General features: G+C 47.2%; 3 protein-coding genes, 3 long non-coding RNA genes and 4 pseudogenes across 13 annotated transcripts; 7 read left to right on the top strand and 3 right to left on the bottom strand.

Annotated features, from left to right (window-relative positions):
* The first annotated feature begins 5877 nt into the window (after positions 1-5877).
* On the top strand, positions 5878-9438 carry LOC147343382 (uncharacterized). Its single transcript, XR_015156064.1, has 3 exons — positions 5878-6081; positions 6876-6952; positions 9268-9438. It is a non-coding gene; the product is annotated as an uncharacterized LOC147343382 (long non-coding RNA).
* Positions 9439-19168: 9730 nt separating this feature from the next.
* On the top strand, positions 19169-20533 carry LOC147343381 (uncharacterized). The gene is made up of 2 exons (XR_015156063.1): positions 19169-19689; positions 20303-20533. It is a non-coding gene; the product is annotated as an uncharacterized LOC147343381 (long non-coding RNA).
* Positions 20534-23940: 3407 nt separating this feature from the next.
* On the bottom strand, positions 23941-45097 carry LOC147343380 (uncharacterized). Its single transcript, XR_015156065.1, has 2 exons — positions 44840-45097; positions 23941-23993 (listed from the first exon to the last, which is right to left on the bottom strand). It is a non-coding gene; the product is annotated as an uncharacterized LOC147343380 (long non-coding RNA).
* A 111-nt stretch (positions 45098-45208) lies between these two features.
* On the top strand, positions 45209-78098 carry LOC147343379 (liprin-alpha-1 pseudogene; annotated as a pseudogene). Of its 5 annotated transcripts, XR_015156058.1 has the most exons (5): positions 45219-45522; positions 60605-60859; positions 63048-63133; positions 69990-70203; positions 72804-74350. The product of XR_015156058.1 is annotated as a liprin-alpha-1 pseudogene, transcript variant X1 (transcript). The 5 variants fall into 5 exon arrangements; XR_015156059.1 differs by lacking the exons at positions 60605-60859; positions 63048-63133; positions 69990-70203; positions 72804-74350 and adding exons at positions 74803-75025; positions 76881-78098 and having other exon boundaries at positions 45261-45522; XR_015156061.1 differs by lacking the exons at positions 69990-70203; positions 72804-74350 and having other exon boundaries at positions 45267-45430; positions 63048-63515.
* Positions 78099-88744: 10646 nt separating this feature from the next.
* LOC147343378 (olfactory receptor 4P4-like) lies at positions 88745-91739 on the top strand (annotated as a pseudogene). Its single transcript, XR_015156057.1, has one exon. The product of XR_015156057.1 is annotated as an olfactory receptor 4P4-like (transcript).
* Positions 91740-101752: 10013 nt separating this feature from the next.
* On the top strand, positions 101753-101871 carry LOC147343377 (5S ribosomal RNA; annotated as a pseudogene).
* Positions 101872-105405: 3534 nt separating this feature from the next.
* On the top strand, positions 105406-106272 carry LOC147343376 (uncharacterized). The gene has a single exon (XM_086379849.1). It carries the CDS (start codon positions 105448-105450, stop codon positions 106147-106149), a length of 702 nt encoding a protein of 233 aa, XP_086235975.1. The 5' UTR covers positions 105406-105447; the 3' UTR covers positions 106150-106272.
* A 2179-nt stretch (positions 106273-108451) lies between these two features.
* LOC147343375 (liprin-alpha-1-like) lies at positions 108452-112606 on the bottom strand (the record flags this gene model as incomplete). The annotated part of the gene is made up of 3 exons (XM_086379850.1): positions 108452-110073; positions 111382-111554; positions 112386-112606. Coding segments are annotated over 3 exons (450 nt in total), but the record flags the coding sequence as incomplete, so codon positions are not given.
* A 6681-nt stretch (positions 112607-119287) lies between these two features.
* On the bottom strand, positions 119288-136755 carry LOC147343373 (liprin-alpha-1-like). Its single transcript, XM_086379658.1, has 10 exons — positions 136639-136755; positions 134719-134883; positions 133357-133473; positions 133078-133299; positions 129636-129767; positions 125755-125834; positions 122870-123177; positions 120758-120939; positions 120139-120362; positions 119288-119543 (listed from the first exon to the last, which is right to left on the bottom strand). The coding sequence occupies exons 1-10, from the start codon at positions 136753-136755 to the stop codon at positions 119288-119290; spliced, it is 1803 nt and encodes a 600-aa protein (XP_086235784.1).
* LOC147343374 (uncharacterized) lies at positions 127636-129848 on the top strand (annotated as a pseudogene). Its single transcript, XR_015155953.1, has 2 exons — positions 127636-127705; positions 128624-129848. The product of XR_015155953.1 is annotated as an uncharacterized LOC147343374 (transcript).
* Positions 136756-142944: the final 6189 nt, after the last annotated feature.

Raw genomic sequence — 142944 nt, 5'->3', positions numbered from 1 at the left:
CCTATTAATCAATATAGTTTTATAAGTCACAGACACAGCAATCAGAGAAGAAAACGAGAAAGAACGCATATTGGAAAAGAAGAAGTCCATCTCTCATTGATTGCAGATGACCTGTTTCTATTCATAGAAGACCCTATAGATAGAACCAGAAAATTACTAGAGCTAATCAATGAATTTAGTAAAGCCCAGGATACAAAATTAATACACAGAAATCCTTTGCAGACTTACAGCACAACAAGAAAAATCAGAAAGAGAAACTAAGAAAAAAGTGCCATTCCCCACTGCAACAAGAAGAACAGCATAGCTAGGAACGCTGCTGCTGCTGAGTCACGTCAGTCACGTCCGACTCTGTGCGACCCCACAGATGGGAGCCCACCAGGCTCCCCCATCCCCGGGATTCTCCAGGCAAGAACACTGGAGTGGGTTGCTATTTCCTTCTCCAATGCATGAAGGTGAAATGTGAAAGTGAAGTCGCTCAGTCGTGTCCGACTCTTTGGGACCTCATGGAGTGTAGCCTATCAGGCTCCTTGTACATGGGATTTTCCAGGCAAGAGTACTGGAGTGGGTTTCCATTTTTCTTCCCCAATAGCTAGGAATAAAGTTACCTAAACAGACAAAACACATGTATGCAGAAAGACAGGCTGTATGATGAAACATAGCCAAGTTGAAATAAACACATAGAAAGATATGCCTTGTTCTTGAATTCAAAGAACACATGTATACCTGTGGCGGATTCATTTTGATATTTGGCAAAACTAATACAATTATGTAAAGTTTAAAAATAAAATAAAATAAAATAAACACATAATAAAAATGATAAAAAAAGAAAGAAATCAATGTTGTGAAAATGACTATACTACCCAAAGCAATCTGAAGATTCAATTCATCCCTATCAAACAACCAATGACTTTTTTTTAATGAACTAGGACTAATAATTTTACAATTTATATGGGGGGAAAAAGACCCAGAAGGGCCAAAGCAATCTTGGAAAGAAAGGTGGAACTGGAGGAATCAACCTTCTGACTTCAGACTATACTACCAAGACACTATGGTACAGGCACAAAAGCAGAAACAGAGAGCAAAGGAACAAAACACAAAGCTGAGAGATGAACCCACACTCCTATAGGCATCTTTTCTTTGACAAGGGAGGCAAGAATGTACAATGGAGAAAGGACAGAAAAGAGAGCCTCTTCAGTAAGTGGTGCTGGGAAACTGGACAACTACATGTAAAAGAATGAAATTAGAACACTTCTTCATACTATACACAAAAATAATTCACAATGGATTAAAGACCAAATGTAAGGCCAGAAACTATAAAATTCTTAGAGGAAAACATAGGCAGAACACTCTTTGCCAATTATCACAGCAAGACCTCCGAGAATGACTGAAATAAAAATAAAAATAAATGGCATCTAGAGAAACTTCAAAGTATATAAGCAGCAAAGAAAACTATAAACAAGATGAAAAGACAACCCTCAGAATAGGAGAAAGCAATTGTAAATGAAGCAATTGACAAAGGATTATCTACAAAGTACACAAGTAGATCATCGAGCCTAATATCAGATAAAAAGCAACCAACTGAAAAGTGACCAGAAGACATGAACAAATTTATCCAAAGACGACATTAAGAAGGCCACCAAACACATGCAAAGATGCTCCACATCACTCATTATTAATGAAACGCTAATCAAAACTACGTGAGGTATCACCTCACACCAGTCAGAATGGCCATCATCAACAATTCTACAAATAATAAATGCTGGACAGGACATGGAAGAAAGGGAACCCTCTTGCACTGTTGGTAGACATGTAAATGGATACAGCCACTATGGAGAAGGAATGTAGGTTTCTTTAAAAAGTAGGAATAAAGCTACCATATGATGCAACAATCCCCTACTGGCCATATACCTGGAGAAAACCATACCTCTAAAAAGACACATGTACCCCAATGTCCACTGCAGCACTATTTAAAATAGCCAGGGCATGGAAGCAACCTAATGTCTATCAAGAGAACAATGTATAAAGAAGTCGTGGAACATATACACAATGGAATATTACTCAACCACGAAAAGGAACAATACGAGTCAGTTTAACTGAGGTAGATGAACCTAGAAACTGTGATACAGAGTGAAGTAAGTCAGAAAGAGAAAAATAAATATAGTAAATGAATGCATACACATGGAATCTTGTAAAATGGTACTGGTGAATATTTGAAGGGCAGAAACAGATACACAGATGTAGAGGAAGGACTTGTGAACTCAGCTGGAGAAGGAGAGGGTGGGATGAATTGAGAGAGTAGCACTGAAACATCACCTACTACCATATGTAAAATAGCTAGCTAGTGGGAAGTTGCTATATAACATGGGGAGCCCAGCACTGTCCTCTGTGATGACCTAGAGGGTGGGATGGCGGGAAGTGGGAGGCAGGCTCACCAAAGAGTGGATAATATACTTATGGCCTATTCGTGTTGTTGTATGAGGAAAACAAACCAAACAATGTAAAGCAGTTATCCTTCAATTAAAAATTAATAAATACAATCTGAAAACTATCATTCAACACATTTGTACTGTCATCTAAAGCTATATGGGATCATCTTCTATTCCTAGCTATTTTTCCACTATAAGTGCTTATAAATGTCATTAAAGGTTTTGAAAATATGATTTTAAAATATGATTTTAATAGCTACACAGTATTGCTTAATATCTCACACATACATAATAACATTTCAGTCTCAACATAGAAACATAATACCAAAAAAGGTTTGCATTTTAAACTAAAGCTTGCATTTTAATTCAGTTCAGTGAGAATTCCTCTGAAGATCTAAAATTCTTATGAAAAGTACATTATGTCGAGTCCTTCTTGCTTTCATCTGTTATGCCATATTCTCATTTACTTCTAAGGACTCTTGGACTTTTGACATTTTTGCCTTAGGCTGTAATTTTTGACTGAGATAAAATCTTAAATTTAGATATTAAGAATGTCAAGAAGCACTCTTGTAAGTGTGAGTCACTCAGTCATGTCCAGTTATTCGTGACCCATGGACTGTAGCCCACCAGGTCCTCTGTCCACAGAATTTTCCAGGCAAGAATATTGGAGTGTGTAGCCATTCCTTTCTCAAGGGGCTCTTCCTGACCCAGGGGTCAAACCCTGGTCTCCCGCATTGCAGGCAGATTCTTTACCATATGAACCACCAGAGAACCCTAACCCTGGTGTACACGGATGTAAAAATCCTCAAAAGAATATTAGCAAACTAAATTGAAGACACATTAAAAAGAATCATACACTATGATCAAATGGAATTTATTCTGTGCCTGCAAGCATGATTTATTATTTGCACATCAATCACTGTGATACACAATATGAGCAAAATTAAGAATGAAATCATGTGATCATCTCAATAATTGCAGAAAAAGCTTTCAACAAAGTGTAACATCAATTTTGGTACAATCTCTCAATACAGTGGTTAAACATGGAACATCCTAAAGGGTATATAAGACAAGCCCACAGCTAACATCCAAGTCAGTGGTAAAGAGGTGAAAGATTTTCCTAAAAGATCAGGAATAGTACAAGGATGCCCACTCTCCCCAATCTTGTTCAACATAGTAGTGGAAGTGTCCTACCCAGAATAACTAGGCAAGAAAAGGAAATAAAAGCATCCCCATTGGAACAAATGAAGTTACACTGCCACTATTCGATTATGACAGGATTTATATGAAACCATAAAAACCCCACCAAGTAACAAGTATTAAAACTAATAAACTCAGCAATGTAGCAGGATATGAGCCATCAGAGAGAGAACAGAACAGTACCATATACAAATGCATCAAACAACAACAACAACAACAACAACAACCATGAAATAAAATTTACCGATGAGCAGAAACACCTGTACAGTCACAGGCTCCAAGACATAGAGTCTGGATTCAAATCCCACCTTACACTGACCTGCAGAGTGACCCAGGGCAAATCACACAATGATCTGAGGCTCAACATATTCAACTGTAAAATGGACACAAACCCAGTATCTCCTCCCAGGGCTGTGAAACTCCAAGGAAATGCTTATTTAGGCCCAGGCATTGGAGTGTCTCCTGGAGCCTCTCCCTGTATGAAACTTCTAGAACTGGGCTCTCCTGATCCTGTGGGTGAGGGTCAAGTGTAGAGCCTGGGAGCCAAATGGGACTAGACAATGACAAGGACAAAAAAAATACTAGTTCTGTGTCAGGGAGGGAAGCCACCTCCTTTCCAGATCTCAGAGTGGGGCCTGCACCGAAGGCCCTGGGGATGCACAATCAGATGTGAACCCCGACCCCACCCCACCCCCAGCAGGGATGGAGCCTTCCTGGCAAGAACCTTCTCTCTGGTCCGGGCTCCAGTGTGATGTGGTGCTGCTCCCTGAGATCTCCAGGTCTCCACCAGGCAAAGAGCTCTTGGGACTTGGAGGTCTATTAAACCACAGGTGCCTGAGAGTCAGAATGACACAAGGACTAACAACATTGAAAATTAGCTATATTTAAAAAAATGACAGAAGTACAGACAGGGCAGGGGATGAGAAGCAGAAGGATTGACTACCTCTCAAGCCTTTAGCAGAAATATCTCCACAGCAGCTCAGCAGAGCCCACAGAAGGAAAATATAATGGAAAAGCAGGCTATGGGTATATCTCTACACTGCTGGACCCAGGGACCCAAGTCCCAATCCACCAACATCCTTTTGCATATCCAAACAGCAAGAGGGAGAAACATAGACCTTGCCTTAGGAAGTCTCAGCCAGACTTAATATTGAGGTTGCTGAGCATGGTTACGTGGTCACTAGGGTCACTCAGTCCCTCCTCTGTGCTCACATCCTCTGTCCTCACAGAAACATACATAGTTCACTACAGAGAACCCTCTGAGGGTACTTGTGTATACTAGAAACAGGCAATGGTGAAGTGTGAAGAGAAGACACAGAAATGGAAACATGCTTCTGGGGTGCTGTACAAATTTCCAAAGATCTGAAGTTCTTGATACTTGGCATTGTTAAAAGAAGCTTCTTAATGTGTAAACGCAGAAAGGATATTTCCGGGAGAAAGGACAAAGGAATCGTCCCATTGGGACAATTTGGTATCCATGTGGGAAAGTAAGTTGGATCCCTTCCTCAAAAGACAGCACCAAATCAATTAGACACATACTAAAAACCAACAATTGAAGGAAAAACGTGACAAAATTTCAAACCATTTTTGATGAGGGAATATCTTTTCTTTAAATTGAGGTATTGTTGATTTACAATAATTTGTTTAAGGTTTACAGCAAAGTGATTCAGTGATTCAGCCTCTCAGGTACTTCCTTGGAAAAAATTCATTCCCTTTGGGAGGCCCCTAGGCCACGCCCTCTACTCAGAACAGCTAAGAATCCTGAATAGGCAAAGCAGCATATGGTGGTGCTCAGTGAGGGTTTTTAGACTGAATAAACTATTCTAACATGATACAAGGAACAAGCCCAGAGTTTAAGAGAGGATCTCCAAACCTACCTTCCAAAAGGAGGTCATGCTCCCTTGAATGTCAGTGCGTGAAACAGCGCTTGGGAAGGGAAAAGGTGTGTCATGAATATTTGGTCTGCAGAGGAGACAAAGTGGTGTGTAGAGATGATGTGCAGGCATGTCCCAGGACACTGAGCACACGGACAGAGTGACCAGACTCTCAGCCCTGCTCTGGGGGCATTGCACTCTCTCCATCCCTGACAGAGCGTGAGCAGCTCACACGTGTCTTGGAGAGTATGGTCACATGACCTGGACCTGGCCAATCAGTGTGCTCCATCCCTGGCCGCCATGATTGGCACTGACCAATCGGGACCCAGGACCAGGCCTCAAGGGGGATTCAAAGGAAGAGGAGGGCTGGCTCTGCCGGAAGGGGTGGGGCCCTGTGAGGTCAGGCTGCAGCAGTGGGAGGGGGCGTGAGTTCACCTGGGGCAGTTGGTGACCTTCTTGTGCCCGTTAGGGCAGAGCCGCTGGCCTGATAAGAAGGGTGCTGCTGAGCCCAGGGGTTGAGAGCGCCGGTTCCTGCTGTGGTCCCGGAGCTCCACCTGAGACCGGAGGGAAGCCGTCTGCCCGTGAGTCCTCTCCTGCTTGACTGTCAGCTTGTTTGGACTACGCTGGGTTTTCTGTCCAGCTGGCTACGTGAAGACCCTGGAAATGCACCTGTGTGGGTTTTGGCTGGCTTCAGGGAAGAAATGCCAGATGACACTGGGAGACTCCAGTTTAATCTGGATTCAGGTCATATCTCTTGAAAGTGAAGTGAAAGTCCCTCAGTCGTGTCCACCTCTTGGCAACCCTGTGGGCTATACAGTCCATGGAATTCTCCAGGCCAGAATACTGGAGTGGGTAGCCTTTCCCTTCTCCAGGGGATCTTCCCAGTCCAGGGATTGAACCCAGATTTCCCGCATTGCGGGCAGATTCTTTACCAGCTGAGCCACAGGAGAAGCCCAAGAATACTGCAGTGGGTAGTCTGTCCCTTCTGTAGCGGATCAGCATTCCCGACCCAGGAATCAAACCGGGGTCTCCTGCATGGCAGGAGAATCCTTTACCAGCTGAGCTGTCAGGGAAGCCCAGTATCTCTTAAGGCCAGCTATTCATTGTAGTATCACCCTAATTAGTCTTCATGGGATTAAGGTAGCAACCTGCTAAGGTAGCAATCGATGTCCTTTTTCTAGAGGACAAAACTGGGGCTCAAAGAAGGGGGTAACACAGCTAGAACAAGGAAGTGTGTACCTAGACAAAACCCCCAGATCCTGCTGTTAGAACTCAGGGAAGCCATATGGTGTGGCTTGTCCATGTGACGGGGGCTAAGGCACCCAGCCCACACCGGATACTGTGGGGACCTAACTTGGTAACTGCCTTCTCGCAGCTCTGAGACTCAAAAAAGCGATTTTCACTGGAGAGAGGAAGGATACGTCCCTCCATCCAACCCACCACATCCTCCAGGTACTCCCACACCCTGCCCGCTTTCTCTTTCTTTGTGAGGGAATAAGCGTCACGCTCATGTGACCACATTGGCTGTCCACTGTTCACGAGCTACCACCTGGAGCTGCTACTGGAGAGGCCAAGTGCCTTTGCCCCCGAGTACCCCTCTTTCCTTTGCACTGTGGGGGCCTTTCTCGACACCTGCACACCAGAGGCCGTTTCTGAGACATGCAGGGACCCTCCTTCAGTTTGCAACAGATTGCATCCATCACTGTCCTTTCAATGCTTCCCTTGACACTCAGCTCCTGAGCTCTTTTGTCTGCATTGTGACCCACCTGGCTGCCACGGGAGGGACAGAGCTGACCATGAATCCAAAGCTCAGATCTGACAGGCAGGAATCTGTGTATAAAGGGCCTGATTAATCATGCTGTAGAGGCTGTAGTGGGCTCCAAGGATCTGTAAGTAGGACTTGGGCCAAAGTGATTCCACAGCTGTTTTAATGCCTGGGGAGGGTCTGGCTATAGTGGGGGTGGGGTGAGTCTCCTGAGGTTCTGAAGGCCCACTGTGTGCAGATTCATGGCGCATAGAGAAGAGAAGGCAGAGTCCTTTCCTGGAGGTGGTCAAAGCTCATGGATGAGCCAGACAGGCAGGCAGGGCACGAAAGCACCTGAGCTGCCATTATGAGTGAATGGTGTGGGGGCAGAGGAAGAGAACCAGGTCTGCTCGCTTATTGGAGCCCAGGGCAGGTTGTCCCCAGACTAAACACTATGGTGATGACCGTCACTGCTGTCTGCAAAGGGTTTACGTTGGTGTGTGTCTTCATCGAGTGGTCAGGCCGTCTCTAAGCTACACTGGCCATGGGCATTGCCTCTCCTTGGAACTTGACATGTTTCGTCTCTTCCCTATGGAACATTCATTTCTAAGAGGGTTTTTGGGCCACAAGGATGTTGGGTTTTTCTCTAGCTTTGTCTCATGAGGAACGCTTTTCCACTTGTTGATGTGGTTTGTTTTCCCAGCTCTCTTTCTTGCCTTATTTTGTCAATTTGTTTCTGCCAGAGGAAGAGCTCAGAATTTGCCTCTGGCTGATATGTGACACTTACAACAGCAACACCTACCTGGGTATAATGGCCACATTTGCCGAAAGGGCTTTGTTTTGCAGAAGACATCTTGAAAGTACCTACACTGTCCTTTCAGATTCCCAAAGGCTATTTGAAATGAAATAAAAACAAGAATTCTCAAGTTTAGTCTTACAATATGTGGGGAGTCAGAAAAATCCCCTGGAGAAGGGAAACACCACCCACTCCAGTATTCTGGCCTAGAGAATTCCATGGAGTGTATACTCCGTGGGGTCACAAAGAATCGGACAAAATCTGATGACTAATCAACAACACCGAAGCTTCACCATTTGTCAGAGATAACAACAGTATTTACACGACTGTGTGCATGTTCAGTGGCTCATACGTGTCAAACTCTTGCAGCCCTGTAGCCCCTAAGATCCTCTCTCTGTGGAATTTTTCAGGCAAGAATACTGAAATGGGTTGCCATTTCCTCCTCCAGGGGATCTTCCCAACCCAGGAATTGAACCCAGGTCTCCTGCATCTCCTACATTGGCTGTCGGGTTCTTTTCTGCTGAACCACCTGGGAAACAAGTCATTACATCACTGGGTTATCCTAAAGTACTTAACTTGGAGTCTGGCACTCGGGAAATTCTCACTGGTGATGTGAATATTCAGTCATATATCATTATTGCTCATATGATAATGAAATGGCCATGCTCATAAAGGAGAAAGAAGAGCCTTTCCAAGTCCAATTAAATCCTTTGCCACACATATCTTTTTAAAAACTTCTGACTTTGAAATGAACATCAAACATAAAGACATTGGTTATGGCCTCCAGAAAAGATTGAGCTGTACCAATAAGTGACGAGGATTCTTCTCCCAGTTCCAAAATGCATGCGTTGTTTCCCGGGCACCAGTGAGCACTTCTCCGGTGGGCTCAGAGAGGCTGAGTCACTCACCAGAGACAACACAGCAGCAGACCAGGACTCCGACCCAGGTCGCTGAAACCACAGCTCCCTCCTGTGCCCATCTGACCTGCCCCTTGAGGGCAGCAGGAAGATCTGGGCTCCCCTGGCCTGAGCCCCCGGGCCTGCCTCCCCTTGTCTGCGCTGGGATGTGTCCATTCCCAACCATGCACTGTGTCCCCCAGCCCTGGGCCATCATGTCAGGCTCCAGGCTCCCTGCAGGTGAGCCCCACGCCCACCAGCACACCTCCGAGCCCTGCCCATCTGGTCTCTGTGCCCGAGTGTCCTGATCCTAACTGTTTTCTTGAGGCAGCCCCAGGACTGAGCCCTGCTTCTTCGAAGCTCCCTTCACCAAGCCCAGTGAGGCTCTGCCCTGTGGCTTCATGACAAGTATGGTGGGCTGAGTAGTGGCTCCGAAAGCCATCCATCCTTCTGCAGCCTCCAGAGGTGGCCTTATTCCGATGAAAGGTCTCGGCAGATGGAAGTAAGTTCCTGACCTCTGCACCAGATCACCCGGGATGCATGTGGACCCTAAATCCAACGACAGGTGTCCTTGGAAGAAAAGAGGGGGTGAACTGAGGCACAGAGCCACCCAGGGGAGAAGGTTTGTGCAGATGGACACAGAGGTCGGGGTGATGTGGCCAGAAGCCCAGGGTGGCCTGGCGTCCCCCAAGGACTGGACCAGGCCAGAGGGACCCTCCGCTGGAGCCTCTGGAGGGAGCTCAGCCCTGCCCACACCTTGATCACAGGTTTCTGACTCCAGAACTGGGGGGGGGGGAATGAATTTGTGTTAAAGCTGTCCAGTCTGTGGCCAGTGGCTGCAGCCACCCCTGGACACTGAGAGTGAACTTGCTGGCTCCAAGGTGAGAACAGTGGCAGGACCCACCCCCTACCCCCCAACCCCAACACACAATCTTGTCATGAGGTTAAATGAGTTCATACACACAGATGGCTGAATCAGGGACTGACATTTGGATCTCAGCCTGCTTCACTTCCTCCTCCTCGTCACCATCACCGTCATTGTGAGGGGCCCTCATCCACTCATTCAGTGGACATACAAGGCCCTGATGTGGGCAGTGAGGTCAGCGAGCTGGGAGGCTCCACACAGGACTCACCCTGCCTGCTGGGGCCGCATGGACAAGGCTTGTGCAGTGACACGGAGGCCCCGGGAGAGGCTGGATCCTCCGGTTGTGGGAGGCATGGGCGCCTCAGCATCAGAGGTGGAGGGTTGAGCCGGGTTCATGCTGGGGGGGTGCAGCCCTTCACTCAAAGTGGGGGAAGAACCCCATGTGGCACGCAGTGTCCGGTAGCCTCCCCTTGCCATGGCAGGCTGCGGGGAGAGCCATGGATGACAAGGAGTCTGCATCTCACTAGGGGCCGAGGCTGGCACTGAGGGAATCCTCAGTGAGGATTTTTTTTTAAAAAACCATCATAAGTGACTTCAGCTCCATTGCTTTTTGCCAAAAACCTACAATGGTCCCAAGAGCTTTGTACACTCCAAGGGTGGTGACTTGGACGTGGAGCCCAGCACAGACCCAAGTCAGTCCTGCCCTGAGTCCCACGGGCCGGCCACACCATGCCCCTTCCTTGGCCTGGCTTTCTTCTGCCAGGACCCCCAGAATGGTGGAAAGGCAAGTGTGGCCTCAAGCTGAGGGTCCCAGCCTGGGCTCCAAACCCCTGGGGGTCCCCTTGGGACGTCTGGTGGACCTAGTTTCCCCTGCCGTGGGGCAGCTCTCTCTCGGGGACTGTCGTGTTTCTTTGCTTTCTGTTGTGATGGGGCACTCCAGTTATCTCGGGGTGATGGGAAGTCTGTTGGTGTTACATGGTCCTGCCTTAGATGGGGAAACGTTATTGCTGCATTGACACTGCTCACTCGATACTGGGAATCTGTTAAACACAAATGGCAAGGGGAACAGAGCAAAACAGAAAAAGAAAAATAGAGAGTTGCTGGGTTGCTTCAGGTCTCACCTGTGATTAAGAGTGTGTACAGCCTGCACGTGAACCTGGGTTCCCACACCTGCTAGCTACCAGGTGCCAGGCCCTGATTTTAGACCCCCAGCTTCACTAAGGAGTCATTGACAGATACAGTTTGTGTGTATTTCAAGTCTACATTGCGATGACTTGATGCCCATAGATATTATGGAATGATTGCCTTACATACGCATCACCTCACACGGTTAACTCTGTGTGTGTGTGTGTCTTTTATGTTGTTCTTAAAATCCGTGAACACAATATAGATAGCTCTCCATTTTTTAAGATCTTCTTTAATTTATCTTAGAAGTTTATAGTTTGCCGTATGTCTTGCACATGTTTGATTAGATATCTTGATATTTTCAGTGCCATTATAAATTCCTAATAGATACAGAATTTACTTTTCTATATTCACTTGGTAAATCCATATATTTCAAATCATTCTAATTGTATTTATTTATGTACACACAATTATGTCTGCAAATCAGTTCTTTTTTCCCCTTTGAAACTGTGATAACTCTTTACTTTTTCTTGCCTTATTGTATGGACTAGGATCTCCAGTCCTGAGTACATTGGTGAACAGAAGTAGTAAGAATAAGTATCCTTGTCTCTTTCACATTATCAGAGGAAAAGCTTTCAGTATTTCACCATCACACATGATATTAGCTTTTTTGTAGATAGTTTAATCAAAATATGTAAATTCTTCCCTGTTAGTTTACTAAGAGTTTTTTCTTAGTCGTGAACTAAAATTATTACATTACATTTTCTTGTTTATTTTCTGCAGATTTTGAAACAGGTAATTTTTCTTTTATGTGATTTAACTTTAAAAAAATTTTGTGATTCTAAAACGACCCCAACCTGATCTCAATGTATTCTCTTTCAGTTGGACTTTATTTCTTAGAGTTTTATTTAGGGTTATTTCATCTATACTCAGAGTCTGTAATTTTACTTTCTTGTACTTCTTCCTGGTTGGATTTAGTATCAAGGTTATGCTAGTCTTATAAAACAAGGTTGGAGAGTGTTCCTTGTTTACTGCAAGAATTCCTGTGAGATTACTGTTTTCTTCCCTAGAATTTTGGAAGAATTGACTGGCAAAACCAGTTGGTTTTATTGTGGGGAGGCTTTTAATTTCAGATGTAATTTTTTTCATGCAAATAAAATTTTCTGATTTTGTATGTCTTCTTGGGTCTATTTCAGTAAAGCATTTCCCTCCTGCTAGGAAGTTATTGAGGCGAGCAGACTCTCCAGTTAGTAAGTGAACTGTGGTTCATAATATTTTTCTTATCTGCAAGATGTGTTGTCTCCCCTTTTAAAAACCCCTGATGCTGGTGATTTGAGCTTTGTCTCTTTGTCTTAATAAGTCTCTCTAGGGGTTTATCAGTTCTTTCAAAGAGCAAACTTTTGGCTTTGTTTTGAAAAAACTTCATATTTGCTTTCTGTTTGCTTGTTTTCTGCTCCTTTTTTTTTTCCCCATCTACCTTGTGTTTCGTTTGCTATGTTTTTTTCCTGGTTTCTTGGGAGAGAGGCTTAATTGATTTTTAGCCTTCCTTTTTTTCCAGTGTATGTGTTTAAGACTTTAAGTTACCCTCTAAACACAGTCGCTGTGTCCCACAGGTTTGAATAAGCCAGATTTTCATTATCTTTTATGGAAAAGTATTTTCTAATTTTCATTGTGTTTTTTAAAATTATTATTCATGAAATTCTTCAAGCAGTGTGTCATTTAACTTCGCAATGTTTGGGGAGCTTTTTCCAGTGACCCTTTTTTGATTTCTAGCTTAATTCCATGAAGAGCCCCATCATAGGCTTTTGGGGTTACTGTTATAAATCCCGTAGACTAGCTGATAAACAACAGAAAGTTGTTTCTTGTAGGCCTGGAGGCTGGGGAGTCCCAAGATCACCAGCAGGTGCCTCGTCTGGTGAGGCCTGTTTCCTGGTTCCTAGACTGCCTCCTGCTTCTCCCTGTCCTCACAGCACAGGAGCCCATTCCCTCCTGGCCTGACCCTTCACAGGGTGCCTGCCTCCTCGGATCATCACCACATGCTGGGTGAAGTTTGAGGGCCCATGAACCGTCAGCCCATTGCAATCCCTAAGTATCCTCTGCATTATTTCAGTCCTTTGAAATAATTCAAGCTTTCCTAATGGCTCAATACATATTCTTTCTGTTATATGTTCCTTGGGCTCTTGAATATGTATCAGTGGGAATGCAGTGTTCCATGTGTATCAGTCAGATCAGGCTTGTCACTCATGTAATTCAGATTCCGGTAGCCACGTTGAATAAAAGCAGAAGTAGGTGAAATTACCTGTAATATATTTTATTTTAACACACCCCAAATATTATCATTTCAGTGTGTAATCAACATGATAAAACCTAATGAAATAGTTCACGTTCTTTTTTTCATGCTAAGTCTTTAAAATCCAGTGTGAGTTTCATGCTTGCAGCGCATCTGATTGTAGAGCCAGCCACATTTCAGGTACTTCATGGCTGCAAGTGACTACATACCAGGGGGCCCAGTTCCACGAGAGATGTGTCTTTAACGTCTCCCACTGGGATTATGAACTCGGCTGTTACTCCTTTTCTATTTCTGTCGGTTTTTATGTATTGATATTTTGAAGTTATGTTATTAGGTACATTCAAGTTTAGAATCCTCATCTTCTTGCTAGATTGAACTTGTATCAGTATGAGATGCTCCTTTTTATTGCTAGAAATGCTTCTTTTTTAGAGACTATCTGACAGTGATATTGCCACATCGGTTTTCTGTCCTTGTTGGCCTGGGTATCTTTTAGGTTCACCTGTCTCAAAGATATTCCATCTTAACATGTAGCTCTGTGAATAGTGTACAGTTTTCATTGGAATCAGTTTGACACTTTATCTTTTAATGAGAGTGTTTGCTGTGTTTATAATGTTGATATTCAGTGTGTAGACACCATGTTGCTGTGTTTTCTGTTTGTCCCACCTAGTCTGTGTTCTTTGCTCTTGCCTTCTTTTAGAAGTTTGAAGTGTTTCTCTAGTTCTGTGCTCCTCTGTCAGGTTGTTGGGTGCACATTCAGAGACACAGCGTGTGTTTTACATTCAAGTCTAACTTAGTACTTTTACTGCCTCCCTGACACGACTGTTTCCTCCTTGTCACTGTTACACTTTGAACTGTTAGATATATATTTGGCGTTAACATCATTGTTTTGTAAAGTTAGTATTTACCCTCACAGTTACCTCATTGTTGGTCTCTACTTGTTTTTTATATTTCCATCAGAGACTACTTTTCTTTTTCCCAAAGCACTGCCTGAATATTTTTTTAGTGCATGTTTGTGGGTGATGAGTTGTCTCATTTCCACTTGCCCTAAAAGTCTTTATTTTGCTTTCATTTTCGAAGAGTGTTTTTCTTGGGTATAGAATTCCAGGTTGGTGGTTATTTGTTTTTCAGCATTTTGCAGATGCCAGTCCATTATTTTCTGACTTCCTTGTTCTTGAAAAGTCAGCTCTCAGTGTTGCTGTGCCATTAAAAGCCACACCATTTTTCCTCTGAACACTTGAACATGTTCTTCTAGCCTTAGGCACCCACAGAGCTGCTGAAACCAATGGGTGGTTTTCATTTTTGAGTCAGTGGTCTGATTCTTGAACCAACTCTTGCCACTGTCCCTGTCAGCCAGTTCAGTCGCTCAGTATCTGCCCCGTTGCAACCCCATGGACTGCAGCACATGAGGCTTCCCTGTCCATCACCAACTCCAGAGCTTGCTCAGACTCATGACCATCAAGTCGGTGATGCCATCCAACCATCTCACCCTCTGTTGTCCCCTTCTCCTCCTGCCCTCAGTCTTCCCCAGCATCAGGTTCTTTTCCAATGAGTCAGTTCTTTGCATCAGGTGGCCAAAATATTGGAGCTTCGGCATCAGTCTTTGCAGTGAATATTCAGGTCTGATTTGCTTTAGGATTGGCTTGTTGGATCTCCTGGCAGTCCAAGGGGCTCTCAAGAGTCTTCTCCAACTCCCCAGTTCAGAAGCATCGATTCTTCGGCATTCAGCCTTCTTCATGGGGCAACTCTTACATCCATACATGACTACTGGAAAAATCATAGCTTTGACTCAGTGAACCTTTGTCGGCAAAGTAATGTCTCTGCTTTTTAATATGCTGTCTAGGTTTGTCATAGGTTTCCTTCCAAGAAGCAAGCATCTTTTAATTTCACCATCTGCAGTAATTTTGGAGCCCAAGAAAATAAAGTCTGTCACTGTTTCCATTGTTTCTCCATTTATTTGCCATGAAGTGATGGGGCCGGATACCATGATCTTCATTTTTTGAATGTTGAGTTTTATGCCAGCTTTTTCACTCTCCCCTTTCACTTTCATTAAGAGGCTCTCTAGTTTCAATCCCTGGAGGCATTTCTTATTCCCCTTTCTGTCTTTTCTCCACCATGAGGGTCCCCATTTATACTTTTTAACAACATAGTTTAACAACAGACTCCTTCAATATATTCTATCCTTTTTTTCTCTCTCTTATATATATTTTTTACCCAACCAGTCCTTCAGTTCACTGATCCTCTCTTTAGCTACGTCCAATTTGGTGTTAAGCCCAGAGACTGAGTTTTTAAATTCAGTCACTGTTATTGTAAAGTTCGAGAGTCGGTTTTGATTCTCAGAAATTTTTCCTTTTGTCAAGTATATTTTTGAACAGGTGACATTTGCATCTGATACCTCTAGCACACTTCTGATATGCTGATATACATCTGATAGCTCTGGATCTGGTTCAGCTCTTTTTCTCTTGGTCCTGTTTGTTGTTACACCCTTTTTTGCTTCTTTGGTTGCATGTTGGACATTATGTTTGGAAAACCCTAGAGGTTCTGAGTGATGCTGCCTTCTCCAGAGTTTCCTCTGACACACACGTCCAGTGGGGACAGAGCTGTCTGTTCACTTAGGGCCTGAGGGACTTGAGGCTGGGGAGGGGGCAGTGTCCTTGTAAGCTCAGTCTCAGCAGCCTTCACCCACCTTCCACCACCACCCCAGGGAGGAGCTTTCCAGCATCTCGGTCTGGAAGCCTGGGCTGCCCCATAGGTCCCCCCCCCCTTCTCGGCAGGTCCTGAAGTCGGGGGCTGCCCCCATCTGCAAGAGAGTGTAACCAAAGGGCCCGCTTGTGGGCACTTTTTCAGTGTTGCAACCCCAAGGCAAAGACCAAGACCAGGAAGAACTTGGCCTCGGCCCAAGTCCTGGAAGCAGAGTGGCCTGAGGTGAGAGCAGCCGGGGGCTGGGCCCATCAGATTGGGCCTCACCCAGCGAAGTGTTGGGGTTGTGTTTCATTTTGTTAGCATAGTTGTGGGCCCTGCCGGCCAGGGCGCTTTGGCCTTAGTGGGCACGATCGACCCCAGCAGGATTACCTTGTAAGAGGTTGTGCAGGTGCCACGTGGAGGATGGGTGGGGGCCCCACAAGAAGGGAAACACTGCATGGAGGAGTCACTGGGGCACGTGGACTAAGCTATAAAGTCAGTCCTTGAAGCAGAAAGGCTAAGCCCCTTAACGTCTCCCTTCTTCCAAAGAAAGGATACACTGGCTGGAGGAGTCTCTGGGGCATGAGGATCAAGCTAGAGAGTCAGTCCTTGAAGCAGAAAGGCTAAGCCCGTTAATGTCTCCCATCTTACAAAGCACAGACCAGTGTGTCCAGTATTTTAATGTCAGGTACCTACTGCTTACATGTATGACATACACCCTCATAGCTACACATGTCTACTACATGCCTCTTACAAGTGCTGGGCATTGTTCTGGGTGCTGGACACTCAGTATGTAGTAGGGGACACGTAGCCCAGGATTTTTTTATTTCTGCAAAGAAAAATAGAAGAACGAAAGATTCCATGTGGTTCAGTTTGAGAAAGTTCACCATGTGGAGGGCCCCATGTGCACGCAAATTGTGGTAAAATACATATACATAAATTTAACATTTTAACCACTTGATTGAATGACTGGGTGGCTTCAGTGGAGTCAGGCTAACAGATGGCCCTGAGGTGTCATCCGCCTTTCTCCCAGAGGAACACTCCAAAGCTTGGTGGCCTTGTCGACCTTCCCTTTATTCTTCACTCTCCCCAGTGGCTCTAGGTCATTGGTCTGTGTGTCATTTAAGAATCTCTTTATCCACTTTGTTGTTAGGTTTATATTTTGGAAAGCTTCTCAGATGCCCCTGGGTCTTGAGAAGGCAGGCTTGGATTCCACGTTCTCCCCTGCCACATGCCTGCCAGGTTGAGGTGGAGGCCGAAGGCTGGTCTGACTTGTGGTGGTCTGTGTGCTCGTGGGGTCAGTGGACCCCATCTTCTCTGGAGGGGCAAGGAAATCCTTTGTGTGGAGCCTGGAGAGACTTGACAGGGTCAGTCTTCACAGTCTCTCTCTCTTTTTAATTAATGTTTGCATTTAGTTTCTCATTTAACTGTTTTCTAGGAGTTTCCAACTCCTACTGAAGAACTAAAAATATGCATGGAGCAGCTTCTTGAAAGAATAAGAAGAAATCGCTGAGCTTAGAGTGGAAAGAAGCAATACCAGGGTCAGTAGGGGGATTCTCACGTGTTGACATTTGCCCCGCGGGGGTCACCGCTGGCCTCCGTGTGCTGTCTTTAAACTCTGTCTGATTTCCAAGTCATTTTTCACACCTTCCCACTGAGCAGACCAGGGTGGATCAGTTCGGGGTTCTCATACCTTGCTTCAAATTTATGATGAGAGCTAATGTAATTTTAGAACATTTGAGGGGGGAGTTCTCTTAACTTACATTTTTGTCCATGTTACACTTTGTGTGGGATCTTAGTTCCCCGATCAGGGATTAAAACCAATGACCTCTGCAGAAGTGTGGAGTCTTGACTACTGGGCCCCTGGGAAAGTCCACTCTAACTTTAGCCTGAACTGGCGGGATTCCGATGTGCCTTAGCATGTTTTCCGCTATAGGGTGAGTCTGAGAGGAGTTATTGGGCCTGAATCAAGCATGAGGTTGAAGGTGCTCCTTTGGCCCTGCCCTGCAGCTGCTGCTGGAGCACCTGGAGTGCCTGGTTTCCTGGTATGTGTCATCCCTCCAGATGACGGTGGGCAAGCAGCAGGCGCAGTCCCTAGCCGGCATGACCAGCGATGTGGAGGTGCTCAGCGCACTGAAATTGCTGTTTGGGCACCACAAGACCCTGGACGAGAAGGTACCAGCCACCCAGTCGTCCTGGATTTGTACACTTGCTGTATTGTTAGGTGGATGATGCATGTATTTATGTAACTACTTGACTTTTGAGCTTCTTGAATTCTTGTATATATATTTTTTCTGTAAGAAGTCAGAGTTTTATATAGTTAAAAAGCATTGCCTGTGTACATGCTCAGTCATGTCCAAATCTTTGTGACGCTGTGGACTGTAGCCCACCACGCTCCTCTCTTCATGGGGCTTCCCAGGCATGAATACTAGAGTGGGTGTCCATCTTCCACTCCAGGCAGTCTTCCCAACCCAGGGATCGAACCTGCCCTCTTGTATTGGCAAGCGGATTCTTTACCACTGAGCCACCTGGGAAACCCCCAGTTAAAAAGTGTTAGTTGGCATAAATGTCTCCAGATTTATTATATTCTGTATATCAACTTGCAGTTAAAAACTGGGTAATAGAATTAATTTAGGATAACATTTTGTTCTCTCAAATTTAGAATTTAAAGCTGTTAACAAGCAGATTTACTTGACGTTAAGATCAATGAGAGACATTAAAGGTATTCTGTGACAGTATCTATGTATTAGGGTGAGTATACACTAAGAAGTGTACTAACGTATATACACACATCAACACACAGTGACTTGGCCCCTGTTGTTTGAGTTGAGAGCGTGATTACAAGTAGCACTCGAAAGGTGTAGTTTGTTAGAAGAAGAATTAGGTGCCACACATAAAGAGGTAAGTTTGATCAGTCATTGTGTAATTTCCGTGAAGGTTTGTCATTTGAATCCTTTCATTTTAAAAAAGAATGAAAGCTGTAGTGGTGGGCATCAGATGTTATTTATCGTTCTGATTGAGGACCTTCCCACCAGGGTTATTTTAATGACTAGTAAACTAGACTTGTGGCTCAGAGTTGCAGGATCTCTTAAGTACCCCTTTTTCCAGCAGAAGACAAATTCTGACTCTAATCACCTGGTGGTATTCGGGATGGATAGCATCACCATGTATTTTCTTCTTATGTTGCGTTTTCAGTTTAGACTTGAATTTTTCCAGGTGTTTTGCTGTCTTTACTTATTTCTTTACTCTAATTCAACTTTTTTGTTTTAGCAGATGATTCTTAAAGAGGAGAATAACCAGGAAAAGATACTAACGCACAGGGTGCTTGATGTAAATCATGAGCAAGAAAACATGCCAAGCGCCAATGGAAAGGCAAGTCCTTGGTCTCACTCTCTGTCTGGTTCTTGTCTTACCATCCAGTCTGTATGGGGCTGTCGGGACCTCTCACCAACATACCATGTAGGTCTGAGTGACTGTGAGGGTCTTGTGAGCTCCCAGAGAGCAGAAGGCAGTTTTGACCTCACCGATTGCCTGGAAGTGCTGTGGTCCCTCCCTCTCAAAACAAGGCTGTCTAAGGCTTCCTTTCCCCCTTAGAGACCCTCTAAGCCACGAGGAAGACCTGGCTAAGGTGATCGACCTCCAGGAAGTCATAGACAAGCAGGAGCAGAGCCAGATGGAGGAGCACCTGGCAGCCCTCTTTGCCCATGTGACTGAAGGAGGACCTGGACATGGCCAGGAAGGACCTCCTCAAGTCCGAGGATGTGAACAGGAAACTGCAGCAGGATGTTCACAAAGTGAGTGACTGCAGCTGTGTCTGTTGTCCTGAGGTGGACTGTGGGTCCCTTGTTCTCCCGGTGATCTCAGCCTTGGCATGGCTGTGTGAGCAAGAGCAGAGCTTTGGCGAGCCCGCAACTGGCTGCCTCCCCGCCTCTGCATTGAGATCTCTGGGGTAGAAGAGGCCTGGTCCAGACATTCCGTTGGCAGTGAACCAACATTAGGGCAGCCCTAGCGCTGTGCTGCACCCTGGGTGTGGACTCCTCATTTCTACAAGTTCTAGGGTGCCCAGTGTGTTCCTTTTTTAAAAATTCATTCATCCATTTTTTGGCGTATAGTTGCTTTACACTGCTGTGTCAATTTCTGCTGTACAGCAAAGTGAATCAGTCATCTATCTATCTATGTATTCCCCTCTCTTTTAGATTTCCTGCCCATTTACTTCACCACAGAGCACTGAGTAGACTTCCCTGTGCTATGCACTAGGTCCTCGTTGACTTTATGTGTAGTATCAGTGCTGTATATATGTCAACCCGAGTCTCCCGGTTCTTCCTCCCCCACCCCCACCCCCACCCCCCGCAACTCCCTGTCAAATGTGTTCCTGATGATGCTGAAATTTCCTTCTGATTCACTCAGGCGAGTCTGGTGACGTCTGTGGAGCCCGTTCTCTCGGAGAGATGGGAGCATGCTGTGTGGACTCTGCTGAGGCAACTTGCCTGGCCATCTTCTCTAGTTTTCTGAGGTTCCGCTCCTTGAAGGGATGTGTGACAGTGATACCGGCGGTCAGACAAGTCAAGTGGCATTTGCTCACCCTCAGATCCTCAGGCCCGAGTTGTGTAACCATGTGGAATCATGATGTTTCTGGCGGTCATGTCTGCGGGTGTCATGATTTATAAGAAACTACCTAACGGTCACCGTGAAAACAGAAGAGTGCTGGGGGTTCAGGCCTCCTCCTGTGAGCCTCACCTCTCCTCTGTGCACAGACAGACAGCTCCCACCCTGCCCACCCCTCCCCCTTGAGACCATCTCAGAGAGAACCCCTCCAACATGTGGTACGGCAAGTGTCCTTGTTTAGTAGCTTGGTGTGAGTAATTCTGTGTGAGAACTCAAAAAAGAAATATTTGCACAGGTTTGTGTAAGCTATTCACACTACTCTTTGGCAACAGGAGATTAGGTGGCAGAGTTTAATACATACAGAATTCTGGAAAAAGCGTTTTTAAGACCTTTCACTTTTGATGTTAGGACTTTGCCCACATTGGTTACTTAATGACCAGGGAGGGACCTGAAATGGATTTTGAACTGGCGCACAGGAGTTGTACCAGCAGCAAGTTCTGGTCCTGGTTTGAGCGTTTCATACATGTGGTGTAACTCTGCTTTAGAAGAACTAGGCTTGAGAAATCTGTGCCCAGTTGTGTTACACTTTGATCTGCTTGCCTCATTCACAAGCCAGGTGATTCCTCCCACCATAGTCAACGACAAGTCATGTCTCAGTCTCCATTCATGTAAAAAAGACTACAGGTTATTAACCTTCTGCAACTCTTAAGAAATAGCAGTGTCACAGTCTGTCAGGCCCCTCAAATGAATACACCCAAATATCAACTGGTCGCCCTCCCCGCCCCCCCAGTTCCAAACCTCTGCCTGTGTTTTTGAGTGTTGTCAATCCTGTGACTACCACTCCGAGGTACCAAGTTTGACCCTAAGGAACAATGTTTGTCTCTTCTCTCTCGCTGGCCATGAAGCTACAGGCTCCTTGAGGTGCGACCATGAGCAACACCCAGTCATACTGTCCACACACCAGAGAGGCCCTTGTCACACTCGACAGTGCTGAGGGGAGCTGCTTGGGGGAGCGGCCTACCCATGGTGGAAGGGAGCCCCTCGTAGCCTCGTCTGGTCCAGTTCGGCTCTCAGGGTCTCCAGGTTTAGAATCAGCTGGTCCTATGAAAAAGCAAATGACACAGCCTGCACCGCTTGCTTTCTGGATGTAAAATGACTTGCACCAAAATGTGCAGAACAGGTTACAGGAGTAGTTATCAACTCCGAATATTTTAATTGTGAGAAAATATTCTCTAAGTGTCCCATAGCAAATAGAAGCACTCAGAACAGTATTAAGCCCTATAAACCATAATGAATAAGAAGTTCCATCTCAGGTGTAGAAAAGCTTCTGGAGGAAACACGGCAAGCCATTAACAATGATGAAGTCTGTAGAGAGAAGCTGGACTTGGGACGGGGCTTCGGGTAGGGGGGCAGGACTCACTCTATTGCCCTCGCTCCTCTCATTGCTTTAAACTGTATCCATGGAGCTCACCTGCATTCCTGGGCATTCCTCACATTCATTCCTCTACACCCCACTTCTTCATGGGGTAAAACAAGTCAAACGGGCCAAGTTTCTGAGTCACTTGACTCAACCTGGCAGCTCTGTGCTGTCGGCCATGGCAGTCACTCGCCTCCTGCAGCCCCTGAGCACGTGAGACAGGCTGGTGCAAACCTCGATGTGGAAATCACACAGGATTTCAAGACTCGCAGTGAAAAAAGGACGTCAAATAGCCTGTTGGTTTTTAAGAAAGTTTAGATTGCATATGTGGTTCATATTATCTTTCTAACGGACAGCACAGTCCACGTGAAAGGCTCACGCTTTGTCTCAGCTTTCGGGTGAACCCAGAAAGGACTACTCAGAATTCTGAACCACACACAACGGCCACACACTCTAAATCCATCTATAATGCAAACACATTCAGTGTTCAAAACCAGAAATGCTATACATGTTACAGCAGTGGATTAGCCATAAGGAAAATGTAACTCGACATCTGCTAAGCATCTTTAGTGACTGGAACAATGAACCCAGCTCAATTCAGCTCTTAACAAATTGCTAAACGATTTAGAGATTTAAGTAGCTTGTTGTTTTGCATTTCTTCTAATTGCTTTTTAACATTTTTAGCTTCCCATTGGAGAGCATTCTGAAAAAGATACAAACAGCTTTAGTGTCAATTCTTACAGATGTTGCATGGACTGCAGGATGGCTACTCTTCTGTCTGAAAGCATAAAGCACCTCGGGATGAGTGGCGGACCTCGCGCCCAGAGTGAAGTGCCAGCAAGAGGCTGGATGACAACTTTTAACATTAACTCGTACACAGACAATCTCCTCCTTCCCTGACTGATCTTTTAGATACAAGGAGGCCAGGTCCCGGCAGAAGTGAAACTGCTTATAGCTTTTTGCAGTTCAGTGGTCACTCAGGAAACTGGCGCAGGTTTCACATGCCAAATTCAAGCCTGAGACAAAACTATCCCCACCTCAGGGCCAGCCCACAGGTCAGGGTGAAGTGAGGGGACCACACTGTGTGGTCTCTAGTGAGGTGTGTGTTTCATCTTGGGTTTTGTGGGGGGAAAACGTGCCACAGAACTTGTAGTGACCATTGGTCTCTCTCAGACAAGCGTTGCCCAAACGCCAACCTCGGGGAAGGTTCTGGGCCTCGTCTTTAGGGCACTGGTGCAGCTGGGACAGGTTTTCACCGAACCTGAACCAGAATGTTGCCCACTGAGCTGCTCTGGTGGAGGTTCTCAGCCATTGTTCAAAGCAAATGAAAAGAGAGAAGGCTGGAGTTGGAATATGAGAATACTTGCTTTTAGTTGATTCAGTCTTTTCTATCACTTTATGTAAAAGATCCTGAACTAAACTTATTGATTTGACTGTGTCAGGCCTTAGCTTAGCTGCATCATGCGGGATTCCTTTGTCATGGTTGCCACGTGGTCTGTGGGATCTTAGCTCCCCAACCAGCCATCGAACCTGCGTCCCTGACCTTGCAAGGCAGACTCTCAGTCACTGGACTGCCAGCAAAGCCCCAGAAATAAACTTCTAAGAAAGAAACGAAAGGGTGAGGGTGGACCTAGAAGAAAGTTCTAGCATGGTGGCTGGTAACACTGGGGCCATCAGTGGATCCGGCTCTCTGAGGCTTTCTGTAAAGGTTGCAGGCACACGTCTATGTCTGTTCCTTTACACACTGCCTGTGGATGCTGTCACGCTTATTCACTAGCATGGAATGCTGCTACTCAATCATTCATACCAGTAAAGACATTCACTCCGGGGCCCTCTATGGGAAGAGTTTTCCAACTCCTATGCTGGAGATTTCCCCCACACACAGGCCGGGCCAGGCCGGGCCAGGCCAGATGCACCTCTTTCTAAAGAGGCCGTGGGGCTGGCTCACCTTATCCTCCAAAGCTGCCATTCTCTCCTTCAGATGAAGCTGAAGTTTCTCATCTGATTCGGATAGGAGCTTATCCAAGGTATCTGATAAGCATTTATTGTGCTCTTCATTTTTAGTCTCTGCATCGCCTAAAACAGGAAAAACAAAAACTCATAAACTTCAAGAGCAAGTATGGTCTTTCTTTTAAAACACCAGGGAGCCGCGAAGTGAGCGGCCTATGTCTTGGTTCCCGAGGAGGTCCCCTCCCATGGCCACCTCTGGTGGGCTCTTAAGCATCACCAGAGTAGATGGGCAGGTGCAGAGGGAGGCAGGGACTTCACTTGTCAAAGGTCACTCCCAATGCTTCTCTTTGGCAGAGCACCTGGTGGACCTTACTGTCACCAGATATTACTCGTCGCAGGGGCTTGGGGAGCAAGCAGATTTACACTCAGAAACAAGCAGACTTTAAAGGGGATCGGCTTACACACATGTTGGTGGAGGAATTTCCCAGTATACAAACAGAATCTTGAGTCTGGATTAAGGGGGTAAAATGAATTCAACTTATAAAGCAAAAGGTGAGAAAATTCATTTTGGAAAAAAAGCCAGTGGAGATAGGCTTTCACATATTTGTCTTTACATGCAACATCACTTGAATTCTTTGAAATAATTGCTGTTGTTCAGTTGCTCAGTCGTGTCTGACCCTTTGTGACCCCATGGACTGCAGCAAGCCAGGCTTCCCTGTCCTTCACTACTTCCCAGAAGTTGCTCAAACTCATGTCCATCGAGTCAGTGATGCCATCCAACCATCTCGTCCTCTGTCGCACCTTGTCCTCCTGCCTTCGCTCTTTCCCAGCATCAGGATCTTTTCCAAGGAGTGTGTTCTTCGCATCAGGTGCCCAAGTATTGAATCTTCAGCTTCAGCATCAGTCCTTCCAATGAATATTCAGGACTGATTTCCTTTAGGATTCATTGGTTTGATTGCCATACAGTCCAGGGGACTCTCAAGAGTCTTTTCCAACACCTCAGTTGAAAAGCATCAATTCTTTGATGCTCAGCCTTCTTCACGGTCCAACTCTCACATCCGTACATGACTACTGGAAAATCCGTTTCTTTAAGTAGGTGGACCTTTGATGGCAAAATGATGATCTTAGTTTTTTTTTTTTTTTTATGTTCAGTTTCAAGCCATCTTTTTCACTCTTTTTCACCTTCATCAAGAGGCTCTTCATCAAGGTCCTCGTGGCTTTCTGCCATAAGGTTGGTGTTATCTGCATATCTGAGGTTATTGATATTTCTCCTGATAATCTTGATTCTAGCTTTTTCTTCATCCAGTCCAGCATTTCTCATGATGTACTCTGGATATAAGTTAAATAAGGAGGACGATAATATACAGCCTTGACTTACTCCTTTCCTGATTTTGAACCAGTCTGTTGTTCCATATCCAGTTCTAACTGTTGCTTTTTGACCTGCATACAAATTTCTTAGGAGGCAGGTCAGGTGGTCTGGTATTCCCATCTCTTGATGAATTTTCCACAGTTTTTTTGTGATACACACAGTCAAAGGCTCTGGCGTAGTCAATTAAGCAGAAGTATGTGCTTTTCTGTAAGTCTCTTGCTTTTTCAATGACCCAACGTATGTTGGAAATTTGATCTCTGATTCCTCTGCCTTTTCTAAATCCAGCTTGAACATCTGGAAGTTCATAGTTCACATACTACTGAAACCTGCCTTGGAGAATTTTGAGCATTACTTTGCTACCGTGTGAGATGAATGCAATTGTGCAGTAGTTTGAGCATTCTTTGGCATTGCCTTTCTTTGGGATTGGAATGAAAACGGACCTTTTCCAGTCCGGTGGCCACTGCTGAGTTTTCCAAATTTGCTGGCATATTGGGTTCAGCACTTTCACAGCATCATCTTTCAGGATTTGAAATAGCTCAACTGGAATTCCATCACCTCCACTAGCTTTGTTCATAGTGATGCTTCCTAAGGCCCACTTGACTTCACATTCCAGGATGTCTGGCTCTAGGTGAGTGATCACACCATCGTGAATATCTTGGTTGTGAAGATATTTTTTGTACAGTTCGTCTGTGTATTCTTGCCACCTCTTCTTAATATCTTCTGCTTTTGTTAGGTCCATACCATGTCTGTCCTTTATTGTGCTATCTTTGCAGGAAAAGTTCCCTTGGTGTCTCTAATTTTCTTGGAGAGATCTCTAGTCTTTCCCATTCTATTGCTTTCCTCTATTTCTTTGGATTGATCACTGAGGAAGGCTTTCTTATCTCTCCTTGCTATTCTTTGGAACTCTGCATTCAAATGGGTATATCTTTCCTTTTCTCCTTTGCCTTTTGCTTCTCTTTTTTTCACAGCTATTTGTGTGGCCTCCTCAGAAAACCATTTTGCCTTTTTTGCATTTCTTTTTTTGGGGGGATGGTCTTGATTACTGTTTCCTGTACAATGTCACCAACTTCCACCCATAATTCTTCAGGCATTCTATCAGATTTATTCCCTTGAATCTCTTTTATCACTTCCACTACATAATTGTAAGGGATTTGATTTAGGTCATACCTGAATTGTCTAGTGGTTTTCCCGACTTTCTTCAATAGAAGTCTGAATTTAGCAATAAAGAGTTCATGATCTGAGCCACAGTCAGCTTCCGGTCTTGTTTTTGCTGACTGTATGGAGCTTCTCTATCTTTGGCTGCAAGGAGTATAATCTGTCTGATTGCGGTGTTGACCATCTGGTGATGTCCATGTGTAGAGTCTTCTCTTGTGTTGTTGGAAGAGGGTGTTTGCTATGACCAGCGTGTTCTCCTGGCAAAACTCTATTAGTCTATGCCCTGCTTCATTCTGTACTCCAAGGCTAAATTTGCTGTTACTCCAGCTATTTCTTGACAAATTAAGGTGCATGAGTGTAAAGTCACTTCATTCGTGTCCCACTCTGTGCGACCCTATGTGCTGTAGCCTGCCAGGCTCCTCTGTCCATGGTATTCTCCAGGCAAGAACAATGGAGTGGATTGCCATGCCCTCCTCCAGGGGATCTTCCTGACCCACATAGTGGCACCTGTGAAGCTGCACAAATTAGGGGGGGGTCATATGTATTTTCATTTTGTAATCTATGGCTTTGTACTATTAAAAGACTCTTAGTTCTTGGAGGATCTCTTCAGTATTGAAATGTTGCTGCGATGAGCTGTGACAGATGCCAGGATACTTGGCCTCTGGAGGAAAGGAATTCGATCCAGTGCCAGTGATGAGGCTTGATTGCTCAGAGCTTTTTATGTAATAAAGTTTTATTAAAGTATAAAGGAGATAGAGAAAGCTTCTGATACATGTCGGGAGCCACCACGAGAGATCCCAACCATGACAAACGTCATGTGGAGAGGATCTGACAGACAAAGGCGAAACAGGACTCAAGGGATTCCCTGGATCTGCTCCAGCATCTACCCCAAAACTAAAATCTGTCTGTCTACTGTTTATTATATTATGCTTTTCACCAACTTTTTTGACATTTACAGGGGGCTATCCCTGACCACCTTTTTCTGAAACAAATCAACTTAGGGCTATAGTTACTAAGTCTCCTGGGCTTGAAAGGAACATTTTTACTGTAACCCCTCTGTTACTATTTTAGCTTGTTTGGCAGGTTTATCCACATTCTTACAACTAATGCACATGATTGTTCACAACACCCCAAGCATAACCTTCGAGCGATAAAAAAGCTTTATTAAAATAATACTGCATTGTTGAGCCAATGTTTGCTGCCGAGTTTCCTTGTCCTTTACCCAATGTGCGCCTGGGAGTACATTAACAAAAATACTTGGTATGCAAGAAAAACAAGCAGTAGCCTTGGCATTAGCAACATAAAACCCTTGAGTTAGTAAGTTCTTTCTTTGTTGTAACCCACTGTGCCTTTGTTCCATAAGAATGTATCTCTGTTTCTTGAGGGGGACTGTAGACTAAAAAGATAAAGGGAAAACAGGTTTTCTGGGCGACCAACCTTTATCAAAAAAGAGTTACAAAATGTTAACAGGCCACAGGGCCAGAAGATGGTGTGCACAACATAAGACCCTTGTTTATAAAAAGCTATGCAAAAAATGTCCTGCTTTTGATAAGGGTGAAACTGATGTAATGTTGAGCTGACTCTATATAACTCTGTATCTTTCACTTCTGGAAATATGCAACTTAGGGTATAAAAGCTCCTTTTGAAAATAAAGCTACAGACCCGGCTTCATCAGAGCTTGGTCTCCCTGTGTCACTTTTTTTTTTTTTTTTTTTCCTTTTCATGCTTTTTTCCTCTCTGTTCTTTTTTTAGGATGACTACTTAAAACACAGGGGCTCTCTGTTCACTTTTTGCCTGGGCTTCTAAGACCCTATCGGGAAGGTGCCCTGCGTCTTCACCAGGGAGAGGGCATCCTGCGTCCTAACCCCATCTGAGAGGGCGCCTGCGGACTCCGTGAACAGAACAAGTTCTGTGTCAGGAACTTTATTGGCTTTCTGTGTAAACCAAGGAAGATTAAGCCTATTGTTTCCCCCTTTTATCTATCTCCTTTACTTTCTCTATTTGCCGACACCATTCTCCTGAGGGAATCCCTGGATCCAACTGGGGCTGGACCCCGCTAAGTGGCACCCGAAACAGGGTCCCGAAGGTAAGTCTCCCCCATTGTACAGTTTTTTGGACAGCTAGGACCCCACTCAGGATGCCGCAGACCCCCCTGCATAAAATAGGTAAAGTAAAAAACAGTGTGAAGTAAAAATCTTTTCGACGAAGAGGTAAAAAAGATAATTTTCTGACACGGGTAACAGTGAGTCAAAAGAATGACAACTCTTTATAGGAGTAATCTTACAACTGTTAAACAAAAGAGGAATTAAGTTTAAGAAAGCTAATGTTCAATCGTTTTTACATTTGTACAAGAGCAATGTCCTTGGTTTCCAGAAGAGGGCACTGTTAACCTAGATATCTGGGAAAAAGTAGGGAAGCCCCTAAAAACTTATTACACTTTACATGGCCCAGAAAAGGTCCCCACTGACACCTTTTCTCTATGAAATATGATTAGAGACGCTTTAGATCCTGCTCATGAATCTGGTTAATCCACTACATTAATTGCCAACGTGATTTAGTAATAAAATATATAAATAACTTACATTAATTTATTAAAATGTATTATTATTATTTTGTAATTAAATAATATAATTTTAATATTAATAAATGTTTATGAATCTAATAATATATAAATGTATTGCATTTATTACATAATGCTATTATTACATTATTATATTATATATTGTATATATTAATTATACTTATGTATATACATATACATTATATATGATTAATATTTAATATTAGCTACAAATTACATTATAATTATTTATATTACATAAATAATATTACAAAAATTTATTGTAAATACTTATATTTACAGTATATTACTTTAATTAATTAAAATTTACAATTATATAAATACATATATTTATGACAATGCATAATTATAAATTATTAATAAAAACAATACGTTAATTGTTTATAATTAATATACTTCACCTCAAGATGAAAAAGATTTAAAAGAGGCAGCAGCCCGATACCATTCTAATAAAGATTGGTCTTTTTTAGCTAAAAATGCTCCTAAGAGCTTAAGAGAAACATCCCCAATCAGACCATCCGTAAGATTCAGTCACCAAACAGTTAAAAGATCTCCGGAACAGGGAAAGAGAAACATGAGCCAAAAAGGGTTCCTGTAGATGCTTTTGCTCTGTGGAATGTGATTAGAAATGTCCTGGACCCCCGTCATGAGGCTGTTAGATAGCCTGTGGGGGAGGCTATGGCGGTGGATGGTGGTGGCTCTCCACTTTCTGCGCAGATCATATTTTTCTGCCATTGATGAAGAAAAGGAGGGAGACTGTGCTCTACCTCCTGAGAAAGGAGGGGGCTTACAGGGCACTGCAGCTGGGCGCCCTGGCGAGCCCCCTGCCCCTCTGTGCAAACCTTTAAAAACTTATCCACCACTTTCTGATTTAAGGCGATCGCCGCCACCTCCGTTTGCGCCTCCCAGGGCCCTCCCGATCTCTGAATCGGGAGGCACCTAACAAGTCAAGAGTCTTCGGAATAGTGTTTTATGTAGTGGTATCTGAGCCAATAACGAAACTTGTAACAGTAGTGGCCTGGATTCTTAAAAAAAAAAAAATGATAATAATCCTGGCTTTAAAATCTGTCTTATCTCCTGGTAGGCCTTATCACACCTCATCACTGGACCTGGCTTTTTTCCCTCAGGCTTTCCTAGGTATTCTTGCTCATTTTTCATGTGAAACTTAGAATCAGTTTATCCTGAAAATCAGTCTGAATGGCTGTTAATTAGGATTGCATTAGATGTTAGACTAACGAGAAGTGACATTTATATGACATTCAATCTGATCATTAAGAACACTGTGTGTCTTCACAATGACTCAAGTGCTTGCAGGTGTGTAGTTTCCTCCAGATGCTGTTGAAGTTTCCTTTATGTTCCCTCTGGAAACACTGGGCATCTGTACTGGAGATGCGGCATGAACGCAGCAGACACAAATTCCTGCCCTTGGACTTTTGGCTACCTGAGGTCATGAAGATATTCCCCTATGTCATCTACCGGTTTTTCTGTCCTTTCCACTTAGGTTCACTATTCACTTGGAACTGACTTCTGTTGGATCGATTTTATTCCATCTAGATGGGCAGTTAATTAAGCAGCATTTACTTTAAATCTACTTGCCTGCTCACTGGTACTGAGTCAGTGAGTGAATGAATGAAAGTCACTTAGTCGTGTCTGACTCTTTTCAGCCACCTGGACTATACACTCCATGGAATTCTCTAGGCCAGAATACTGGAGTGGGTAGCCTATCCCTTCTCTAGTGGATCTTCCCAAGCCAGGAATCGAACTGGGGTCTCCTACATGGCATGCAGATTCTTTACCATCTGAGCTATCAGGGAAGTCACTGGTACTAGTAGTGTAATAAAGCAAGTACTCATGTATGGGCAGAACTAGATATATCTCAAAGACAGAATCAACTTTATTTTCTTCAATTCATGTCTGGAACTGGTGGAAGGAAGGACCCAAGAATGGAATCGTTGTTTGGGCCTGAGAAACAATAAGCAGTGATTACTATGGGGGGAGGGGTGGGGGGGGCACCTGCAGGAACAGAGTAGAGGCGGAAAGTCATGGCTGTGGCCCTGCTGATACTGAGGCAGATCTTAGACTTCAGAATGAAGATGGGAGGTAGGCAGGTGGAGATGAAAGTATCAAGTTATATCTCTGAGCACCATTCCCTTTACAAAATTAGTTCTCTGAAAGCAAAAAAGTATTAAGATCCTCCATGTAGTCAAAAATCTGTGTACACTTTACAGTGAGCCCTCTATAACCTCGGTTTAATGTCTGTGGATTCAAAAACCATGGGACATGCCATAGTATATATTTATTGAAAAAAATACAGGTGTAAGTGGACCTGTGCAGTTCAAATCTGTGTGGTTTGAGGCGTAACTGTGTTTGTAATGCATTTTGCTTATCCATTGCCCATGGATGAACGTTTGGGTTGCATCTCCCTTTTGTCTGTTGTGAATGGTGCTGGTATGAATATTCGTGTACAAGTATCTGTTGGAGTCCCTACTGGCAATTCTTTTGGGTTTAGACCTAGAGTAGTTTTGTTTCAGGAAGGAGGACCCCTTCCAGGGCCCGAAACTGGGCTCTTGTCTAACACTCAGAAATGAATTGTCCAAGGAGACACATGTGCTGACAAAGCAAGAGATTTTATTGGGAAAGGGCACACGGGTGGAGCACAGTAGGGTTAGGGAACCCAGGAGAACTGCTCTGCCGCATGGCTCGCAGTCTTGGGGTTTATGGTGATGGGATTAGTTTCCGGGTGGTCTTTGGCCAATCATTCTAATTCAGAGTCTTTCCTGGTGGTGCACGCATCGCTCAGCCAAGATGGATGCTAGCGAGAGGGATTCTGGGAAGTGGATGGACACACGGTGTCTCCTTTTAACCTTTCCCGAACTCTTCCTGTTGGTGGTGGCTTATTAGTTTCATATTCCTTATCAGGATCTCCTGTCATAAAACAACTCATGCAAATGGTTACTATGGTGCCTGGCCAGGGTGGGCAGTTTCAATTCGTGTGCTTCCCCTAACAGTTTTGCCAGCTCATAGGTCAATTTTAACTTTTTGAGGAATGTGTGAACTTTTTTCCACAGTGGCCACATCATCTTCCATTCTCCCCAGCAAGATACAGGGTTCCAGTGTCTCCACGTTCTCCCACCACTTGTTAATCCTGTGCACTCTTGTCATATTCTGTTGTTTCTGATCTTTACATTGAAGCTATCTTAGATGTGAGATAGTTTCTCATTGTGGTTTTAACTTGCATTTCTCTAGTGACAAACCATGTTAAGTATCGTTTCATGACCTTAGTATAATCCACATGCAGTAAAATTTAAGGGTATAGTTTTATATTTTCTGACAGATAAATACACCCATGTACAGCTACCACAAGCAAGATACAGAATGTTTCCATCACCACAAATCTTCTCTTGTCCTTTTCCCAACCATTTTGATCAACACCAGGCAGCCAATGATTTGCTGGTTTCGAGAGATTAGATCTATTTTCTAGGATTTCATAAAAACCGGATCTTGTGTTTGCATTTGTGTCAGACTTCTTTTGCTTGGCATAATAGGTTTTCTGTTGTTGCTTTTTGTTTGTTTCTAAATTTCCTTAATTTATTTCTAATAACCATCAGGGCTTTTCCTGAAAAGGAAATGTCCCCATTTTTTATAACATTTATCAGAAATATATGGATACTATTTTATTTTTTATGCTGTCTGTGGCATTCGTAATTTTTCATTTTTTAAAAAATTTGGCTACGCTGGGTCTCAGTTGCAGTTTGTGGGATACAGTTCCCTGACTATGAATCAAATCTGGGCTCCCTGCTTTGGGAGTGCAGAGTCGTAGCACCAGGACCACCTATTTGTTTTCTCTCTCTTTTTTAAATTGTGTCATAGTCATTTTACAATTTTACATTATTCTCTGCTGTACAATGAAGTAAATCATTTATATGTGCATATATATCTGCTCCCCTTTGAGCTTCCCACCCACCCCCTCATTCCTCTTCTTTAGGTCAATGGAGAGCACCAAGCTGAGCTCCGTATATTAGACAGCTGCTCTCCACTAGCTGTCTGGTTAAAGACCTGAGGATTATTAGAAATAAATAAAGGAAATTTAAAAACAAACAAAAGCAACAACAGGAAACGTACATCCTAACAGGGCATGCACGTCCCTGCTGGCCTCTCAGTTTGCCCCTTCCCCCTCCCCTGCTGCGTCGTCAAGGTCCTTCTCTGTGTCTGTGCCTCTATGTGGGCTCTGGCGATAAGGGCCTCAGCACCATTTTCCATATACGCTGTGCTTAGCTGCTCAATCCTGTTCATTCTGTTGCCTGCAAGGCTCCTCTGCCAAAGGGGATTCTCCACACAAGTATACTAGAGTGGGTTGCCATGCCCTTTTCCAGGGTGTCTTCCCAAACCAGGGATCAAACTCAGGTTTCCCACATTGTAGGCAGATTCTTTACTCTCTGAGCCACAAGGGAAGCCCAACAATAGTGGAACGGGTAGCTTATCCTTTCTTAGGGGATATTGCCAACCCAGGGATTGAACCGGGGTCTCTGGCATTACAGGAAGATTCTTTACCAGCTGAGCTACTATGGAAGCCTATAGATAGACAGATAAATGTATAAATTCATATATACAAATATACATATATATATATGAAGATACAATATATGTTTTTGTTTTTCTGTCTCATTTCACTTTATGACTGACCGTCCATCCACATGTGTTCAGAGGACCCACTTTCATCCTTTAATGCCTACATAATATTACACTGTATATATGTAGCACTCTTCCTTACCCATTTTGCAGTTGATGGACATTTAGGTTGATTCCATGTCCTGCTGCTGCTAAGTCACTTCAGTCATGTCTGATTCTGTGCAACCCCGTAGACGGCAGCCCACCAGGTTCCCCCGTCCCTGGGATTCTCCAGGCAAGAATACTGGAGTGGGTTCCCATTTCCTTCTCCAATGCATGAAAGTGAAATTGAAAGTGAACTCACTCAGTCCTGTCTGGCTCTTCCTGTCCCCATGGACTGTAATCTACCAGGCTCCTCCATCCATGGGATTTTCCAGGCAAGAGTACTGGAGTGGGCTGCCATTTCCTTCTCCAGATTTCATGTCCTAGTTATTGTAAATAGGGCTGCAATGAACATGAGCGTGCATATATCTTTTTGAATTATGGTAGTCTCAGCAAACCCAGTGGGATTGCTGGGTGGTATGGTAGTTCTCTTTTCAGTTTTTTAAGGAACCTACATACTGCCCCCCAAAGTGGCTATGTCAATTTACATTCCCACCAACAATTCATGGGGTCACAAAGAGTCAGACATGACTGAGCGACTGAATTGAACTGAACTGAATAGTGATAGAATAGTGAGTGATGTTGAGATCCTGTTGTGTTTGGTATTCCATCCTATGACTTACTTATACAATGCATAAGTACATTTGAATAGATTCTGATTGACCCTTTGCACTATATAAAATGACAGGCTTAGACAAATGCATATTGACAGGTATCCATCCTAAATGATCACTTCCAATTCCTCACTCCGTGATCTGCTTATCATCTATGTAGCTTTACCTTTCCAAGAATGTCACAATGGCGTCATACTGGGTGCAGCCTTTTCAACTGGATTCTTTCACTTAGCCATGTGCATCTAAGATTTATCCCTTTCAAAGTTGATGTTTCATTCCTTTCCACTGTTGAGTGTTATTCCTTTGCATGTATATAGGAGGAAAATAAATTTCCCTCTCCCCTTCCAGGTTCTTGGTTGAGCCCTCCTTCTCCATCATTAAACACAAATTATCAGGAGAAAGAAGTTTAATGAACATGTATACCTTTTGCATAGAGAGGAGATGCCAAGGAAAACTGAGTCCTCCCTGAAATGACCAAAGACTTCACCATAAATAGCTCTTCAACCCCAAACAGAAGAAAGACCTTGAGGGGAAGGCAGAGGCCATTTATGGCAGGTTATCATGCAAAGCACAGTAAATAAACAGATGATTGTTTGCAGATTTAAGTCCTGACTTCCTCACTGATAAGTGTTCCTTCCTTGAGATGTAAGTATTCCTCTCCTAGGTTCAAAGGGGGACACCCTTACAAATGGAGATTTCTCTCATAAATGTAAATGTACCTCACAAAAGGGTAACCTCAGTCTTCTCTGGTGAGCTAGCTGCTAAAAATCTGCCTGCTAATGCGGTGGACACAGGTTCTATCCCGGATCCAGGAGTATCCCACATGCCTCAGAGCAGCTGAGCTCATGCACCACAACTACCGAGCCAGCGCTCTAGAGCTGGGGAGCCACAACTACTACATGCAGGCGCCACAACTACTGAAGCCTGCACACCTAGAGCCCACGCTCTGCAACAAGAGCAGAACCAGCTCTCCACAGCTAGAGAAAGGCCTCTCAAAGCAACGAAGACACAGCATGGCCATAAAGAAATGAACACATTTAAAACAAAATAGGGGGCAACCTCTACTCAGGTTTTTATTATTATTATTTTAAATTAAACTAAACTAACTCATGTCAGACATAATTTGGGGTGGTGTGTTCTGGTCCCCTTGATATCTGTGTACACCAATTTGCTTGCACATTCATCTACTGAAAGATATCCTGATTTCTTCAAGTTTGTAGCCATTGTGAATAGAACTGCTGTGCAAAACTGCATCCTCGTTTGCATTTGGATGTAGAATTTCAGAGCAACTGCATAAATACTGAAAGCATGATTGTTGGATCCCAAGGTGAAACCTGTTGAGCTTTGGGGAAAACTACCAGACTGTCTCTCATGGGGGCTGTACATGCATTCCACCAGCAATGAGGAATTGCTGTTGTTCCTCACCCTCCAGCAATTAGTATTATCTTATATTTGGAGTTTAGCAGTCCTAAGAGGTGTGGTGTGATATATCACGATTTTCATTTGTAATTCCCTGACTGTACATGATGGTGAGCCTGTGTGCTATTTATTTTTAACAACTAAGGAAATTCTGACATGTGTTGCAAATTGAGTAAAGTTTGAAGTCATATGCCAAGTGAAACAAGCTAAACAGTAATGGACAAATAATCTATGATTCCACTGTGAGATGTCCAGATAAGTCCACTGCAAACACAAAGTAGAATAAGGCTGCCAGGGGATAAGGGGAGTTGGACCTGTTGGACTTGAACAAGGGCCAGTGACTGTGCACGATGATGGTGGTGGTCAGTCAGTCAGTTCAGTCGCTCAGTCGAATCTGACTCTGTGACCCCATGAATCACAGCACACCAGGCCTCCCTGTCCATCACCAACTCATGCAGTTTACCCAAAGCATGTCCATTGAGTCAGTGATGCCATCTAACCATCTCACCCTCTGTGGTCCCCTTTTCCTCCAGCCTTCAATCTTTCCCAACATCAGGGTCTTTTCAAATGAGTCAGCTCTTTGCATCAGGTGGCCAAAATGTTGGAGTTTCAGCTTCAACATCAGTCCTTCCAACGAACACCCAGGACTGATTTCCTTTAGGATGGACTGGTTGGATCTTGTAGTCCAAGGGACACTCAAGAGTCTTCTCCAACACCACAGTTCAAAAGCATCAGTTTTTCTGCGCTGAGCATGAGACACAGGACACAGCCAGCAGTAACACCTTCTCACACAGATTTCCAGTCAGTGCCTGTCAACCTTCTACACCCTTGGTTTCTCTCCTTTGGGTCTGAGAGCTCAAGGCCTCATGAAAACTGAGGTGTTCTCCTTCTCAGAAAATGGAACTTGGCACACAGCGCCATGCCTCATTCTGCCAGCCAAGGCTATCAGCTCCTCTTACTGAAGAGCCATGTGTCACACGTGTCCTATAAAAATCCTCAAATTAACAACAATGCCAACAAGAAGACCTAGGGTGGGGGAGGGCTGAGCTGAATGAAATTATCACCAGATGTGCCAGACTGCCAGCTGCTAAGGTATGTGGCATCAACTTCCCACTGGCCTGACATCTTGGAGGTCATATCCTCAAACTGGTGACAAGACACCTATGAGGGACACTGTGGCAACATGATCAGCAGGTAGTGAGACCTGGAGGGAAAAGTGGAAGTGGACAGAAGGTGGATCCTGCAGCAAGAGTAGGTTCTCCGAGTTGCTGTGCTTGGCATGTGCTATGCTTAGTTGCTCAGTCATGTCTGACTCTTTGCGACCTCATGAACTGTGGCCTTCCATGCTCCTCTATCCATGGGGATTTTCCAGGCAAGAATACTGGAGTAGGGGATCTTCCCAACCCAGGGATCGAACCCACGTCTCCTGCATTGCAGACAGATTCTTTTACCGTCCAAGCCTTCCCAGAAGAGAGATTGTAAATGGAACTGAGTAAAGGTCAGGTTATTTGACCAGAGACCAAGCCCTTGGCCTCTGAAAGCTCTTGAATTTTTATTTGCTTTGCTCTCACTACTGTTTCTTGACTTTCCAAGAATTTCAGAAGGTTAGGGGGTAGGGAGAGGAAAGCAGTGAATGATCAAGGAGAATTGTAGTCCTACAACTAAACTATGATCCTAAGATATTGTCTTATATCTTATATAAGACTTATATAAAAAGAATTCCACCTCCACGAACCCAACTCAGGAGATATTCAGAGTTTGAATGTTGCCAAAGAAATTTTCATTTCCTTCTTTCATATTGCATAATGCATCCTCCTTAATTTTCAGTCTCTAAAATCTAAATTAATGGGGACATCTGCTTCTAGCAAATGCAGTCAGTGTTGTCTTGCCACCACCAGTATGCAATCATAAAACCAAAAGAAGAAAAAGAGGAGTAAAAAGGACAACACGGTACAGCTTCCAGAAACCAGACCCTTTCCCAAATCACCCCCTTTCCACACCCATCTTGCTTCTTCCCATGTGTCACAATCTGCTGTCATAATTCAACTGCAAATACACATGTGTGCTCAGTCATTTCAGGCATGTCCGACTCAGTGCATCCCTATGGACTGTAGCCCACCAGGATTCTCTGTCCATGGGATTCTCCATGCAACAATACTGGAGTGGGTTGTCTTGCCCTCCTCCAGGCGATCTTCCTGACCTAGGGATCAAACTTTTTTTTTTTTTTTTCTTTTTTCGAACACGGCGTTGGCCTCGCCGCGGCTGGCCAGTACCGCCTCCACTAGGTGGCCCAGCGCCCGCCGCGTGTCCCCGGGGCCGGCGTCCCCCTCCATGCCGCCACCCCACGCGGGACAGACCAGACCCGTCGCTCCGCCGCCTGGCGCGCCCGGGATCAAACTTTTATCCCTAGTCTTCTGTGCGTCCTAAATTGGCAGATGGGTTCTATACCACCAGAGTCACCTGGGAAGCACCCTGCTATAAATATACTTAACAGGAAATGCACTCCAGGCCTGTTTGGTCTCTCGTCAATCAAAAACCACCAAGATTTGGTCAGAACTGAAAAATTCAAACAATAAAATCTTTGTAAAGACAAACTGCACTCAAGGAATCTATATGCCCCTGACCAGTTCAGCTACAAACGACTCCAAAGGGGAGAGTCTAACTCTTTCTGGGGAGAGGGGTGCCCCACTCCCAGCCCGATGGTCGTTAGGTCCCCCAGCATTGCTTTTGCTCTAGGCCAAAGCTGTCCAGTGAAGTGTACTATGGACTACAAACTCAAGCTCCATATAATACCTTAAATTTTCTAGTAACCACATTTAAAAACATAAAGAAGCAGATGAAATTAATTTTCAAATTATATTTTAATCCAGTAAACAAAAAGTATTATCATTTCAACATGTGATCAATATGTCACAAGTCATGGCTGGCGTGCAGGTAAGTCTGACCTTATTTTGATGACTAAATACATTCCTTTCTAAGACAAAGTGCCACTCCTAGGATGGGAAGCTAAAATGGGAACCCCTTTACCTTGGGAGTAAGCCTGTCAGGTAAAACACAAGACATCTAGTTAAATTTGGTTTTCAGTGAATAATTTTTAGTATAAGTACATCCCAAGTATTGCAGGAGATGGACTTCTACTAAACAAAAGAAAAAAAAAAAGTTTTCATTGTTTCCCTAAAATTCAAATTTAACTGGGATTCGTGTATTTCTGTTTGGTAAATCCAGCCACCTAAAAAGCATGATTAGAATGGATTCCTTCTTTAGCTAAAAGAGAGTACATCAGTGGTGGGTGAACACAGCTCTCTCCCATCAGGGCCAGAGTTAACGATCACGGGAGGATGACGTGTCATCAGGTGGCCAGTAGGGTTCAGAAGTGCAAAGGTGCGTCTTCCTTGGCCCAGCACAGACCACAAGGTACTGGCACCCCCACAAAAGACCAGGCGATAAAGGCAGAGGAGATGAAGGCAGAGGGAGAAAACATGGCCAGTTCAGGAAGCAGCAGAAGGTGATGGTGCCCAGGAGGTCACAGGCCAGCCTGCTGGGGAGCCTCACAGTTCAAGGTGTGAAGCGCTCTTCCCAGGGTTCAGTGGTGATCACACCTGCAGGAAGGTGCACAGCTAAGCAGTAGGGGGTCACTGAAGCCCAGTGGCTACTCTGCTCCACCCTTGTTTCTTTTCCATGAAGGTAACAAACTATCTGTACATCCTGTACTCCCATGAACCTTGTACAAGACCTTGATCTTAATGCAGCATCTGCACCTTTCCAACCTGCTGTAGGATTTTCTTTACCAATCAAATTGTTCTTTATTTTTACTTTATGTACTAAGAACTCTCACAATGGGTGACGAGAGAGAAGTATCGTGTCCAACTTATTAGATATTCCTTAGTATCTTCCAAGAGAGAGTGGTGAAACATGCCCCCCCAAATTCCTAAATTTCCTCAGAATTGCAAAACAGTAGTACCTGGTTAAAGCTAAGGGGCACGGTGGGCCCAGAACCTTGGGGGAGATGTGTTTCAGGTTAATTTAGTATTGAGCATGTGTATGGCTAGGAGGAATGATTCAGAGCGTCTCATACAGTAGATCAGGGTGGACCTTAGGAAACCCCAGTTTTAACCACTTCCCAGGTGATGCTAACACGGCTGGTCCAGTGATGACACTTGGAGAACCACTGACTTACGCAAGGAGACAGCTTCCACAGAAACTGAAACGGCACTTTTTGAGACACTTACTCTATTTTATTCTGAGAGCTTCCTCACATGGAGAACCCAGATGCCAACTTGAAAATTAGCAGAGTAGCTCTTCCACAACTAAGGTTGTAAAGAAAAAACAATATGGAGATGCATTGGAAGGGAGAGATAGAGTCTAGTCAGGACCCATACTCCTGATGGGTAACCCAGAATTAGGAGGGGACATTACCAACTTGGTATCTTCCCTGGGAGGACATGCTGAGCACCTGAGCCCTGGTGACCTGAATGAGGAAGACAAGCCCCCATATCTTGATTTGAAACCAGCAGAGCTACGTCTGGGAGAGAGCTGGGGGCTGTGGTAAGCCAAGACCCCATGCTTAATAGGTTAGTGCCAAACTTACTGACGCTGAATGTTGTCAGTAATGACGCTCAGTGTAGCCACAGGTCACATGGGAAAGAGAATTATATACTAATTTTAGGACACATGCCAAAGGGGCAAGGATTTCTTGAAACTTTATCCAGGGATGAAATCACTTGACATTTAAAAAAATCTTCCCTGTACCCAGCTGTCCCAGTGCTAGAAGGAGACTTTTCTGACATTCCTCACTTACCTTGCTAGCACTGCTTGCCCTGCTATGTCTCTGTGTTCCCTGTGGAACAGACATATCCAGCCCAGCCATGCCCACAACGCTCCTCCAAAATGGCTTTGCCCTCAAGGGCCTGGATTCCCACACAATCGCCTCCTTTCCTACCATTCACGGTGGGTGGACTCAGCTGTGACTTGCATCCCCTCAAGTTGATTCCCACTTCAGGTCAGCTCCAGCCAGAACTACACCTGCAACTGTTGAGGTGGGGCTTACATTCAGCTGCACTGGGGGCCAGCCAGACCCACCAGCATGCCCAAAGCAACGCATGCACATCTAACAGAACACCAAACTCAGCCTACACAGGAGACACCCTGGATTTCCTGTCTCTGGTGACCTGGGGGAACTGTTCCTTTGGGCCGCATAGGAGACACTCTACAAAAATCCACTTATTCAGACATAGTTCATCTACCTAATATTAATGCATAGAAACAAAAAGGCAAAATAAAGAGACAAAGAATCTATGCTAAATGAACAGCTAAGACATAAACTCAGAAAAAGAACTAAACAAGATGGAGATAAATAATCTACATCAAATGACTGCAAAGTAAGGGTCATAAAGATATTTACTGGGTCTTCCCTGCTGGTTCATTTGTTAAGATTTTTCAGACAATGTAGGCAACAAGGGTTCAACCTGTGGTCTGGGAACTAAGATCCCAGGCTGTGGGGCAAGTAAAGCTGCATGTCACAGCTGTTGAACTCATGTACCCTAGAGCCTGTGCTCCACAAGAGAAGACAGAATGATGGGAAGCCCACGCACCATAACTGAGTGCAGCCCCCACTCTATGCAACTAGAGAAAGCCAATGACACAGCAAGCCCCAGTGGACCCATTAAATAAACGAATAAAAGATATTTACTTGTATCAGGGGAAGCATGAAAGAACAGAGTGAGAACTCCACAAACAGGCAATAAGTATAAAAAAGAACTGATTATAATGGAAGAATACAATAACTGACATGAAAAATACAGCAGATGAGTCAAGAGATTGGATGATTCAGAGGACAGATCAGTAAGCTGACACACAGAGCAGTGCCGGTGCACTGGGCTGACCCAGAGGGAGGGGGCGGGGCCTCAGGATGGGGAGCACATGTGCACCCGTGGCGGATTCATGTCAATGTAGGGCAGAACCACTACTGTACTGTAAAGTAATTAGCCTCCACTTAAAATAAATACATTTATATTTAAAAAAAAGACAAAGAAATACAGAGTAGTGGAAATCACCCGATCTGAGCACCAAAAAGAAGAAAATAAGCCAAAAAATTGAGGATAGTTTAAGGCATTTGGTGGATAATATCAAACATACTAACATTCACATTATAGGAATTCAAGGAGAAGAGAGAAAGATAAACTCTCCCTTGAAGAAACAATGACTGAAAATTTCCCTATATTGTTGAAGGAACCACACCCAGGTCCAAGAAGCACAGAGAGTCCAACACAGAGTAAACCAAAGGAGAAACGTGCCAAGACATATACTAATCAAACTAAGAAAAACTTAGCAAAAAGAGAAAATATTAAAAGCAGAAAGGGAAAAGCAACAAAGAACAAGGGAATCCCCATAAGTTTAACAGCTGATCTTTCTGAAGAAACGCTGCAGGCCAGAAGGGTGTGGCATGATATACTTAAAGTTATGAAAGGGAAAAACTTACCAGCAAGACTACTCCAACCAGCTATGACCTCACTCAGATTCAAAGAACTCAGTACCTTTACAAATAAGCAAAAGTTAAAAAATTCAGCACCACCAAAGTAGCTTTACAAAACAAATATTAAAGGATGCTCTCTAGGCAGGAAATAGAAGGGAGTGAATAGACATGGAAAAAAACAGAATAATAAAGTATATAATAGTATCATGCATAGCAATAATTACCTTACCTATAAATGGATAAAATGGTCCAACGGAAACACAGACTGGCTGAATGGAAACAAAAACAAGCCCCATATAAATGTTGTCGATAATACATGCACCTCAGACCTAGGGACACACACAGACTAAAACTGAGGGCCTGGAAAAAAGGTATCCCATGCAAATGGAAATCAAAAGAAAGCTGGAGTAGCAATTCTCATCTCAGATAAAACAGACTTTTAAATAAATACTATTACAAGAGACAAGGAAGGACACTACATAATGATAAAGAGATCGATCCAGAAAGAGGATATTGCAATAATAATACACACACATCCAACACAGGAGCACCTAAATACGTAAGACAAATACAAATAACCAAAAAACGGGGAATCGACAGTAAGAAAATAATACTAGGGGACTTTAACACCCCACTTATACCAATGGACAGATCATCCACAAAGAAAATTAATATAGAAACATAAGCCTTAAATCACACATTAGACTAGATGGACCTTATTGATATCTTTAGCATATTCCATCACCAAACAGCAGAATACATTTTTTTTTTTCTCAAGTGCACATGAAACACTCTCTGAAATGGATCACGTCTTGGGTCGCAAATCAAGCCTTGCAAATTTTAAGAAACTGAAATCACAGCAAGAATCTTTTCTGATCACACTGATACATGATTAAGGATCATTTATAGGAAAATTTGTAAAAAACACAAACACATGGAGAAATCAAACAGGTCACTGAAGAAATCAAAGAGGAAATTTAAAAATACCTAAAAACAAATGGCAATGAATAAATGATAACCCAAAACCTATGTGATGCAATAAATCAATGCTAAGAGGGAAGTTTATAGCAATACAAGAAGCCTACCTCAAGAAATGAAAAGAACATCAAATAAACAACCTCATCTAACACCTAAAGAACCTAGAAAAAGAGGAAAATGGCCACAAAACCTCCAAAGTGAGCAGAAGGAAAGAAATCATAAAGATCAGAGCAGAAATAAATGGAAATGAAGGAAACACGAGCAAAGATCAATAGAACAATAAGATACGTCTTGGAGAACATAAACAAAATTGACAAATCATTAGCCGGACTCATCAAGAAAAACAAGGAGAAGACTCAAAGCAACTTGAAATGACAAAGGAGATGTTACAACAGACCACACAGAAAGACAAAGGGTCATAAGAGACAATTAGAAATAACTGCATGACAATAAAATGGATATCCTGGAACAAAAGGACAAATTCTTAGAAAAGTACAATCTTCTAAAGACTGAACCAGGAACAAATAGAAAATATGAATAAATCAAGCACAATAATTGAAATATTATTTAAATTAAAATAAATTAAATATTAATTTAAATAAATCAATTTAATAGTTAACAGTTAATGTAATCAATATAATAAATTACTTTATAATATTAACACAATAAATAATTTAATATTTAATAATTAAATTAACTCAATAATTTAATTTAATAATTTCCATTATTAAATTAAAAAATATTCAATTATTCAAGTACAAAGGAATCGTCCCATTGGGACAATGTGGTATCCATGTGGGAAGGTAAGTTGGATCCCTACCTCACAAAACACCACCAAACCAATTAGGCACATACTAAAAACCAACAATTGAAGGAAAAACTTTACAAAATTTTGAACAATTTTTGATGAGGGAATATCTTTTCTTTAAATTGAGGTATTGTTGATTTGCAATAATTTGTTTGTTTAAGGTGTACAGCAAAGTGATTCAGTGATTCAGCCTCTCAGGTGCTTCCTTGGACAAAATTCATTCCCTTTGGGAGGCCCCAGGGCCATGCCCTCAGAACAGCTGCTGCTGCTAAGTCGCTTCAGTCATGTCGGACTCTGTGCGACCCCATAGACCCACCAGGCTCCCCTGTCCCTGGGATTCTCCAGGCAAGAACACTGGAGTGGGTTGCCATTTCCTTCTCCAATGCATGAAAGAGAAAAGTGAAAGGGAAGTCGCTCAGTCCTCTCCGACTCTGCAACCCCATGGACTGCAGCCTACAAGGCTCCTCTGCCCATGGGACTTTCCAGGCAAGAGTACTGGAGTGGGTTGCCATTGCCTTCTCTGTCAGAACAGCTAAGAATCCTGAATAGGCAAAGCAGCAAGCATATGGTGGTGCTTGTGGGGGTTTTTAGACTGAATAAATTATTCGAACAATATAAGAAACTGGAGAAGGCAATGGCACCCCACTCCAGTGTTCTTGCCTGGAGAATCCCAGGGACGGGGGAGCCTGGTGGGCTGCCGTCTATGGGGTCGCACAGAGTCAGACACGACTGAAGTGACTTAGCAGTAGCAGTGGTAGCAATACAAGAAACAAGTCCAGAGGTTAAGAGAGGATCTCCAAACCTACCTTCAAACAGGAAGTCTTGCTCCCTTGAATGTGGGTGTGTGAAACAGCGCTTGGGAAAGGAAGAGGTGTGTCATGAATATTTTGTCTGCAGAGGACAAAGCGGTGTGTAGAGAGGATGTGCAGGCACGTCCCAGGACACTGAGCACACGGACACATGGACTGGACTCTCAGCCCTGCTCTGGGGGCATCACACTATCTCTACCCCTGACACAGGGTGAGCAGCTTGCACGTATCCTGGAGAGTATGGTCACATGACCTGGACCTGACCAATCGGTGTGTTCCATCCTCCCTGGCCACCGTGAGTGGCTCAGGACTGGGGTGGTGACCAATCAGGGCCCAGGGCCGGGCCTCACACTGGAATCAAGGGAAGAGGAGGGCTGGTTCTGCCGGAAGGGGTGAGGCCAGGTGAGGTCAGGCTACAGCTGTGGGAGGGGATTGAGGTCAGCCTGGGGCAGTTGGTGGCCTTCCTGCGCCCGTCAGGGTAGAGCCGCCGGCCTGAGAAGGAGGGCACTGCTGAGCCCAGGGGTTGAGAGCGCCAGTTCTTGCTGTGGTCCGGGAGCTGCCCTGAGGCCAGAGGGAGGCCGTCTGCCCGTGAGTCCTCTCCTGCTTGTCTGTCAGCTTGTTTGAACCACACTGGATTTTCTGTCCAGCTGGCTACGTGGAGACCCTGGAAATGCTCCTCTGTGAGTTTTGGCTGGCTTCAGGGAAGAAATGCCAGATGATACTGGGAGACTTCAGTTTAATCTGGATTCAGGTCATATCTCTTGAAAGTGAAGTGAAAGTCCCTCAGTCATGTCTAACTCTTGGCAACCCCATGGGCTATACAGTCCATGGAATTCTGCAGGCCAGAATACTGGAGTGGGTAGCCTTTCCCTTCTCCAGGGGATCTTCCCAGTCCAGGGATTGAACCCAGGTTTCCTGCAATGCAGGAATATTCTTTACCAGCTGAGCCCCAAGAGAAGTCCAAGAATACTGAAGTGGGTAGCCTGTCCCTTCTGTAGTGGATCAGCATGCCCAACCCAGGAATCAAACCAGGGTCTCCTCATGGCAGGAGGATTCATTACCAGCTGAGCTATCAGGGAAGCCCAGTATCTCTTAAGGCCAGCTATTCATTGATATCTCTTAAGGCCAGCTATTCATTGATATCTCTTAAGGCCAGATATTAATTGTAGGATTACCCTAATTAGTCTTCATGGGATTAAGCTGGCAACCTGCTAAGGTAGCAATTGATGTCCTTTATCTAGAGGACAAAACGGGGGCTCACAGAAGTGGGTAACACAGCTACAGCAAGGAAGTGTGTACCTAGACAAAACCCCCCGATCTTCTGTTAGAACTCAGGGAAGCCATGTGGTGTGGCTTGTCCATGTGACGGGGGCTAAGGCACCCAGCCCACACTGGATACTGTGGGGACCTGACTTGGTAACTGCCTTCTGGCAGCTCTGAGACTCACAAAAGCAATTTGCACTGAAGAGAGGAGGGACACCTCTCTTCATCCTCCCCACCACACCCTCCGGGTACTCCCACACCCTGCCCCCTTTCTCTTTCTTTGTGAGGGAATAAGTGTCACGCTCATGTGACCACATTGGCTGTCCACTGTTCACGAGCTACCACCTGGAGCTGCTACCGGAGAGGCCAAGAGCCTTTGCCCCCGAGTACCTCTCTTTCCTTTGCACCGTGGGGGCCCTCCTCCACACCTGCACACCAGAGGCCGTTTCTGAGACATGCAGGGACCCTCCTTCAGTTTGCAACAGGTTGCATCCATCGCTGTCCTTTCAATGCTTCCCTTGACACTCAGCTCCTGAGCTCCTTTGTCTGCATTGCGGCCCACCTGGCTGCCACGGGAGGGACAGAGCTGACCATGAATCCAAAGCTCAGATCTGACAGGCAGGAATCTGTGTGTAAAGGGCCTGATTAATCATGCTGTAGAGGCTGTAGTGGGCTCTAGGGATCCGTAACCAGGGCTTGGGCCAAAGTGACTCCACAGCTGTTTTAATGCCTGGGGAGGGTTCTGGCTACAGTGGGGGTGGGGTGAGTCTCCTGAGGTTCTGAAGGCCCACTGTGCAGATTCATGGCACACAGAGAAGAGAAGGCGGAGTCCTTTCCTGGAGCTGGTGGGCTGCGGGCACAGCCATGGATGACCAGGAGTCTGCATCTCACTAGGGGCCGAGGCTGGTGCTGAGGGAATCCTCAGTGAGGATTTTTTTCCTTAAAAGCCATCCTAAGTGACTTCAGCTCCATTGCTTTTTGCCAAAAACCTACAACGATCCCAAGAGCTTTGTACACACCAAGGGTGGTGACTGGACATGGAGCCCAGCACAGACGGAAGTCAGTCCTGCCCTGAGTCCCACAGGCCAGCCACACCTTCCCCCTTCCATGGCCTGGCTTTCTTCTGCCAGGACCCCCAGAATGGTGGAAAGGCAAGTGTGGTCTCAAGCTGAGGGGCCCAGCCTGGGCTCCAAGCCCCTGAGCGTCCCCTTGGGACGTCTGGTGGACCTAGTTCCCCCTGCCGTGGGGCAACTCTCTCTCGGGGACTGTCGTGTTTCTTTGCTTTCGGTTGTGATGGGGCACTCCAGTTATCTCAGGGCGATTGGGAAGTCTGCTAGTGTTACATGCTCCCGCCTTAGATGGGAAAACATTATTGCTGCATTGACGCTGCTCACTCGATACTGGGTATCTGTTAAACACAAATGGCAAGGGGAACAGAGCAAAACAGAAAAAAAAATGGAGAGTTGCTGGGTTGCCTCAAGTCTCACCTGTGATTAAGAGTGTGTACAGCCTGCATGTGAACCCCGGTTCCCACACCTGCCAGCTACCAGGTGCCAAGCGCCAATTTTAGACCCCCAGCTTCACTAAGGAGTCATTGACAGATACAGTTTGTGTGTATTTCAAGTCTACATTGTGATGACTTGATGCCCATAGACGTCGTGGAATGATTGCCCCACATTCGCATCGCCTCACACGATTAACTCTGTGTGTGTGTGTGTGTGTGTGTGTGCCTTTTATGTTGTTCTTATAATCCATGAACACAATACAGATAGCTCTCCATTTTTTTAGATCTTATTTATCTTAGAAGTTTATAGTTTGCTGTATGTTTTGCACATGTTTAATTAGATAACTTGATATTTTTAGTGCCATTATAAATTCCTAATAGAGATAGAATTGACTTGTCTATATTCCCTTGGTAAATCCACTTACTTCAAATCCTTCTAATTGTATTTTTTTTTGTATACACAATTATGTCTGCAAATAAGTTCTTTTTTTTCCCCTTTGCAACTGTGATAACCCTTTCCTTTTTCTTGACTTATTGTACGGACTAGGATCTCCAGTACAGTGGTGAACAGAAGTAGTGAGAATAAGTATCCTTGTCTCTGTCCAATTATCAGAGGAAAAGCTTTCACTATTTCACCATCACACAGGATATTAGCTTTTTTGTAGATATTTTTATCAAAATATGTAAATTCTTCTCTGTTAGTTTACTAAGCAGTTTTTTCTTAGTCATGAACTAAAATTATTACATTAAAAATTCTTAAGTTTATCTTCTGCAGATTTTGAAACAGGTGATTTTTCTTTTATGTGGTGATTTAACTTTTAAAAATTTTGTGATTCTAAAACAACCCCAACCTGATCTCAATGTATTCTCCTTCAGTTGGACTTTACTTGTTAGTGTTTTATTTAGGATTATTTCATCTATACTCAGAGTCTGTAATTTTACTTTCTTGTACTTCTTCCTTGTTGGTTTTAGTATCAAGGTTATGCTAGTCTTATAAAACAAGTTTGCAGAGTGTTCCTTGTTTACCCCGAGAATTCCTGTGAGACTACTGTTTTCTTCCCTAGATTTTTGGAAAAACTGATTGGCAAAACCAGTTGGTTTCATTGTGGGGAGGCTTTTAATTTCAGATGTAATTTTTTTCATGCAAATAAAATTTTCTCATATTGTATGTCTTCGTGGGTCTATTTCAGTAAAACATTTCCCCCCCTGCTAGGAATTTATTGAGATGAGCAGACTCTCCAGTTAGTAAGTGAACTGTGGTTCATAATATCTTTCTTATCTGCAAGATGTGTTGTCTCCCCTTTTAAAAACCCTCGATGCTGGTGATTTGTGCTTTGTCTCTTTTTCTTAGTAAGTCTTTCTAGGGGTTTATCAGTTTTTATCATTCCTTTCAAAGTGCCAACTTTTGGCTTTCTTTTTAAAGAAACTTCATATTTGCTTTCTGTTTCCTTGTTTTCTGCTCTTTCTTTTTTTTTTTTTTCCATCTGCCTTGTGTTTCATTCGCTATGGTGTTTTTTCTGGTTTCTTGGGAGGGAGGCTTAATTGATTTTTAGCCTTCCTTCTTTTCCAGTGTACGTGTTTAAGGCTTTAAGTTACCCTCTAAACATAGTTTGCTGCATCCCACAGGTTTGAATAAGCCAGATTTTCATTATCTTTTATGGAAAAGTATTTTCTAATTTTCATTGTGTTTTTTAAAATTATTAATCAGGAAATTCTTCAAGCAGTATGTCATTTAACTTCCAAATGTTTGGGGAGGTTTTTCTAGTGACCCTTGTTTGATTTCTAGCTTAATTCCATGAAGAGCCCTGTCTTCGTCTTTTTGGGCTACTGTTATAAATCCCGTAGACTAGCTGATAAACAACAGAAAGTTGTTTCTTGTAGGCCTGGAGGCTGGGGAGTCCCAAGATCACCAGCAGGTGCCTCGTCTGGTGAGGCCTGTTTCCTGGTTCCTAGACTGCCTGCTGCTTCTCCCTGTTCTCGCAGCACAGGAGCCCATTCCCTCCTGGCCTGACCCCTCCCAGAGTGCCTGCCTCCTTGGATCATCACCACCTGCCGGATGAAGTTTGAGGGCCCATAAACCATCAGCCCATTGCAATCGCTAAGTATACCCTGCATTATTTCAGTCCTTTGAAATAATTTGTGCTTTCCTAATGGCCCAATATATATTCTTTTTGTTATATGTTCCTTTGGCTCTTGAAAATAATATGTATCAGTGGGATGCAATGTTCCATGTGTATCAGTCAGATCAGGCTTGTCACTCATGTAATTCAGATTCCAGTAGCCACATTGAGTAAAAGCAGAAGTAGGTGAAATTACCTGTAATATATTTTATTTTAGCACACATAAAATATCATTTCAGTGTGTAATCAACATGATAAAACCTAATGAAATAGTTCACATTCTTTTTTTCATGCTCAGTCTTTAAAATCCAGTATGTGTTTTAGGCTTGCAGCGCATCTCATTGTAGAGCCAGCCATATTTCAGGTACTTCATGGCTGCAGGTGACTACATACCAGGGGGCCCAGTTCCACGAGAGAGGTGTCTTTAATATCTCCCACTGGGATTATGAACTCGGCTGTTACTCCTTTTCTATTTCTGTCAGTTTTTATGTATTGATATTTTGAGGTTATGTTATTAGGTACATTCAAATTTAGAATCCTCATCTTCTTGCTAGACTGAACTTGTGTCAGTATGAGATGCTCCTTTTTATCACTAGAAATGCTTCTTTCTTTAGAGACTATTTGACAGTGATGTTGCCACATCAGTTTTCTGTCCTTGTTGGCCTGGGTATCTTTTAGTTTCACCTGTCTAAAAGATATTCCATCTTAACATGTAGCTCTGTGAATAGTGTACAGTTTTCATTGGAATCAGTATGACACTTTATCTTTTAATGAGAGTGTTTGCTGTGTTTATAATGTTGATATTCAGTGTGTAGACACCATGTTGCTGTGTGTTTTCTGTTTGTCCCACCTAGTCTGTGTTCTTTGCTCTTGCCTTCTTTTAGAAGTTTGAAGTGTTTCTCTAGTTCTGTGCTCCTCTGTCAGGTTGTTAGGTGCATATTTGCAGACACAGCGTGTGTTTTACACTCAAGACTAACTTAGTACTTTACTGCCTCCCTGACTCGACTGTTTCCTCCTTGTCACTGTTACACTTTGAACTGTTAGATATATATTTGGCGTTAACATCATTGTTTTGTAGAGTTAATATTTACCCTCACAGTTACCTCGTTGTTGGTCTCTACTTGTTTTTTATATTTCCGTCATAGACTACTTTTCTTTTTCCCAAAGCACTGCCTGAATATTTTTTTAGTTCATGTGTGTGGGTGATGAACTGTCTCATTTCCCTTTGCCCTCAAAGTCTCTATTTTGCTTTCACATTCGAAGAGTATTTTTGTTGAGTATAGAATTCCAGGTTGGTGGTTATTTGTTTTTCAGCATTTTACAGATGCCAGTCCATTATCTTCTGACTTCCTTGTTCTTGGAAAGTCAGCTCTCAGTGTTGCTGTGCCACTAAAAGCCACACCTTTTTCCTCTGAGCGCTTGAACATGCTGTTCTTGCCTTAGGCACCTGCAGAGCTGCTGAAACCAATGTGTGGTTTCATTTTTGAGTCAGTGGTCTGATTCTTGAACCAACTCTTGCCACTGTCCCTGTCAGCCAGTTCAGTCGCTCCGTATCTGCCCCGTTGCGACCCCATGGACTGCAGCACACCAGGCTTCTCTGTCCATCACCAACTCCCCGAGCTCGCTCAGGCTCATGACCATCGAGTCATTGATGCCATCCAACCATCTCATCCTCTGTCGTCCCCTTCTCCTCCTGCCTTCAGTCTTCCCCAGCATCAGGTTCTTTTCCAATGAGTCAGTCCTTCGCATCAGGTGGCCAAAATATTGGAGCTTCGGCATCAATCTTTGCAGTGAATGTTCAGGTCTGATTTGCTTTAGGAGTGACTTGTTGGATCTCCTGGCAGTCCACAGGTCTCTCAAGAGTCTTCTCCAACTCCCCAGTTCAGAAGCATCGATTCTTTGGCGTTCAGCCTTCTTCATGGGGCAACTCTCACATCCATACATGACTACTGGAAAAACCATAGCTTTGGCTAAATGACCTTTGTCGGCAAAATAATGTCTCTGCTTTTTAATATGCTGTCTAGGTTTGGCATAGCTTTCCTTCCAAGGAGCAAGCATCTTCTAATTTCACTGTCTACAGTAATTATGGAGCCCAAAAAATAAAGTCTGTCACTGTTTCCATTGTTGCCCCATTTATTTGCCACGTAGTGCTGGGGCCGGATGCCATGATCTTCATTTTTTGGAATGTTGAGTTTTGCCAGCTTTTTTACTCTCCTCTTTCACTTTCATCAAGAGGCTCTTTCGTTTCAACCCCTGGAGGCATTTCTTATTCCCCTTTCTCTTTTCTCCACCATGAGGGTCCCCATTTATACTTTTTAACAACGTAGTTTAACATGGGGCTCCTTCAATATATTCTATCCTTTTTTTCTCTCTTATATATATTTTTACCTGACCCATCCTTCAGTTCACTGATCATCTCTTCAGCTATGTCCAATTTGATGTTAAGGCCAGAGACTGAGTTCTTAAATTCAGTCACTGTTATTGTAAAGTTCGAGAGTCGGTTTTGATTCTCAGAAAGTTTTCCTTTTGTCAAGTATATTTTTCAACAGGTGACATTTGCATCTAATACCTCTAGCATACCTCTGATATGCTGATATACATCTGATACCTCTGGATCTGGTTCAGTTTTTTTTTTTTTTTTTCTCTTGGTCCTGTTTGTTGTTACACCCTCTTTTGCTTTTTTGATTGCATGTTGGACATTATGTTTGGAAAACCCTAGAGGTTCTGAGTGATGCTGTCTTCTCCAGAGTCTCCTCTGACACAGACCTCCAGTGGGGACAGAGCTGTCTGTTCACTCAGGGCCTGAGGGACTTGAGGCTGGGGGTTCCTTGTAAGCTCAGTTTCAGCAGCCTTCACCCACCTTTCCCCCCGAGCCCAGGGAGGAGCTTTCCAGCGTCTCCATCTGGAAGCCTGGGCTGCCTCCCAGGGCTGCCCTCTTCTCAGCAGGTCCTGAAGCCCACCATCTGTCTCCTGAGCACCACGAGGTGACAGATAGTGCTCAACCAGTTCGGGCAGAGTGTTGGGTACATTTTCTGACATCCGAACTGATTCTCTAGGCCTGCACACAAATTTTTGTCTTCCCAGCCCAAGGAACCATCCAGAGCTGTGTTATCCAGTCCCCTCTGCTTGACTTTTTCCCTGCCTTTTCTTCGCAGAGTCGGCTTTGTTCAGATGGCCCAAGGGAAGGAGCGGGCCTCTCAGTCTTCAGTTCCCTCACTGGGCTTCCCTTTTGTTTGAAATCTTGGATTGTGGCTGCCTAAGGACCTCTTTTTAAACTGTATTTAGCTTTTCTAGTTCTCGGTAGGCTGACCTACAAGCTGCTTGCATCTGTCACTGGATGTGGGGACACCCTGGGTGTAGTCTGTCATCTGAAGCCACATGCAACAGTCACAGTACTTGTATTGATCAACTTTGATACTGGGGAAAACAAGAACCAGGTGTCCTTGCTTAGTACCCACGGTTGTGTTTCTGGTCAGAATCCCCAGCTTGCCCAGGCTGTTTCAGTGCCACGTGAACTTGGGAAGGAGGTGGAGCAAGCAGCCGACGTGGCCTGGAGACAGAGGAGCCGGTCTCCCCTCTTCCCTTGCCCCTGCCGGCCCAGGGCAGGCCTTGCGACGACGGGCTGCTGGTGGTGGAGGCCAAGGCTGAGGAGGGAGGGGTTACGTGACCTGTATTCTGTGACATGGTCACATGTGGGTTTTCTTTTTCAGTTTGAAAAAATGACTGCTTTTAGTTTTCCCTCCAGTTTTACTTTAAGGTGGAAAATGAAGATTTTATTCTTAAAGTTGAGCACAGTGATTTTACAGTCTTTTTGAAAGCAACAGTTGAGGTTTTAAAAACACATCTCAGAGAACTCCAGTAGATAAAGCCAAAAAAAGAGAACGTGTTCAGGGTGAACTGTGGGCAGGACCCCAAACTGTACTCTGTCTCTCCCAGAGTGTGTAATTGGTGAGATGGGTGGATATAGGACCCCAAGCACCCTGGGGACTGAGGCCCTCAAGTGACAGCAGAGGTCCAGGCTGAGCCAGGAGCAAGTGGCCTGTGCCCTGGCAAGTGGAGAGCCGCAAGGGTGGGAGTGGGGCCAGGAGAGGGGTGGGAGACTCGGGGGCGGAGGGTGGGGCAGCACCTGGTGGCGTCTGCAAGGCACTGGCTGTCACGGCTCCAGGCAGGGACATCCCTGAACCTCCACCTTGCAGCCCCCACGGAGCAGAGTCATCTGACAGCCCAGGGTTGAAGTTAAAAGGATGAGTTCACAGCAGGTTGAATGAACCCCTGTACCCACTGTGGGTTCATTTTAAGTACCTGGAGCGAGGTTGGTCAAGCCCTTGCTGAGCTTGAGTGAGGGAGTCAGTCAGGGAGGACTGAGCTCAGGGTGAGAGTGAGGGGCAGCTAGCGTGGTGAGTCCTCCTCAGCCAGGTGGATTCTGGGGACGCCCTTGAGTTCATGGGTGCCCTTTCAGTAGCCTCACTGGAGGCTTGTTTGGGGCTTAAAGGGGTGCAGAAGCCCACTTAGAAGACGTGCTCATTCCCAGGGGTGGTGGTTTCTGAAAGAGTTTATACTGGTCGGTTCGACTGTGACCCAGTACCTTGCAGGGTCATGTTTGACAGGGGGCCTGAGCCATGGGCACGGCCTTCCTTCTCCCGCACCCCACACTCACCTGTCATCTTTTTGGCAGCCCGTCCCCCCTCTCTGTACCCTTGACGGTGGGCCTGAGCCCAGCCCCCCTGTTACGACAGAGCCCCTTGTGACTGAGTGGGTTCCGGTTCTGGGCTCCTGGGAGACGTGCTGGAGGCAGAGCCTTCGTGCCATTTCTCCTTGAGACAGTGGTGCTATTGGTCATAGTGTGAGAGCAGTGGTCATAGTGTGGGAGTGGTGTGTGTGAGAGCAGTGTGTGTGAGAGCGGTGGTCATAGTGCAGTGGTTGTAGTGTGAGATTGGTGGTTATAGCTCAGGAGCGGAGGTATCCTACTGTGAAACAGCAGTTGCCCCCGAGTGGGGGGCTGCCCCCATCCGCGAGGATGGGTTGCAGAAGGGCCCGCCTGTGGGCGCTTTTTCAGTGCTGCAACCCCAAGGCAAAGGCCAAGACAAGGAAGAACTTGGCCTCGGCCCAAGTCCTGTAAGGAGAGTGGCCTGAGGTGATGTCAGGATGCATTTAACAGGAGGCTTCCTGTGTGCTGTTTTGGATCTGTCAGGAATTCTCTGCTCCTTATTAATTCCTGAATACTCAGGAATTAAGAGGAGAGGCAAGCCTCTCCTGCTGGCCGAAGAATCCAGGCATTTCCTTCATTAATTTTTCTATATAGTGATAAGTACCCTCTTCCTTCTTGTGAACCATACGGTAAAAGTGACTGTTTACAACTCTCTCTCTCTTTAATATGGTTCGCCTATGTTTTGTAAGTCTGGAATTTTAATCTTTATCTTTGCTGAGAATAACTACCTTGTAAGACAGTATATATTTCCACACCATGTTGATTAAAACACCTTTGTTCCATCAGAGCTCTGGTCCCCGTGTCTTTCTCTCTCTCTCTCTCTATCTCTTTTTCAGGCTGATCCCTTGGAGCTCTGCAGAGGCTCTCTGAATTCACTTTCCTGCCTGGGCTTCTAAGACCCTCTCGAGAAGGCACTTTGCATGTTCACTCCATTGAGAGGGCACCTGAGGCCTCTGTGAACAGAGCAAGCCCTGTGTCGGGGGCTTTATTGGCTTTCTGCATAAGCCAAGGAATATCAGCCTCTTTCTGTCCCTTACCTTCTTATCGTCAACTCCGGACCACCAAGTTCCGGTCCATTAAAGGACCTCAACAAGTGGCACCCAGAACAGGGACTTGGTGCACGTAGGCAGATTCTTGGACGGAGTGACCCCAGGGCCTATTGAGGCCGGTAAGTACTAAGACATGGGTAAAAAGGCTGGAAAGCCCCATCACTTTTCTACTTTAATTCATCACTTATTTAAAGTTCAGGGATCTAACGAAATGCATGCTGATTTTTTAGCTAGATTAGAAACTGCTATTTCCCGTAGTGTATTTGGAGAAGCCAAAAGGCAACTAGAGAAATTATTTGCTTTACAACTCTCTCTCTCTTTAATATGGATTGCCTATGTTTTGTAAGTCTGGAATTTTAATCTTTATCTTTGCTGAGAATAACTACCTTGTAAGACAGTATATATGCCCACACCATGTTGATTAAAACACCTTTAATTACTTGCAAATTACCTGCATTATGTGATAATGCAAATCAGGGATGTCAAAAAGCTATGGCTCCAATTCGTGAGAAAGGGACTATTGATTATTTGAAGGCTTGTCGCAATCTAGGATTAGAAACTCAAAAGATGCAAATGGTAGCTGAAACAATAGCTGCTGCCTTAAGAAAGGGAAATAAAGGATGCTTTACATGTGGAAATAAGAACCATTTGAAAAGGGACAGCCCTAAGAAAGCTAAAAAAAAAAAGAAAAGAAAAATATATAAAGATAAAAGACCTCCAAAAATCTGCCCTCGCTACAGTAGAGGAATGCATTGGGCAAAAGATTGTAAGTCTAAATCTGACATTGAAAGGAAACCTATTCCAGAAAACTGCAAGCAGGGACCCCCCAGGTCCCCTTCAGCAAAAACCTGAGACAAATTCCATCTTTTACCTGAAACCCTCAACATCTGGCAGTGCTGCCATCGATATACCAGCTTTGGTTTTAGATACTATGAAGTTAATGAGCTCTATTTAAATTCAAATTCACATGAACTGAAAAATATTAAATATATATAATTATTTACATATGAGTATAATTTAAATATAATTGTTTGCTAATCTAATTAAGACATGTCTTAAATCATCAACATTATATAATACTTTTATTATGCCTAGGTTTAAGGTAAACTAAATTTGTCAAAAAGGTAACTCTTTATATATATATATATATATATATGAGATAAAAACTTTTGGATAAACTATTAAAAGTTATTATATTTTTAATAGAATAATCTATTATTGTAATCTGTTATTATAATCTAAAATAGTCTCTTAGGATTGGAATAACTTAAATTTCTAGAGTTCTACTAAACTAAATAATAAAAGTTTATTAAATAGCTAGGTCATTTCCAAATAAAATAAGATTTTAAAACATTAATTACTAAACATTAAATTCCTCTTACAAAAAGTTTTTCTTACAGAAAGACTAAAGAGATTTTAAACTATTAATAAATATATTTTATAATGTATAATATGTTGATATATATAAATATAAATATATATTTATATGTAATAAATATATTCACCAATCTATAAAATGCTAATGTACAAGACACTTCATAGTTGCTAAGGAAAAGTGAGATATATGCTTTTAATAAAAAGATATAAGATATGACATACTCAGATATACATTCCACATTTTCCCTGGGGGCCCCTCCTCATTTAACAAACAATACAATTATTAAAATAACTTGGAAGAATGATGAGCCTATTTGGACAGAGCAGTGGCCCCTCACGAAAGAGAAATTACAGGCAGCTAAGGAACTTATAGATGCACAACTAGAATTAAAACATATTGAAGAGTCTTGTTCTCCTTGGAACTCTGCTATCTTTGTCATAAAAAAAAAAAAAAAAAAAAAACCTAACAAATGGCGTCTCCTAACAGACCTTAGAAAAGTTAGCGCATCTGTGAAACCTATGGGTGCATTGCAACCAGGACAAGATTGCTTTTTTAATAAACCTTTACACCCTTTAGACCAATAGAGATTCGCTTTCTCTCTCTCTTATCCTAATCATTTTAGACCTCATAAACGGTACCAATAGACTGTACTGCCACAAGAGATGATGAATTCTCCCACCATGTGTCAGTACTACGTAGCCAAAAGCCTTGAGCCTGTGAGAAAGCAATTTCCTAACTTTCTTGTTATTCAGTATATGGATGATATATTGTTTTCAGCTCCATCTATCTTAAACACTGAACACATGTTTGATATAGCTCAACTATGCTTTAAAAACTCTAGATGAGATCTGTGACGTCATGGAACGCCCACCAAGGGTGTGTTCCACCAACATCCGGGCGCCAAGGGGCGGGTTTGCGCGCCCCTAACGTCACTACCGGGCGCCGGGCGCGCTAATTAAAAATAAAATAAAATAAAAAAAAAATAATAAAAACTCTAGATGAATCATTGCCCCTGAAAAAATTCAAACCTCTACACCATACTATTACTTGGGGTTCGTTGTTAATAGGCAACGCATTACTCCCCAACTAACTCAGATCCATGCTGATAAATTATCAACCGTAAATGATTTTCAAAAGCTCTTAGGGGATATTAACTGGATTAGACCTTCTTTAGGCATTGCTAATTATCAACTGAATAGTCTATTTAGTACTTTAAAAGGAGATCCTGATTTAAATAGCCCTTGTTCACTTTCTCAAGAGGCACAAGAAGAACTCTGTTTGGTGCAAAATAAATTACAAAAACAATTTCTTACTCGCATCAAAATAGATTTACCTCTAGAATTGTTTATACTCCCCTCTCATTCTCCCACAGGACTTATTGCCCAACAAGAAGACCCAGTAAAATGGATCTATATCCGTTTTATGGAAATAAAGTCACTTACACCCAACCTTGATTTAATTGCTCTAATCGTTATCAATGGAAGAATTAGGACTAAAACTCTAATTGGCTCCGATCCTCATAAAATTGTAATACCTATCAATAAATACATATTACAGGTATTCCTTATAATCCACAGACACAAGACATAGTCAAAATAAACACATCACACACTAAAGTTACAAATAAAAAAAATTAAAAAGGGGAATACACAGGTACACTACTGTCTTCCTTATCTAAAGCAGACTTTACTAGCTTCTAACATATTTTCTAAACCTATAACTATTGTTACTACAGCTTTATTTGTTTCAAATTTTTTAACCTCTTCTTAAGATTCAACCCAAGGGGGCCCCCGGCATTCAAAATGGAGATGAAATAAGAACCCCAGGAAGAAGAAATTCCAGTACGGGCCATGTCTGCTCCAAAGATCTCCAGAAAGCACCGCCTTCGACGGCATCACCCCGATGATCTCCTCACTTGGAGACAAATAAAAGCCCTACTAATCAAGCTGAAAATTTGGTCTCTCAACAGGGGTTGCCTCCGAGTCCTGAGTACATTCTCCCGGCAATGCTCAGTCTTTTGGCCTGTACCTCCCCCTGCTCAAGCTCAGACTAACACCCAACCCCCCTCTATTGCAGGTGGTCGAATGGACGGAGAGAGGACCAATCATTTCAACTAATGACTCTATACATATGCTTTCTCCCTAGTACATGAAAGGGCCTTCATACCCTGGGCAGGAAAGAAAACTAATTAATATTTCTTTAGGCTATGAAGTCCTTCCCTTGTGCACGGGCCCAGCAAAATTGTGCATAAACGTCAGCCGACAAATTTGGGCTGACGAATTTGGGCTTTCATCCTACCTCCAAAAGAAGACTTTCAGACACTGCTTGGAGTATTTACTGCCCTTTCGTTGTCTGTAAACCATGTTTATACTACTGAAACTTTCGGGAAAGAGTTAGGGAAAGAACAAAGAACTTTATGCAAAGGGTTTACTTATAAAAACTTTACTTATACTCCCATTCCTTGGGACAAATGTCAAACCAATCAAGAAAATCAATGTTTGTGGCTAATCATACAATTGTTGCTTGGGGACCCCATGGTATGTGGTTATCTGACTGCTCAGATGATATTAGCAACACTGTGTGTGATATGGAAGGTCACTGACACTATGATGGAACATTACTATGACAAACGACTTCTTGAGTGACTTGACCATGGATTAGCCCCACCTCCTCCTAAGATCGTCCTCCATAAACAGAGTGGGCCTGAACAATGGGCCATTTGGAAATTTGCTGCAAGCATCAGAGCACAGAACAACTTGGAACTTGGACCGGACATTTCATAGGGACCAGTCGTCACAATAACTATTTCTTTCGCTACAGTCAGTCATATTTTATACAGGCCTGTGTCCCACTTCCTTTTGTTATAGCCATAGAAAATTTACAATTTAATAAGACTTTTACATTCTGTAACTTGTATTAATTGCAAACTATATACTTGTATTAACACCTCTATTTCTTTAAGCTTTTTGTGTTATTCCTGTTCACGTCAATCACAGTGCCTACAACTGGGAACAAATCAAATTTCATTTAATAAATATACGTGATAATGCCTCTCTGAATGTACAACTACTATAAAAGAAAATCTTTAAAACTTTTTTCTAAAAATCTGCCCTCTTCCCCTAATTTGGAAACTTTAGCTGAACAAATTACCTGGGCTAGACCCACGAGGATGGTTTCAAAGTATTACCCACAGTATCGGGTCTGGAACTGTAGCTTTGGTGATTGTCTTGATAATTTTATTTGTTGTTTACCGTCACCTTTCTATAAGGTTGGTTAATACTAACCAAATTCATTTGGTCAAGACCTTTTTTTTACAAATATAATAAAATAGAGGGAATTGTCAGGAAGCATTTAACAAGAGGCTTCCTGTGTGCTGTTTTGGATCTGTCAGGAATTCTCTGCTCCTTATTAATTCCTGAAGAGGAGAGGCAAGCCTCTCCCATGGGCTGAAGAATCCAGGCATTTCCTTCATTAGTTTTTCTATACAGTGATAAGTACCCTCTTCCTTCCTGTGAACCATACGGTAAAAGTGATCGTATACAACTCTCTTTCCCTTTAATATGGATCACCTATGTTTTGTAAGTCTGGAATTTTAATCTTTATCTTTGCTGAGAATAACTACCTTGTAAGACAGTATATATGCCCACACCATGTTGATTAAAACACCTTTGCTCCATCAGAGCTCTGGTCCCCATGAATTTCTCTCTCTCTCTCTCTCTCTCTCTCTCTCTCTCTTTCAGGGTGATCTCTTGGAGCGCAGAGGCTCTCTGAGTTCACTTTCCTACCCGGGCTTCTAAGACCCTCTCGAGAAGGTGCTCTCCGTCTTCACTCCATCGAGAGGGCACCTGAGGCCTCCGTGAACAGAGCAAGTCCCATGTCGGGGGCTTTATTGGCTTTCTGCATAAATCAAGGAATATCAGCCTTTTTCTCTCCTTTACCTTCTCATCATCGACTCTAGACCACCAGGTTCCAGTCCATTAAAAGACTTCAACAAGGTGAGAGCAGCCAGGGACTACGCCCGTCGGATTGGCCCTCACCCAGTGAAGCGTTGGGGTTGTGTTTCATTTTGTTAGCATAGTTGTGGGCCCTGCTGGCCAGGGCATTTTGGCCTTAGTGGGCAGGATCGACCCCAGCAGTTTACCTTGTAAGAGGTTGTGCAGGTGCTGCATAGAGGATGGGCGGGGGCCCCACAAGAAGGGAAACACTGGCTGGAGGAGTCACGGGGGCATGTGGACTGAGCTATCAAGTCAGTCCTTGAAGCAGAAAGGCTAAGCCCCTTAACGTCTCCCTTCTTCCAAGGAAAGAATACACTGGCTGGAAGAGTCTCTGGGGCATGAGGATCGAGCTAGAGAGTCAGTCCTTGAAGCAGAAAGGCTAAGCCCGTTAATGTCTCCCATCTTACAAACCACGGACCAATGTGTCCAGTATTTTAATGACGGGTACCTACTGCTTACGTGTATGACATACACCCTCATAGCTTCACATGTCTACTACATGCCTCTTACAAGTGCTGGGCACTGTTCTGGGTGCTGGACACTCAGTATGTAGTAGGGGATATGTAGTCCAGGATCTTTCTATTTCTGCAAAGAAAAATAGAAGAACAAAAGACTCCGTGTGGTTCAGCTTGAGCAAGTTCACCATGTGGACGGCCCTGCATGCATGTAAATTGTGGTAAAATACATATAACATAAATTTAACATTTTAACCAGTTGACTGAATGACTGGGTGGCTTCAGTGGAGTCAGGCTAACAGATGGCCTTGGGGTGCCATCCACCTTTGTCCCAGAGGAACACTCCAAATCTTGGTGGCCTTGTAGACCTTCCCTTTATTCTTCACTCTCCCCAGTGGCTCTAGGTCATTGGTCTGTGTGTCATTTAAGAATCTCTTTATCCACTTTGTTGTTAGGTTTATGTTTTGGAAAGCTTCTCAGACGTCCCTGGGACTTGAGAAGGCAGGCTTGGATTCTGGGTTCTCCCCTGCCACGTGCCTGCCAGGTCGAGGTGGAGGCCAAAGGCCAGTCTGAGTTGTGGTGGTCTATGTGGTCTTGGGGTCAGTGGACCCCCTCTTCTCTGGAAGGGCAAGGAGATCCTTTGTGTGAAGCCTGGAGAGACTTGACAGGGTCAGTCTTCACAGTCTCTCTCTCTTTTTAATTTATATTTGCATTTAGTTTCCCCTTTAACTGTTTTCTAGGAGTTTCCAACTCAGTGTAGAACTCAAAATATGCAGGGAGCAGCTTCTTAAAAGAGAAGAGGAAATTGCTGAACTGAAAGCAGAAAGAAGCAACACCAGGGTCAGTAGGGGGATTCTCATGTGTTGACATTTGCCCCACGTGGGTCACCGCTAGCCTCCGTGTTGCTGTCTTTAAACTCTGTCTGATTTTCAAGTCATTTTTCACATCTTCCCACTGAGCAGACCAGGGTGGATCAGTTCGGGGTTCTCATACCTTACTCCAAATTTATGATGAGAGCTAATGTAATTTTAGTACCTTTGAGAGGGGAGTTCTCAACTTACATTTTTGTCCACGCTACACTTTGTGTGGGATCTTAGTTCCCCAATCAGGGATTAAAACCCATGACCCCTGCAGAAGGGTGGAGTCTTAACTACTGGGCCCCTGGGGAAGTCCACTCTTAACTTTAGACTGAACTGGCAGGATTCCAACGTGCCTTAGCATGTTTCCAGCTGTAGCGTGAGGCTGAAAGGAGTTATCGGCCCTGAAGTCAAGCATGAGGTTGAAAGTGCCCCTTTGGCCCTGCCCTGCAGCTGCTGTTGGAACACCTGGGGTTACTGGTTTCCCGGTACGTTCCATCCCTCTGGATTACAGTGGGCAAGTGGCAGGCACAGTCCCCAGCTAACATGACCAGTGAGGTGGAGGTGCTCAGGGCACTGAAATTGCTGTTTGAGCACCACAAGGCCCTGGACGAGAAGGTACCAGCCACCCATCCATCCTGGATTTGTACACTTAGTGCCTTGTTTTGACCTCACCGATTGCCTGGAAGTGCTGTGTTCCTTCCCTGTCAAAACAAGGCTAAGGCTTCCTTTCCCCCTTAGAGACCCTCCTACGACTCTCTAAGCCACGAGTAAGACCTGACTAAGGAGATCGCACTCAGGAAGTCATAGAAAAGCAGTCACAGGAGGAGAGCCAGTTGAAGGAGTGCCTGGCAGCCCTCTCTTTCCACGTTACAGATCTGGAGGAAGACCTGGACACGGCCAGGAAGAACCTCCTCAAGTCCAAGGACATGAACACGAAACTGCAGTGGGACATCCGCGAAGTGAGTGATGGCGGTCCTGTCTGCCTGAGGTGGACTGTGGGTCCCTTCTTCTCCCGGTGATCTCAGCCTTGGGATGGCTGCGTGAGTAAGAGCAGAGCACTGGAGAGACCACAACTGGCTGCCTCCTCACCTCTGCGTTGAGGTCTCTGGGGTAGAAGAGGCCTGGTCCAGGCAGTCCGTTGGCAGTGGACCGACATGAGGGCAGCCCTGGCGCTGTGCTGCACCCTGGGTGTGGACTCCTCCTTTCCACAAGTTCTAGGGGGCCCATTGTGCTCCTTTTGTAAAAATTCATTCATCCATTCATTCATTAATTGGTGTATAGTGGCTTTACACTGCTATGTCAATTTCTGCTGTACAGCAAAGTGAATCAATCATCTATCTATCTATCTGTCTATCTATCTGCCTCTCTTTTAGATTTCCTGCCCATTTACTTCACCACAGAGCACTGAGTAGACTTCCCTGTGCTGTACACTAGGTCCTTACTCATTGACTTTATGTGTAGTATCAGTACTGTATATATGTCAACCCCAGTCTCCCAGTTCATCCCCGCCTCCACCTGCCTGTTGAATGCTGAAATGTCCTTCTGATTCCCTCAGACGAGTCTGGTGACATCTGTGGAGCCCGTTCTCTCAGAGAGATGGGAGCATGCTGTGTGGGCTCTGCTGAGGCAGCTTGCCTGGCCATCTTCTCGAGTTTTCTGAGGTTCCGCTCCTTGAAGGGATGTGTGACAGTGATACAGTCAGACAAGTCGAGTGATGTTTGCTCACCCTCAGATCTTCAGGCCCGAAGAAATGTGGAATCATGATGTTTCTGGCGGTCGTGTCTGTGGGGGTCATGATTTATGAAAAACATTCCAGGGATGTGGTGCTGCTACGGGAATCGTCCCCACTGCCAGCCAGCCAGCCAGTCAGCCACCTTGTCCTTCTGGTGCGAAAGTGTTGCCCCGCACTGCCGGTGGGCACTGGCTGGTGATGAAGAGTCAGGCGGGGTTGTGCTGGCGTGGCTGTTGGGAGCGTTGCCCGGAGCTCAGTGAGCAGCTGAGGGGCCGTCCATCCGTTGGTGGGTGGTGGGCGGTGTCGGGTGCTCGCAGACCCTCCCAGAGCAGGGTCACTAACAACCGCCAGGGGGCGCCCTTCTGCCTGTGATCTTCTCCAGGCTTGGTTTCTCCTCCCCGCTGGCATCTCTGCTGTCCTTCCCCGGTTGGCCTCGTAGTCCGACCTTTTGTCTTCCAGAAGCTCTGCCACTAAGGAGGCTAAACGGTTCAAACTTCCTTCCCAGCTTAGGAAGGTAGAATGTGTGCCTCGCGCGTCCTGCTGCCTGCGCTGGCTTGCCACATGCAGTCCGAGGAGGGGGCGCAGTGGCGGCGGTTGCGGCGCCCAGGGCAGAGGGGAGCACGTCTTCTCTCACGAGCCGGTCACCAGCACCCTCCGTGAGCCAGGCGTCACACACAAAACTGCACAGGCTGCGTGAGCAGGCATGCGGGCATGCCCCCCACGAACCTGGGGCCGGTGGTCCACACAGAGCATGGTCTGCTTGCCGCCCCTGCGGTCACAGCCCGCGTGCCGTCAGGACAGGGTCGTTGAGAGCGGAGCTGATGCTGTTCTTGGCGGACAGGCGGGAGAGAGTCATGGCAGCATGGAGAATAGGCTGTGCCAGATGGAGGCCCAACTGGAGGAGAACAAGGAGCTGCAGCGGGTGCCTGTGCTGACGGGGAGGCGGCGTCTGGGCAGGAGACACGGCTTGGGCAGGGGCCAGAGCTGCCTTTCTCCGCCGCTCCCTTCTCTGCCGCCGAGTGTGTGCATGTGTGGCCCCATCTGCTGATCCGGGCACCCACCTCCTCGGGAGCAGGGCCAGAGGTGGTCGCCCATAGGCGGTGGGCAGGAGCCAGGGCGTCCCCACGTTCAAAGAGGCTGCTTGTTGCTCTGACCAGCCAGTCTGGGAGCTGCTTGGGATATAGGTGGACCTCCCAACTGCCCCTCAGACAAACCTGAGGGTGCCAGCCCAGGGCCCATGAAACTGAAGGCATGGTGCCCAGGTGTGGAGCCTGCTTGCCTCGGACGTGGCGCTGGAGTCCCACATGCCAAACTGCTGGTCCAGACACGGTGTATGTGTAGGATGGCTGCTCCTAGGCAGGACGAGAACCGTAGTTGCGCTGCGACAGAAGGTGCGTCAGGAAAGGGTGATGGTGGAGGCTCACATCACCGAGTCCTGAGAGAGGTTTCCTGGAAAGGTTGGCCACACGGCGATACAGACCATTCAGGAAATGGAGTGGGGATCCCAGGTCCAGCCTCACATGTTAGTACTGTCCCCACTATGCCTGTGTTCTTGGGCCTGGACTGCAGAGCCTCAAAGACGGGCTCCCAGGGGGCAGTGGTTCTGACTCCCATTGTGAGACCTGTGGTGAGGCGCCTTCCCGGCTTAGGCAGAGAGCTCAGTGGCTCCCGATCAGGGGTGCTCTTCCTTACTTTCAGAACTGCTGTTCAGAGGCTGTTGAGATCAGGATGCTGTTTATGACTAAGCCAATTCAAAGTCAACTTTTGTTTTGCTTTAAAAATCTTGGAATGCCAATGCCTTATTGTGGAAGCTGTGACAGGTTTTATTTCCTTGGGCTCAAAAATCACTGCAGACGGTGACTGCAGCCATGAGATTAAAAACTGCTTGCTCCTTGGAAAGCTATGACAAACATAGACAGCATATTGAAAAGTAGAGACATCACTTTGCTGACAAAGATCCATATAGTCAAAGCTATGGTTTTTCCAGTAGTCACGGATGGGTGTGAGAATTGGACCATAAAGAAGGCTGAGCCCTGAAGAACTGATGCTTTCGAATTGTGTTGCTGGAGAAGACTCTGTTCTAACAGAAAATAAACTGTTTTTAAATGTATTACAATGGAAAATTTCAAACATGCACAAAAGTGGATGGAGTAGTATAATAAATACCCATGACCCATCAATTAATCTCAGCAATTTTTAACACAAAGCCAATCTCAACTAGATCATTCTTCTCTCCATTTCTTTATACAGTAGATTCTAAAACAGCTTTTTAAACCTTGAAATTGAATTGATGCTCATTTTATAAAACACAGCCTTGCCAACTTTGTTATTACATTTAAAAAATGCTTGAGGTAATTATTTCCAGTTTTTTAATATGAATTTTCATATTGGAAAAGACCCTGATGCTGGGAAAGATTGAAGGCAGGAAGAGAGTGGATGACAGAGGATGAGATGGTTGGATGGCATCACCAACTCAATGGACATGAGTTTGAGCAGATGCTTAGCAGAAGTCAAGTTACATTTTCCTTATGCTAATCCACTGCTGTAACACGTATAGCATTTCTGGTTTTGAACACTGAATGTGTTTGCATTATAGTTGAATTTAGAGTGTGTGGCTGTTATGTGTGGTTCAGAATTCTGAGTAGTCCTTTCTGGGATCACCTGAAAGCTGAGACAAAGCGTGAGCCCTTCACGTGGACTGTGCTGTGCGTCAGAAAGATAATACGAGCCACCTACACAATCAAAAATTTCCTAAAACCCAATGGGCTCCTTGACATCCTTCTTTCACTGTGAGTCTTGAAATCTTCTGTGTGATTTCCACATCTAGTGTTGCACCAGCCTGTCTCACGTGCTCAGGGGCTGCACGAGGCGAGTGACTGCCATGGCCGACAGCACAGAGCTTCCAGGTTGAGTCGAGTGACTCGGGAACTTGGCCCGTTTGACTTGTTTTACCCCATGAGGAAGTGAAGTGGGCTGTAGAGGAATGAATGTGAGGAATGCCCAGGAATGCAGGTGAGCTCCATGGAGACCGTTTAAAGCAACGAGAGGAGTGAGGGCAATAGAGTGAGTTGTGTCCCCCTGACCCGAACCCCCGCCTGAAGTCGAGCTTCTCTCTACAGACTTCATCGTTGTTAATGGCTTGCCATGTTTCCTCCAGAGAAACCTTTTCTGCGCCTGAGATGGAACTTCCTCCTCATTGTGGTTTATGGGTGAATATTGTTCTGAGTGTTTATATTTTCTAGGGACTCCTAGAGAACATTTTCTCAGAATTAAAATGTTCAGAGTGGATACCTACTCACATAACCTGTTCTGCACATTTTGGTGCAAGTCATTTTACATCAGGAAAGCAAGCGGTGCAGGCTGTGTCATTTGCTGTTTCGTAGGACCAGCTGATTCTAAACCTGGAAACCCTGAGAGCTGAACTGGACCAGATGAGAGTGCGAGGGGCTCCCTTCCACTATGGGTAGGCTGCTCCCCCGGGCAGCTCCCCTCAGCGCTGTCGAGTGTGACAAGGGCCTGTCTGGTGTGTGGACAGTATGACTGGGTGTTGCTCATGGTCGCACCTCAAGGAGCCTGTAGCTTCGTGACCAGCGAGAGGGAAGAGACAAGCATCGTTCCTTAGGGTCAAACTTGGTACCATGGAGTGGTAGTCACAGTATTGACAACACTCAAAACCACAGGCAGAGATTTGGAAGTGTGGGGGCGACCAGTTGATATTTGGGTGTATTCATTTGAGGGGCCTGACAGACTGTGACACTGATGTTTCGGAAGAGTCGCAGAAGGTTAATGACCTGTAGTCTTTTTTACATGAATGGAGACTGAGACATGACTTGCCGTTGACTGTGGTGGGAGGAATCACCTGGCTTGTGAATGAGGCGAGCAGATTACTGAGCATCCTGATTTTTTCTTCCTCATTGTTTGAGGGGTGGTAATTCTTATTAAGTATTTAAATGTTTCTTTGGCTTCTTCACGGAAAAATGGTCACAAGTGAGAGACAAACTTTAGCAAAGGTCATTAAGTGCTTAACTGGTGACATTCATTCATCTGTAGGAAATCGACTACTGCTTGAAGCCTGACTTAGGAGACAGTTTGGAGCCCATACGCATATTTCTGTGTTTGTGTACTTAGGGGATCCTCACAGTCCAGGGCCCCAACCCAGCCTTCTTCTAGAGTAAGGGGATATCATTTGAGACAAAGGCAGAGCCAGAAACTGGCAGGTGGAGTCCGAAACCACAGTGGGTGGAGTTCAAGGAGAGCACGTGCCCTGCAATATGGATAGGGGACATGGCTGGACTTGCTGGTAGAGCTCCCCCAAGGTGAGAGGCTGGTGCTGTCAGAAGTGGGGAACCCCTGCTCCCGGGGTGGACAAGGTGAGTGTGAGGCAGACTGTGTAGACAGTGGAGAAAGAGGAGGTGGACATGGCCTCCTGCTCTTGGGGGTTTTTGGGTAATGAGGAGGGCCCTGGTGCCAGGACCCGAGGCCTGGCATGGTTGGGGGGCTCAGATGGAGAAACCTGGGGCCTGGTCACCAGTCCCCTGTGTGTCAGTGAGTGTGAGAGACAAGAAGAGGAAGCAGCCGCGGGGCAGGAGGGCCCGCTGTGCTCTGAAGACAGTGGGCCACAGCGGCTGGTGCGAGGGAGGGGTGTCTCCAGGAGGCAGCTCTCGAGGGGTCACGGCAGTGACGTAGCAGCACAGGTGGGGCTTCGGAGTGGGGCTTGCGGGCACTGTGGGCTGGGTGGGGAGCACTATGCTGGCTCAGGAGAAAGGGAGTGGGGACTGAAAACCTGGCTCACAGGCAGGGCAGGCACAGCATATTTAGTGGGCCTCCCAGAGGAATTGGTCACCTTGTCTCTGAGACCTTCTCCGGGGGGGATAGAGCTTCGGGTGATGAGGGGGAAAGAGATGGAGGCTGCATCCCGCGAGGGGACTGGGAGGTGATGGTTGGGTGGCGACCCAACCCGGAGGCCTCTGTGGCCCTCAGAGGACCCTCGAGGGTCCGCAGTCCACAGTGGGACTGTGTCGTACCCCCTACCCAGTTCCCAAGTGTGTTCTGGCCCCAGGCCCTTGGGTGCAAGTGGGGCAGAGAAGGGAGCAGTTCTGTCAGGAGGGAGAGGAGACAGGAGGGAAGACAGGTGTGGCTCCGGGAGATTCCAGACTTCCATCTCCTATGCAACACAGTATTCCTTGCAAAACCGTCGAGCAGAGCAGCGGGTGACCCCGAGCAGGCTGAGCTGGTGGTCGGCCCTGGCCACTCTGCAGACGTATGGGGTGTCCTGTCCTAGGAGGAAGGTCCTGTCTCCCAGGTTTAGGGACTCCTGCACGTGAAGGCACCACCCTCTTCCCAGGGACAAGACTGAGCACAGCCCGGGCGGTCCTGCAGTGCAGGTGGCTCACAGTCAAGGCGGGGCCACCCTGCCTCTCAGCAGGCCCCTGCTGAGTGAGCTCCTGGCACCTGCAGGCCCAGGCCTTAGTGCTCAGGGCCTGAGCATCTGTGCTGGGCCTTGTTCAGCCCAGAGTCCAGTGACACGCTCGCCTTTGTTTTAATGGGAGACACCAGTGGTGCTCAGCTCCGAGGTGTGGGTCCGAGCCCTTTCTGCTGCGGGTTGTTTGAGACACCTTTAAAAACAATGAGAGCAGTGCAGACAGTGTTCCAGGCAGACTGGTGATTGTGATCCACAGACTTCCCGTGGGAGAGGGAGGTCAGAGCAGGCGTGGGCCGAAGGGGAGGTGGGGTGCCAAGGGGAAAGCAGAGCAGGTGCAGGCCCCGCCCTGGGACCTGAGAGTGGGCTCCAGGGGGACCCTGGATGCCCCAGCCTCAGACAGCCGATCCTGTCCTAGTCAGCTCCACACCCTCGCGTCAGCACTGCCTTCCCCACATATGGGAGTTTTCCAGCTGCTGGGGATGAGCCCTGAGTGTCTGTGGAGCAGCGGGTGGCCTGTTGCTGTTGGAGCCAGAGGGCAGTGCCCTCCCGGGGGCCCTTTTGCTGTGAAATTGCCAATCTTCCAAATGGACAGGCTCTGGCTCGACTGACAGAGTGAGCGCTCTTTTCTTCTAACAGCGCTGCTCTTTGCCATGTGTTTCAGCTGACCCCACTTGGGCAGTGCTCTGGACCTCAGGTTCCCTGTGGCAGACTGGTCAGCAGACTACTCAGGAGATCGGGCAGTGCTACAATGCCCCCAGAAAGGCCAGCTGGCAGCGCTGCACGATGAGCTGTCAGAGGCAAGGACCCCGCGGCCCTCTTCCCGTCCCTGGTGGGCACCTTGTGAGGCACCTGCCCCCTCACACTGTGGTCCTGAGGTGGGTTTGGAACAAAGCGCTGATAGGTCGCTTTATGTCTTCCCATTTTCCTTTTTCTGGCTAAGAGTTTACTTTTAAGGCATGCTTTTTTTTTTCTTAAAATAACCAATTTGGATAACTTGTGGCCTACTATGAGCTCCAGCATGGTACTAATTACCACAGTTTTGAAATCATCCTACGAGTAAATGGATACACATATCCATCAGCTTATAGTGAGAAGAATTCTCATTGGGAGTTTAAGTGCCTTTATCTTTTCACCTCATTCATGCCATGTGTTTGTTCATACATGTCTGTGTTTTGAGTTTCCATATTCAGTGAGCAGTTAGTTTGGGCCAGACATGGTCAGAAGTAGGACTCCAGCAGTGAATTAAAAACCGTGTGTGTCCTTTATCCACTGCTACGTAACGAATCATTGCAAAGCTTAATGACTTCCTAGGGAGCAGCTCACAGTCCACAGTGCCTGTGCATTGTAGCAGGCGGGCCTGGTTCAGGGCCTCCTGAGGGCACAGACACAGGAAGACCCCCCAGGGCTGGATGGCAGGCTTTCAGATTCACTTGGCTGCTGGGGACAGGCCCAGGTCCCTGCCGTGTGGCTTTCCCATATGGCCTGACTCTCCTCGGAACACCCTCTGAGAGTGAGAGCGTGGGGTTTAGCCCGGGGCCTTTTGCACCCTGATCCCGAGGCCGCACACCTTCACTTCTGTTTGCAAGAGTGAGCTGCACAGTCCTGCCTCGCTTAGGGGCTGAGCAGGAGTTGCCCCTTCTGCCGCTTGAAGGGAGGAGGAGGGAAGAATTTGTGGACCCCTTTTTAAACCCGCACAGCCTGTCGAACAGTAATGAGCAGGGAAAGGAGACCAGAGTGCCCGAGTTGTCCAAGGAGGAGGGGACGATTGTGTGTGAACAGGGTGGCCAGCAAGGTGACACCAGGAGGGTGACCTTGAACCAGAGACCCCGAGGCAGGAAGAGAAGTAGCCACTTGGAGATAGAAAAAGGGTCGTGTCAACCAGTGGGGACAAGGGAGAGAGCGGGCCGCATCAGGGAGGAGCCCGGGCTCAGGCCTCAGCAGCTTGAGGCCAGAGCCTGTTTCCTGAGGTGAGGAGGGCTGCCGGGACGGGGAGCTAAGAGCTGGGCCTCGGCCCTGTTGAGGTGGACAAGCCCATGGGGTGTCCCAGGGACTTGTGAGGAGAGCAGCTGAGTGTTCCGGCCTGCATCCGGGAGAGGACTCACTCAGCTCAGGGTGGACTTGGGGTCGTGGGCATACAGATGGCATTGAAAGCCACGAGCACGGTAAAGTCACCAGGTGGGTGCCCGTGGAGAGAGATGGGGTGCAAGGGTAGAGCTGTGGGGAACCCTGCATTCCAAGGTTGAGAAGGGGTGCAAGCGACAGGAATAACTGCAGGGAGGGCAGGGCCTGGATCCCAGGGAGAGACATGCTGGGGCGGGTGTGGGGGAGGGCAAAGAGGGGAGGGGGCTTGGTAACATGGGTTCTTCAAACCCCCGGGGAGCTGCCCTGCAGGTTGGGGCACACCCACCGCCTGCTGGCAGAGAGCTAGGAACCGGGCGGGAGGGGACCATAGAGGCTGCTCCCAGGGAGCTTTCAGAGACCCACAGTGGGTGCTGCAGGGAGCCCTGGAGGAGGAATCTGCTGGTTCCCCTTGTGCTATTGGAAGGCGAGAGAAGGGAGAGGATTTGCTGACCGGGCTGATGGGGGTGAACCCATAGGCAGCTGGTTTGCTAGAGCGGAGCAGGAATGATGGCAGGTGGTCCTGGAGCCAGCGAAGGGGGTAGCCCAGGCCTGGGGTGGGGTTGTGATGAAGACAGGAGGCGAGGGCACTGGCCACAGGGGACAGGGAGCCAGCAAGCCAGCACCTCGAGGCTGCCCCTCAGTTCCTTTGAGGTCATGTTTGGGAAAGAAGGCAGGACCTGGGTGACAGTGTGGCAGGGGGGACGTTTTCAGAGAGAAGGGTGTGAGGTGTGAGAGCCGGAGGGCGGGACGGGGCCCCGTGGGCCCTCTCCCGTGTGTCTCTGATGACAGAGCCACACTTGTGGTGCGAGGGGCCGTCCCCCAGAACAGCCCGAGGGCCTGTGCCCAGAGAGGAGAGCCGCAGGGGGGCTGGCCCTCCTGTCTCCTGGCTGACCCTGCTCGCTCCTGTCTGTGGGTGTTCAGACCAGCCTGGGAAATGGAGGGCTGGAAGCCTGCGAGGATGGCACTCTCTGGTGAACTGGTACCAGAGGTGACCGCTGATAGGGACCCAGTGGCTGCTGAGCTGAAGGGTTCTTTTTTCTTATTTTCCTCCAGCCTGGCTGATGGAGGCATGGATGTATTTTTGTAATTTTCAGTTTCTGTCTCTGACTCCATCAGCCCACCCTTTTGAATAACCTCATAGAATGCCTGCCGTCCTGGGTGTCACCAGGCCATCTAGGAACTGGATTCTCCCCCTGCCCGTTTCTTCAGTCCTGCTCGATTAAGAGATGGCAGTGTCTCATGAACATGGCCCATTTATCCACAGTCAGGGTTTCCATGTAAAATTGGGTTCATTTCCTGATAGACTTGAGCTGCCCTGAATGTTGCTGACGAGACGTGGTCCTCTCGTGCCCAGATGCAGACCCTGAAGGAGCAGAACTGGGAGCACGCGGAGCAAGCCAGCATGCTGGCCGACGTGGCCCAGGCATTTGAGAGTGACGAGGGCGTGTCTGACGACGAGGGCGACAGGGTCACCCTCTTCAGCTCGGCCACTCAGCTGTCGCCCAGCGGGCAGGCCAATGCCAAGACTCTGACTGTGATGCTTCAGGAGAAGCTGGACACCATCAATGAAGAGATTCAGTGGGTGATTGCGAACTCGGCTCCCCAGAAACTCGGTTTCTCTGAGGAGCTGTCTTCTAGGGACATCTGAGTGTTTCATAGCAAGAAACCTGACCTCAGGTCTGCTTCAAGAATTTTCAGTTTTTAGATTGCCCTTGCTTATAGAGCTCGGTCAGCCAGGGCGTTCTATCCACGGTGTGGTGTCAGCACTCTGTGGGGGGGCGTTGTGGGGTGTTCCCCGTCAGCTCTGAGCCCCAAGGTGGGTGAGGTGCCGAGGCGGTGTCCCCTATGGCCCTTGCACCCTCCTGTGTCCCTCGGAGCCCCCCACGTTCTGGTGAAAAGCCACCTGGTGAAAGCTGGAGTTTTGGGGTTGGCAAATTCCCACTCAGATCTGCATTTTCCTTTTTAACTTAATGCAGTGTGAAGATTGGCTTGTTGTAAGACAGTGGTCCAAGGACATGTATTTGAGTTTTTCACATCTCATCAGTATATTTAAGATGTTTTCTTTAGACACCATCGTGGCAGTTATAACAATTTTCAAAACGGGATAGAATCCAAAGGCCTCCCTCGTGGTGAGCAGGGGGCCTTGGGTCTGGGTGCGGCCGGGTGGCTGGGGGCCCCGAGGCCTGCCTGGTGCCACACCCGCACAGCTATGCCCGTGTCCCGAGTCCACGTTCAGAGTGGCCGCAGGCTGCTGACCCTGCACAGGACCAGGCAGAGCTGCTGCTCAGACTGTTCTCGCCACGTCAGCCCAGGCTGAGGTGCCCTTTCCTGTCGGCCGAGTGCGGGGATCCCGGGGAAAGGCAGGGGGTGAATGGGACAACCAGCAAACGCAGGTGGTGTCGCCTGCCCATTTGACGCCAAGACAGACAGCTTTGTGGGCCGTGTTTGAGCAGAGACGAGCTCAGAAAGATGATCTTTCTGCATCCCTGCAGGAAGTATGGAATGGTTATATATTAATATTTTTATTTTTACAGCAAGTTGTCAGGTAAAAGTGATTTTTCCTTATTTGACAAGTTGACTTGATGTAAATGGTAAATTCTGTCCATCAACTTGTAATCAACAGTGAAAAACTTTCAAGATGTATGAGTAGAAGTGAAGCTGGAGAGTTTACTGTCTGTAAGAATCTTGTATTTTAATTTGAAAATCATTTTATTTGCATAATCGTGTATTTAAACTGCTATATAAAAACATCCACCACACATTAGGGGAGAAGAGCAGAAACTGTGAATTCTAGGTTAATGCAGCACATTGACATGAACCCAGAAACTCACACAAAGCTGGTGGAGAACTTCATCAAGTGATGCGTTTGTATATACACAACCTTAAAAAAAAAAAAAAAAATCAACTCAGCACTTCATCTGGTCTGGAGACTTGTGTTTAGAAACTGCAGCTTGTTCGTGAATTGCTGTTTTGATTATACAGAGTTCCTGATTCCCAGTGGAAAAGACTTGAGGCACTGACATGCATCTCTGCCCTGAGAGCAGGGGAAGTAAGGGTTGTCAACTTGAGGTATCTCCTCAGAGGAAGAGAGTTGCCACCAGGGTCCCTGCAGAAGGTTAGAGTAAATAAGTGAAATCAAGCGTGAATGATCAGGGGCCAGTAAGACTCAACGCTAAGTTATTCTAAGTTTGAGAATATTCAAAAGAGGAAACGTAGAACCTTTTGGCTGAGATGTTCATTGAGCAACTGTTTCTGGAATTTGCTAATCATGACACAGAATGCCAGCCCAAATTTATTGTCCAGACAGGTTCCTCTGCTGACAAAGGCAGGTGATGCATTTTATTCTATTTTAGGTTGATCGAAGAAGAGAAGGAGAACACGGAGCAGCGGGCCGAGGAGACTGAGAGCAGGGAGGGCAGGGGGAGCTTAGGCAGCCTCTGTCGTTTTAAATCAGTGAGCTCCCTCAACCTGCTTCCCACCTCCTCGCATGCTGGCTCCTGCCCACCCCTGCCCAAGCCCAGAACGAGGCGGCACAGCCCGGCACAGGAGGGAGACCAGCTGGGCATCATGACTCTGGTATGTGTCTGCCTCCTCCCTGCCGCATCCCTCCCCCAGCACGCTGTTTTTTGTTTGTTTTTTTATTTTTCTCTTTATACCCAGAAGAAAACCAGGTACATTTGCTACGCTCAGAGGTCTAAAAGTTTTTAAACCGCCTAGTCTTTAATCATTCCACAATGGCACAGTGACAAATTACTCTTGATATTTGGACCACCAACTTAGCATGTCATCATGAACTCAGCCAGAGCCTGCCTCTGTAACGTTGGGCCTGGCCTGTGCTGGGCACAGAAGCTGCAGGGAAGTTTCTGTTCTCAGGGAGCAGACAGCTTTGTGAAAGTAACTATAGGCAGCTGTCATGGCGTGGGAAAGTCGTGCAGCACATTTTCCATTGGGAATGCCTGGCTACAGGGTACAGGGCATGCGGTGGGAACAAAACCAAGAATCTACACTGGTCTGCTTGCTGATGGACCTGGCCACGCACTCCGGCCAGCTCTGCGTGTGAAACCAGGTTAAAAGCCCAGTGCCCCAGGGCCCCAGGGAAGATGTCAGGCTGCCTCACTTTTCCAAGTCTAAAACTGGGATGACGACCTAGGGCTTTTGGTGACAGAGTGTGCGGCTCTAAAGCACATGTTCCAGCTTTCTCGGGTGTTTAGCTTAGGTGTTGTGAGTGCATTGCTGTTTACCCCATGAAATCACGTGTACAACACTCTGCTTTGTAACTGGACTTGTATTATCTCTTTTTTCTGTTACCACCCATTTCATGTTAGCTGCATTGTTAGTCAGCTTATAATTAAATTAACCGTGAATCATTTTAGAGGCCTGTGAAGTGGTAACTAGTCCATTTTGTGGTCTTTTGACACTGTTTTTATAATTTGCATCATTGGCTAATTAGTTGATATTTAAAATTCTTTGACGATTTCTCTGTGGTTTCATGCTTGATTTCTTTCCGAATATTTATGAAAAGAACAGTTCTGTATGTTTTCCTTGCTGTTGGAGTTCTCTGACAGTGTGTCTGCTTTCATCATTGGTTTTGATTTCCTGTCTCATCCTGTTGTCTGCTTAGTCGTCCTCAATCCAGATCCCCCCCCCCAGCCCCCGAGGCTGTAGTTTACTCATCCATCTCCCCTCCCCCGTCCCCCCACTTCCTCTGGTCATAACAGTGCTGTGGTCCACAGCGTGAGTCCCCTTAGTCGGGTTTGTGCTTTGTCTTCCTGTCTCGTTAAATGGTGTTTTTCCCCCATAGCAGTAATTTGAATTGGTGTATCACTATGCAGTTACAGGAGAAGGCAATGGCAACCCACTCCAGTACTCTTGCCTGGAAAATCCCATGGATGGAGGAGCCTGGTAGGCTGCAGTCCATGGGGTCACACAGAGTTGGACAGGACTGAAGGGACTTAGCAGCAGCAGCACGCAGGTATAAGCATAATGTAGATGGATCCTAAACTACATATCATGTGTAATTCATAAATGAGATTGTGCTTACATAAAGAAATGATCCTCTTAAGTGTAGAATTAATGGACTTTTAGATATGCAGATGACACCACCCTTATGGCAGAAAGTGAAGAGGAACTAGAAAGCCTCTTGATGAAAGTGAAAAAGGAGAGTGAAACAGTTGGCTTAAAGCTCACCATTCAGAAAACTAAGATCATGGCATCTGGTCCCATCACTTTATGGGAAATAGATGGGGAAACAGTGTCAGGCGTTATTTTTGCGGGCTCCAAAATCACGGCAGATGGTGATTGCAGCCATGAAATTAAAAAGACGCTTACTCCTTGGAAGGAAAGTTAATGACCAACCTAGATAGGATATTAGAAAGCAGAGACATTACTTTGCCAACAAAGGTCCATCTAGTCAAGGCTATGGTTTTTCCAGTGGTCATGTTTGGATATGAAAGTTGGGATGTGAAGAAAGCCGAGCGCTGAAGAATTGATGCTTTTGAGCTGTGGTGTTGGAGAAGACTCTTGAGAGTGAGTCCCTTGGACTGCAGGGAGATGCAACCAGTCCATTCTAAAGGAGATCAGTCCTGGGTGTTCATTGGAAGGACTGATGCTAAAGCTGAAACTCCAGTACTTTGGCCACCTCAAGTGAAGAGTTGACTCACTGGAAAAGACTCTGATGCTGGGAGGGATTGGGGGCAGGAGGAGAAGGGGACGACAGAGGATGAGATAGCTGGATGGCTTCACCGACTCGATGGACATGAGTTTGGTTGAACTCCAAGTGTTGGTGATGGACAGGGGGGCCTGGCGTGCTGCGATTCATGGGATCACAAAGAGTCGGACACGACTGAGCGACTGAACTGAACTGAACTGACACAATATCCTTTCTGTGTTGGTGCTTGTATTTAAGACTGTAAATCTCATCAGCTTTTGCACAGTTAATGTCTCTATTAGACTCGTTAAGAAAGTATCTTCTATAGTTAATAAAATGTAAAGACTGCACCTGCTATTATGCTAGCTTTCATTCTTACATATTATCACAGGGAACTTGCTTTAATGAATTTATTCTGAGAAGTTTTAAATCAAATTCTATGTCAGGATTTTACATTAATGTCCAAGAGCTGGTTAGATTTGTTCAATGTTAAAATAGATATTATGGTAACTTCCTCATCAGTTAAATTACTAATTTAAAATATAACATGTTTTTGATTAAGAGAAACTAACTTATAGAGAAATTTGTCTGAGAATAGACACCTGTTAAGGCCCTTTGTTGTACAGAATGCTGTGCTTTAATAAATCATGATGTTGTAATAGAATGGTATCTTCCTGAGTAATAATTTATAGTGTTTCTCTAGTAAATCTTGAATAGCTTATTTATCTTCTGTGGTCAAAAAAAATGTTCTGCTTCCAGTCATATGTTCTGTAAATCTTCATGTCACTTACATGTTTGCCATCATTTTTGCTTTACTGTATTTGCCTCTACGGATTCTTGAAATTTTAGCTTCAGAGTCGCAATGAATCTGGTTTCTCTTCATTTCTTTGCATGCATCTATCAGCCTAGTGATTTAAGGAAGCAGTGTCGAAAGGTAAACTATTTAGTAATGTAGCACGCCTTTGTTTCTCTGTGAAGTATTAAAGAGTCCTTATCGTTTAACATGAATGAACACTGTGTGATTATGTCCTGGTGAATAATTGACGTTTTAATGGAAGTGATGAAACTCACCCACCACTTAAAATGTGCTGATGGTTCTGTTGGAAATAGGTCATTCGTTGGGACAGTTGTAACAGTGTGCCTTTCTCCCACTTGTTTGCCTTCTGATCATCTCATGCATGTTTATAATAGACATAGTATTATTTCTTATTTTTAAAATGTTCTTTACTTATGTTTTTGGCCATGCTACACAGCTTATGGGATCTTAGTTCCCCAAGCAGGGATCAGACCAGTGTCCCGGCAGTGAAAGTGCCAAGTCTTAACCTCTGGACCACCATGGAATTTCCGCTTAGTGTTTTCATGTAAGAAATGACTGAATCAGAGCCATAGATGTTAGATTTGCGGGAAGCCAATTTAATGATGGTGGGTAGCAGTGTGCAGGAGACTCTGTGTGCCAGGCACGTGCTTTCCGAGTCTGTCATCTCAGCCCCAGGTGAGATCCAGATTGCTGCTATCCCCATTCAGCAGACATAGACACTGAGGCTTAGCGAGGCCGGGCACCCTGCCCAGGCTCTCACACCCAGCAGCACGGTGCGGACTGGTCTGATCAGAGCCTGGACACTTAACCATGGTGCTGTCCAGCCCGCTTTCCTCCAGAGGCTCTCGTGTCCATCACGGCATCCCTGATGGAGGGAGCATCAGGAGGGAGCTCGCTGCCTCTCCCCTCGGGTCACTTGGATGAGCCCCTGTTGTTGGAGTCCAGTGCCCCAAGGGCTGGCCTTCCTTGTCCCTCTCCTGCTCCCAGCCCGCTGACCGAGCACTCCTGGGCCTTCCCGCAGGACTGGGGTGGCTGTGCTCCAGTTCAGGCAGCTCAGTGCCCAGGAGCCCTTCTCCTGGGCACAGCAGACCAGCGCTGTCCCCCTGGGGTTGGTGACCTGGGTGTGCCACTCGCCTGCTCTGTGGCCTGCTTTGCCCTCCTGTTAAGTGGACACGGTGCTGCCCATCCTGGCCATGTGGGCACCAGTGGTGTGGCTCCCATCCTGGGTAGGGCAGCCAGGCTGTGGACCCAGAGGCCTTCCTCAGGAGAAGGCCCAGGCGAAGGGGCTGGCCACAGTCCCTGACTTTGAGGCAGGTGTTTGTCTCCACTGAGTCCATAGTCAACCCAGGTGTGTCACTTCCCTGCTCTGTTCGTTGCTGTTTTCTGATTTTTATAAATGCTTATTTTAACTTGAATTTGAGATCGATCCCTGTTCAGTTCCATGTGGATAATTTCTAGCCTTTGTAGCCTTCTGTTGTCTGAGGGTTCTTGTTAGAGCTCAGGAGAGGGTGCCCAGTTTATCCAGCTGCTGTTAAACGAGCTCAGCTGTATTTTGCACTGTCACTTTGTTGTCACCAAGCTCCCGTGGGACTGCACGGGATCAGTATTCTTTACAGAATCCCACTAAAAAGGCACAGGTTAGTTGGTTAAAACAACACACTCATTGTTTATAAAAATACATGCCATGCATGTCTCCTAAAACCTCCCCTGGCTTAACCACACACCCAGATGTGTCAGTGAGACCTGTCTGGACCCTGAGGGGTTAATCTGTTCCCCACACTGTTGCCACCACTGTCTTTCCTGTCCTCACACCCGGGACCAGCAGAAACGCTGGGAGTCCAGGAGAGATCATCTCTCTTTTTTTTTTTTTTTTTTTAATTTGTTTATTTTTTAGTTGAAAGATAATTGCTTTACAGAATTTTCTTTTCTATCCAACCTCAACATGAATCAGCCATAGGTACCCATATATCTCCTCCCTTTTGAACCTCCCACCCCACTAGGGTGATACAAGATCATCTCTTAGTGAAGACCAGGGGGTGCTTTACGGAAACCACTGTGAGCGAATGACACTCGAACTGCGTGTAAGTACTTCAGGGAGTAGCCCCAAGTCTGTATGTTACCGAGAAATACGATCCAGGCACATGGTGTTCGCGTGGAGGGGTTAGGTACCTTTTCTGTGTTTCTCTTGTTGTCATGGGTTCCAATAACCTGCATCATCATTACAAATGATCTTGGGTGGTGGCACAAGCTGTGTCTTTTTCTCCTTCAAACAGAAAGGTCTGGACGGCTTTGCTGAGAGGTTTCGTACTCTAGCTGTGGTGCTTCTGAGCAGCATCTGGCAATGAGCACAGTCCTTTCATCAGGGCAGTTCATGCCATGCAGGGTCCACGGTGCTGGCGTCGCTCTGCTGTCCTGCCCGGCAGGGCCATCTGGTCGCTGGATTCCAGAGAGGGCAGAGCCCAGCTGCAGGAAGGCTCCCATCCATGGTCTCTGCACTCAATCAGATGCTCTCGCTGCCCCATAGCCCTGCTTCTCTTGAACAAGACAGTCCTTTAAGATGGCATTAAGCTAGAACAAGGGGGTTTTTTTGTACTTGGGGGAAAGCATAGCTAATAGATTTTCAAATAAGTTTCTGGTTATAATGTAACGCCTATGTGATTGCCATTTTCAAAACAGTCTATTGTTAGCCAATTGGACACTTACCTCACTCCCTCAGCTGCCAGCTATACGGGAAGAGGTAGGAGATGACAAGACCACCATCAAATGTGAAACCTCGACCCCCGCCTTACCGCTGTCCCTTCGGCTGGGCCGCCTGCACACGGGGGCGCTGCACACAGCCACCCATGAGGACCTCAGGGATGCCCACAAGTAAGCGGTCTGTGTGCCCGTCATCAGTTTCAGGAGCCCTGCGCCTCTTGTCTTGAAGGAGTTGCAAGGATGATTTTAAAGGAATACCCTTGGGTTTAGTGCCTGTGTTTAGTGGTGAACTTCAGGTGCTGGGGAAGAAGAGCTCAGTGACCTCAGTGATTTTAGAAAACGTCCTTCTCTACAGATTGACTCCTGTGGGAGCTTTCTTCCTGATCTTGGTAGAGGTCTGCCTGGCCCGGGGCATGTTCCTGACAGTGATGGCCCTGTGCCTCTCAGGTTCGCTCTTGAGGGTCCCTCCCTTTTCCTCAGGGGTCTCCTCTCAGGAGACTCTGTCCCCTCCTGTGACTGACACTGTCCTCATTGAGACCACCACCTAAGCTCCCGTCCTGAGCCAGGCAGCACTCGATGGAGGACACATGTGGTCACTTGGCCAGCAGACCTGCACGGTGACCGTCGCTCTCCTGCCATGGCCGGGGACAGTCACCCTGCAGGAGGTGTGGGGAACTGCCCAGAGCAGGGGAGCTTGCCTTCTGCTTGAGCGTTTTCACCTGCTGAGCAGCGACCCTGATGGAGGGTTGGAGTGCCCTCTGCACCAGCTGGCCTGGAGTCCAGCCCTCCTCGGGGGAGAGCTCGAGGCAGAGAATCTCAACTTCCTGGGGTGGTTCTCTGTGTCTCGGAGCCTGCATTGCTTGTGTGGAGTGTGTTTGGTGAAGGAGACTCCACTGTCTGCTTCGAGGTTGAGGTGCGGGTGTTGCTGGGTGCCCATTTCTATCAGTAGATCTTGTGGAGGGGTGTGTGTTTGTACAAGGGTGCCAGTTAAAGGTCCTTTTCTCTCCCTAAAGCTCGACAGGCTCTCAGGACAGCCCCGGGAACAACCTCAGCAGCGGCACCAGCAGGCAGGACTCGCTGCACAAAGCCCCAAAGAAAAAGGGCATCAATTAAGTCCTCCATCAGCCTCTTGTTTCGAAAGAAGGAAAAGGGCCGGCCTGAAGACCCCAACAAGGAGGCATTAGGACCAGGTGGGTGCTTCACCTTTCAGAGGGAGGAGGGCCTGCAGGCATCTCCCTTCTGTGTCTCCCCTGTTGTCCCCACAAGGCTCCAGTCACTCACGCTGGGGGTCCTCCTAGGAGCAGGAGTGGAAGAGGCGTCTGTCTTCTCAATGGGTCTGAGATGATCAGATGAGTTAATGAGTGGATGGATGGATTGATTAGTGAGTGGATGGTTGGATGAACAGATGGCTGGCTGGATGGGTGGATGGACGGAGCATGGAATGAATAAAGCAGATGATTGTACTCCAATGCTAGAAACATATTGTACGAAATCAATTGAGTAGGAGCTAGGCAATGATTGTTTCCTCCTAACAGTGACATGTGTTTGGAAACTGCCTAAGTGCTCATCAGTGAGGGGTGAAGTACAATCTGTGGACACCCCACAAGGAACAGCCCGCCCTCCTTCCTGCCACCTCCCCATCCAGGAGCTCATCTGCCCATGCCCCTACCCCACCCCACAGCCATGCAGGTCCTCCTGAGGTCCCCTCATCACACAGGGTTATCATTAGGCCCTCATCTCGCTTGGCTTCATCTCCTTGAAGACAGGGTATGTTCCTGCCTCTTCAGCCACAAATTTGTTGAGTCTTGTTTGTGCTGGGTGTGGGATTTACGGGGGTAAGTAAAGCAGATGTGATCTGGAGCACAGTTAAGTGACAAGAGAGAAAAAGGAGCAGGTTATTAAATGTGATCCCTGTTATTAATATATACAATGCTGCGATGGATGGTGCATTGATTATATACAAGATGCTGTGTGTGCCCCTTCCCAAGCAGGTGTTGCCCCCTCCAAATTTACAGAGGAGGACACGGTGACGGTCACACGGTCAGGGAGTGGTGAGGGCAGGTTCACACCCACGCAGCAAGACCAGGCACTTTGCCAAACCCCAGCCACCTCTCTGGTGGATGCCACCAGAATGAGATGGTTCTATGGCATGATGATTCAATGGACATGAGTTGGAGCAAATTCCAGGAGATACTGAAGGACAGGAAAGCCTGGAGTGCTGCAGTCCACGGAGTGGCAAAGAGTTGGACACACCTGAGTGGCTGAACTAAAACCTGAGTGTGTGCTAACCTGCTTCAGTCGTGTCTGACTCTGCGACCCCAGGGACTGTAGCCCACTAGCTCCTCTGTCCATGGGATTCTCCAGGCGAGAATACTGGAGTGGGTGGCCACGCCCTCCTCCAGGGCATCTTCTCGACCCATGGATTGAACCCACATCGCTTGTTATCTGATGCACGGGCAGGCAGGATCTTTATCCCAAGCACCACATGGAAAGCCCCAGTGAACGGTGACAACTAGAAATGCAGAAAATAAGGGCTGCTTCTAAGTTAAACTGGAAGAGCAGCAAGCACGGGTTATAAAGAGGAAAACACATGCCACCCCGCGGAAACTGCGACAGCCAGACAGAGGCGGTTGCTGTGGGGCGCCCTAAGAGCCTTGCTCGTCGCCACCCTTTCACTCTGATCTGCAGGTCAGGCCAACAGGCCGCACCTCTCCTTGGGGGGCGTGCTGTACTTGAGGTGCACGGCCTGCAAAAGGACACCAGCCTGCTGACGCCAGCCCGCCACCAAACACCGCCAAAACCAGACCAGGAATCGCCAGGCCAGGCCCGGGGGCCCGAAGGGCTTCCAGGACATCCCAGTGACGGGGAGGGTGGGCGTGTTTGCGCGTGGGGCCTGGGGGGTAGGCTGAGGGGTGCGGAGGTCTTGGCCCATTCCCACCCCCAGCCACTCCAAGCCCGGCTGCGTTCGCTGAGCAGGGCCTGCCCCCAATCCGTTTCTCTGATCAGGGCCACGCCGCCCTAGAGGTTTCGATCTTCGGGACCTGCCGTGACCTGACTCCCGCGGCCCGCTGGACTCTAAACCTCCTTCGGGACTAGGCGCAATGAATCTTGAGCGCCCATCTTGCTGGGCACCTGCCTGGTGCTGAAACACACCTGGAGCCATGGAGGCGCAGTCCACTGGAGCACGTCAGCCCCGCCCCTTCGCACTACCGAGGTCCCCCTTTGCCCCCACGCCGCCCGCCAAGCACTCGACCTTCCTGAGAGAGCAGATGAGCCACAGGCAGGCACACAGACAGACACACAGACACTCGCACGCACCCATGCCAAGGGAGACAGCTGGCCTGCGCAAGCTCCTCAGCCAGAGCCAGAGCACCTGGCAGAGGCCGGGGCCAGACGAACGGGCCGGCGGCCGGCTGTCAGAAGATACAGAGGCAGAAATACATGAAGATTCCGAGACAGACTCCAAGACGGCGAGAGGAGATACACACACACACACACACACACACACACACACACACACACACTTGAGTGTGGTCTTTGGAAATACTTCTGTTCCTAGTTGCTGGGTTGAGCCCAACTTTGATACGACCCATGGACTGCGGCCCATCAGGCTCCTCTGTCCGTGGCATTTCCCAGGCGAGAATACTGGAGTGGGTTGGCATTTCCTTCTCTGGGGGATCTTCCCAACCCAGGGATCAAACCCGAGTCTCCTGCGCGTGGATGCCTTGCCATCTGAACCAGGACATTGCTAATTCCCTAGGCAAAATACAAAGAATAGAGCTCGTGTTCTACTAAATGGAAAGATGATTTCAGAAACAGAAGCTGTCCTTTGTTGGTATCTGTCAATCTTTATGTGGTTTTTGTTGATTTTTACTATTAAGGCTACTGGAACAAGGCAAGAGAGAAACCCCAGAATTGAAAAGCAACTGGCATTTTTGAAAGAAACATGTGCAGGCGAAGCTCTCTTCCTTTTTGAGAGGTGGTTAAATGCAAAATCTTGATTCAACACATAAGACTTTTGTGAACTTTATTTCAAATCTCCATGATGAACCCCTAAGGCATCCAGGAAGAAAGGACTAGAGGGGCAGACAGAAAGAGCAACCTTTCCCCTTGGAGCCATCTCAACCAGCTGCTTAGTTCCTTCATCTCAAGGATACCATCTGGGCTTCTCTGGTTTGTCTGATTCTTGTTTCGGGACAGTTTCTAGTCACAAGGCTGTCAACAGTGGGGGTGGTGTGTGTGTGTGTGGGAAACCCTTCTCTCCATTCCACATGAGACCCAGTGGATAATCCAGGCCCTGCCCACTGCATTGAGTGTGCAGCAACAGTATCAAGGGTGATGCTGGTTAACAACGCATATTCCTGGAATCCACTCCGTTGGCTACTGACTGTGTGTGGTGGTGGTCTGGAACCTACACCTGGAAGCTGTCTTGATGATTGCAAATGACACCAAAGTCTGAGGACGATGGAAGACCTTCACATTTCTGCAAGAGCCACACACCTCCAGAAGGAACCACAAGACTTGCCTGAAATGGTCAAGGTATAAGTATTGGCCTCAACGTTGGAAGGTCTCCACCTTTGCTATGGAAGTCAAACGATCTTTCTTTGAAATGAAAATGGAGCATACTGAACGTTCACATTCTTCTAGAGCATTTGAAAACCCCCACCTTGTAGAAATCTGCGGTACGAGTTCCTTGAAAGCAAGAACCTATATTTATGGATGTGTCTTAATGCCGTAGATTGTGCCTCAAATATAGTGTACACATCAACCCAGGAAAGGAAAGAATTGAATCGACAAATATACAAAGAGATCAAAAGAGACACCTTGAGGCTTCCCAGAGCTTTTCTATCTTTCACACACTATGTAAATACTGAGCACCTACGAAGAGCTAGGAGGCAAGTAATAAGTTTCTGGAAATAGAATGTGGAGAGAAGAAGACACAGAGTTCCTGCTTTCACTGAGACGACTCTAATGATACATCACAGGCAGATCCTGTGAGAATTATAGAGGGGCCTCTTCCTTCACCAAAACCTGGGTGTCAGGGAAGGCTTTTCAGAGGAACCATTGCATTGAGGTCCATAGGGTGAACCTAGGTAAACCAGGGTTGAGATGCAGGAAGAATTTCAGGCAGGGAAAATAGCATCTTGGAAGGCTATGTGACCAGGGATACTTAGGACATTCAAGAAATGAAAAATGCCCTATGGGATGGAAGCCAAAGAGTGCAGAGGGCATTCCAGGCAAAAGACATCAGAGAAGAACGTGAGGAGCAAGCCTGAAGAGAAGTGGTCGTATCTTCAATATGATGGGAAAATACAAGAGCCGTTGGAGCAGGGAGGTGACAGAATTGCATCTGCACTTCCAAAAGGTCATCTTGTTCCACATCACTAATGACCGGAGAGACTCAACTCCAAACTCCAAGGAGGGACGACTTCACATGAGTCCGATTGGGCCTCACTGCAATGTCTGTCAATAACAAATGCTGGAGAAGATGTGGAGCAAAGGGAACTCTCCTCCATCGTGAGTAGGAATGGGAGTTGGTGGAGCCGGTATGGACAAGAATATGAAAGTTCCCGAAGGAACTAAAAGTGGAAGTAGCCTATGGTTCAGCAGTCCCACTCCCAGGCATAGATCCACCCACAGTATAAGTGAACAAGATAGATGCCCCGTTTGGGCACATCTATCTGTGCGTGTGCGCGCGTGATCGCCTGCTAGGCAGGGGGTGGGGTGGGGGATGGGGCTCTGGCTGGAGTCGGTGCAAGCCCCGGGATTGCCTGAGGCAAGCCAAAGGAGCCCCAGATGGAGAAGGGACTGCCTGTCGTCTGGTGTCCTGGAAGTCGAATGCGAATGCGGAGGGGCTCGCGGGCAGCGTGGAGGCAACCCAGGTCTGCAGCGGGAGCCGGGGCCCGGGCCACCCACTCCCCCCGCCCTGGGAGGGGCTGGGGCTGCGGGGGGGATCCAAGAATTGGGACGCGGGAGGTGGGAGGGGGTGGGGCTAAAGGACCTCTTCTGGCAGGCAAAAAGCCTCGAGCACCCGGGATTCCCAGGTGGTCTCCCATCCAAGATACTAACCAGGCCCGACCCTGCTTAACTTCTGAGAGCAGACAAGATCTAGTGCCTTCAGGCTGATATGTCCGGAGACTGAAGCGGTTGGCGCCGGGCGCCCTAAGAGCCTTGCACTTCGCGTCCCTTTCGCTCTGCCCTGCAGGTCGGGCCAACGGGCCGCACCTCTCGTCGGGGGGCGTGCTGTATTTGAGCCGCATGACCCCCGACCTGACTCCAGCCTGCTGACGCCGGCCCGCCCCCCGAACACTGCCAACACCAGCCCAGCAAGCGTCTGCCCGGGCCCGGGGGCCCGAAGGGCTTCCAGGACCACCCAGTGACCGGGAGGGCATGCGTGCGTGCGCGCGGGACCTGGGGTGTGGGCTGAGGGGTGCGGAGGTCTCGGCGCCGTCCCACCCCCGGCCACTCCAGACCCGGCCGCGCTCGCTGAGCGGGGCCACCCCCGATCCCATTCGCTGCTCAGGCCCGCGGGGCCCTGGAGGTGTCGGTCTTCGGGGCCCCCCGGTTCCCAACCCCCGCGGCCCAGGGACCTTTGAACATCCTGCGAGCCTAGGCGCAGCGAAACTTGAGTGCCCAACTTCCCGGGCACCTGGCTGGTGTCCAAACCCACCAGAAGCCACGGAGGCACGGTCGACCAGAGCGCCTCAGCCCCGCCCGTTCGCACTACCGAGGCCCCCTTTTGCCCCCACGCCGCCCGCCAAGCACTCGACCTTCCTGAGAGAGTAGACGAGCCACAGGCAGGCACACAGACAGACACTCGCACGCACCCACGCCAAGGGAGACAGCTGGCTTGCGCAAGCTCCTCAGCCAGAGGCAGAGCACCTGGCAGAGGCCGGGGCCAGACGAACGGGCCGGCGGCCGGCTGTCAGGAGATACAGAGGCAGAAATACATGAAGATTCCGAGACAGACTCCAAGACGGCAAGAGGAGATACACACACACACACACACACACACTTGAGTGTGGTCTTTGGAAATACTTCTGTTCGTAGTTGCTGGGTTGAGCCCAACTTTGATACGACCCATGGACTGTGGCCCATCAGGCTCCTCTGTCCGTGGCATTTCCCAGGCGAGAATACTGGAGTGGGTTGCCATTTCCTTCTCCGGGGCGGGGCGGGGGGGGGATCTTCCCGACCCAGGAACCAAACCCCAATCTCCTGCGGGCGGATGCCTTGCCATCTGAACAAGGACATTGCTAATTCCCTAGGCAAAATACAAAGAATAGAGCTCGTGTTCTACTAAATGGAAAGATGATTTCAGAAACAGAAGGTGTCCTTTGTTGGTATCTTTGAATCTTTATGTAGTTTTCGTCGATTTTTACTCTTAAGGCTACTTGAACAAGGCAAGAGAGAAACCCCAGAATTGAAAAGCAGTTGACGTTTTTGAAAGAAACATGTGCAGGTGAAGCTCTCTTCCTTTTTGAGAGATGGTTAAATGCAAAATCTTGATTCAACACATATGACTTTTGTGCACTTTATTTCAAATCTCCATGACGAACCCCTAAGGCGTCCAGGAAGAAAGGAGTAGAGTGGCAGACAAGAAGAGCAACCTTTCCCCTTGGTGCCTTCTCAACCAGCTGCTTAGTTCCTTCATCTCAAGGACTATCATTGGGCTTCTCTGGTTTGTCTGATTCTTGTTTTGGGGACCGTTTCTAGTCACAAGGCTGTGAACAGCGGGTGGGGGTGTTGGGCTCTGTGGGGGTGGGGGAAGCCCTTCTCTCCATTCCACATGAGACCCAGAGGACAATCCTGGCCCTGCCCACTGCATTGAGTGTGCAGCAACAGTATCAACGGTGATGCTGGTTAACAACGCATATTCCTGGAATGCACTCCGTTGGCTACTGACTGTGTGTGGTGGGAGACCTGGAAGCTTTCTTGATGATTGCAAATGACAGCAAAGTCTGAGGACATTGGAAAATTTTCACATTTCTGCAAGTGCCACACACCTCCAGAAGGAACCACAAGACTTGCCTGAAATGGTCAAGGTATAAGTATTGGACTAAACGTTGGCAGGTCTCCACCTTTGCTATGGAAGTCCAACGATTATTCTTTGAAGTGAAAATGAATCATACTGAACGTTCACATACTTCTAGAGCTTTTGAAAAGCCCTAACTTGTAGAAATCTGCGGTACGAGTTCCTTGAAAGCAAGAAACTATATTTATGGATATGTATTAATGCCTTATATTTTGCCTTGATTATAGTGTACACATCAACCCAGGAAAGAAAGAATTCAATCGCCAAATATACAAGGAGATCAAAAGTGCCGAGCCAAGTGACACCTTGAGGCCTCCAAGATCTTTTCTGTCTTTCACACACTAAGTAAATACTGAGCACCTACGATGAGCTAGGAGGCGTGTAATAAATTTCTGGAAATAGAATGTGGAGAGAAGAAGACACAGAGTTCCTGCTTTCACTGAGAGGAATTTAATGATACATCACAGCCAGATCCTTTGCAAACTTATAGTGGGACCTCTTCCCTCATCAAAACCTGGGTGTCAGGAAAGGCTTTTCAGAGTAACAATTGGTTTGAGATCCATAGGTTGAACCTACGTAAACCAGGGTTAAGATGCAGGAAGAATTTCACGCAGGGAAAATAGCATCTTGGAAGGCTATGTGACCAGGGAAACTTAGGACATTCTAGAAATGAAAAATGCCCTATGGGATGGAAGCCAGAGTGCAGAGGGCATTCCAGTGAAAAGGCATCAGAGACAAACTTCGGGAACAAGCAATGAAGGGATGTGATCATATATTCAATATGATGGGAAAATCCAAGAGCAGTTGTGGCAGGGAGGTGATAGAATTGCATCTGCATTTCCAAAAGTTCATCTTGCTCCGTAACACTAATGATTGGAGCGACTCAACTGCAAATTACAAGGAGGGACCACTTCCTCGAATCCGAATGGTCCTCATTGCAAAGTCTATCAATAACAAATGCTAGAAAAGATGTGGACCAAAGGGAACTCTACTCCACATGCAGACTGTGTGGGTGAATTCTCTAAGAAATTACGGGAAGAAGTGCTCCATCTTGTTTATTGCATTGTGTTTAGGGGAACTAATTTGGAATTAGTGGAGCCCATTTCTCAGTATATTATTTCCAAACTAGGCAACTATAATTACAGTCTGATAAAATGGAACTCAATAACTTCTGAATGTTAATATATTTTGAAAGAGGAAATAATCTTGCAAGAGAAATATAGACAAACAGGAAAAGCATAGTTGTCAATATATTAACCTAGAGATGCTTCAAATATTGTTTAAGAAATATGAAAGTTTCATGGAGTATTTCACATGAAGGAATTATTTCCTCTTAAAAGTCAAAAGGGCTTCCCTGGTGGCTCAGAGGTTAAAGCATCTGCCTGCAATGCAGAAGACCTGGGTTTGATCCCTGAGTCAGAAAGATCCCCTGGAGAAGGAAATGGCAACCCACTCCAGTATTCTTGCCCGGAGAATCCCATGGATGGAGGAGCCTGGTGGTCTACAGTCCACGGGGTCGCAAAGAATCAGATACTACTGAGCAACTTAACTAACTTAAAAGTCAAAAAGGATTATGAGTCCACTCATAAAAATGATTTGTTCTTCAGTTTTATCATGAATTACCTGACTAAAGGATGATTATTTATTGTATTATTCCTTCAAAATTATAGCACATTGTTCACTTTCCAGATTTTTATTTAATTGATATTTATTTAACATTGACTCTGTGCCAGCACTGCAAAACCCACCCACACACCCTACACCAATTTTGTGATTTCATTAGAAACCACTTAATCAAGCAAATTCTATAGTTACCTCTATTTTACATCCTAAATTGGCACATTATATGTCACCCTACTTAACACTATTAAGATTATCTCTTTTTTAAAAATTCTTGATAAATATAATTCCTTGCTTCCTCACAAAATAATTTAAATTATATAAAAACTGGAACTTTGTCTAATTTATCACTGTATTCTTAGCTCATAGAAGAATATTAGTACTAGATAGTCAAAGACTCGTATTAAATGAAAATGATTTCAGTGGGTCTCAAAATAACTTGTCTTTAAAAGGCATTGGTGCCATTTGAAGTAGATATTAGGTTTCCATTTTCTCATCAATGATTCGTTTCATTGGTTTTGTCATTTCAGATCACTTTCTTGAACATCAGATCGTGGAAGATAGAAATAATGTTACTGAATTTATCCTCTTAGAACTTTCTATGGACAAGAAAGTCCAGATCCTCTGCTTTTTATTTTTCTTATTCTGTTACCTGGCTATTTGGTTGGGGAATTTGATCATTGTGATTTCTATTACATGCAGTCAGCTAATCACCCAGCCCATGTACTGCTTCCTTAACTGCCTTGCACTCTCAGACCTCTTCTACACCTCCACTGTGACACCCAAACTCATGACTGACTTACTGATGGAGAAAAAGGCCATTTCCTATAAAAACTGCATGACACAGCTTTTCACCACCCACTTCTTTGAGGGGGGATTGAGGTCTTCACCCTCACAGGGATGGCCTGTGACTGCTATGTGGCCGTCAGCAAACCTCTCCACGACGCCATCACCATGAACAGGCAAAAACGTCACTCAATTCTCATAGCGTCGTGTGCAGGGGGACTTCTTCATTCTCTTGGTCTCTTTCTTCTTGCGATTGTTTGACCTTTCTGTGGCCCCAGTGAAATAGATCACTATTTCCGTGATGCATATCTTTTGTTGAAACTAGCCTGCACTGATACTCACAAAATTGGCTTTTTTGTCATTGCCAGTTCTGGCTTGATGGGACTGGTGCTCTTTGTGGTTTTGATGGCCTCCTACACTTTGATTCTGTATAATGTGTGCACATATTCTGCAGAAAGCCACCATAAAGCACTTTCCACCTGTAGTTCCCACATCACAGTCCGTGATCCTCTTTTTCACACCTGTCATCTTTGTTTACATTAGACCTGCCACAACATTACCAGAAGATAAAGTGTTTACGCTCTTCTACACAATTATTGTCCCCATGCTCAACCCGCTTATCTACACACTTAGAAACATGGAGATGAAAAATTCCATAAGAAGAGTTTGGTGCAATAAAAGGTTCTGGGAAGGGAACTCAATGATCTGAAGGTCATTCGTCTGACGCCAGTGACTGTCTTCTCATCACTCCCTCTGTTGCTGATTCTCTCCTGCTAATGGGAAAATCAGTCAGAATGTGTAAAAGCCAAGCCTCCAACAACAGCTTGCCTTTGGTGGTTCCTTCTTTATTTTCCTCTCAATGTGTTTTCCTTGATTTCACTTTTCACTAATAATCCCCTTTGTTTAAAAAAAAAAAAAAAAGAAAAGAAAACTTTTTACAGAGTAAAAACACACTGAAAAATCTGGAGGGAGAGTGATCCTGCCTGTATTGAAGGCTAAACCTGGGGGAGACTTCGCTCTCAAAATAGTTGGCCTCAAGGTATAAAAGGTAATAATATGTTAAAAGGTAAAAGACAGTTGAAGAATCCACCTGCTAATGCAGGAGACACACGTTCAATCCTTGGGCCAGGAAGATCCTCTGGAGAAGGAAATGGCTACCCACTCCAGTGTTTTTGCCTGGGACATCCCATGGAGAGAGGAATCTGGTGGGCTACAGCCCATGGGGATGCAAAACAGCTGGACATGATTCAGCGACTAAACAAAAACAAAAAGGCAGTTATAGGAAAATAAGAACAATCACATACTGCAAACTCCTTTCAGAACTATATACCTAGCCTCGTATCCTACAACTCTAGATTTCTTTTAATCAAATACCTAGAGATCTTCTTGTGTGTATTTGTGAACTGCGATTATTTTACTTAAGTGAAAAGAATATATAGATCTAAATACAACATAGTGTAAAGTCCAGCCTTATAGTCTACATGGCAAGTCTTACAGTCTGAAAAGCAAGTCACTGTGTGATCTGTTTGTGAAGTAACATTGTAAGTATTGGGGAAAATATATACAAACTCTTGCTATTTTAACTGGGTTTCACATTAAGTATACATGATCAAGGAATAAATAAACTACAACTGACTTTGCTACAAAAAAGAAGAAAATATAAATCCTTTAGTTCCTCAAAATAGACGATTTATCTCAAAGTAAAAGACTTTCACTTCGTATCTAATTTCAAGTGTAGAATAATCCTAAAATAATATTTGACAAAATATAGATCAGACTCAGTGATGGGAATATATATATATTCTGCTGTTGTGCTTAGGTGTTTCTGACTCTGTGGCCACATGGACTGTAGCCCACCAGGCTTCTCTGTCCATGGGGATTCTCCAGGCACAAATATCAGAGTGGGTTGCCATGTTCTCCTCCAGGGGATCTTCCCAAGCCAGGGACTGAACCCAGGTCTCCCATACTGCAGGCAGACTCTTTACCAACTGAGCCATCAGGGAAGCCCAAGTATACTGGAGTGGGTAGCCTATCTCTTCTCCAGGGGATTTTCCTGACCCAGGAATCAACCAGAGGTCTCCTGCATTGCAGATGGATTCTTTACCAGGTGAGCTACCAGGGAAGTCTAATGTGTATACATCCATACCTATAGGATTTTCATGATTTTCTAGTGCAAAGTATACATTTTGTTTGAAATACATTTTTAAGATTGCTGCATTTTCTTATGAAAATGTGCATAGTTTTGGATATAAAATGTAACTATTGATAGTATAGATTTGTATTCTATATAATGAGTTAAACTATATTTAATACTATAGATTTATTTTAGGTAATAGGATATTTTCTAATGTTTCTCTCTCAAATAATGTAATATTTTTTAGAATTAATAGGAAAGATTATGAATTTTAAAGAATCATATTATTAATATGTCATAAAAATGTTGTTAACTGTTCTCCACACAAAGATAGGCCATATTAATATTTGGCTATATTATGTGTGTGTCTCCTTCAGAATTTTCCACAGTTTATTGTGATCCACACAGTCAAAGGCTATGGCATAGTCAAGAAAGCAGAAATAGAAGTTTTTCTGGAACTCTCTTGCTTTTTCGATGATCCAGCAGATGTTGGCAATTTGATTTCTGGTTCCTCTGCCTTTTCTAAAACCAGCTTGAACATCTGGAAGTTCATGGTGCACGTATTGCTGAAGCCTGGCTTGGAGAATTTTGAGCATTACTTTACTAGCAACAAAGATCTGTCTAGTCAAAGCTATAGTTTTTCCAGCAGTCATGTATGGATGTGAGAGTTGGACTCTAAAGAAAGCTGAGGGCCGAAGAATTGATGCATTTGAACTGTGGTGTTGGAGAAGACTCTTGAATGTCCCTTGGACTACAAGGAGATCCAACCAGTCCATTCCAAAGGAGATCAGTCCTGGGTGTTCATTGGAAGGACTGATGTTGAAGCTAAAACTCCAACACTTTGGCCACCTGATGAGAAGAGCTGACGCATTTGAAAAGACCCTGATGCTTGGAAAGGTTGAGGGGAGGAGGAGAAGGGGACAACAGAGGATGAGATGGCTGGATGGCATCACTGACTCAATGGACATGGGTTTGGGTGGACTCCGGGAGTTGGTGATGGACAGGGAGGCCTGGTTTGCTGCAGTACATGGGGTCTCAAAGAGTCAGACACGACTGAGGGACTGAACTGAACTGAATATGTATGTGTCTTATTTTTGTACTTGCAAGATACTTTGCAAATATTATTTTCATATTTTGCTTCATATTTACATGTCAAAAAAGAATGGTGTTTCAGAATTGTAAATAATAATCTTAAGGAGGCAAAAGTTATCAAAGTAACTGAATGAGTATGTAGTAAATAATGTAAATTAACCAGATCTTACTTATTTTCCCAATTGAATTATCTCCTCAAGTGGATTAGTTGTTTGGAGTTACATTTTCATAAAGATCATCCATTCATCTTCCCAGATAGTTGCGAATATCTGGTAATAACTGATATTTTTCAATATCCCCATCTCTGTGTTTGCTTATAGTGTTTAATAGCCTTCCATAGAGACCTCAGTTCTGCCTTCATGTGTAAATTAAGCATAAACCATAATCCATGACCTTCAGCCACGAACTACAGAGTTTAATACCAGATATTTTGGGTGAGGAATTTTTTAAAAAGATGCTTACAATATATGCCATTCTTATCTCTCCTGTTAATAAGTACAAGTACTAGGAAACAAAGAGGCCAGAATATATTGCTTCATTTCACAGAGACATCATTCATACAAATCTCTCTCTCTCGGAATGAGGCTTAAAATAAGACATTATTCTGCCTGCCTCATTCAGTCTGGATTCATGAACAGTTCAGGTTGTGGGGTGGTGGTTGCTTTTCGCTAGTAAATCACACTGTATGAGAAAACTCATATACTGATTTTAATTCCTATTACGTGGGGATTTCTTATGTTATGTCGGTTCAGTTCAGTTCAGTCGCTCAGTCCTGTCCGACTCTTCATGACCCCATGAATCCCAGCACGCCAGGCCTCCCTGTCCATCACCAACTCCTGGAGTTCACTTAGACTCATGTCCATCGAGTCAGTCATGCCATCCAGCCATCTCATCCTCTGTCGTCCCCTTCTCCTCTTGCCCCCAGTCCCTCCCAGCATCGGAGTCTTTCCCAAAGAGTCAACTCTTTGCATGAGGTGGCCAAAGTACTGGAGTTTCAGCTTTAGCATCATTCCTTCCAAAGAAATCCCAGGGCTGATCTCCTTCAGAATGGACTGGTTGGATCTCCTTGCAGTCCAAGGGACTCTCAGGAGTCTTCTCCAACACCACAGTTCAAAAGCATCAATTCTTCGGTGCTCAGCCTTCTTCATGGTCCAACTCTCACATCCATACATGACTACAGAAAAAGCCATAGCCTTGACTAGACGGACCTTTGTTGGCAAAGTAATGTCTCTGCTTTTGAATATGCTATCTAGGTTGTTCATAATTTTTCTTCCAAGGAGTAAGCGTCTTTTAATTTCATGGCTGCAGTCACCATCTGCAGTGATTTTGGAGCCCCCAAAAATAAAGTCTGATACTGTTTCCACTATTTCCCCATCTATTTCCCATGAAGTGATGGGAGCAGATGCCGTGATCTTCGTTTTCTGCGTGTCGAGCTTTAAGCCAACTTTTTCACTCTCCAGTTTCACTTTCATCAAGAGGCTTTTGAGTTCCTCTTCACTTTCTGCCATAAGGGTGGTGTCATCTGCATATCTGAGGTTACTGATATTATCCTGCAATCTTGATTCCAGCTTGTGTTTCTTCCAGTCCAGCATTTCTCATGATGTACTCTGCATAGAAATTAAATAAGCAGGGTGACAATATACAGCCTTGATGTACTCCTTTTCCTATTTGGAACCAGTCTGTTTTTCCATGTCCAGTTCTAACTGTTGCTTCCTGACCTGCATACAGATTTCTCAAGAGGCAGGTCAGGGGTTCTGGTGTTCCCATCTCTTTCAGAATTTTATACAGTTTATTGTGATCCATGCAGTCAAAGGCTTTGGCATAGTCAATAAAGCAGAAATAGATGTTTTTCTGGAACTCTCTTGCTTTTTCCATGATCCAGCAGATGTTGGCAATTTGATCTCTGGTTCCTCTGCCTTTTCTAAAACCAGCTTGAACATCTGGAAGTTCACGGTTCGTGTATTGCTGAAGCCTGGCTTGGAGAATTTTGAGCATTACTTTACTAGCATGTGAGATGAGTGCAATTGTGCGGTAGTTTGAGCATTCTTTGGCATTGCTTTCTTTGGGATTGGAATGAAAACTGACCTTTTCCAGTCCTGTGGCCACTGCTGAGTTTTCCAAATTTGCTGGCATATTCAGTGCAGCACTTTCACAGCATCATCTTTCAGGATTTGAAATAGCTCCTCTGGAATTCCATCACCTCCACTAGCTTTGTTCATAGTGATGCTTTCTAAGGCCCACTTGACTTCACATTCCAGGATGTCTGGCTCGAGGTCAGTGATCACACCGTCGTGATTATCTGGGTCATGAAGATATTTTCTGTACAGTTCTTCTATGTATTCTTGCCACCTCTTCTTAATATCTGCTGCTTCTGTTAGGTCCATACCATTTCTGTCCTTTATCGAGCCCATCTTTGCATGAAATGTCCCCTTGGTATCTCTAATTTTCTTGAAGAGATCTCTAGTCTTTCCCATTCTGTTGTTTTCCTCTATTTCTTTGCATTGATCGCTGAGGAAGGCTTGCTTATCTCTCCTTGCTGTTCTTTGGAACTCTACATTCAGATGCTTATATCTTTCCTTATCTCCTTTGCTTTTCACTTCTCTTCTTTTTACAGCTAAGTCATACAGTGACTCACTTAGTGGCTCAGTCACACACTTGAGAATGTAAGGAACAACACTTCTTGAAACAGGCAATATCGAAAACAATAGCAGTAATAGTAGAATCATAAGAAGTTAAGTCAAGAACTTCTATTAGGTGTAGCCCAGTGACATCTCCATGTCATCTGACTTAGTTTGCTAAATGACTATAGCTTGCTGTTGATATCCTGCTTGTAGATCCTGAGCATCTGATCTTTATTCAAAGACTGGTTATTGAGATAAGCTTTAGAAACAAACTCAGAATGTCCTTTTTAACAACTTAATTCAACCTCTTAGCAATGTAACATAACCACAAGGAACTATCTAAGGAGTGAGTCTTAGTAAATACAGACCTTAATTTAAAAAACTGGAACTTAATATTCAGTGAAACATAATAGATGCCATAGGCCTGACATCAGTTAGGTGGATTTTTCTTTTACAGCTCCCCAGTATACGTTGAGATTTCTGTATATGTCGGGAGACAGTCTTTTTATTTACCTGATAAGGCTGTTCAGAACCCAAGTGTCTCCAGTTTCTGGAGGGATGAGGCAGAGAGAAAAAAGGTATAATTTTACCCATAGGAGTAAATCACTAGATTGTTTTAAACGATCAGTAACTCGAGGAGAAGTGCTTCTTTATATCTGAAAATACAGAGTAAAAGTCAACAATATGTCAGACAAAAAGTCGTGAAAATTGTGGTCATATTTAGCAGTCTACTCCATCCCGTGCAATTGATCCCTTTGTTCTGCTGTCCTTGCCCAATGACCAAGGACATCAGTGAAAGCAATAGTCTCGAAGAGACTCATGAAGTTTTTGTGAACGTCTGTATGACCTGTCCAGCAAAGTGGGTGCCCTGATCACTGGAGATTGTGGAAAGCACCTTTTAACCATTTTTTTCTATTCTGAGATATTAATCCTGAAGCCAGGAAAGGCATTATCAAATAAAAATGAGGTTTGTCAGGGAGCCAGGAAAAGCCAAGTGGCCATCTTGGACCTCTCATAGCCCCAACTCTTTGGTTTATGGCCATTTTTAATCCATTTTAAATTCCCTGAAGACGTGTTAACTTTTGTAGAAGCAGAATGAGCTTTGTTCATATGTGCTGTAGTCTGTTCTCAAAAGCCACATTCCAAGAAAACATTGTTCTTTTAATCAGTGAGAGAAAACCAAATTCCAGTTTGGTAACAGCTTATATTCACTGTGAAACAATAGTTATTCACTTAGTCATAGTAACAATAAGACTTCAAAGGCAGTTTAATGTCTTAACAAACTTGTAGCATGCACAAAACTCTTCTTTCACTTGCAACACACCTGGTTACACTTTCTGTATTCATCACTTCATTTGTCCATTTAGAGGACAGCCACCTGTACGTTTAGACTTACTTTGCTTTCCCTTAATAGAATGGAATTCCATTCCTTATTACTTTTTATTAAAAACACACATCTTACTTTTCTTCAGAAACCATGACTTGTACTTTGCATCATCATTCTGTAGATTGGTAAGGATAAAGCACCCAAAGTTATATCATTTATAAAAGTATCTTCACAATGCCTCTGTTAATTAGATCAATAAACAAACATCAATATCATGTATCAGTTCAGTAATGATTATTTCCCAGATCACACAAGCCTCAAATTCATTTACTTTAATTTTCTTGAATTTAGAATTGTTTGATTTGTAAGCACTGACTTCTCTTTAGGCCAATTAATTAGAGCTCATTGAACCACTTAGCCTTTAGCAATTTTTTCCAAGGATGGAGACATACACCGAGACACACACATATCTGGACAGACAGAAACCTCACAGTTTTCCACCTGAAATTTAAAATGTCTCTTTGTCCCTTTTAATTTCTTGGCTTGAGTTCCAGCTCATGGCTGGAGTCCCAGATAGAGTGGGCTGTGTATCTCAAGGACATGATAAGAGTTAACTCAGGTTTTTCCCCAGGCATGTTTCTGTTTCTCAGGCAGGATCAGAGCTCCCCAAAAGAGTATTTTCACAAGTCAAACTTTTAGTAATTACATGTGCAAAAAGAACCAGTTTTGCAATTTCAAAAAGATTCCATTTTACCTAGTTTTCTCCGGAGTCTAAAGAATACACATGGCCATTCAGGGTTCAAAATGTCATTTCTCCTTCATGTAGTCATAGCTTCATAGCTAAGCTTTAAACCAGAGAGTGCTCAGATGGGCTCTGATGACAGGGGTAGACTGATCGATAAGATGTCCCAGCAGGTATTCTCTCTCTGGGCAGGTGAGGTCTTCTCTTAAAGCAAAGAAACCCCATATATAAGGGATTTTTAGGCCTTGAGGATCAAAATTATCCCAGTTTTTCAAGATATTATTCAAGGGGGGTGGTTCTGGACTGTTAGGCCCCATCTGTAAGAGAGAAAAAAGCAGTGCCCAGTGCCATGGCTTTTTTCTACCAGAGGTGTCTGCCCCTGCTCTAGACGGGGTTGGAGACTGATTTTCCACCTAAGCTTCCTTCCCTGGCCAGAGCTAACCTGTCTCTTACAGGTGAAGGTGTCCTACTCCCAACCCCCCTCGTTCTACCACCCAGGCATGGTGGAGATGCACCAGGGTTAGACCTGATGGCATCCCAGATTGATGTCCAGGTCCTCACCATTAAAACCTTGGTTTGATTTCCCTTTTATTCCGGCACCACCTGGGGTGGAACAGAGTAGTTTTCCGGATGCTTGCCGAGCCAAGACCACTAGGGGAAGCACCCAACTTCTGTGTACCTGTGCACATTCCTCATAACAGTATAAGTGGCAAGTCATAAAGGGATGAACAGAAAACCCAAGACATCCTCCTGAGAGTGGCCACACGAGTCTATTTAATAACAAAGGAGGCGATGGAGGGCCCGCCTGCGAGGAAAAACTAATCCTTCATATTCATGGAGTGCCAGCATCATCCTTTTTATTCCTGTCCAGCAGACTGTACAAAAAGAATACCTAAGGAGTTGAGACAAGAGCCACTGGAGGGCTTCGTCTGCTCTGCTAAGAGCTAGCGTTACTAAGGGAAGAAGCCCAATGCACTTTCAATCTGCCCAAATCTGGGGTGTCCCAATCTGTGTCCTCAGGAATCTCATGCTCACCAGCAATGCCTCAATCCATATAGTCCAGAGGCATAGCCATGACAAGAACTTGCCTGTGTGTCTGTGGGGTCAGGATGGTGATTTCCAGTCTGAGAGATGTCCCTGGAGCTAGAGCTCCAGCTAGCTCCCTAAAGTGCTCCTGTCTGCAGTGTCCTGTAAAACTTGGAGTGGGGGCCTTGCTAGAAAAGCACAATAACAGCATGGATTGCAAGTCCCTTGAAAGTCTACAATCCGGCACACAAGGTTAATAACTTTAATTCCCCAAGCAGATATGAAATGGTCAGAGGGACCAGGAAAAGCTGACTGGGGAAAAGAAATTCAGTCCACATGCTTCTGATTTAGTAAAGTAGCTGCTGCTGCTGCTGCTGCTGCTAAGTTGCTTCAGTTGTGTCTGACTCTGTTGAGTCAGACCCCAGAGTTGGCAGCCCACCAGGCTCCCCCGCCCCTGGGGTTCTCCAAGCAAGAGTACTGTAGTGGATTGCCCTTTCCTTCTCCAATGCAGGAAAGTGAAAAGGGAAAGTGAAGTCACTCAGTCGTGTCCAACTCTTAGCGACCCCATGGACTGCAGCCTACCAGGCTCCTCCGCCCATGGGATTTTCCAGGCAAGAGTACTGGAGTGGGGTGCCATTGCCTTCTCCGTAGTAAAGTAGAGACCACAGTAAAAGAGCAAAAGAGTCTCAACTCTGAGTGTTCTTATTTGTCTTGAAGATCTTGGACAAGCCCCCAAGATGATAACCTAGCAGTCAACGGTGACCGATGCCACTGGATTCATGGTGTCTAAGAAGAAGATATTACTCTGGGGCCAAAGACAGTCTCAGTCACTCAGAGCTTTGTGTATATTTTATTTAAAGTGAAGGTGACAGAAAAAGCTTCTGACACAGACATCAGAAGGGGCTCACTAATTTAAGTGGGGCCATATATACTTCTCAACTAGCCTCTGAGAATAGACAAAAAACATCTCAAGGATGTGAGCGTTTTGCCCAGACCCTTTCCTATAACATACATCCAAAGCTCAAAAAGAGGAATGTCCTTGAACCTGAGATACTGCTCCCTACAATGCCTACTTGTCTTAGGCAAAAGAATGTGAAAAAGAAAGCAAGCTTGCCTCCTCCTTAAAGGGGCTTTAGGCTTGGACTCTTTATCAACCTGCTGGGACAGGTAAGTATACAGTTAAACTCAGAAAACTCTAATGTTGTAATGGTGGTGAGTAAAGCATTTGTATAACATACCACTGATAACTCATATAAGTATATCACTTATAAATTCAGTATGAAGGTCAAAAGATAAAATATCAAAATAATGATAACTACAAAATGAAATAATGGAACCATGTTTGAAGAATTAGATGACAGTATGATACGAAGTCAACAAACAGAGAGACGCAATGAAGAGCTACAAATTATTTTTTTTAAAGGAAACTAACATAAATTCTGGATTTGAAAACTAAAATAATTGAAATGAAAAATTGATAGGTTCAACAGCACATTTGAGATGCTAGCAGAAATAATCCATAAACTTGAAGATGAATTCATAGAAATCAATGTAAAAATAAAGAGAAAAAAATGTTGAGGGAAAATGATCTAAGGCATCCATTCATTACACCATCAAGTATGGAAGGAGAGAGACTCTCAGAAAGCAGGGAGAGAACGGGGAGAGAGTAAAATCACTTGTAGATGGAATGGCTGACCGGCAGGTCAGAGCGAAACGGAGATGCAGCGCAGGGCTCTTAGGGCGCCCGGTGGCAGCAGACTCTGTCTAAGGCGATAGCGCCCTGAAAGCGCCCTATCTCATCTGATCTCGGAAGCTAAGCAGGGTCGGGCCTGGTTAGTACTTGGGTGGGAGACCGCCTGGGCATACCGGGTGCTGTAGGCTCTTTGCCTTCCCTCTCCTTTAGCCCCCGCCCCACGTCCCAACTCTTGGGCTCCCGCAGCCCCAGCCCCTCCTGGGGCTGGGTGGCCAGGGCACTGACTCCCGCTGCAGACCTGGGTTGCCTCCGCGCGGCCCGCGAGCCCCTCCGCATTTGGCTTCCAGGAAACCAGACGACCGTCCCGCGGGTCTCCGTCTGGGGCTCCCATGGCGTGCCTCAGGCAATCCCAGGGGGCTGCACCAGCTCCAGCCCCAGCCCCAGCCCCACCCCCACCCCACCCCACCGTCCCGCGGGTCTCCGTCTGGGGCTCCCTTGGCGTGCCTCAGGCAATCCCAGGGGGCTGCACCAGCTCCAGCCCCAGCCCCAGCCCCACCCCCACCCCACCCCACCCCCATCCTCGCAGGCGAACGCCCGAGCTCGCGCGCACCCGCGCGCACACACAGATATATGTGCACAGACGGTGCATGTATCTTGTTCAGTTATAATTTTGGTGGATATATGCCTGGGAGTGGGACTGCTGAATATGGTACTTCTAGTTTTAGTTCCTTTAGGAACCTCCATACTCTTTTCCATAGTGGCTCTACCAACTCACATTCCTACTAACGGTGGAGGCGAGTTCCCTTTTCTCCACATCCTCTCCAGCATTTGTTATCTACAGACTTTTCCATGAGGACCATTCTGACTAATGTGAAGTGGAACCTCGTTGTAGTTTGGAGTTGAGTCTGTCCAATCATGAGTGATGTGGAGCAAGATGACCTTTTTAAAATGCAGATGCAATTCTATCACCTCCCTGCTCCAACTGCTCTTGTATTTTCCCATCATAGTGAAGATATGACCAAATCCCTTCATTGCTTGGTCCCCCCTTTCTTCTCTGATTTCTTTTCACTGGAATGCCCTCTGCACTCTTTTGGTTCCATCCCATAGGGCATTTTTCATTTCTTGAATGTACTAAGGTTCCCTTGTCATGTAGCCTTCCAAGATGCTATTTTACCTGCCTGAAATTCTTCCTGCATCTCAACCCTGGTTGACATTGGTTCAACCTATGGATCTCAACTCAATTATTAGTCTGAAAAGCCTTCTCTGACACCCAGTTTTTGGTGAGGGAAGAGGCCCCTATAGAAGTTCTCAAAGTATCTGCCTGTTATTTATCATTAGTCAGTGAAAGAAGGAACTGTGTTTCTTCTTCTCTCAGCATTCTATTTCCAGAAACATATTGCATGCCTACTAGCTCATAGTAGGTGCTCAATATTTATTCAGTGTGCGAAAGACAGAAAAGTTCTGGGAAGCCTCAACTTTTCACTTGGCTCAGCACTTTTGATCTCTTTGTATCTTTGTCAATTCAGTTCTTTTCTTTCTTCTGTTGATGTGCACACTATATTCAAGGGACGATCTAAGGCATGAAGACATATCAATAAATATAGGTTCTTGCTTTCCAGGAACTCATACATCAGATTTCTATAATTCAGGGTTTTTTTTAATTAATGCTCTAGAACAATGTGAACTTTTAGTATTATCCATTTTCATTTCAAAGAAAGATCATTTTACTTACATAGCAAAGGTGGAGACCTTCCAACTTTCAGTCCAATACTTATAACTTTACCATTTCAGGCAAGTCTTTTGGTTCCTTCTGGAGGTGTGCAGCTCTTCCAGAAATGTTAAGATCTTCCATAGTCCTCATGGAGTGGATTCCAGCAATATGCATTGTTAACCAGCATCACTGGTGATTCTGTTGCTACAGACTCAATGCAGTGGGCAGGGCCTGGACTGCCCACTGGGTCTGATGTGGAATGGAAAGAAGGGCTTACCCCCTCCACTGTTTCTAGCCCTGTGACTAGAAACGGTCCCCAAACAAAAATCAGACAAACAAGATTATCCCAGATCGTAGTCCATGAGATGAAGGAACTAAGCAGCTGGTTGAGATGGAGCCAAGGGGAAAGGTTGCTCTTTTTTTCTCCACCTCTACTCCTTTCTTCCTTGATGCCTTAGTGATTCATCGTGGAGATTTGAAATAAAGTTCACAAGAGTCATATTTGTTGAATAAAGATTTTGCATTGAACCAACTCTAAAAAATGAAGAAAGTTTCACCTGCCACATGTTTCTTTTAAAAAGTCAATTGCTTTTCAACTCTGGGGTTTCTCCATTGCCTTGTTCAAGTAGCCTTAATCATAAAAATAAAATAAAACTAAATAAAGATTCAAATATACCAACAAAGGAAAGCTGCTGTTTCTTAAATCATCTTTCCACTTAGTAGAACACTAGCTCTTTTCTTTGTATTTTGACTAGGCAATTAGTTGTATTGTGGCTCAGATGGGAAGGCATCCACCTGCAGGAGACTCAGGTTTGATCCCTGGGTCGGGAAGATCCCCTGGAGAAAGAAATGGCAAACCACTCCAGTATTCTTGACTGGGAAATGCCACGGACAGAGGAGCCTAACTGGCCACAGTCCATGGGTAGCATAAAAGTTGGGCACAACTGAGCAACTAAGAACAGAAGTATTTCCAAGGACCACATTCAAGAGATTTGGAACTCTTGCTTGACTTCCTCATGTTGACCATGTTGACTAGGCAGCAGATAGCAGCTGATTCTTCTGTACAATTAACAAAGAATGTGTCATTCTGTTCTATACTTTTCTGTACTGTAGGAAGAGACTGTGCAGAGCAGATGTCTGGACTTGTACAGGACTTTTGGTCCTTTAGAGGATTACAGTTGCACCATCAATGCTTGCCAGGGGTGGCAGGAAGGCGGCCCTGAAAGTTTGAGTCCAGACATGTCCAGTGTTTTAGGATGTATCAGATGAGTAAGAATGCATTTACCCTTCACTATGTCTCCATAGAAAGTTGCTTTGGGTTTGGAGGTACACACACACACACACACACACACACACCCTGCCGCCGAGACAGGTCAAGAGCTAGAAACCACAGGTAAGGGAGACGGAGAAAGAGGGAGAGAGAGACAGCAAGAGGACACGCAAGCTTCCCAACCCCCGGCCTCCACACCCTCCCCCCTCCACTCTGGGTATTCACTGGGCCCCAAGTCGACCCGACCTCACCCTCACCCACCGACACACTCACACACACTCTCACACACTCACCCTCTGGCCTGGGGATGGGGGCTGGGTATCGCCTTAGGTAGCCAGGCCGAAGGGGACCTTTGAGACCTCGGCTTCAAGGAAGTCTTGGGGTCCCCACGGGTGACCGCCAGCCCCAGGGCACCGCGTCCAGCCGGGCCCGGCCCAAAGCCGACGCCCCCTCCCTAGGGGAAGCTGCTTCTTCCGCGTGACCTTCCTCTGAGGTGCGTCACGGGCTGTGCCAGTGTGTCTGTCTCAGATCCGATGCCATCCTCTCTCCCCTGTCTCCTGTTTGCTGTCTCTCTGTCACTCGCTCTGTGTCTCCCTCTGTCTCTGGCTCCGTGTGTGTGTGTGTGTGTGTGCGCGCACGCGCACGCGTCTGTCTGTCTGTCTATCTGTATCTCCCTCTCACAGTCCTGGAGTCTATCTCTGAACTTTCATCTCTTTCTGCCTCTGTCTCTCCTGACACCCGGCGGCCCGTCCGTTCCTCTGGCCCCGGCCTCTCACAGGTGCTATGGCTCTGGCTGATGAGGTTGCGACGGCGGGCTGTCAACTGTCTGTGTGTCTGTCCGTGTGCCTGCCTGTCGCTCGTCTGCTCTCGCAGGAAGGTTGTGTGCTTGTCCGGCGGCATGGGGGAAAGGTGGGGGCCTCAGTAGGGCGAAGGGGCGGGGCTGAGGCACTCGGGTGGACCGCGCCTCCGTGGCTCCCGGTGGGTTTGGGCACCGGGCAGGTGTCGGGCAGGATGGGCGCTCAGGGCCCTGGCTGGGTTGCGCCTAGGCCCACAGGAGGCTCAGAGGCCCGAGGGCCGCGGGGGTTGGGCGGCGGCAGGGCCGAAAGCCAGAAACCTCTGGGCCGCGTGGCCCTGGGCAGCGAACGGGATCGAGGGAGGCCCGGCTCGCCGAGCGCGGCCGGGCCTCGAGAGGCCCGGGATGGAGGGCGCCAAGACCTCCGCGCCCCTCAGCCCACCCCCCAGGCCCCGTGCGCACGCACGCCTGGCATGCCGCTGGGGGTCCCGGAAGCCCTCCGGGCTGCCGAACCTGGCCAGGCGTTTGCTGGCCGCGGGGTGGCAGTGTTCGGGGGCGTGGCGCCATTGGCCGGCGGAGTCTGGTCGCGGGTCGTTCGGCTCAAGTATAGCGCGCGCCCCCACGGTGAGGTGCGGCTTGCTGGGCTGACAGGCAGGTCAGAGCGAAAGGGAGGCACAGTGCAGGGCTCTTAGGGCGCCCGGCGGCAGCCGCCTCCTTCTAAGGCCATACCACCCTGAACGCGCCTGATCTCATCTGATCTCGAGGGCTCACATTTGATGGTGGTCTTGTCATCTCCTACCTCTTTCTCGTAAAGCTGGCAGCTGAGGGAATGAGGTAAGTGTAAAATTGAATAACAATAGACTGTGTGGAATCTGTGAATGTGGAGCTCTGTGAATCCGTAGGTCTAAGGAGAGACTGGCAGCTGCCGACGTGGAGTATCTGTCCCCATGACCACGTTTACGTCATCAAATGTGCCATTGACCGCCCTCCCCCCACCCCGGGTGGCAGGGACCCCCACGTGGCAGCCCCCAGGCTCGCTCTCTCTGGCTCATCCACCCTCTAGAAGTTTCCCCAGACCCTCAGTAGGAGTGGGCACTGCTACGGGTGTGCGTTGTGTGTCCTCGTGCCCCATGTGACGTTGCACGACTAACCGCACTCTGTGTTTGCACCCTTCCTCCCGCGCTCATGGGACCAGGCAGCGTGGCGGGAATGCAGGGGCTGGATTCTGCTACAGTCAGGACTTGCTCCTGATGTGCTTTGGGGTGAGTACAGGCCGGCCTGGTCCTGCGGGGGCATGGAGCCCACGCCCCAGGGAGTGGAGGGTCAGTGGGTCTCTGGAGGTTAGCCTGGGAGAACCCTCACACCAGAGAACGTGACCTTGGCGCCCCACTGCCGCCGGAGTGGTCAGAGCATGGCCAAGGCCCCTCGCATAGGGACGCATGGGTATCCCTCCCACAGCGGCAGTGCTGCCAGCCATGCCCTGCGTGCACGTTCTCGGAGGGAACAGGGCCCAGAGCGTCAGGGTTCACGAGGCTGCCCTGCCCTGGGCCTCTCCGTACGGAGGCCAGCGTTTCACACGGAGGTGCACCGGCATCTGGGGCTCGGCTGCTGCTAAGGGGCCACCCTCCCTTGCAGGCGCTGCTCTGGGTAGGCCTCTGGTGGGTCTGGCCCTGGGGCCCAGCCCTGCTCGAGCAACTCTGAGGGCAGGAGGCTGTCTGCTCTGTCCTGTTCACATCTCAGCTAGAAAGCTGGATTGGGCTTTTGAGGTGTTTTTACCAGCAGCTTTTAGCTATATGTCAGAATAAAGTCAGCCACAGAGTTCTCTCCTTGATCTGCTTGGCCCTCCATGTTTCTCTGAATTCTCAAAGCAGCTGAAGCCCCAAATGGGGTGGGGGGGTGGGGGTGTCAGGAGGGGCAGGGGCTGGGGCACCAGCTGCCAACCCAGGACTGACTTTTCTGTGTGTGTTTCCAGTTTACCTGCACGAATTCTCCAGATGTTTATACAGCATCCAGTATACAACAAAGACTACATTTTGAACTCGATGGAATCTTTACTCTGTTAATACTTGTTACATGGACCCGAAGATATTACAGGGTTTTTAATTAGTGAAAAATTCATGAATACCATAGAGAAAATATTTTAGAATTGAATGTTTCTGATATTTATGTAAACTTATGACTTCATTTATATAATTCCTTCCTTTTTCTTGTATATTCAGGCTATGAATATCCTTTCAGATCAATTTCATGTTCTGATACCTGATTTCAGTCTTTCAAATGAATGTACTGTAGTGCTTGTCTGTATAAATCCTATGAACAAACACAGGGCTTTTGTAAATGATGCATTTATTGTAATTATTCTTGTTTAATTTTTCAATGTTAAGCCATGAGAGAAGGGGTTTTCCTGCGATTGTAAAATCATCATGACACGGTGTGCTTTATTATCCTTCCAGAATGTAACCAAGCTCTCCAACAATCACTCTGAAATAAGCAAACTTAATTTCAACCAATTGTTGTTGGATGTTAACGACTGGCCTAAACTGTACTTTTTCTAGCAAGAAATGCTTTTTGTCCACAGCGTGAAGTGATTTAAAAGTACTGGGTGTTAAATGTGAGCTTCTAATGAAATTTGGGCTGAAAGGATGCCTAGAAGAAGACTGAAAATCTCTCCTGTAACCCTGTCTCTGTGGACCTGGATCCCTCCTCTCTGGTGAGACTCTTTGGGGACCAATCTCGATGCCCTGCACCCGCTACAGAGCCATCGAGCTGGACAGTGAAGGTGCCACTTCCCAGACAGACAGGGTAGTGTAGCTCTGACAAAGGCCTTATTTTTATGGAAATCATCTTTTTACATGATTGTAAACATGTTTAAAGAATGGACCTAGGCGTACATTTTTAGATTGTGATGACATAGCCATTCTGGATTGTATAAGTAGCAAATGTAATTTTTACTTTTTCAGCGGCACATTAAAAAAGCCAGCAAGAGATGCGTTCAGGTCACAGTGTGATATTTATTATGCAGCTGGTATCTTGGTAGACAGAGACAGCATGTTTCTTTACATGTGGGTTCCGCCTTTAATTTACTTGTACAATTCATTGTTATCATTCTATTTTCCTATTAATCTTTTGTGAACTTCCCGAATATGTGACAAAGTATGTACAGTCTACTTTTGAACTATTTTTATCACAGTATTATTTATTGCTTTCTTTCAATAAAGTACTGAAGCAAAATTTCCCAGGGCCAATAAAGAGTGCCGAGGGTAAGCTGTACTCTCACTGAGAACAGACCAGAGCTGGTAATGGGAGCCCGTGTCATCACACGGACATTCTGTTAAGAGAAATGGACGGATGCAATGGAAAGGCCAGAAGGCGGAAGCATAGGTGTCCCTAGAGGACGACCGACGGTGTGTTCATGCCCTTGGCTCCGGAGACAAGAGGCTCCATCACTTCAGCATCTGCGGGGACAGGGCCCCTCTGCTGCTGAGGCGTGGGCAGCGGGCCGAGGGTGGGAACAAAGTTCAGGTGTTGAGGCTCGCCATCGGTCACAGCGTGGGGTGTCCGAGGGCAACCTTGACGGGGATCCAAATGATGCACCCTAGTCCAGCATCAGGTCCTCCCCCAGCATCAGACCCTAGTCCAGCATCAGACCCCAGTCCAGCGTCACGGCCCTAGGCCAGCATCAGGCCCTCCCCGACGCTCAAACCCTCCCCCCACCTCCGACCCTTCCCCAGTATCAGGCCCCCCACCTCCAGTATGAGGTGTGGCAGCCCTACTTGTCTGATACTCCTGAGCACACTCAGGCAGCCCCAGAGAAGCAGGACAATAGCTCTGGCAGGAGGTGCATCTTTAGGAATCACCTGCGGAGCAGCAGCAGCTGGGCTTTGTTTCAGGTCAAGGAGAGACAAAGAAAAGGCACTTGTGCAGGAGGCAGTGGAGGCTGTGGGCACGTTCCCCCAGCTCTGCTTCCTCCCCGTAGGGGCTTTGCTCTCCTGCTCTCTCACAGGCCCCAGGGTGGTGTCCTTCCAGATTCACGGTCTCCTTGATATCTCAAGCCCAAGTCCTGAGTTGTGTCCCAGTCCGGTGTGGCAGAGGGCTGGGAACACCCAAGCTCAAGGGCTGAAAGGATTCCAGGGGGACAGCTGGGCCCCAGCAAGTGGCAGGGCAGGGGATGAGGGTGGCCGCCTACAGAGGGTGCCGGAGCAGCACTGGAAGGAGAGCAGTGATGCCTTAGCTCACTCGGGGATGCTGCCCGGCCTGGCACTCAGAGATGTTACTGCCAGCAGCTCTGGGGATACAGGAAGCCTGGTGAGTGACACCACGCCACCGAGGCCGTGTGGTGGGCACTGCTGACCATGTCCTCGGTTTTCATTCTGGTTCCAACTGTCCCTCCAAGGGCTGATGGGCTCCTCTTCCGAACGGCACAGACATTTTCTTTCTGTGGGTGAACGCATCCCTTGTTTCTGTTGGCGCTGTTGTTGCTCATCGTGTGTTTTCCTCTTTACAACCTGTGCTTGCTGCTCTTCCAGTTTAACTTAGGAGCAGCCCTCATTTTCTGCATTTCTAGTTGTCAGCATTCACTGGGGCTTTCCAGGTGGCGCTAGGGGTAAAGATCCTGCCTGCCAATGCAATAGATAATGCGAGATGTGGGTTCGATCCCTGGGTTGAGAAGATGCCCTGGAAGAGAGCATGGCAACCCACTCCAGTCTTCTTGCCTGGAGAATCCCATGGACAGAGGAGCTAGTGGGCTACAGTTCCTGGGGTCGCAGAGTCAGACACGACTGAAACAGGTTAGCACACACTCAGGTTTTAGTTCAGTCACTCAGTTGTGTCCGACTCTTGTCACTCCTTGGATTGCAGCACTCCAGGCTTTCCTGTCCTTCACTATCTCCTGGAGTTTGCTCCAACTCATGTCCATTGAATCATCATGCCATAGAGCCATCTCATTCCTGTTTCATCCACGAGAGAGGTGGCTGGGGCTCGGCAAAGTGTCTGGTCCCACTGGGTGGGTGTGAACCTGCCCTAACCGCTCCCTAACCAGGTGACTGTCACTTTGTCCTCTGTAAATCGGGAGGGGGCAGCACCTGCTTGGTAAGGGGCACACACAGCATCTGGTACATAATCAATGCACCATCCATCTCAGCATTGTATTTACTACTAATAGGGATAGCATTTAATAATCTGCTCCTTTTTCTCTCTTGTCACTAAACTGTGCTCCAGACCACATCTGCTTTACTTACCCCTGTAAATCCCACACCCAGCACAAACGAGACTCAACACATTTGTGGCTGAAGAGGCAGGAACATGCGCTGTCCTCAAGGAGAGGAAGCTGAGTGATATGGGGGCCTGATGATAACCCTGTGTGATGAGGGGACCCCAGGAGGACCTGTGTGGCTGTGGGGTGGGGTGGGGGGCATGAGCAGAACCCCTGATGAGCTCCTGGGGATGGGGAAGGTGGCAGGAAGGAGGGCGGGCTGTTCCTTGTGGGGTGTCCACAGATTGTACTTCACCCCTCACTGAGGAGCACTTAGGCCGTTTCCAAACACATGTCACTGTTAGGATGAAACAATCATCGCCCAGCTCCTACTCAATCAATTTCGTAGAATATGTTTCTAGCACTGGAGTACAATCATCTGCTTTATTCATTCCATGCTCCATTCATCCACCCAGCCAGCGAGCCATCTGTTCATCCATCCACCACTCACTAATCAATCCATCCATCCACTCTTAATTCATCCATCCATCCAACCATCCGCTCATTAACTCAGCCAGTCATCTCAGACCCATTGAGAAGACAGACGCCTCCTCCACTCCTGCTCCCAGGAGGACCCCCAGCGTGATTGACAGGAGCCTCGTGGGGACGACAGGGGAGACACAGAAGGGAGATGCCTGCAGGCCCTCCTCCCTCTGAACGGTGAAGCACCCACCTGGTCCTAACGCCTCCTTGCTGGGGTGTTCAGGCCGGCCCTTTTCCTTCTTGCGAAACAAGCGGCTGATGGAGGACTTGATGCCCTTCTTCTTTGGGGCTTTGTGCAGCGAGCCCTGGCTGCTGGTGCTGCTGCTGGGGTTATTCCCGGGGCTGTCCTGAGAGCCTGTGGAGCTTCGGGGAGAGAAAACGACCTTTAACTGGCACCCCTGTGCAAACACACACCCCTCCATAAGAGCTACTGATAGAAACGGGCACCCAGAAACACCCGTGCCTCAACCTCGCAGCTGACAGTTGGAGTCTCCTTCACCAACCAGACTCCACACGAGCAATGCAGGCCCCCGGTGTCAGACAACCGCACCGGGAAGCTGAGATTCTCTGCCTCGAGCTCTCCCGAGAGGAGGGCTTGACTTCAGGACAGCTGGTGCAGAGGGCGCTCTGACCCTCCCTTAGCGTCGCTGCTCAGCAGGTGACGACGCTCCAGGAGAAGACGAGCTCCCCTGCTCTGGGTAGTTCCCCCCACCTCCCACAGGGTAACCGTCCCCGGCCGTGGCAGGAGAGCGACGGTCACCGTGCAGGGCTGCTGGTCGGGTGACCACACGTGCCCCCCATCGAGTGCTGCCTGGCTCAGGACGGGAGCTTAGCAAGCGGTGGTCTGAATGAGGACAGTGTCAGTCACAGGAGGGGACAGGGTCTCCTGAGAGGAGACCCCTGCAGAAAAGGGAGGGACCCTCAAGAGCGAACCCGAGAGGCATGGGGCCGTCACCGTCAGGAACGTGCCCTCTACCCAGAGCAGGAAGAAAGCTCCCACAGGAGTCAATCTGTAGAGATGGACATTTTCTAAAATCACTGAGGTCACTGAGCTCTTCTTCCCCAGCACCTGAAGTTCACCACTAAACACAGGCACCGAACTCAGTGGTATTCCTTTAAAATCATCCTTACAACTCTTTCAAGACAAGAGGTGCAGGGCTCCTGAAACTGACGATGCACACACAGGTCACTTACTTGTGGGCGTCCCTGAGGTCCTCATGGGTGGCTGTGCGCAGCGCCCCCGTGCGCAGGTGGCCCATCCGAAGCGACCGTGGCCAGGCGAGGGTCGAGGTTTCACATTTGATGGCGGTCTTGTCATCTCCTACCTCTTCCCGTATAGCTGGCAGCTGAGGGAGTGAGGTAAGTGTCAAATTGGCTAACAATAGACTGTTCTGAAAAAGGCAATCACACAGGCTTTACATTATAACCAGAAACTTATTTGAAGATCTATTAGCTATGCTTTCCCCCAAGTACAAAAAAAACCCTTTTTATAGCTTAATGCCATCTTAAAGGACTGTCTTGTTCAAAAAAAGCGAGGCTATGGGGCAACGAGAGCATCTGACTGAGTGCAGAGACCCCGGACGGGAGCCTCCCTGCAGCCGGCCTCGGCCCTCCCTGGAATCCAGCGACCAGATGGCCCTGCGGGGCAGGACAGCAGAGCGATGCTGGCACCCTGAATCCTGCATGGCATGAACTGCCCTGATGAAAGGACTGTGCTCATCGCCAGATGCTGCTCGGAAGCACCACAGCTAGAGTACAAAACCTCTCAGCAAAGCCGTCCAGACCTTTCTGTTTGAAGGAGAAAAAGACACAGCTTGTGCCACCATCCAAGATCATTTGTAGTGATGATGCAGGTTACTGGAACCCATGACAACAAGAGAAACACAGAAAAGGTACCTAACCCCTCCGCGTGAACACCATGTGCCTGGATCGTATTTCTCGGTAACATCCAGACTGGGGACTACCCACTGAAGTACTTACACGCAGCTCGAGTGTCATTCGCTCACAGTGGTTTCCATAAGGCACCCCCAGGTCTTCACTAAGAGATGATCTTGTATCACCCTAGAGTGGTGGGAAGTTCAAAAGGGAGGAGACATATGGGTACCTATGGCTGATTCATGTTGAGGTTTGACAGAAAAGAAAATTCTGTAAAGCAATTATCTTTCAGTTAAAAAATAAACTAATTTAAAAAAAAAAAAGAAGAAGAAGAAGAAGATGATCTCTCTTGGACTCCCAGCGTTTCCGCTGGTCCTGGGTGTGAGGAAAGGAAAGACAGTGTGGGAACAGATTAACCCTGCAGGGTCCAAACAGGTCTCACTGATACATTTCGGTGTGTGGTTAAACCAGGGGAGGTTTTAGGAAACATGCATGGCATGTATTGTTATAAACAATGAGTGCGTTGTTTTGACCAACTAACCTGTGCTTTTTTGGTGGGATTCTGTAAAGAATACTGATCCCGTGCAGCCCCACAGGAGCTTGGTGACAACAAAGTAACTTAGTGCAAAATACAGCTGTACTCATTTAAGGGCAGCTGGATAAACTGGGCTCCCTCCCCTGAGCTCTAACAAGAACCCTCAGACAACAGAAGGCTACAAAGGCTAGAAATTTTCCACATGGAACTGAACACGGATCGATCTCAAATTCAAGTTAAAATAAGCATTTATAAAAATCAGAAAATAACAACGAACAGAGCAGGGAAGTGACACGCCTGGGTTGACTATGGACTCAGTGGAGACAAACACCTGCCTCAGAGTCAGGGCCCAGGCCAGCCCCTTCCCCCGGGCCTCCTCCTGAGGAAGGCCTCTGGGTCTGCGCCTGGCTGCCCTCCCCCAGGATGGGAGCTGCCCCACTGGTGCCACATGTGGCTAGGAAGGGCAGTGCCGTGTCCTCGCTGAACAGGAGGGCAAAGCAGGCCACAGAGCAGGCGAGCAGCACACCCAGGTCACCAACCCCAGGGGGACGGCGCTGCTCTGCTGTGCTCAGCAGAAGGTCTCATGTGCACTGAGCTGCCTGAACTGGAGCACGGCCACCCCAGTCCTGCGGGAAGGCCCAGGAGTGCTCGGTCAGCAGGCTGGGAGCAGGAGAGGGACAAGGAAGGCCAGCCCTTGGGGCACTGGACTCCAACAACAGGGGCTCATCCAAGTGACCCGAGGGGAGAGGCAGAGAGCTCCCTCTTGATGCTCCCTCTATCAGGGATGCCGTGATGGACACGAGAGCCTCTGGAGGAAAGCGGGCTGGACAGCACCATGGTTAAGTGTCCAGGCTCTGATCAGACCAGTCCACACCACGCTGCTGGGTGTGAGAGCCTGGGCAGTGTGCCCGGCCTCGCTAAGCCTCAGTGTCTATGTCTGCTGAATGGGGATAGCAGCAGCCTGGACCTCACCTGGGGATGAGATGACAGACTTGGAAAGCACGTGCCCGGCACACAGAGTCTACTGCACACTGCTACCCACCATCATTAAATTGGCTTCCCGCAAATCTAACATCTATGGCTCTGATTCAGTCATTTCTTACATGAAAACACTAAGCGGAAATTCCATGGTGGTCCAAAGGTTAAGACTTGGCACTTTCACTGCCGGGACACTGGTCTGATCCCTGCTTGGGGAACTAAGATCCCATAAGCTGTGCAGCATGGCCAAAAACATAAGTATAGAAACTTTTAAAAATAATAAATAATACTATGTCTATTATAAACAAGCATGAGATGATCAGAAGGCAAACAAGTGGGAGAAAGGCAAACTGTTACAACTGTCCCAACGAATGACCTATTTCCAACAGAACCATCAGCACATTTTAAGTGGTGGGTGAGTTTCATTACTTCCATTAAAACATCAATTATTCACCAAGACATAACCATACAGTGTTCATTCACGTTAAACGATAAGGACTCTTCAATACTTCACAGAGAAACAAAGGCCTGCTAAATTAGTAAACAGTCTACCTTTCGACGCTGCTTCCTTAAATCACTAGGCTGATAGATGCATGCAAAGAAATGAAGAGAAACCAGATTCTTTGCGACTTTGAAGCTAAAATTTCAAGAATCTGTAGAGGCAAATACAGTAAAGCAAAAATGATGGCAAACATGTAAGTGACATGAAGATTTACAGAACATGTGACTGGAAACAGAACATTTTTTTTGACCACAGAAGTTAAATAAGCTATTCGAGATTTACTAGAGAAACACTATAAATTATTACTCAAGAAGATACCATTCTATTACAACATCATGATTTATTAAAGCATAGCATTCTGTACAACAAAGGGCCTTAACAGGTGTCTATTCTCAGCCAAATTTCTCTATAAGTTAGTTTATCTTAATCAAAAACATGTTATACTTTAAATTAGTAATTTAACTGATGAGGAAGTTACCATAATATCTATTTTAACACTGAACAAATCTAACCACCTTTTGGACATTAATGTAAAATCCTGACACAGAATTTGATTTAAAACTTCTCACAATAAATTCATTAAAGCAAGTTCCCTGTGAAAATATGTAAGAATGAAAGCTAGCATAATAGCAGGTGCAGTCTTTACATTTTATTAACCATAGAAGATACTTTCTTAACGAGTCTAATAGAGACATTAACTGTGCAAAAGCTGATGAGATTTACAGTCTTAAATACAAGCACCAACACAGAAAGGATATTGTGTCAGTTCAGTTCAGTTGCTCAGTCATGTCTGACTCTTTGTGACCCCATGAATCGCAGCATGCCAGGACCCCCTGTCCATCACCAACTCTTGGAGTTCACCCAAACTCATGTCCATTGAGTTGGTGATGCCATCCAGCCATCTCATCCTCTGTCCTCCCCTTCTCCTCCTTCCCCCAATTCCTCCCAGCATGAGTCTTTTCCAATGTGTCAACTCTTCACTTGAGGTGGCCAAAGTGCTGGAGTTTCAGCTTTAGCATCAGTCCTTCCAATGAACACCCAGGACTGATCTCCTTTAGAATGGACTGGTTGGACCTCCTTGCAGTCCAAGGGACTCACTCTCAAGAGTCTTCTCCAACACCACAGCTCAAAAGCATCAATTCTTTGATGCTCAGCTTTCTTCACAGTCCAACTTTCATATCCATACATGACAACTGGAAAAACCATAGCCTTGACTAGATGGACGTTTGTTGGCAAAGTAATGTCTCTGCTTTTGAATACGCTATCTATGTTGGTCATAACTTTGCTTCCAATGAGTAAGCGCCTTTTAATTTCATGGCTGCAGTCACCATCTGCAGTGATTTTGGAGCCCCCCAAAAATAAAGTCTGACACTGTTTCCCCATCTATTTCCTATGAAGTGATGGGACCAGATACCATGATCTTAGTTTTCTGAATGGTGAGCTTTAAGCCAACTTTTTCACTCTCCTCTTTCACTTTCATCAAGAGGCTTTCTAGTTCCTCTCACTTTCTGCCTTAAGGGTGATGTCATCTGCATATCTAAAAGTCCATTAATTCTACACTTAAAAGGATCATTTCTTCATGTAAGCACAATCTCATTTATGAATTACACATGATATGTAGTTTAGGATCCATCTACATATATTATGCTTATAACTGCGTGCTGCTGCTGCTAAGTCCCTTCAGTCGTGTCCGACTCTGTGCAACCCCATGGACTGCAGCCTACCAGGTTCCTCTGTCCATGGGATTTTCCAGGCAAGAGTACTGGAGTGGGTTGCCACTGCCTTCTCCTGTAACTGCACAGTGATACACCAATTCAACTTACTGCTACGGGGGAAAAACACCATTTAATGACACATGAAGACAAAGCACAAACCCGACTAAGGGGACACACGCTGTGGACCACAGAACGGCTATGACCAGAGCAAGTGAGGGGACGGGGGACGGGAGATGGTTGGGTAAACTACAGCCTCGGGGGCTGGGGGGGATCTGGATTCATGATGACTAAGCAGACAACAGGATGAGAGAGGGAATCAAAACCAATGATGAAAGCAGACACACTGTCAGAGAACTCCAACAGCAAGGAAAACATACAGAACTGTTTTTTTCCAAATATTTGGAAAGAAATCAAGCATGAAACCACAGAGAAATCATCAAAGAATTTTAAATATCAACTAATTAGCCAATGATGCAAATTATAAAAACAGTGTCAAAAGACCACAAAATGGACTGGTTACCACTTCACAGGCCGCTAAAATGATTCACGGTTAATTTAATTATAAGCTGACTAACAATGCAGCTAACATGAAATGGGTGGTAACAGAAAAAAGAGACAATACAAGTCCAGTTACAAAGCAGAATGTTGTACACAGGATTTCATGGGGTAAACAGCAATACACTCACAACACCTAAGCTAAACACACAAGAAAGCTGGAACATGTGCTTTAGAGCCGCACACTCTGTCACCAAAAGCCCTAGGTCGTCATCCCAGTTTTAGACTCAGAAAACTGAGGCAGCCCGACGTCTTCCCTGCGGCCCTGGGGCCCTGGGCTTTTAACCTGGTTTCACACGCAGAGCTGGACTGAGCGCATGGCCAGGTCCATCAGCAAGCAGACCAGTGTAGATTCTTGGTTTTGTTCCCACCGCATGCCCTGCACCCTGCAGCCAGGCATCCCCAATGGAGAATGTGCTGTACGGCTTTCCCATGCCATGAGAGCTGCCTATGGCTACTTTCAGGAAGCTGTCTGCTCCCTGAGAACAGAAACTTCCCTGCAGCTGCTGTGCCCAGCAGAGGCCAGGCCCAACGTTACAGAGGCAGGCTCTGGCTGAGTTCATGATGACGTGCTAAGTAGTGGTCCAAATATCAAGACTAATTTGTTGCTGTGCCATTGTGGAATGATTAAAGACTAGGCGGTTTAAAAACTTTTAGACCTCTGAGCGTAGCAAATGTACCTGATTTTCTTCTGGGTATAAAGAGAAAAAACAAAAACCAAAAAAAAACAGCGTGCTGGGGGAGGGATGCGGCAGGGAGGAGGCAGACACATACCAGAGTCATGATGCCCAGCTGGTCTCCCTCCTGTGCCAGGCTGTGCCGCCTCGTTCTGGGCTTGGGCAGGGGTGGGCAGGAGCCAGCATGCGAGGACGTGGGAAGCAGGTTGAGGGAGCTCACTGATTTAAAACGACGGAGGCTGCCTAAGCTCCCCCTGTCCTCCCTGCTCTCAGTCTCCTCGGCCCGCTGCTCCGTGTTCTCCTTCTCTTCTTCGATCAACCTAAAATAGAATAAAATACGTCACCTGCCTTTGTCAGCAGAGGAACCTATCTGGACAATAAATTTGGGCTGGCATTCTGTGTCATGATTAGCAAATTCCAGAAACAGTTGCTCAAGGAACATCTCAGCCAAAAGGTTCTACGTTTCCTCTTTTGAATATTCTCAAACTTAGAATAACTTAGCGTTGAGTCTTACAAACTGGCCCTGATCATTCACGCTTGATTTCACTTATTTACTCTAACATTCTGAAGGGGCCCTGGTGGCCACTCTCTTTCCTGTGAAGAGATACCTCAAGTTGACAACCCTTACCTCCCCTGCTCTCAGGGCAGAGATGCACGTCAGTGCCTCAAGTCTTTTCCACTGGGAATCAGGAACTCTGTATAATCAAAACAGCAATTCACGAACAAGCTGCAGTTTCTAAACACAAGTCTCCAGACCAGATGAAGTGCCGAGTTGATTTTTTTTTTTTTTTAAGGTTGTATATATACAGACGCATCACTTGATGAGGTTCTCCACCAGCTTTGTGTGAGTTCCTGGATTCATGTCAATGTGCTGCATTAACCTAGAATTCACAGTTTCTGCTCTTCTCCCCTAATGTGTGGTGGATGTTTTTATATAGCAGTTTAAATACACGATTATGCAAATAAAATGACTTTCAAATTAAAATACAAGATTCTTACAGGAAGTAAACTCTCCAGCTTCACTTCTACTCATACATCTGGAAAGTTTTTCACTGTTGATAACAAGTTGATGGACAGAATTGACCATTTACATCAAGTCAACTTGTCGCATAAGGAAAAATCACTTTTACCTGACAACTTGCTGTAAAAATAAAAATATTAATATATAACCGTTCCATACTTCCTGCAGGGACGTGGAAAGACCATCTTTCTGAGCTCATCTGTGCTCAAACACGGCCACAAAGCTGTCTGTCTTGGCGTCAAATGGGCAGGCGACACCACCTGCATTTGCTGGTTGTCCCATTCACCCCCTGCCTTTCCCCCGGAGCATCCCACTCGGCCGACAGGAACGGGCACCTCGGCCTGGGGTGACGTGATGAGAACAGTCTGAGCAGCAGCTCTGCCTGGTCCTGTGCAGGGTCACCGGCCTGCGGACACTCTGAACGTGGACTCGGGACACGGGCATAGCTGTGCGGGTGTGGCACCAGGCAGGCCTCGGGGCCCCCAGCCACCTGGCTGCACCCAGACCCAAGGCCCCCCGCTCACCACGAGGCAGGCCTTTGGATTCTATCCTGTTTTGAAAATTGTTATAACTGCCAAGACGGTGTCTAAAGAAAACTTCTTAAATATACTGATGAGATGAGAAAAACTCAAACACACGTCCTTGGACCACTGTCTTACAACAAGCCAATCTTCACACTGCATTAAGTTAAAAAGGAAAATGCAGATCTGAGTGGGAATTTGCCAAGCGCAAAACCCCAGCTTTCACCAGGTGGCTTTTCACCAGAACATGGGGGCCTCTGAGGGACACAGGAGGGTCCACGGGCCACAGGGGACACCGCCTCGGTACCTCACTCACCTTGTGGCTCAGAGCTGAGGGGGGACACCCCACAACGCCTCCCCCCCCCGCCCCCACAGAGTGCTGACACCACACCACGGACAGAATGCCCTGGCTGACCGAGCTCTGTAATCAAGGGCCATCTCAAAACTGAAAATTCTTGAAGCAGACCTGAGGTCAGGTTTCTTACTATGGAACACTCAGACGTCCCTAGGAGAAGACAGCTCCTCAGAGAAACCGAGTTTCTGGGGAGCTGAGTTCAGGATCACTCACCGGATCTCTTCGTTGATGGCGTCCAGCTGCTCCTGCATCATCACGGTCAGAGGCTTGGCATCAGCCTGCCTGCCGGGTGACAGCTGAGTGGCCGAGCTGAAGAGGGTGACCCTGTCGCCCTCGTCGTCAGACACGCCCTCGTCACTCTCAAATGCCTGGGCCACGTCGGCCAGCATGCTGGCTTGCTGCATTCGCTCCCAGTCCTGCTCCTTCGGGGTCTGCACCTGGGCATGAGAGGACCACGTCTCATCAGCGACATTCAGGGCAGCTCAAGTCTATCAGGAACTGAACCCAATTTTACATGGAAGCCCTGACTCTGGATAAATGGACCATGCTCATGAGACACTGCCATCTCTTAAGCGAACAGGACTCAAGAAACAGGCAGGGGGAGAATCCAGTTCCTAGATGGCCTGGTGACACTCAGGTCTCAGCGTGGACGGCAGGCAATCCTATGAGGTTATTCACAAGGGTGGGCTGATGGAGTCAGAGACAGAAACTGAAAATTACAAAAATACATCCATGCCTCCATCAGCCAGGCTGGAGGAAAATAAGAAAAAAGAACCCTTCAGCTTGGCAGCCGCTGGGTCCCTATCAGCGGTCATCACTGGTACCAGTTCACCAGAGTGTGCCGTCCTCGCAGGCTCCCAGTCCTCCGTTTCCCAGGCTGGTCTGAACACCCACAGAGAGGCGCAAGCAGGGGCAGCCAGGAGACGGGAGGGCCAGCCCCTCCGTGGCTCTCCTCTCGGGACACAGGCCCTCGGGCTGTTCTGGGGGATGGCTCCTCGCACTGCAAGGGTGGCTCTGTCATCAGAGACACATGGGATAGTGCCAGCGGGGCCCCGTGCCGCCCTCCCGCTCTCACACCTCACACCCTTCTCTCGGAAAACGTCCCCCCTGCCACACTGTCACCCAGGTCCTGCCTTCGTTCCCAGACAGGATCTCAAAGGAACTGAGGGGCAGCCTCGAGGTGCTGGCTTGCTGGCTCCCTGCCCCTGTGTCCAGTGCCCTAGCCTCCTGTCTTCATCACGACCCCGCCCCAGGGCTGGGCTACCCCATTCGCTGGCTCCGGGACCGCCTGCCATCATTCCTCCTCTGCTCCAGCGAACCAGCTGCCTATGGGTTCACCCCCATCAGCCCGATCGGCATGTCCTCTCCCTTCTCTCGCCTTCCAATCACACAAGGGGAACCAGCAGATTCCTCCTCCAGGGCTCCCTGCAGCACCCACTGCGGGTCTCTGAAAGCTCCTTGGGAGTGGCCTCTATGGTCCCCCTCCCCGCCAGGTCTCCACTTCTCTGCCAGCAGGCGGTGAGCCCCGCCCTGCAGGGCAATTCCCCAGGGGCTCGAGGAACCCGAGTTACCAAGCCCCTTCCTTTCCTTGCCCTCCCCCCCGCCACCCCCTGCCCCCAGCATGTTTCTCCCTGGGCTCCAGGCCCTGCCCTCCCTGCGGTTATTCCTCAGTCCCTTGCGCCCCTTCTCAACCTTGGAATGCAGGATGCCCCACAGCCCTACCCTTGCACCCCATCTCTCTCCACCGGCACCCGCCTGGTGACTTTACTGTGCTCGTGCCTTTAAATGCCATCTGTATGCCCACGACCCGAAGTCCACCCTGACCTGAATGAGTTTTCTCCCGGATGCAGGCCGGAACACTCAGCTGTTCTCCTGACACGTCCCCGGGACACCCAATGGGCTCGTCCACCTCAACAGGGCTGAGGCCCAGCTTAGCTCCCCGCCCCAGCCGCCCTCCTCACCTCAGGAAACAGCCTCTGGCCTCGAGCTGCTCAGGCCTGAGCCCAGGCTCCTCCCTGATGTGGCCTACTCTCTCCCTTGTCCCCGCTGGTTGACATGACCCTTTTTCTATCTCCGAGTGGCTACTTCTCTTCCTGCCTCTGGGTCTCTGGTTCAAGGTCACCCTCCTGGTGTCACCTCACTGGCCACCCTGTTTACACACGATCATCCCCTCCTCCTTGGACAACTCAGGCACTCTGGTCTCCTTTCCCTGCTCATTACTGTTCAACAGGCTGCATGGGTTTAAAAAGGGGTCCACAAATTCTTCCATCCTCCTCCCTTCAAGAGGCAGAAGGGGCAACTCCTGCTCAGCCCCTGAGCGAGGCAGGACTTCGCAGCTCACTCTCGCAAACAGAAGTGAAGGTGTGCGGCCTTGAGACCAGGGCGTGAAAGGCCCCGGGCTAAACCCCGCACCCTCGCTCTCAGAGGGTGTTCCGAGGAGCGCCAGGCCATGGGAAAGCCACACAGCAGGGACCTCGGCCTGTCCCCAGCAGCCAGGTGAGTCTGAAAGCCTGCCATCCAGCCCTGGGGGGCCTTCCCTTGCCCTCAGGAGGCCCTGAACCAGGCCTGCCTGCTAGAATGCACAGGCACTGGGGACTGGGAGCTGCTGCCTGGGAAGTCACTAAGCTTTGCAATGATTCGTTACGTAGCAGTGGATAAAGGACACACACGGTTTTTAATTCACTGCTGGAGTCCTACTTCTGACCATGTCTGGCCCAAACTAACTGCTCACTGAATGTGGAAGCTCAAAACACAGACATGTATGAACAAATACATGGCATGAATGAGGCGAAAAGATAAAGGCACTTAAACTCCCAGTGAGAATTCTTCTCACTATAAGCTGATGGATATGTGTATCCATTTACTCGTAGGACGATTTCAAAACTGTGCTAATTAGTACCATGCTGGGCCTCACAGTAGGCCACAAATAATCAAAATTGGTTACGGAAAAAAAGCATGCCTTCAAAGTAAACTCTTAGCCAGAAAAAGGAAAATGGGGAGACGTAAAGCAATCTATCAGCGCTTTGTTCCAAACCCACCTCAGGACCACAGTGTGAGGGGGCAGGTGCCTCACAAGGTGCCCACCAGGGATGGGAAGGGGGTGGCGGGGTCCTTGCCTCGGATGGCTCATCGTGCAGCGCTGCCAGCCGGCCTTTCTGGGGGCACCGCAGCACCGCCCCATTGCCCAAGGAGTCTGCCGGCCGGTCCGCCACAGGGAACCTGAGGTCCGGGGCGCTGCCCAAGTGGGGTCGGCTGAAACACACGGGGAAGAAGAGTGCTGTTAGAAGAAAAGAGAGCTCACTCTGTCAGACGAGCCAAAGCCTGTCCATTTGGAAGATCGGCAATTTCACAGCAAAAGGGCCCCCGGGAGGGCACTGCCCTCCTGGCTCCAATAGCAACAGGCCGCCCGCTGCTCTGCAGACACTCAGGGCTCATCCCCAGCAGCTGGAAAAGTCCCGTATGTGGGGAAGGCAGTGCTGCCGCGAGGGTGTGGAGCTGACTAGGACAGGACCGGCTGTCTGGGGTTGGGGCGTCCAGGGTCCCCCTGGAGCCCGCTCTCAAGTTCCAGGGCAGGGCGTGCACCTGCTTTGCTTTCCCCTTGGCACCCCACCTCCCCTTTGGCCCACGCCTGCTCTGACCTCCCTTTCCCACGGGAAGTCTGTGGATCACAATCACCGGTCTGCCTGGAACACTGTCTGCACCGCTCTCAGTGCTTTTAAAGGCGCCTCAGGCAACCCGCAGCAGAAAAGCCTCGGACCCACAGCTCGGAGCTGAGCACCATTGGTGTCTCCCATTAAAGCAGAGGTGAGCGTGTCACCAGAGTCTGGGCTGAACAAGGCCCAGCACAGATGCTCAGGCCCTGAGCACTAAGGCCTGGGCCTGCAGGTGCCAGGAGCTCACTCAGCAGGGGCCTGCTGGGAGGCAGGGCAGCCCCGCCTTGACTGTGAGCAGCCTGTACTGCAAGAACGCCCGGGCTCTGCTCAGTCTTGTCTCTGGGACGAGGGTGGTGCCTTCATGTGCAGAAGTCCCTAAACCCAGGAGACAGGGCCTTCCTCCGAGGACAGGACACCCCATATGTCTGCAGAGTGGCCAGGGCCAACCACCAGCTCAGCCTGCTCGGGGTCACAGGCTGCTCTGCTCGACGGTTTTGCGAACACTGTGCTGCACAGGAGATGGAAATCTGGAATCTCCCGGAGCCACACCTGTCTTCCCTCCCATCTCCCCTCCCTCCTGACAGAACTTTTCCCTTCTCTGCTCCACTTCCACCCAAGTGCCTGGGGCTAGAGCACACTTGGGAACTGAGTGGGGGGTACGACACAGTCCCGCTGTGGACTGGGGACCCTCGAGGGTCCTCTGAGGGCCACAGAGGCCTCCGGGTTGGGTCAATCCCCAACCATCACCTCCCAGTCCCCTCGCAGGGTGCAACCTCCATCTCTCTCCCCCTCCTCACCCGAAGCTCTTTCCTCCGGGAGAATGTCTCAGAGACAAGGTGACCAATTCCTCTGGGAGGTCCCACCAAATACGCCGTGCCTGCCCTGCCTGTGAGCCAGTTTTCAGTCCCCACTCCCTCCCTCCTGAGGCAGCACAGTGCCCCCCACCCAGCCCACACTGCCCACAAGCCCCACTCTGAGGCCCCACCTGTGCTGCTAAGTCACTGCTGTGACCCCTCCAGAGCTGCCTCCTGGAGACACCCCTCCCTCGCACCAGCCGCTGTGGCCCACTGTCTTCAGAGCACAGCGGCTCCTCCTGCCCCGCGGCTGCTTCCTCTTCTCGTCTCTCACTCTCACTGACACACACGGGACTGGTGACCAGGCCCCAGGCTTCTCCATCTGAAGCCCCCAATTGTGTCAGGCCTCGGTTCCTGGCACCAGGTCCCTCCTCGTTACCCAAAAACCCCCAAGAGGAGGAGGCCGTGTCCACCTCCTCTTCCTCCACTGTCTACGCAGTCCTCCTCACACTCACCTCGTCCACCCTGGGAGCAGGGGTTCCCCACCTCTGACAGCCCCAGCCCCTCACCCTGGAGGAGCTCTGCCACCAAGTCCGGCCACGTCCCCTCCTGTTCTGTAGGGCACGTGCTCTCCTTGAACTCCACCCACCATGGTTTCAGACACAGGACCAGTTTCTGGCTCTGCCTTTGTCTCAAATGACATCTCCTTTTCTCTAGAAGAAAGCTGGGTGGGGGCTCTGGACTGCGAGGATCCCCTAAGCACTCAAACACAGAAATATGCGTATGGGCTCCAAACTGTCTCCTAAGTCAGGATTCAAGCAGTAGTCCATTTCCTACAGATGAATGAATGTCACCAGTAAGCACTTAATAACCTTTGCTAAAGTTTATCTCTCACTTGTGACCGTTTTCCGTGAAGAAGCCAAAGAAACATTTAAATACTTAATAAGAATTACCGCCCCTATAACAACGAGGAAGAAAAAATCAGGATGCTCAGTAATCTGCTCTCCTCATTCACAAGCCAGGTGATTCCTCCCACCGCAGTCAAAAGACTACAGGTCATTAACCTTCTGCGACTCTTCAGAAACGTCAGCGTCACAGTCTGTCAGGCCCCTCAGATGAATACGCCCAAATACCAACTGGTCGGCCCCCTACTTCCAAACCTCTGCTGTGGTTTTGAGTGTTGTCAATCCTGTGACGACCATTCCGTGGTACCAAGTTTGACCCTAAGGAACGATGCTTGTCTCTTCCCTCTCGCTGGCCACGAAGCTACAGGCTCCTTGAGGTGCGACCATGAGCAACACCCAGTCATACTGTCCACACACCAGACAGGCCCTTGTCACACTCGACAGCGCTGAGGGGAGCTGCCTGGGGGAGCAGCCTACCTGTGGTGGAAGGGAGCCCCTCGCAGTCTCGTCTGGTCCACTTCGGCTCTCAGGGTTTCCAGGTTTAGAATCAGCTGGTCCTACGAAACAGCAAATGACACAGCCTGCACCGCTTGCTTTCTGGATGTAAAGTGACTTGCACCAAAATGTGCAGAACAGGTTACATCAGTAGGTATCAACTCCCAACATTGTAATTCTGAGAAAATGTTCTCTAAGAGTCCCTAGCAAATAGAAACACTCAGAACAATATTAACCCTTATAAACCATAATGAGGAGGAAGTTCCATCTCAGGTGTAGAAAAGGTTTCTCTGGAGGAAACATGGCAAGCCATTAACAACGATGAAGTCTGTAGAGAGAAGCTAGACTTCAGGCGGGGGTTTCGGGTCAGGGGGACACGACTCACTCTATTGCCCTCCCTCCTCTCACTGCTTTAAACTGTCTCCATGGAGCTCACCTGCATTCCTCACATTCATTCCTCTACAGCCCACTTCACTTGCTCATGGGGTAAAACAAGTCAAACGGGCCAAGTTTGTGAGTCACTCAACTCAACCTGGAAGCTCTGTGCTGTCGGCCATGGCAGTCACTTGCCTCCTGCAGCCCCTGAGCACGTGAGACAGGCTGGTGCAAAGCCCGATGTGGAAATCACACAGAGGATTTCAAGACTCATGGTGAAAGAAGGACGTCGAGTAGCCCGTTGGTTTTTAGGAAATTTTAGATTGTGTAGGTGGCTCGTATTATCTTTCTGACGCACAGCACAGTCCACGTGAATGGCTCACGCTTTGTCTGAGCTTTTGGGTGATCCCTGAAAGGACTACTCAGAATTCTGAACCACACACAACAGCCACACACTCTAAATCCATCTATAATGCAAACACATTCAGTGTTCAAAACCAGAAGTGCTATACGTGTTATAGCAGTGGATTAGCCATAAGGAAAATGGAACTCGACTTCTGCTAAGCATCTGCTCAAACTCATGTCCACTGAGTTGGTGATGCCATTCAACCATCTCATCCTCTGTCATCCACTCTCTTCCTGACTTCAATCTTTCCCAGCATCAGGGTCTTTTCCAATATGAAAATTCATATTAAAAAACTGGAAATAATTACCTCAAGCAACTTTTAAATGCAATAACAAAGTTGCCAAGTCTGTGTTTTGTAAGATGAGCATCAATTTCAAGGTTTAAAAAGCTGTTTTAGGACCTACTGTATTAAAAAAAAAATGGAGAGAAGACAAAAGAATGATCTATTTGAGATTGGCTCTGTATGAGAAATTGCTGAGACTAATTGACGGGACGGGTCATGGGTATTTATTATACTACTCCATCCAGTTTTGTGCATGTTTGCAATTCTCCATCGTAATACATTTAAAAAGTTTATTTTCTGTTAAAGCAGAGTCTTCTCCAGCAACACAATTCGAAAGCATCAATTCTTCAGTGCTCAGCCTTCTTTATGGTCCAACTCTCACACCCATATGTTACTACCGGAAAAACCATAGTTTTGAGTATATGGTTTGTCATATATGGTTTGAGTATATGGTTTGTCGGCAAAGTGATGTCTCTTAGTTTTCAATATGCTGTCTATGTTTGTCATAGCTTTCCAAGGAGCAAGCATTTTTTAATCTCATGGCTGCAGTCACCGTCTGCAGTGATTTTTGAGCCCAAGGAAACAAAACCTGTCACAGCTTCCACAATAAGGCATGGGCATTCAAAGATTTTTAAAGCAAAACAAAAGGTGACTTTGAATTGGCTTAGTCTAGTCATAAACAGCATCCCGATCTCAACAGCCTCTGAGCAGCAGTTATGAAAGTAAGAAGTGCACACCTGATCGGGAGATATTGATCTCTCTACCTAAGCGGGGAGGGCGCCTCACCGCGGGTCTCACGATGGGAGTCAGAACCACTGCCCCCTGGAAGTCCGCCTGTGAGGCTCTGCAGTCCAGGCCCAAGAACACAGGTATGGTGGGGACAGTACTGACACGTGAGGCTGGACCCGGGATCCCCACTCCATTTCCTGGATGGTCTGTATTGCCGTGTGGCCAACCTTTCCAGGAAACCTCTCTCAGGACTCGGTGATGTGAGCCTCCACCATCACCCTTTCCTGACGCGCCTTCTGTTGCAGCGCAACTGCGGTTCTCCTGTCTAGAGGCAGCCATCCTACACACACACCGTTTCTGGACCAGCGGTTTGGCATGTGGGACTCCAGCGCCACATCCGAGGCAAGCAGGCTCCACACCTGGGTGCCATGCCTTCAGTTTCATGGGCCCCAGGCTGGCACCCCTAGGTTTGTCTGAGGGGCAGTTGGGAGGTCCACCTGTATCCCAAGCAGCTCCCCGGACTGGCTGGTCAGAGCAACAAGCAGCCTCTTTGAATGTGGGGAAGCCCTGGCTCCTACCCACTGCCTATGGGTGACCACCTCTGGCCCTGCTCCCAAGGAGGTGGGTGCCCGGATCAGCAGATGGGGCCACACAGGCACACACTCGATGCCAGAGACGGGACTGGTGGAGAAAGGCAGTGCTGGCCCCTGCCCAAGCCATGTCTCCTGCCCAGACGCCGCCTCCCTGTCAGCACAGGCACCCGCTGCAGCTCCTTGTTCTTTGCCTCCAGTTGGGCCTCCATCTGGCGCAGCCTATCCTCGATGCTGCTGTGTCTCTCTCTCCTGCCTGTCGGCCAAGAACAGCGTCAGCTCCGCTCACAACAACCCTGTCCTGACAGCACGCGGGCTGTGATCGCAGGGGCGGCAAGCGGGCCATGCTCTGTGCGAACCACAGGCCCTGGGTTCGCCGGGGGCATGCCCGCATGCCTGCTCACACAGCCTGCGCGGCTTCGTGTGTGACACATGGCTCACGGAGGATGCTGGTGACCAGCTCGTGAGAGGAGACGTGCTCCCCGTGCCCCAGGCCCCACACCCACGGCCGCTGCACTCCCTCCTCTGACTGCCTGTGGCGAGCCCGCGTGGGCAGCAGACAGCGGCAAACCCGAGGCACACGTTCTACCTTCCTAAGCTGGGAAGGAAGTTCGAACCGTTTAGCCTCCTGAGTGGTAGAGCTTCCGGAAGACAAAAGGTCGGACTACAAGGCCGACTGGGGATGGACAGCAGAGATGCCAGGGGAGAGGAGAAACCAAGCCTGGAGAGGAAGATCACAGGCAGAAGGGTGCCCCCTGGCGGCTGTTAGTGACCCTGCTCTGGGAGGGTTTGTGAGCACCGGACACCTGCGGCCTCCCACGACGTGATGGCCCCTCGGGCACTCACTGAGCTCCTGGCAAGGCTTCCGACAGCCACGTCAGCACAGACCCGGCCCGACTCTCTATGTTCAGCCAGTGCCCACTGGCAGCGCAGGGCAACACCTTTCCCGTCAGAAGGACAGGGTGGCTGGCTGGCTGGCAATGGGGTCGGTGCCCCCAGCAGGGCCACATCCCAAGGACATGGCCTCTCATCCACGGGCTTCTGGGGACGGCGAGTGGGGAGTGGGGCCTCGGGTCTGCACGTGCCCTGCTGGGACTTCTTTAACAAGTGTATGGATAACAACTTAAAACTGTGTTCATTACAGAGCTATTTTGGCCATCTCTTAAACGAGAATGGGATTTTTCTAGGTCTCTATCCTGCTAGGCTTTGAGTGGCTGACTGAACTCTGAGCAGCAGTGACTCGGAGCTGAAGCGTCCTAGGCACACACACAACTTGGGACAAAACTGGAGGGAAATTAACGTAGGGATGATGCAGAAGTGGGGCGTGCCTGACACTCAGGGAGCGCTCCCATCTCAGACGGGCAGCACGACCCCCACGTCTGCGCTCCTGTGTGGACTGAGCAGCACGGGCAGGGGCGCGGTGGGAGAGCAGGGGAACAGGCCCTCCCTGTGCCCGCCCCCCAGGGACCCAGAGCAGCACCTTGGAGAGCGAGGCCACCCTCTGCGCCTGCTCCGCCTCCACCTCGGGCAGCGTCTCTGCCCTCCGCAGTCTCTGCTGCAGCTTCTCTACCAGCTCCAGGTGCTCCTGCAACTGGCGGTTCTTATCCTCTGTCTACAAAGGGAGAGCAGAGGATCAACACAGGCCGAGAGGTGTAGCCACTGTCGCTTTAAGTAAGCTGAGACAAAACCTAAATGCACGTGTCTAGTGGATTCATTGTTTCGGAAGCTCCCTCAGGGTAAATTTTCTCTCAGTGTTCCTGGGCTTGGTCTCAGTGAGCAGAATGCCTCCTGCCAGAGTATTTGCTTTTCCTAAACATTCCCCAAGGACATCTTAAAAAAAGAAAAAAAAGTTCTTCTATATTAAAGAAGATCTGTAGAATCTTATTCATTCTTATCGACAAGTTACAGGAAGAAGGGTTCACTACAGACCCTTCTTAAAATATCACCAGAATCATCATTTAGAGGGAACCCTACCGACCGCAGATGGCTACGGGTGTGTAAGCCAAAATATGGCTTTCATCTCCTCTGAAATACAGACCTGATAAGAGCATGCCTGGTGAAATGCCAGTCAACTAGTATTTGTAAATGCACGATTATTCTTTTAACAGATCTTCTTACACTGAAAAACTTTCAATGTAGAACATTTAGACAGATTCTTTTTTAAAAAACAAAAAAAAATAAACTATCTATAAGCTCAGGTTCCTGAGAGGTTAGCATTTGTTTCTAAGCAGCTTTCTTACTTTTTCTGTGTGCGTATTCCTCTATGTACGTACACAAACAATATGCTATGCTTTAAAACCCGCAGAAAACAATAGCATATGGTACATAGTATTTTCTGATCTGCCTTTTACAGCCATTATTTTGTATATCGTGATGCTTTTAATTAGCATTCCCCATCATACTTTTCAATGGCTTTCTAGTATTTTATTTTTGGGGTGGGGACAATGATACACTTTGGCACACACCAGACTGACTCACTTTGTTTTGGAGAAGCCAGATTTGGTTTTCCTGGTTAAGTCCTGATTATCTGAGACCACTCGGGAACAGGAGCGAGTAAGGCTCACCACACCACAGGAAGTACAAACCCTAATCAGACCGGAGCTCTAACCCTGCCTTTTGTCACAGTGACCCCAGTTCCCAACAGGCAGCCAGCTGCCGTGAAGTTCCCTGCTGCTCTCTACTCTTTCGGTAACAACTCTAACAAGCCAACAGATTCACCTTCAAGTAAAACAAAAGAGTCAGGAATGGAATTCCACAAAATGGTTAAACCAAGTCCCAAATAATTCAAACCTGTAAGTTGCAGTCACCCGCAATTTTTTAAAAATGTATTTCCTTCCAGTACAGCTGATTTACCATGATGTACATCCACACTTTTGAACACAGTATTTTAGGGTCATAAGAACTTTACACTGGGACTTGATTTCCAATGTGGGAGTCACATGAAAAGATCTTTACCTTCCTTCCTCAGTAATTCACTACTATAAAAGTCAGACACGGTTCATAAAAGCCATTACCTGTCGATGCCTAGAATCCTTATTTGCAACTTCATTTTCAAGTTTATTACTGATGTCGTCCTAAGTTTCAAATCAAACATAAAGTTAACATCCTCAGAATAAAAGTCCTAGACACGGCAGTTTTCTCGGACGTGAGCAAAAATGCGCCTATCCCAAAGGTCACGTTTGCCACGATTGGCACCCGTCTGTCTTAACGTTCTGTCCAGCCACTTGGTTTACCAAGCTTCTTTTCTACATCATAAACCCAAACAGCAAACGAAAAGTATACTAAACTACCCTGTTATTCCAAGAATTCCAGGAGGGAAGGTATCTGGCATGAAGTCAGGACCTCTGTCGGCTACACCATACAGGCGGGCTTGACCCAGAACAGGGAGGGACCTTCAACAGATCCAACGGGGAGCTCTGAGGCTCGTTTCCTCGAGTGAAAGTTGGAAAAGTCTCATGCAATTTCCTCAGAATTAAAGTAGAATATTAACGAGTGGAAACAGAAGTCAAATTGTACACAACTGGGAGCAGCCTTCTCAAGCCTAGTTCTTCAAAAGCAGAGTTACACCACATGGATGAAACGCTCAAACCAGGACCAGAACTTGCTGCTGGTGCAACTCCTGTCCGCCACTTCAAAATCCACTTCATGTCCCTCCCTGGTCACTAAGTAACCAATGTGAGAGCAAAGTCCTAACTTTAAAAGTGAAAGGTCTTGAAAACGCATTTTCTAGAATTCTATACGTATTAAACTCTGCCACCTAATCTCCTGTTGCCAAAGAGTAGTGTGAATAGCTTATGCAAACCTGTGCAAATATTTCTGTTTTGAGTTCTCACACAGAATTACTCACACCAAGCTACTAAACAAGTACACCTGCTGTACCACATGTTGGAGGGGTTCTCTCTGAGACGGTCTCACGGGGGAGGGGTGGGCCGGGTGGGTGCTGTCTGTCTGTGCACAGAGGAGAGGCGAGGCTCACAGGAAGAGGCCTGAGTCCCCAGCACTCTCTGTTTTCACAGTGACCGCTAGGGAGTTTCTCATAAATCAGGACACCCGCAGACATGACCGCCAGAGACATCACGATTCCACATGGTTACACAGCTCGGGCCTGAGGATCTGAGGGTGAGCAAACACCACTCGACTTGTCTGACCGCCGGTATCACTGTCACACATCCCTTCAAGGAGCGGAACCTCAGAAAACTCGAGAAGATGGCCAGGCAAGCTGCCTCAGCAGAGCCCACACAGCATGCTCCCATCTCTCCGAGAGAACAGGCTCCACAGGTGTCACCAGACTCGCCTGAGTGAATCAGAAGCAAATTTCAGCATCATCAGGAACACATTCGACAGGCAGTTGCGGGGGGCGGGGGGCGGGGATGAACCGGGAGACTCGGGTGGACATATATACAGCACTGATACTACACATAAAGTCAACGAGTGAGGACCTAGTGTACAGCACAGGGAAGTCTGCTCAGTGCTCTGTGGTGAAGCAAATGGGCAGGAAATCTAAAAGAGAGACAGACACGTAAATAGATAGATAGATAGATAGATGACTGATTCACTTTGCTGTACAGCAGAAATTGACACAGCAGTGTAAAGCAACTATACGCCAATAAATGAATGAATGGATGAATGAATTTTTAAAAAAGGAACACAGTGGGCCCCCTAGAACTTGTGGAAATGAGGAGTCCACACCCAGGGTGCGGCACAGTGTCAGGGCTGCCCTCACATTGGTCCACTGCCAACGGACTGCCTGGACCAGGCCTCTTCTACCCCAGAGACCTCGATGCAGAGGCAGGGAGGCAGCCAGTTGTGGTCTCTCCGGTGCTCTGCTCTTACTCACGCAGCCATCCCAAGGCTGAGATCCCCGGGAGAACAAGAAACCCACATTCCACCTCAGGACAACAGACACAGCTGCAGTCACTCACTTCGCGGATGTCCCGCTCAAGTTTTCTGTTCATGTCCTTGGACTTGAGGAGGTCCTTCCTGGCCGTGTCCAGGTCCTCCTCCAGATGTTTCACGTGGGCAGAGAGGGCTGCCAGGTGCTCCTCCATCTGGCTCTGCTCCCGCAACTGCCTCTCTATGATTTCCTGGAGCTCCATCTTCTTAACCATGTCTTCCTTGTGGCTTAGAGAGCCGTCGGAGGGTCTCTAAGGGGGAAAGGAAGCCTTACACAGCCTGGTTTTGGGAGGGAGGGAACACAGTACTTCCGGGCAATCTGTGAGGTCAAAACTGCCTTCTGCGCTCTGGGAGCTCACAGGACCCTCGTGGCCACTCAGACCTACATGGTGCATCAGTGAGAGGTCCCAACAGCCCCGCACAGACTGGATGGTAAGACGAGAACCAGACAGAGAGCGAGACCAAGGACTTGCCTTTCCATTGGCGCTTGGCATGTTTTCTTGCTCATGATGTACATCAAGCACCCTGTCCGCTAGTATCTTTTCCTGGTTATTCTCCTCTGAAAGAATCATCTGCTAAAACCAAAAAAATTGAATCAGAGTAAAGAAATAAGTAAAGACAGCAAAACTCCACCTGGAAAACTCAACTCTAAACTGAAAACACAACATAAAAAGAAAATACATGGTGATGCTATCCATCCCGAATACCACCAGGTGATTAGAGTCAGAATTTGTCTTCTACTGGACAAAGGGGTACTTAAGAGATCCTGCAACTCTGAGCCACAAGTCTAGTTTACTAGTCATTAAAATAACCCTGGTGGGCGGGTCCTCAATCAGAAAGATAAATAACATCTGATGCCCACCACTACAGCCTTCATTCTTTTTTAAAATGAAAGGATTCAAATGACAAACCCTTCACGGAAATTACACAAAGACTGATCAAACTTACCTCTTTATGTGTGGCACCTAATTCTTCTAACAAACTACACCTTTCGAGTGCTACTCGTAATCACGCTCTCAACTCAAATAAAAGGGGCTGAGTCACTGTGTGTTGATGTGTGTATATACGTTAGTACACTTCTTAGTGTATACTCACCCTAATACATGGATACTGTCACAGAATACCTTGAATGTCTCTCATTGATCTTAACATCAGGAGAATCTGCTTGTTAACAGCTTTAAATTCTAAGTTTGAGAGAACAAAATGTTCTCCTAAATTAATTATTACCCAGTTTTTAACTGCAAATTGATATACAGAATATAATAAATCTTGAGACATTCATGCCAACTAATACTTTTTAACTGGGGGCTTCCCAGGTGGCTCAGTGGTAAAGAATCCGCCTGCCAATGCACGAGGGCAGGTTCGATCCCTGGGTCAGGAAGATTCCCTGGAGTAGAAGATGGCCACCCACTCCAGTATTCATGACTGGGAAGCCCCATGAAGAGAGGAGCATGGTGGGCTACAGTCCACAGGGTTGCAAAGATTCGGACACGACTGAGCATGTATGCAGGCAACGCTTTTTAACCATATAAAACTCTGAATTCTTACAGAAAAAAATGTATATACAAGAATTCAAGACGCTCAAAAGTCAACTAGTTACATAAATATGTGCATCATCCGCCTAACAAGGCAGCAAGTGTACAAATCCAGGACGGCCAGATGGCTGGTACCTTCTCGTCCAGGGCCTTGTGGTGTTCAAAGAGCAATTTCAGGGCCCTGAGCACCTCCACCTCACTCCTCATGCCGGCTGGGGACTGCGCCTGCCGCTTGCCTGCTGTCATCCCGACGGGTGGAATATATCGCGAAACCAGGCACTCCAGGTGCTCCAGCAGCAGCTGCAGGGCAGGGCCAAAGGAACACCTTCAACCTCATGCTCGAACTCCGGGCCGATAACTCCTCTCAGCCTCACGCTATAGCCGGAAACATGCTAAGGCACGTTGGAATCCTGCCAGTTCTGTCGAAAGTTAGAGTGGACTTCCCCAGGGGTCCAGTAGTTAAGACTCCACACTTCTTCAAGGATCATGGGTTTTAACCCCTGGTCGGGGAACTAAGATCCCACACAAAGTGTAGCGTGGACAAAAATGTAAGTTAAGAGAACTCCCCCCTCATATGTACTAAAATTACATTAGCTCTCATCAGAAATTTGAAGCAAGGTATGAGAACCCAGAACTGATCCACCCTGGTCTGTTCAGTGGGAAGATGTGGAAAATGACTTGAAAATCAGACAATGTTTAAAGACAGCACACGGAGGCCAGCGGTGACCCCCGCGGGGCAAATGTCAACACGTGAGAATCCCCCTACTGACCCTGGTGTTGTTTCTTTCAGCTTTCAGCTGAGCGATTTCCTCTTTGATTTTACAAAGCTGCTCCCTGTAGGTGTATCCTTCGGGAGTTGGAAATTCCTAGAAAACAGTTAAATGAGAAACTAAATGCAAACATAAATTAAAAAGAGAGCGAGACTGTGAAGACTGACCCTGTCAAGTCTCTCCAGGCTCCACACAAAGGACCTCCATGCCCCTCCAGAGAAGAGGGGTCCACTGACCCCAAGACCACACAGACCACCACAACTCAGAGTGGCCTTCAGCCTCCACCTCGACCTGGCAGGCATGCGGCAGGAGAGAACCTGGAATCCAAGCCTGCCTTCTCAAGACCCAGGGACATTTGAGAAACTTTCCAAAACATAAACCTAACAACAAAGTGGATAAAGAGATTCTTAAACGACACACAGACCTGGAGCCACTGGGGAAAGTGAAGAAAAAAAGGAAGGTCTACAAGGCCACGAGGCTTTGGAGTGTTCCTCTGGGAAAAAGGCGGATGGCACCTCAAAGCCATCTGTTAGCCTGACTCCACAGAAGCCACCCAGTCATTCAATCAACCGGTTAAAATGTTAAATTTATGTTATATGTACTTTACCACAATTTGCGTGCATGCGGGGCCCTCCACGTGGTGAACTTGCTCAAACTGAAGCACACGGAGTCTTTCGTTCTTCTATTTTTCTTTGCAGAAATTAAAAAAATCCTGGGCTACGTATCCCCTACTACATACTGAGTGTTCAGCACCCAGAACAGTGCCCAGCACTTGTAAGAGGCATGCAGTAGACATGTGTAGCTATGAGGGTGTATGTCATACACGTAAGCAGTAGGTACCTGTCATTAAAATACTGGACACACTGGTGTGTGTTTTGTAACATGGGAGACATTAACGGGCTTAGCCGTTCTGCTTCAAGGACTGACTCTCTAGCTCCATCCTCATGCCCCAGAGATTCCTCCAGCCCGTATATCCTTTCTTTGCAAGAAGGGAGACATTAAGGGCCTTACCCTTTCTGCTTCAAGGACTGACTCTATAGCTCAGTCCATGTGCCCCAGTGACTTCTCCAGCCAGTGTTTCCCTTCTTGTGGGGCCCCCGCCCATCCTCCATGCAGCAACTGCACAACCTCTTACAAGGTAAACCTGCTGGGGTCGATCCTGCCCACTAAGGCCAGAATGCCCTGGCCGGCAGGGCCCACAACCATGCTAACAAAATGAAACACAACCCCAATGCTTCGCCGGGTGAGGGCCAATCTGACGGGCCCAGCCCCCGGCTGCTCTCACCTCAGGCCGCTCTGCTTCCAGGACGTGGGCCGAGGCCAAGTCCTTCCTAGTCTTCGCCTTTGCCTTGGGGTTGCAGCGCTGGAATAACGCCCAAAGGCGGGCCCTTCTGCGACCCATCCTCGCGGATAGGGGCAGCCCCCCACTCGGGGGCAACCGCTGTTTCACGGTAGGATACCTCGGCTACCGAGCTATCACCACCAATCTCACACTACGACCACCACTCTCACACACACTGCTCTCACACACCACTCTCACACACACCGTTCTCACACTATGACCACTGCTCTCACACTATGACCACCAAATGGCATGAAGTCTCCGCCTCCAGCACATCTCCCAGGAGCCCAGAACTGGAACCCACTCGGTCACAAGGGGCTCCGTGGCAACAGGGGGGCTGGGCTCAGGTCCACTGTCAAGGGTGCAGAGAGGGGAGAGGGGCTGCCAAAAAGTCAACAATTGAGTGCGGAGTGCAGGAGAAGGCAGGCTGTGCCCACAGCTCAGGCCCCCTGTCAAACACGACCCTGCAAGGTACTGGGTCACAGTCGAACCAACCAGTATAAACTCCTTCAGAAACCACCACCCCTGCGAATGAGCACGTCTTCTAAGTGGGCTTCTGCCCCCTCTACCCCCCAAACAAGCCTCCAGTGAGGCTACTGAAAGGGCAGCCCTGAACTCAAGGGCGTCCCCAGAACCCACTCAGCTGAGGAGGACTCACCACGCTAGCTGCCCCTCACTCTCACCCTGAGCTCGGTCCTCCCTGTCGGAACCCTCATCGAGCTCAGCAAGGGCTTGACCAACCTCACTCCAGGCACTTAAAATGAACCCACAGTGGGTACAGGGGTTCATTCAACCTGCTGTGAACTCGCCCTCTTTACTTCGACCCTCGGCTGCCAGACGACTCTGCCCCGTGGGGACTGCATGGTGGAGGTTCAGGGGTGTCCCTGCCTCGAGCCGCGACAGCCAGCACCTCCCAGACCCCGCCTGAGTCTCCCACCCCTCTCCTGGCTCCACTCCCACCCTCGCGGTTCTCCACTCGCCAGGGCACAGGCCACTTGCTCCTGGCTCAGCCCGGCCCTCTGCTGTCATTTGAGGACCTCGGTCCCCAGGGTGCTTTGGGTCCTATATCCACCCATCTCAGCAATTACACACTCTGGGAGAGACAGGGTACAGTTTGGGGTCCTGCCCGCAGTTCACCCTGAACACGTTCTCTTTTTTTAGCTTTATCTACTGGAGTTCTCTGAGATGTGTTCTTAAAACATCAACTGTTGCTTTCAAAAAGACTGTAAGGTCACTGTGCTCAACTTTACGAATAAAATCTTCATTTTCCACCTTAAAGTGAAACTGGAGGGAAGACTAAAAGCAGTCATTTTTTCAAACTGAAAAAGAAAACCCACGTGTGACCATGTCACAGAATACAGGTCACGTAACCCCTCCCTCCTCAGCCTTGGCCTCCACCACCAGCAGCCCGGCAATGCAAGGCCTGCCCTGGGCCGCCAGGGGCAAGGGCAGAGGGGAGACCGGCTCCTCTGTCTCCAGGCCGCGTGGGCCGCCTGCTCCACCTCCTTCCCAAGTTCACATGGCACTGAAACAGCCCAGGCAAGCTGGGGACTCTGACCAGAAACACAGCCATGGGTACCAAGCAAGGACCCCTGGTTCTTGCTTTCCCTGGTATCAAATTAACTTGATCAAGACAATTACTGTGACTGTTACATGTGGCTTCAGATGACAGAAGACCCCCCCCCCCAGGGTGTCTCCACTTCCAGTGACTGACGCAAGCATCTTGTAGGTCAGCCTACCAAGGGCTAGAAAAGCTAAATAAGGTTTAAAAGAGGTCCTTAGGCAGCCACAATCCAAGATTTCAAACAAAAGCGAAGCTCAGTGAGGGAGCTGGAGACTGAGAGGGCCGCTCGTTCCCTCGGGGCATCTGAGCAAAGCTGACTCTGTGAAGAAAAGGAAGGGAAAAAGTCAAGCAGAGGGGGCTGGCTAACACAGCTCTGGAGGGTTCCTTGGGCTGTGGAGACAAAAAGTCAAGCGCAGGCCTGACGAGTCAGTCCGGATGTCAGAAAACGTACCCAACACTCTGCCCGAACCGGCTGAGCGCTGACTATCAGTCACCTCCTGGTGCTCAGGAGAGACGGTGGGCTTCAGGACCTGCCGAGAACGCGGGGCCCTGGGAGGCACCCCAGGCTTCCAGACACTGGAGACGCTGGAAAGCTCCTCCCTGGGGTCGGGGGGGAAGGTGGGTGAAGGCTGCTGAGACTGAGCTTAAAAGGACCCCCAAGCCTCAAGTCCCTCAGGCCCTGAGTGAACAGACAGCTCTGTCCCCACTGGAGGTCTGCGTCAGAGGAAACTCTGGAGAAGGCAGCATCACTCAGAACCTCTAGGGTTTTCCAAACATAATGTCCAACATGCAACCAAAGAAGCAAAAGAGGGTGTAACAACAAACAGGACCAAGAGAAAAAGAACTGAACCAGATCCAGAGGTATGAGATATATATCAGCGTATCAGAGGTATGCTAGAGGTATCAGATGCAAATGTCACCTGTTCAAAAATATACTTGACAAAAGGAAAAATTTCTGAGAATCAAAACCAATCTAGAACTTTACAATAACAGTGACTGAATTTAAGAACTCAGTCTCTGGGCTTAACATCAGATTGGATGTAGCTGAAGAGACGATCAGTGAACTGAAGGACGGATCGGTTACAATATATATATATATAAGAGGGAAAAGGGATAGAATGTATTGAAGGAATCTGTTGTTAAACTATGTTGTTAAAAACTATAAATGGGGACCCTCATGGTGGAGAAAATACAGAAAGGGGAATAAGAAATGCCTCCAGGGGCTGAAACTAAAGAGCCTCTTAGTGAAAGTGAAAGGGGAGAGTGAAAAAGCTGGCATAAAACTCAACATTCAAAAAATGAAGATCATAGCATCCAGCCCCATCACTTCATGGCAAATAAATGGGAAAACAGTGGAAACAGTGACACACTTTATTTTCTTGGGCTCCGAAATTACTGCAGATGGTGAAATTAAAAGATGCTTGCTCCTCGGAAGGAAACCTATGACAAATCTAGACAGCATATTAAAAAGCAGAGATGTTACTCTGCCAACAAAGGTTCATTTAGTCAAAGCTATGGTTTTTCCAGTAGTCATGTATGGATGTGAGAGTTGGCCCATGAAGAAGGCTGAATGCCAAAGAATCAATGCTTCTGAACTGGGGAATTGGAGAAGACTCTTGAGAGCCCCATGGACTACTAGGGGATCCAATCAGTCAGTCAATCCTAATGCAAATCAGTCCTGAATATTCATTGGAAAGACTGATGCTGAAGCTCCAATACTTTGGCCACCTGATGCAAAGAGCTGACTCATTGGAAAAGAACCTGATGATGGGGAAGACTGAAGGCAGGAGGAGAAGGGGACGACAGAGGATGAGCTGGTTGGATGGCATCACCGACTCGATGGACATGAGCTTGAGCAAGCTCCAGGAGTTGGTGATGGACAGGGAAGCCTGGCGTGCTGCAGCCCATGGGGTTGCAACGGGTCAGACATGGAGCGACTGAACTGACTGACAGGGACAGTGGTAAGAGTTGGTTCAAGAATCAGACCATTGAGTCAAAAATGAAAACCACACATTGGTTTCAGCAGCTCTGCGGGTGCCTAAGGCAAGAAGCAAATGTTCAAGCACTCAGACGAAAAAGGGTGTGGCTTTTAACGGCACAACAACACTGACAGCTGACTTTCCAAGAACAAGGAAGTGAGAAGATAATGGACTGGCATCTGTAAAATGCTGAAAAACAAATAACCACCAACCTGGAATTCTACATCCAACAAAAACTCTCTTCGAAAGTGAAAGCAAAATAGAGACTTTGAGGGCAAATGGAAATGAGACAACTCATCACCCACACACATGAACTAAAAAAAAATATTAAGGCAGTGCTTTGGGAAAAAGAAAAGTAGTCTCTGATGGAAATATAAAAAACAAGTAAAGACCAACAATGAGGTAACTGTGAGGGTAAATACTAACTCTACAAAACAATGATGTTAATGCCAAAAATATATCTAACCGTTTAAAGTGTGACAGTGACAAGGAGGAAACAGTCGTGTCAGGGAGGCAGTAAGAGTACTAAGTTAGACTTGAATGTAAAACACACGCTGTGTCTGCAAATGTACACCCAACAACCTGACAGAGGAGCACAGAACTAGAGAAACACTTCATACTTCTAAAAGAAGGCAAGAGCAAAGAACACAGACTAGGTGGGACAAACAGAAATCACACAGCAACATGGTGTCTACACACTGAAATATCAACATTATAAACAGAGCCAATACTCAAACTGATTCCAGTGAAAACTATACACTATTCAGAGGTACATGTTAAGATGGAAGGTCTTTTAGACAGGTGAAAGTAAAAGATACCCAAGCTAACACGGACAGAAAACTGACGTGGCAACATCACTGTCAAATAGTGTCTAAAGAAAGAAGCATTACTAGCAATAAAAAAGAACATCTCATACTGATACAAGTTCAGTCTAGCAAGAAGATGAGGATTCTAAACTTGAATGTACCTAATAACATAACCTCAAAATATCAATACATAAAAACTGACAGAAATAGAAAAGGAGTAACAGCCGAGTTCATAATCCCAGTGGGAGACGTTAAAGACACATCTCTCCTGGAACTGGGCTCCCTGGTACGTAGTCACCTGCAACCATGAAGTACCTGAAATGTGGCTGGCTCTACAATGAGATGCGCTGCAAGCCTGAAACACATGCTGGATTTTAAAGACTTAGCATGAAAAAAAGAACGTGAACTATTGCATTAGGTTTTATCATGTTGATTACACACTGAAATGATAATATTTGGGGTGTGTTAAAATAAAATATATTACAGGTAATTTCACCTACTTCTGCTTTTACTCAACGTGGCTACTGGAAGCTGAATTACATGAGTGACATACCTGATGTAACTGATACACACGGAACACTGCATTCCCACTGATACATATTATTTTCAAGAGCCCAACGAACATATAACAAAAAGAACATGTACTGGGCTATTAGGAAAGCTCGAATTATTTCAAAAGACTGAAATAATGCAGAGTATACTTAGGGACTGCAATGGGCTGACAGTTTATGGGCCCTCAAACTTCACCCCGCACGTGGTGATGATCCTAGGAGGCAGGCACTCTGGGAGGGGTCAGGCCAGGAAGGAATGGGCTCCCGTGCTGCGAGGACAGGGAGAAGCAGCAGGCAGTCTAGGAACCAGGAAACATGACTCACCAGACGTGGCACCTGCTGATGATCTTGGGACTCCCCAGCCTCCAGGACTACAAGAAACAACTTTCTGTTGTTTATCAGCTAGTCTACGGGATTTACAACAGTAGCCGAAAAAGACAGGGCTCTTTGATAGTGAAAAAGACAGGGCTCTTTGATAGTGAAGGACAGGGAAGCCTGGCGTGCTGCAGTTCATGGGTCACAAGGAGTCTGACACGACTTAACGAATGACCACCACCACCACCACCACCACCACGAGTTGATCTGAGTTAAGACTAAAACGGAACTCATGGCTTAGGCTATTTAGTCTGTTTCACACAGGCCAAAATGACTCGTATATTTTAAAGTATTTATCCAAAAGTGCCCCTTGATAGCATTTTACAGCCTGTACATAATAGGATGAATACTTTAAAAAAAATTTACTAGTCTATACTTCTAAAATATAATATTTCAAAATATTTTCCTATAAGAGACTTTGAATATTTTTTCAGTAACTCTCCCTATTTCCCTCCATGACAGGCACTGAACAATGTTGAGGAAAAATCAGTTTGGTGCTAGGAAGTAACTGGCAGGATACGTGTGCGAGCGGGGCCTGGGGGCTGGGATGAGGGGTGCGGAGGTATTGGTGCCCTCCCACCCCCGGCCGCTCCAGACCCGGCCGCGATCGCTGAGCGGGGCCATCCCGCCCCCCCGACCCCATTCGCTGCCCAGGCCCGCGCGGCCCCGGAGGTATTGGTCTTCGGGGCCCGCCGCCTCCCAACCCCTGCGGCCCAGGGGCCTCTGAACCTCCTGTGGGCCTAGGCGCAGGGAAACTTGAGCACCCAACTTCCCCAGCACCTGTCCGGTGCCCAAACCCACCAGAAGCCAGGGAGACACGGTCGACGGAGCGCCTCAGCCACGCCCCTTCACACTACCGACGCCCCCCTTTGACCCCACACCAAGCCCTCCACCTTCCTGAGAGAGCAGACGAGCCACAGGCAGGCACACAGACAGACACACAGACACTCGCACACACCCATGCCAAGGGAGAC

Source organism: Bos grunniens, chromosome 27 (genome assembly GCF_055505025.1).
Source record: "Bos grunniens cultivar Pamir isolate PY7600 chromosome 27, Bosgru_T2T1.0, whole genome shotgun sequence".
Lineage (NCBI taxonomy): Eukaryota > Metazoa > Chordata > Mammalia > Artiodactyla > Bovidae > Bos > Bos grunniens.
The sequence above is the reverse complement of the archived record's forward strand: the minus strand, read 5'-3'. Positions and strand labels throughout refer to the sequence as shown.

Coding starts and splice junctions, on each gene's coding strand:
- LOC147343376 (XM_086379849.1), top strand. CDS start 105,448: ATGGCTCTGGCTGATGAGGTTGCGACGGCGGGCTGTCAACTGTCTGTG.
- LOC147343373 (XM_086379658.1), bottom strand. CDS start 136,755: ATGGGTCGCAGAAGGGCCCGCCTTTGGGCGTTATTCCAGCGCTGCAAC. Junction 129,768..133,077: donor TTGAGCGGGACATCCGCGAA/GTGAGTGACTGC, acceptor CTCCCTTTGTAG/ACAGAGGATAAGAACCGCCA. Junction 125,835..129,635: donor GGGTGGCCTCGCTCTCCAAG/GTGCTGCTCTGG, acceptor GCTGTTTCGTAG/GACCAGCTGATTCTAAACCT.